Genomic DNA, 144,179 nt, shown 5'->3' with positions numbered 1-144,179 from the left:
CTGGGAACTGCAAGAGTAGCAATCCCAAGGACGCAGAGGGCGCATTCGAGAACAGTTCAAGTAGAGCAACCCCTGCAGGCGCACAGGAAAAGGAGACGTACTGTCCCTCTTGAATGTGACCAGCAAGTGGCATTTTCAGAGATGTGATCTTTCACCTCAGACAGCTGTGAGCTGAAGTGTGGCAGAAGTCGACCTCGGGTCTCAGCCACATGGGTGGGGCAGTTTCCATGAGCCGGAAGCACAGAAGGACGCTTCTGGCTCAAGGACGTCCTCCCAGCCATCAAAACAGCAGAAAAGCAATTCTTCCAAATTAAAAGAGCTGGGCTAATAGGCACCCTGGGTGCATGAAAAAAAAAAATAATCATCATCATCATCTCAGTAAAAACCAACAAACAAAGGGATCTCTGGAGCATGATAGGAGATTCCTGGCCCTTCGTCACAGCTCTAAGTCCAGCCCCATGACTTACCTCAACAGCTTAGGTGATTCACTTCACCTCTGAGCACCTCCATTTTCTCTACAAAACAAAAGGGACATCCCTACAATTTGGAGAACCCACACCTGTTGAAGCTTCCGGAGCATAATCGCCCTTAATATATATCAGTACCTCTTCACAAAAAAAAAAAACTAAAGCAATAAATACGTTCTTTAAACTTAGATGAGATTGTTTCATGCTCACTCTTCAAACCTTGGGTTTCATACAGGAGAAATAGACCCAGACGTTTCTGGGCTCCTGCTTTGCACCACGTATCCCTTCAATGTCAATCAGACAAGCCCCTAGGGCTGACAGAGCTAACCTGGACCCTCACCTGGCCTCTGGGGTGCAGTCTTGCTGGGCCTCTCTGGACTGGTCTTTGGGTTCCTACATGAACTTTTCACATCTAGAGTCCTGGTTTTAGCACCTATTGTCACATGAAGTGGCAAATGAGTCACTGCTCCCCTTTTCCTTGTCCTCCCTTTTCCTGCCTCCTTCTTTTCTGAGGATCTGATCACTCTGAGCACCCAGGGAAGGATGACGGCTGAGATGACCTGGCAGCCAGCAGTGTGGAGTCGCCCCTGGACCCCATCCACCTGGTGGAAGCTCCCACTAACGTGACTCTGTCACTGCCTCACTGGCCCTGTCCTCAGAATGCCAAGGTCACCTCCATCTGTGCTTGGGGCCGGTTCTGCTGTCCCAGGGCCCATCGGAGCCCCCCAACCACCCTGCCATCGAGGACAGCCCACTTTACAGATGACGCTCCAGGATGCACAAGGCTACATGTGTTTCAGTCTTCCACAGGGTCCTCAGCTCCAAGTTGACTGAATCTTATAGAGCGGGGTGAGAACAGAAAAGCTGAACAGGCTTTGCACAGGAAGTGTTGGGGAGGCAAAGCTGAGACCAAACCGGGACATGAGGGAAGACCACGGGAAAGCTCAGTTTGAATGAGTGCGTGAATGTCCATCTCTTTCATGTTTTGTTCTTGCTCCTCAGTTCTGACCTGTGCTCAAACCTCCCTTCGGGTCAGGTTGCGGTGCTCGCTTTTATTTATTCTATATGACCTAATGCCAAAACAGCGGAGGGGTATGTCATCCCCTTAGACATAGAAATGAAAAATAAAGTGCTTTCCTTTTAAAGTCCGGGTTACAAATCTAATAAATCTGCAGCAGTATTCCCTGAAGACCTTAAAAGAGCATGCTACAGGGATACTGCCACATCGATGTTCATAGCAACACAACTCACAATAGCTAGACTGTGGAACCAACCCAGATGTCCTTCAATAGATGAATGGATAAAAAAAATGTGGCATCTATACACAATGGAGTACTATGCAGCAATAAAAATGACAAAATCATAGAATTTGCAGGGAAATGGATGGCACTAGAGCAGATTATGCTTAGTGAAGCTAGCCAATCCCTAAAAAACAAATACCAAATGTCTTCTTTGATATAATGAGAGCAACTATGAACAGAGCAGGGAGGAAGAGTAGGAAGAAAAGATTAGCATTAAACAGAGACATGAGATGGGAGGGAAAGGGAGAGAAAAGGGAAATTGCATGGAAATGAAGGGAGACCCTCATTGCTATACAAAATTACATATAAGAGGTTGTGAGGGGAATGGGAAAATAAACAAGGAGAGAAATGAATTACAGTAGATGGGGTAGAGAGAGAAGTTGGGAGGGAAGGGGAGGGGGGATAGTAGGGGATAGGAAAGGTAGCAGAATACAACAATGACCAATAGGACATTATGTAAAATTGTGGATGTGTAACCGACGTGATTCTGCAATCTGCATTTGGGGTAAAATTGGGAGTTCATAACCCACTTCAATGTAATGTATGAAATATGATATGTCAAGAGCTTTGTAATGTTGTGAACAACCAATAAAAAAAAAAGAAAAAAAAAGAAAAAAAAATAAATCTGCAGCAGTGAGGAAATAACAAGTGTTCACATCCCATGGCCTCCAGCGACACGGTGCAGAAGCACAGTCCTGGCTATTCACATGTGGCCAGTCCTTCCCCTATCCAGCTGGGAGAAACAGTCTCACCAGAACTGAGCATCTCCCACCCAACTTGCGTCTCCTGATCTCCTCTGAAAAGGACACCAAAATGCTCTGAGCGCTGCTGCATGAAGTTGTGTGCAAATTGGATCTGTGGACCCACCTAAGCATTAGCAGGCATTTCCTACATGTATATATGACAAAATGAGAGCAAAACCACCCTGAAACACCTTACACTTTCTCTGATTTCCACCAGCACTGCACCCCCCCTCAAAGCTCCCTAATTGGTACTAAAGGTCTCTCACATCATCAGGCTAGTATCAGGGGACAGGGAGCTCTAGCAGAATCGTAGAACTTCTCTCTCTTGCAGCCCTCTGCCAGCTGCTGAGAACACCTCCTCCTTCAACCCCAGAATCCCCAGGTCACACTCCCTGTGTGGCTCCCAGCTCCCCTGTCCCCTCCCTTGCAGGTAGAGCCTGAATCCACTCCCTCACCTGGCAGTGGTGCTGTCCTTCTCCCCGCCCTGCCCCCAAGCCTCCCTGCCACAGCTTCCCATCAGCTTAGGAGCATGTCCCAGCGCCTCCCACTGAAGGAACAAAAATCCAGGCACTGTCTTCAAACCCTCTCCCTCCCTGTCCCTCTCTGGGCTGCTCATGAGGGTCAGAAGGTGTAACAGGTCGAGCCCCGCCCACCACCTACTGTCCTTCTGTCCTTCTGCTTCCATGCCCTGCTCCCTGCACCTGGTCAGCTAGTACAGGTGTCCTCACTCAAAACATATGACGGACCCAACTTCCTCACCTCTGACCCAGGTCACTCCAGTGCTAAGGTCTCCCTGTCAGGCAGGAGTTCAGGGACACCACGATGACAGATGGGGGGGGGGCACAAGAAGGGAGATGAGTCCTGTCTCTGTTTCTGGTAAGTCCCCTTGCCATGACAACTCCCACCACTGAGGACTTGTGGCCCATGACAACTCCCACCATAGACTGGCTATTCTGAAATGACCAACAGGGGCAGAGTGGAGAGTACTCTAATTAGGTTTTCCCAGGTAACCAATGGGGTTAAGGGCATATCTGACCCTGGCCCTCCCCGTCTTGTCCACCCCTCCACTTGCCCGTGGTGTGACTTCTCCATGGTGGGCTTGCTCTTCCTCAGTTCTGGCAGTGCCAGGGGAGACTTCTCACACTGCAGTTGAATCTCCCAAGTTGCCCAAAAGGAAGCCACCAGCTTCTGGGGAACAAACTAGTCTCCAAGCCTCAGAATGTCCCTGAGTTCTGTCCACTTGGCCAAGAAGGTCCCTGAGGTCAAGGCAAGGAGCTAGAGCTCACCTCCGCATGGCAAGAGTCCTGACTGCTCCTCCTCCTCTCTGCAGAGCTGCTCTGCCCCCAGGATCTGCAGACCCTCACCCCTACTGCACCAGCCAGAAGGACTCCCGGACCTCATGCTCCTCATCCCAACATGCTCTGAGTTCCTCCAGGCTGCTTAGCAACTCCTCCTGGCTCACTGCCCATCTCCCTTTCCATCCATGGTCAGGGGATTTTGCTCACATCTACACCCAGCATCTAACAGTGTGCCTGCTACGTGGGAGATACACAGTGGACATTTTCTGAACAAGTGGTGCCAGGCACACTTCCTTAAGGCTTTGTGTTTGGTCCGTCATGAGATCCTTGCAGAAGGTCCACTGAGGCAAAGACAATTGCCCACATTTTAAATGGGGACTCCGAGGCGCCTGGAGACCAATTTGCTGTGTTCTAAGGTCAAAGCCAGAATTCCAGCCGAGGCAATTGGATTCCAGGACAGGAGCTCATCCCCACTCTGCAGTGCTTCTCGGTGTGAGGATCTCTGTGTCTTCATCTCACTCCTCTCTGCAGCCCTGGACGCCACCCCCATATCCTCCCTAAACAACATCCTGCAACCTGCTTTTTGCTTCTCCATCCATTTTCCTTGTTGAGGCCACCAGTCCCCAGGAACATGTGGGTGAATCCTACTTTGCACCTCCCACTGTGCCATTTCCTGGGCACTTTCGGATCACATCCCCAAGTGGACGCTCATCACCTGTGACAGAGCTCTCAACCCTAGCATGTGCAAGGAAATCCAAAGGCACCTGTGCTCTAGCCAGATGCCCAGGCACTGTCCTGAGATTTTCCTGTCTCTCAGTGTCTCCCACCACATCCAGCCATCGAGCTCTGATCCGTGTCCCACACAATCTGTGTACTTCTCTCCATGCTCTGAGCACCATGGAGTCTGGACTGTGTGCTCAGATTACTGCACAGATCTCTGACAAGTCTTACCTCTACTCTTCTGCTTCTGAATTTCCACAACACTGTAGAGAGCCAACAAGAAAGTATCTTAGTATCTACATTTCACCTTGTTACTCTCCAGCAGAAAAAGCTTTTCACGAGCAAAAAATTCAAACTCTGCACCATTTGTCTTTGCTGCACCGAGCTCATTGAAAATCGCAATTGTTTTATTTATTCTGAATTTCTTCTTGTTTGTTTTCTTAGTGCCCCACTCAAATACAATTGCATAAGAAAAAGAAAAGTGCTCTATTCTGCACTGAGTACTCTAAGCCCTGGCAGATCTGTTCATTTTAAGGGCTCAGTGATTGTTTCCTAAAGGGGTAATTTGAGTCTGCAGCCCCGGAGATGAGACAGCACTGCCTCGCATTGGCTTTGACAGGTCCAGTTGCACTTGTAGAGTTTCTAGCTGTAGAGTTCATGCGGTCTAGTGAGAACGTGTGCAAGCCAGGACAGCCAAAGGGGCATGGACCTATGATGCTTTGTTCTGCAGGCCTGGAAGTGTTACCATTTATGACATAATGACATGTGCATTTCAATTTTTGACTACAGCTCCTGGCTTGTCACTTCCTCTTCAAGAGAGGCCATAGCAGCTAGGATTTCTTCTCCAAATTGGGGCATAGACACTTCAATCTTCCCTGCCTTTCCATCTCAGAGCTGGCCACAGGACATTCTCTCACCTATTGTCTGAAGGTAGATCATAAGACCATCCTCATTCCAGAGGATCCTGTCCCATGCTCTGGAGGAAGGAATGGAGGAAGGAATGCTACACAAAGAGTCCAGAAGAATCTGAAGAGACAGGTCTCACTAGATTTTCCATAAACAATCCAAAAGGACAGAGTTCAGAGAGTTTCCCGGTAGCTGAACACAGGGAGATTGCAGGAGGGTGACATAGCCAGAGAGAGCAGGGTAGGAAGCGTCTCACCCCCTCCCATAGCTCACCCTATAGACTCTTTATCCATGTCCTGCATAATGTCCCTTATAAGAACCAGTAAGTGTTCGTAAGTGCTTCCCTGAGCTCGGTGGGCACTGGAGCAAATTAAATGAATGCCAACTTGAGGTGGCTTGATTCACAGCCTGTCAGAGACTGGATCTAAGTAATGAGGGGTCGTGGTCTTGGGGACTGAGGCTACCTCTGGGTGGTGTATCAGGACATCACAGGCTGAGGGGACACCTTGCTGCTGTCCCCTGCAGAATGAACTAGCTACTCCAGGTCACAGAAGCCATCTGTGTTATTAATACATAGTAGGAACACACCAAAGGGTATTTTTGCCTATGTACCAGAATTTTTAAACAGAAAAATATTGATTAGCAGAGTTTTAGGAAATAGCAATTATCAGAATACTCTGTTTCCCTGCCAAGATTTTACGTATTTCATATTAATGAAAAGTCCAAAAGGATCAGAAAGAACTAAATTAAATACAAATGTCCACCTAGACAGCAAAATACTAAGAAGGTTAATGTGCGGAGGTAAAAAGTGTGCATAGATGTTCACATAAAATTGAGGAAATTGTTTGATTTCAAGTCAATTTAAAGTGTTGAGGAACAGAGTGGACTCCAGATAAGATCCGGGGGTTCCAAGCCAGGAAGCATGATTGCAGAATCACTTCCTTTACAAGGTGGGGATTCACCAGTGCCCCGCAGTGTCCAGTGGGAAAGGTGAGCTGCCTGTGGGTTCCTCGTGTACACCCATCCACACAGACAGGTAGGGATAGAGATGTTATTAACCTTGACCAGAAAGACAATGTCGATTGCTTTTTATCTGTAGGTCAGTGCGGCTGGGGCCTCACAAAATGCTGAACTCCCTTGTGAGATTATACTCCAACTTCTTTGAGGGTGGCTGAGTTTATGTTGTTTTACATTTTTTGGAAAACTCATTATGAAGTAAAATGGCCTTTCCTTGGCCTCCACAGTGGTGATTTCTATCAAACATTCTGTGTCACTGGGCCAGTCGGGGATGTGCATAGCCGAGACACCTCTGAGAACAGTAGACATGGTTTCCACGCAAGCTGGCAATGCACTCTAGTTTCCCTAGTTGGTAGAGTTTATTTGCTTACAAGTGACTCTGACAAAGCCTATATTTAGCAGAACTATGTGATTTGACTTGCAAATCCTTCGCCTCCACACTCACATACTTAAGTAATTGTTGCAAACAAAGGCTCACACTCATCCTCTGCAAGATCTGAAGCCGGTATGTCTGCCCGGAGCTTGCCTCTGCAGCAAGTACAGAGGCACCAAATCAGAAGAGTTATGCAAACTCCTGTAGGTGAAAGCCCTTCCTATCATCTGGCCTACGTGCCAGATCCCTGGGCAGTGCAAATAGACAAAGCCCTTCCGAAAACCACCCACGAGGATCAAGATTGCTCTGATAGGGGTTTGCTGCTTCTTTTGTTGTTGTTTCAGGGAAAATGATTCCACATGATGGGCATAAACTAAACGGGAGTTACCATGAAGGGCTCCCATGCTCATTGCAATTAGAGTGCCACTCAGCTTAGCAGAGCAGAGAAGCTGCTCATGGATGTCCTACTGAACATGTTACTGGGTTGGCGGGGTGGGGTGTCTGGCCATAGGTCTTGCCAAATGAAGCTCTCTCGGGTTGCTTAACTTCTCTGAGTCTCCTTTGTGAAACTTCAGGATTTTGTCTAATGATCTTGTTCCATGGAGCTCTTTTTAAAATTCAGGAATCAGGATATTTTAATTACATTCTCTCTTTACATATTGGTGTGTTCCTGAGCACTAGGTTTCAAGATGTGTATGCTTTTTAGTGAGCAAAATAAGCTTACGTAACTAGGCTTCTTCCCTTTAATCTATTCTATTTGTTACCCTCCATGTCCCTAAGGTATCCTGGTTGCTTTGCTGTAATATATTCTAATTGGTTTCACAGGGTTGCCATAACAGAATACCACAAGCTGGGTGGCTTAAACAGCAGAAATTTATTTTCTCAGTCTGGAGGCTGAAGTCCAAGACAAAGTTGCCCAAGGATCTGGCTTCTCCTGGGGGCCTCTCCTTGGCTTCTTGCTGTGCCCTCAAACAGTCTTTCCTCTTCAATATGCATCCCTGGGTCTCTTCTTCTGAGAAGGACACCAGCCATGTTGGAATGCAGACCACTCACACAACCTTAGTTTACCCAAACCCCCTCTTCTATGGTCTTTCTCCAAATACATCACATTCTGAGGTGATGGGCATTGGGGCATCAATGTCTGAATGTTGAGGAGACACAATCAGCACATAATATATATATTCTAAGCTTTCTTTATACGAAATAGTCTTTACCCAATAAAATTTTAGTATTATTTTAAAATACACTTTCAATCTAATCAACATACACTTTCTCTAAGCTGGCCTTTTGAATATGCACATAATTTTAATTACATGTATTGATCCTTATAGAATTTTATGAGCCTTCCTTAGCAGATTCATTCATTTTTTCATAAAATACTCTGCTGAGATATTTTTACAGCTGCTTCTTCTCTCCTTATCATGCGGGACACAGACGTGCATCAGCAGCTGATTCCTGGTGAGCCAGCATCACAGAATCCCTGTGTCACCTCCACCATGGCTCCTGTGGGTGACCTATAAACTCATTATAGGTTCTTTTGACTCAGAGGAAGCTCAGGGCCATTGAAAACAGAGATCAGAGTCTAGGAATCAAACTGCCAACAGTTCTCCAAGGTCGGTGGCCATGGGGGTGAGCACTGTGCTTTCTGGGACAGACGTTCCTCCCCATCCACCCACGGCTGCAGACCTCACCTCTCCTGCTCACGTCGACCATGCTCTCATGAGGGCAGATCAGGGTACTGAACATAGAACGTGAAGGAGTTTTTCACCATCTCCAAGGGATCTGTTAGCAGACTTAGTGTCTCTCTCTGGGGTTTCCCTGGACTCGCAGGGACATGGAGAGCTTGGTCAGAATGCTCTGGCCTCCTCCTGCAGGACCCATTCAGTCTCATCACTAGCAAGGAGCAAAAAACCTGAGAAAGTCCCCTTACTAGTGTCAGAATCAAATTTGGCAAACCCCATGGGGTCCTACATAAAAGAATATGTTTAAGAAAACTGCAGCTGGGCACAGACTACTTAGAAATTAGGAGATGCCAGAAACCACGGCATTCACTATGGTGTCTGTGTTTGGCAAAGAATGACAGTGGTCTTGCCCTGGGCCCTTTACAAAGCACGGGACAGCATGGCTGCCCTCACGCCCTCCTTCAGGACACTGCTGCCTGTGAAAGGACGGAAAGAGCCCTTTCCATGTCCATTTGACAGGGAATGACACCAAGACGCAGAAAAGCTAAGGACTGTGCTTGGTGAACCAAAGTCAGAACTTGGAACTTGCAATGAGGTCATTGGCTAGGCTCCCACCCGAGGCTGACCACAGGCATTGAAAGGTTTCCTCTTGCAGCATCTCCTTTTCTAGCATCCAGGTAAGAACTTGGTAGGTTTTGCTACTTAGCCAGCCACCACCCTGAAAGCATCTGTCAGCCAGCTGGATGTCTTCTTCCCCCGAGGATGACATTATCTAGACTATTAGGGCATATAACATTGGGCAACATCATCAAGCCATGATGGTCAGATTTCAGGAAGCTAGATTGCCCAAGAGATGTGGGCAGATTTTTTCTCTCGAGCAGTTGAGTATATTCAAAGATCTCTATTTAAAAAAGAATAGGAAAATGTAAATGTGCATTCTTCCCCAGAAGTGGGAACAACAGGATGCAAGAGTCCTGGAGCTGCTGAAGGAATAGTGCCATCCACATGCTTCGATATAATCTGAAAAGCTAGCAGATGGTATTGGTGTGGACAGAAACTAATAAACAAATATCATGGTCTTGTTAACCATCTTCTCCCCAGCACCCATCCCGGTGCCTGGGAACCAAGAAGTCAAGTACACTGGTGGCAGTAGGAGTCACGGACATCTCTAAAGCAATAGCCTCTTAATTGGCCTCCCTGCTTCCACCCTGGCTCCTCTGCAGTTTCTGCACATCCAGCAGCCACATAATTACTGAGCACTATGAACCAGAGCTGGGAGTCGTCAGATCTCCTCAGTGACTTTAATTCCCACTCAGCAAAAGCCCAGGTGCTTGCAAATATTGATAAGGCCCCTGCAAGATAGGCCTGTTTGTCTCTTTGAATCTTTCTCCTCTTCTCAGCAGTGTTGAATCCCCTCCATCTGCTCTGTTTTATTGGGGGTCCCTCCAGATGCCAGATGCATAGCCACCTGGGTTCATTCATCCCTGAGCTGGTCCCCTCCCTGGAAGGTCCTCTCCAAGATATTGCCCCCAGCTCACTTTCTTTAAGGTGCACAATTTACAGCTGACCCCACCCTGCCCAGTCTGGACTCACCCTCCGATATCTACCTTTCTGTGTAATACTTGCAACATTCTAATAAATAATTTATTTTGCTTACTCTCTATCTTGTCTCACTTAAGTCGGGGTTCCATGCGAACAAGAATGTTTGGTTGGTTGGTTGTTTTTCCAGTACATGGAACACAATATTTAGTAAGCACTCAAAGCAGCCCAGGGAGAGGTTCTAGATTCAGTAACTTTGGTAGAAAGTCCCAGGGAAAGGCAAAGGATGGATAACAAAGAGGAGACAGACAAGAAAGCCTATTTTCAGAAGAAGCCATAGAAGTTCCGGACTTTAAAGTAGAATTGGGGATATATGGAGAAAGAGGGAAGATGGAGATGGGGGAGTGGGAGAGACATCAGCTGAACAGGGAGCTTGCTAGGGCACCCTTCTTCACAGTGCACTTTCCCAGGTGTCTCAGCCACTTGCAATGTCATAGAATGGGTGGCTTAAACAGGTAGCATTTGCTTCTCACAGTTCTGAGGCTAGAAAGTCCAAGATCAAGGTAGCTGCACCTGCAAGGCCTAAGGCAGGCCTGCATCCTGTCTGCAGGTGCCCTCTTGTCCTGTGCTCACCTGGTGGAGAGCAGAAAGGGGGACAGGCCTCCTTCTGTGTCTCTTCTTCTGAGGGCACCTCGTCAGCCTGTTTGGGCTGCTGTAAAGAGCATAGTTCTCCCTCCATACTCACACGAGTTACCTCTAGGCCCCCCCCTTCCTCTGTGTTTACCAAAATGTGCACATACTCAAGTCCCTTATAGGAAATGGCAGGTACTTTCGTAAGACCCTTGCACGTCACCTCCATAATGATCTCGAGATGACTTGTCCTGCCTGATACAACACAAAAGCTACGTACATAGTAGTTGTGTTGCATGGTTTAGGAAATAACGATAACAGATGAGGCTGTACATGTTCAGTACAGAGAGAATTTTTTTTCAGTCCACTGTTGGCTGAATCCAAGGACACAGAACTCAAAAGACAGGGAAGGCCAACTGTACCATAAACTGGGTAGCATATAAACAACAGGAAAAAAAATGCCCTACACATCTATAGGCTGGATAACCCAAGATCAAGGTGCTGGAGAATTGCTGATGGTGAAGGCCATTTCCTAGTTCATGACTGTTGCCCTCTCTCTGTGTCCTCCCATGGTGAAAGGGGAAGGCATCCCTGGGGCTCCTTTGTGAAGGTACTATTGCAATAGCAAACTCTTGTGAACCAATCACCTGCCAAAGGCCCTCTCTAACATTGTCCCTGTGGAGGTCAGGACTTCAACCTGTGACTCTCAAACCTTCAGACCACCACAGACACTAATCTCATGCAGAAGAGCTCCATTGTCACAACCTAATGACTTCTCAAAGGCCCCATCTCCTAGGATCCTCACTATGGGGGCAGGACTTCGGCCTTCAGGGGCAAACATTCAGTCCCGAGCACAAGGGCTCTTCCATGGAGTGTTATTGATCAGGGGAGAAGCCAATTGGTGACTTTGGCCTCCAATGTCCAAATCTTCCTTTTGATCTTACATCTTTAATATTTGGGTTTTCTGAGTAAAATTTTGTTTTTAAAAAAGCCTTAGGTTAAAAATGGTTTTTTTAAAAAATGAAACTGCTCCCAGAAAGTGCATTATATCAGGCAAGTGTCGAGGGCTATAGGCTGAAAGGCAGGACTCTGAATCCGGCTAGCTGCCCTCTCAGCAGCCAAAGAGAGGAGCTAAGGCAAAGACAAGAGCCCTGGGCCTCCAGGCCCTCCAGAGAGCTGAACTTGGCCTTAAGGTGGTCCTGTTGATGGGCCATGGGCAGGGACAGAGGTGCAACAAAGTAACTCTCCTCCAAAGACACCCCAGTCTTTGACCTGTGGGTGTGAGTGTGCTGGACAGTGAATTTACAACTTCAGAGGACACTAAGATAAGAACACAAAGATGCTTCTGGAAACCACTCAGCAAACCAGGGCTTAGGACACTGGAATGTACCCAAAATCAAAAGCTCTGAGGGTGTCCAAGCTGGACCAATGGTGTCCATGGGAGGAGCCTGAATGCCTCTCTAGCCTGCTGGTGGTCACCACTGCAGCCCAGGAGTGGGATTCCTGCTCTGCAGGAGCCTGCCTGCCAAGCTGGAGGGACACCGTGAGGGATCTGTGACTTGCTCCTCTGATAGCCAATACAAGGGCCTAGAGTGGATGGAGTTGAGAGAATTTATACTACATGGGTTCCTGACTGGGCCGTTTCATCTTTTAAAAATGATTACTCGCTGCTTAAATTCACCCGAAGCCCGAGGACCTTCTCCACTTATCCACACTGGACAATGCATGTGACCAGCATTTCACTCAGTGTTCTTCTTAATCTATTCCCCACCCCGCCTCACACTGGATTTGATATGCACAATGATTTATGTTTGCACGAGAATAATAATAAGGCTAGCAAATGAGTTTGGTACAACACACTTGTAAATAAAGGAAGATGTTGGTCCTCCTGGAGTCTAATATATTAATATTATTTTACTTGTTTTCTCTCATAGATAACTGATGTTATTAACATACAGCTCTTTTGTTGATACTTTTCACACTGATTTTTTTCCTGACAGGGAGTTTGATTAAGGAATTAAAGAATTTGAACATGACATAGAAAAAGGAAACATCTTCTGTCAAGTTTCACATTGATGTGTATGTCTAGTATAAATGCAGAAAATGTTATTTGATAAATAAAAACGGTCTTACATACGGTAAGTTGCTGTCAGAGGAAGTCGGGGTGAATTGCAACAGATATGTTTGGAGCACAGGAAGGGCCATTGGGCAACGCAAACCTATGTCACATGAGAAAAATAAATTCACTAAAAAAGTGAATTTTTCAACTTTAAGAAAATGGACCCAGTGAACATACAGCTGTCTCCAAATATTTGGAGGCTGAAGAAAGAACATCAGGATTGTTAGGAGGTCTTCACGGCAGATGAAGAGAGATGCAGCTTCCTTAAAACTGAACAGAACATCAGTGACACACCTCTGCCCTCAGTTCTGTGAGGAAAAAACGTCACCGGTATGCCACTCACCCATGGCCACCACATACTTGCCCACAAAGGGGAGAGGTCACACACGTTGGCTCAGCTAACTCTGCCTGCATGTTGTCAGAGAGAAACTCTGATGGGTTTGTGACTTGTTTTTCTGAAGCTTGAAACCAGGTGCACCAAATGAATTTGGAGAAGTGGGGAAAATCTGTAAGCAGAAGTAGACAACGTGGAAATCAAATTTCTGTAGAGATTAACAGCCACTGGGCATCAGGGTTTTACAAACAGTGACAGCTTTGCAATAGAGTGACAACCCCAAAGAAAAGTCTCTAAGTAGGTGGGAAGAACAGATCAAGGCCTCCTTGGCCTGTGTAGCCAGGGACATTTTAGCAGCAGCTACAGATCTGGTCTGCTACATGCATGATCTGTTTGTCTCTCTGGGGAAAATCAGCTCTAAGATTTGAATGCCAGGGTTTGCTTACTTGTTTGATTGTTTTGGTGGAGGAGGGGGAGGCTGTTTCCTTAAAAGGAGCACTGTTCTAGCTTTGTCACCCAAATGGTTAAAGGAATGAGCTCTGGAGTCAGGGTGCTAAGGTTTAAATCCCATCTCCACCAGTGACTGATTGTGTGACTTGGCCAAATGTTCCTCTTGTGAAAAACAGATGATCACCATAGTACCTACCTCATAAAATGAGGGTTAAACGAATTAATTGATGGAAAGAGCTCTTCCTAGCACCAGGAGTAAGTAGTTTTTAAAAAGATCATTGTTTGTATAAAAAATTACTTTCAAGGTCAAAGGCTGAGTCTGACCTCTGCTTCCCTGCAAGAAAAATAAGCCTCTTAAGTAACATCCTGACCTGGCTATCTTGGTATCTGTTGTGATTCTTGGTCAATGAAGTTGCAGAAACACATAGTCCCAAAAGCCTTCTGTTGGTGTTATATACTTCTCTCTTTGTCTAATCTACAAACAAAATGAGAATCCACAACAGATTTGCCACTGCACTCTGTCCATCTGACCTCTCAGATAGTCACCATGACTTTAAGAAGCATTGATTCAAAGCAAACAACCCAATAGGTCTGTCAGCCTGGGTATATCATAGACTCAACTTCAATACTACCAAAATTGAAGCTTCAATTTTCTCTTTGCACTTCTAATATTGTCGTGGCCCCTCTGGTCACCTTGGTATGGCCATGCCACCCTGCTGAATCTCATCGAGCACATCTTTTCCTTCAACACATTCTGTGAAGCCACCCTGCGTCTTGATTGACTGCCTGGGCTCCTGCACTAGCCTGGGGAAGGCTGCAGTCCCTGACCTCTCCACTCCACCACCCTCCTGTCTTCTGCACAGCCATAAAGAAAACCTTCTTATGTAGCTCAGACCAATTTATGCTCCCTATTGCCTGCAGTTGACCTCCAGGGCCCAAGTCAGGCATCTGTGGCTCTCCATGGCTGACCTCCCCTGTCCTGCACTCCCTCCTGAGCCCTATCAGCCTCCAGGGCTCCTGGCTTCCTGCACACAGCCCTGCCCACCCTAGCACACACCAGGTGCCAGGACCCTCCTTCCCATGCTGCCTGCCTTCCCTGGATGCTTCTTGACCTTTCTCTGCCCTGAAACCTCCACTCAACCCGTAAGGCCCAACTCAAATGTCACTCTATCAATTTCTTAGCCTTAAGCTTTCTCCCATGGAGTCCCTGAGTATAGGGTGTATGTAACATTTTAACATCGTGAAACATTTTAGCGCTTGAATAGCATTCAAGGTATAACTGTCTTAAAGGTCATAGATGAAATGCAGTTTACTCTGCTGATTAGATTAGGGGCTTTTGAAATATATAAGCTCATTCGTTTTATGCATCTTAACCTTAGCTATTAGCCCAATCCTTAGCATTCAAAAAGTTTGTGGAGCTAATGAATGAAATAAATCTCTGGTATATATATATATATATATATATATATATATATATATATATATATATTCTTTTTTTTTTCAACAGCACAATCAAATGTTGGGAGATGCACTTCCGGGCCTTTTAAAAAGTTATCTCTTAACTTCTATCAATAAATCCATGCATGGGTAGGTGCCAACCTGAAACCGATTCTGCCTTCCTCTCAGGAAGCCAATGGGCTTATCTAAAGTGAACAAGGTCCCCCAGCTGGTCATTGACACTTATTATGTGTCAGGCCCTGTTCTAGGCTCTGGGGATTCAATGAAATAGTCAGTACTCCTAAGGTCCAGGATCTCCAATTCCACAAAGATGAGACAATGAAAACCAGGAAACAGAAAAACCGGGTTCTCGTGCCCAGTGGTAAGGGCTGAGAAGAGCGCACAGTGGGCTAATGTGGTGTGTTGTGACTAGTGGGGGATGGGGCCACTTAGATTGGTGTCACCTCCACAATGAGGTGAGACCCGAGTATGGAAACGGAGCCAGCCACGTGGAGATCTGCAGAGGGAGGACAGCAGGGCAAAATGGAAAGACAGAATGAGGAAAATGAGCCTTCCAAAGGGGACCGGAGGGTGCATGGCACCGTGTCACTTGCCTTTCATTTTTCTACGTTTACATATGACACAGCCTCAGAAGGCTCCCCGCATTTTGGAGATGAGGAAACTGATCAACAGAACAGCGACATGACTTTTTCAAAGGCTTCTGTGTTGGAGGTGGAAGAAGCCATTATTCTAAATGAGTTCTGACTGTCTCAAGGATTTGAATCAAATGCCAGGCTAAAGAAAAATGATTTGAAATGACATTGCCTCTTCCTTGTGTGTTAATCCACAATTGCAAATGTGATAAGGAGAAAATACAGTGCCTTCCTTAATATATTTCTGGTGTTTAGAATAGACAGTACAGCCCATTTTTAAGATTATCCATAAGATAGAAACTATGTCACAACAAGCTTCATTATCATGCAATGTTACTAGACAAAATCTAAATGACCATGTATACAAATGCTAGTAAAATTGAAACTCCTAGTTAGATGAAAACATAAACTATTTAAACACTTTTTAAAGTTTAAAGATAAAATAAGAGACACTTCAATGCTAAAGGCCGCCTCTGTGTGCAAAGAGCTGTTTCCTATTTGATGCTAAAAGATTCTATCAATTATTCAAGGCTGAAATAGCAGATCAAACAAACAAGAAAATGCGCCACCAAGCAACCGAGGACATGTCAGAAAGGGCATTCAGCTTTCACTGGGTACAATGAACAGATCTACCTTTGTTCTGATAAAAAATTAATCCATCAGGAGTCAGCAACCACCAAAAGACTAATTAAAATGTTAATGAAAATCCCATGTAACTTTCTTCCCTTGGGCCAAAATAAACTTGAGGTGATATGGAATTTAATTACAGCTACACTGGGAGACATCCCTTAACACTAAGGTACCAACAGATCCAGAATTAGAGCATTATCTCAATTAACATGTATTGCAAACTGAGTCAAATGCCTTAAAGAATTGGGCTGCACATTTTTTTAAATATACACAAGGAAAAAGACTACCTCCACAGTCCTTCCTACCAAGTCTTCTCTCCTCCTCAACTGACTGTAAGATTCAGTTTTTGAAGAACGGATATTGGGAGAGGAGTTCAAATGGAAACTGTCTAGCATCATAGCCAGACTCCCTTATGAGATTTGGGGTGAGTGTGTTCCCTAACTATCAAACACCTTGGGCAAATACCTGAGCCCCAGGCACAGGCAGACTGTGCATTGGGTGTACCATGAGATTTATTTTTCCCTCCACATATACTTTTCCTGCCCGAGTGAGGATTCCCTGGCAATCATAAATATCTTACTCTACGTCCAGAAACCTCGCAGGAAATACGGACTGTGGCTATCAATTTGAGCACAAGCCTCAAAGCAATGTTTCCCAGGCTTGTTGGCCTCCCTGTCTTCGGAAGGACTGCAGAGCTGTTCATGAGAGGCCCCGATTATGGACAAGGAGCAAATCATGGGCAGGGCCTCCTGTCCCTGCGGTCTGAAACCCATGGAACCTCAGCGGCTCAGGAGGACTGTGACTCCATGGTTGAGACATAATAAAGCACAGATGAGGGAGAACTGGGAATTTCATGTTGAGGCCAATCCCCAGGGTGTTTTAATAAAATACACAGCAGTCATTACCCAATAGACTCTCGGCCTTCTCTGCCCCTCCTAACAAACCTGGAAGAACTTTAAAGAGCATGTAATTTCTATTTTACCCCAAGTGCCCAAGTCTCTTGGTCAGTTTGGAAACGAAGCCTAAAACAATAAAGAAAGAAAATTTCAGTTTACATTCAGGATAACAAACAGGTTTCATGTTTCCTGCTGAGTCCAGCCACTTTGTGGTACCCCCTGCCCCCCAACCTCGGTGCTGAGCCCATGGCAGAGCTCCTGGACTCCGAGGGGAAGGAGCCACCATGAACTGCTGTGCTCACCAGACTCAAGCAGGAACCATGATGTCACCCATGCCTGCACTTGATGGCTGCGAAAGACATTCAGGGGAACCACTGGGACTCCGCGGTTGCTTCAGGGAGTCAGCAGGGATGAAGGGGAGAACTTCCATACCAAAAAGGGGGAAAATGTAAAACACGCATGTCTGTGCACACGTGTGTGCATGTGTGTGTACGTGCACGCGTGTTCCACTTAATGCCTCCAAAGAAAAGTCATCTATTCATTCAACAGATATTCATGGTTTATTATATTATACAGACCAGATACCTTTTAATTGACAAGTGGAGATTCTCCATGTCTATGGTGTTCGACATGATGTTTGGATTCACGAATACACCATGGACCGCCTGGGTCCAGCCCTTCAGCATGTCCCTTACCTTACATACTTATCATCTTTGTGATGACACCACTTAAAATCTACTCTCTTAGAGATCCTCAAGTATGAAACGTATTATTAACTACAGTCACTGTGAGGCACCAGTGGACCTCCCGAACTTACTCCTTCCCAAGTGAACCGCTGTGTTCTTTGACTAACATTTCCCAAGTCCCCCAGGCTCAGCCTCTGGCAATCATTTCACTGTTTAATTTTATACGAGTTCGACTTTTTTAGATCCCACACATGCAACCAGGCAGCTTTTATCTCTCTGTGCCTGGCTTTTTTCATTTAATGGAACTTCTTCCAGATTCATCTCTGTTGTCACAAATGATAGGATTTCCTTCTTTTTAAAAGCTGAATAGTATTCCATTATGTACATGAACCGCATTTTCTTTCTTTTATTTATTTGCCTGTGGACACTTAGGTTAATTGCATATTTTACATATGATTATAACAAAATTTATATATCATAGCATAAATATATTTTACATGTATAGATATGCATATAAATATATGTAAATTTAAAATATTATCAATTATATGTTCTGTCAAAATAATGAAGGGGTATATAAAATTCATTAAGTGAACTTCTCTAGGAGCTAAAGATACAATGAAAAGCAAAAACAATTTCTAGCCCTCTTCTATTCCATGTGAGGAAACTCCAAAAACAATTAAGTAAGTAATATGTGCATGTGAGCTGCAAGGGCTGAGGATGCAAATAAAGCAAGAGGAGAGAAGGGGGCTTACTGAGGTGCCCCCTCCATCCATCTGAATGTGCAGAGGTCTCCTTGAGAAGGTGGCGTTGGAGGAGAATCTGGGAGGAGTGGCAGGGCCATGAGCATCTTGGGAGGCACAGGTGCAAAGTCCCTGCTGGGAGAGTGTCCTGGGGTGTTGGAGGACAGCCAGGGCTCTGGTGCACTGGGGAGCAGAGAGGGGAGAAGCAGGGCAGGTGCTGAGAGTCTTACCTGGTAGGACACTGAAACACTGTCTCGTCTCCTTCCTCCAGCCTCCAGGAAGTTGCCAGCAAAGGGTTTGCAGCAGATGTGTACCATGTAGATCTGCTGCCACCCAGGAAAACGGACACAGAGGGAAAGGAGAAGAACAGAAGGAAGCCCATCACTCAGGAGGCCACAGCACTGATGCAGGCTAGAGAGGGCAGCTTGGACCAGGTTAACTCTGGAGAAAGTGATCAGAAAGATGCACTGTGAAGGTAAAGACCATGGAATTTGCTAATGGCCTGGAAGTGGGACTGGAAATGTGAGAGAAAGAGAAGCTCCCAGAAGACTCCAAAATGCATGGCCTGAGAGCAACAGGCGAAATAGATTTGCCATTGTTGAGATAGGCAGGATTGTGAGGGCAGCAGCTTTTCAGGGAAGAGCAGCAATTCAACTTTGCATAGGCTAGGTCCTTCTTAGTTCTTAAGTCAGCGTCCCTGAGGGGCGCTTCACAGGTTTATTGTTGAGTTGCAGGAGTTTTGACAGCATCTGTGCTTGTGTAACTACCTTTGCTATCCAGGTACAGAACTTCTGCATCACCCCCAAATTTCTCTCATAGCCTGTCCCGGTGGACTTCCCAGCTGCTGCAGGGCTCAGACAACAACTGACCTGCTTCATCCTCACCACTTGGCTTCTTTCTGCTGTTCCATATAAACGTCATCATGGGGCATGCAATCTTTCCACTGACGTCTTTCACTAAGAGTAATATTTCCATGATTTTTTGCCAATCAAGTGTAGCGGGGGTTGATTTCTTCTTTTATTGCTGTGTCTTGGCTGCTTGTTTGTTATTGAGTTGTAAGAGTTCTTTCTACATCCTGAATATTACTCCCTGGTCAGATATATGTGTAGCAAATATTTTCTCTCACTCCGTGGCTTGCCTTTTTTTTTTTTTAAGAACAGTGTATATTGAGGAGCAGAATTTTTAATTTTGTTGGAACTTATCAATTTCTTCTGCAGTTATCATTTTTTATTTTGAAAAAGCAAAAACAAAAATAATTTCTACCCCAAAGTTGCAAAAAACAAATATCTCCTATATTTTCTTTCAGAAGTTTCATTGCTTTAAGCCTTCAAGTTCAGCTCTATGATTTATTTCTAGGTAGTTTATATATATATATATATATATATATATATATATATATATATATATATATATGAGATGAAATGTATTTTTTCCCAAATGAACATTAGGCTTCTCCAGCACCAATTGTTGAAAATAATTTTCTTCCCCCCATTGAATTACTTGGGCACCTTTTACAAAGCACAACTGACCACAGACACGAGGGTTTAGTTGTGGAGTCTGTTCTGCTGAGCGGGGTTCCCGTCAGTCTCCGCGCCACCCTGAACACTACAGCTTTACAGGAAGTCTCCCTTTGTGCCTGCAGGTGTAGAGATGGCTTTTTATTATTAATATCTGGGTTTCCTCATGTTCTTTCTCAGTTCTTCCAATATTTAAATGCAGTAAGTTTCCTTTGCTGTAAATACTCGAAGTGTTTTATGTTTTCCAGGTTAGGTGTGACCAATATAAATTCTCACTAAGTTGGCAGGTAGGTACTATGGCAATATTCACTTTGCAGAGGAGGAAACTGAGGCCCAGAGACGTCAAGTCGTCTGCCAGTGAGCACAGAGACAAGCTGGTCCCAAAGCCTGCACCTTCCCACCTTCCCTGCTGCTGGCTGGCATCACACACCTCCGTCCTCAAACCCGGAGCCTGGGAAAAGCCACATGGAATACGGGGCAGAGGGTACCCCAGGAGAACTCCAGGGTTTAGATCCCCCATCATGAGGAAGAGTCAGTGAAGGAGACTGTAAAGGATCAATAAGGGAAGGGGGAGAACCTCGAGGAAGGGGGAGGCTAGAAACCAAGGGTGGGGTGATGGGTTGCAATGGAGCTGCCCAAAGCTTCCCAGCACCCTGAGACCTGGAAGGTGACCCTCGGGAGGTGAGCCCTAGGAGGTGAGCCCCAGATCTGGCAATAGCAACACAGGGCTGAAGATGTTGATGAGCACAGTTTGGTAGAGTGTGGGACAGACTCCGCCCGATTAGAATGGGATCAAGAGTGAGTAGGAGCTAAGCAAGGTGGCGCACACCTGTAATCCCAGCCACTTGGGAGGCTGAGGGCAGCCTCAGCAATCAGTGAGGCCCAGTCTCAAAACAAAAAAATATATAAAGGGCTGGGAGCATAGCTCAGTGTTAGAGCACCCCTGGGTTTGATTCCCAGTACCCACTCCCCCCAAAAAAAAATGAAAGAGAGAGAGGAGAGAAGGAGGAGGGGGAGGAGGAAGAGAAGAGAGATGAGGAGGAGACAGTGAGAGTACCCAACCCTGGCTGGGTGCATGTCCAGGTAGTGGGTGGCTGCTGAGGGTGGGGCGTAGGGACAGGAAGTCAGGTTGTCCAGGGCAGCAGATGGTTTGCAGAAGAGGAACATATCAATGATACAGAAGTGGGGAAGAGAAAACCACAGGCTCTCTAGCTTTGAATTGTTCCCAAACACTTACCTAATTTGCTGTGAGAGTGACATGTGTTTTTCTGTGATAAGAACATGGAGTACCTCCTGTCCCTCCTGCCCTTCCTGCCCACAAGACTTACATCACACCTTACCAGGACATATACATGAGCTACTCGTCTCAAACACTGCGTTCCAGAACCCAAATCAGCCCAAGGTCCTGTACAGACACCTGGAGGGCGGGGGGTGCACAGGGCTGCCCTCTGAAGCTTCCCTGCTCCTCTCTGAAGACCACCTGCACCTCTCCCTGGCTTCCCCAGGACCTGCCTGTCCTCTGCGATTTCCACAGTGATGACCATCATCCTCTTCTGAGACCTCCCTTAGCAAGGTAAGCCTCCACCCTGCATTGGCCCTGCATCCTCAAAGGCCGCCTCCATTCTGACTGAGCAACCAGACGTTAATAAGTGGGTTCTGAAAGGAATGCAGCCGCTCTCTGTGCAGACAGTGTACCTCCCCGTAGGGGTCACTCTTGTTCCTCTCCCCTCCTTGAGCATGTGGGAAGCAAAGAAGCTCTTTGTATACCCGTGATTCGTGCAATTATTCCCCGATCACCTCCTTTTCTTAACCATGTGGAACACTGCAGGCCCCAATTCTTGAGGAGGCAAATGGGAATGGGGTCAGACCCTGGGCCCAGAGGAAGAAGCAAGGGAGGGACACCGGCTCCCTACAGTGAGAAAGCCAGGCAGAGGAGGGATGTGACAGGCTTCTTGACAAGAGGCCAGGACCTGCAGAAGTCCTCTTCCACACCTTCTGTCTCCTCAAAGTTCAACCACCAGCTGAGAGTCAGGAGGGGCAAGAGGTCGTGGAGGTTTTGCTAAAATGAAAAAGGTGTGAATCAGGACAGAGCGAGTTATTTAGACCAGAAACAGGGGACTGCGGGGCCATAGCACGGGGGCCTGCTAGGGCCGCTGGTTGTACATCTGCAAGCTTCAGGCAGATGATCCTGAAGGGGCTTCTCTGGTTGTTTAAATGGCCACTTTTGTTATAATGAAAAGATTTTAAGACAGAGATTTGAATTTTCAAAAACTGACCAAAGGAATCTCCATAAAACTTGCCACTTGAGGCATTAGATCAAAGATAATTTTCTGGGTTTTGATCATTTTACTGAGGTTACAGAAGAGAAGTGCTTGTTTTTTTGGAAACCACACAAGGAAGTATGTGGAGGGAAAAGAACATCATGATGGGACTTACTCCTAGCTGGTTCTGAAAAGATATGTGTAAATATAAAATGAAATAGACATATTTTGCTTTCCATCTTTATAAAGGTATAATTGACAAATATAAGTCTTCTATTTTATGGTGTATTACATGATGTTTTATATGTATGTGTGTGTATACATATATATATATATGTATACACACACACATACACACATATATTGTGAAATGGTTAAATCAAAATTATTAACATAATTTTAAAAACATGAATTTAAAAATATAAATTAAAAAAGAAAGATAAAATAAGGTAAAGCAGTACATTTTTTAAAGTACTCTGATTACTTCCTTTACGACAACTTTAAACCCGGATACGCTGAGGGGAAAAGTAGCAGCTATTAAAACAAAGATGATGAACAAATGAAGAGGCTTTATTCCAAGGCCACCTGGGCTGCGTCCATCTGTGCAGGAGCTTGGCGGGACAGGGAGGTAGGTGGCCTTACTTTGAGATCCTCCTATGACATTTGGGATCTGATAATCCCCTGCAGTAAGGGGTGTCCTGTATATCATCTCTGACCTTTCCTATTAGATGCTCGTAGCAACTGGCTTAAGTAGTGACAACCAAACACCAGAGACATCTTCAAACATTCCCTGAGCTGTAGCACCCTGGTGAGACCCACTGCCTCAGGGACACCTCCCTGTGGTTTTGCAGATGTGAAGTTCTAAAAATCAGGATTAAATACACACACAGAAAACATTTATCTGTATAATGTATATTATGAATTTGTGGTATGCAAGCCCAAATTTATGTATACAAGGAAACAGAGCAACACAGAGATTGTGAGAAAGGATGAAAGGATACAGCAAATACTAAGTGTTATGATTTGGAAGAATATGGGTCAAAAGAATCCAAAATTTATTAATACTATTCTTGTAAATAGAAACAGAGGCTGTAGAATTTTCTGGACTCTGCCTGCAACTTTTTTTTCTCCTTTCTCTGTCATTTACATGTGTTCCAACCACACTGCATTCCCTAGAGCTCCTGGTGATACCGCCAGTTATGGGTGACGAGTCCTGCTTCCCCACATGTTGAAGTTTGAACATTAGAGAAGCACGCTGGGGCAAGCACATAAAGCAGAGTTTATTTAAAAAGGGGTCACATAGACTTCTCCCGCGAGGGAGAAGGGGGCCTTAGCTGCATCCTGGTATCCCAAGAAACGAGATGTTCTGCCCTTTTTTATGAGTCCTAGGCTTCCTTTTTCTCCTGCCTTTCCCCCATTACCTTTCTCCTTCTTGACTAGGCCCAGGAATGCTCAGTGGGAGGAAAACAGGTGGGATGAAAGGGGCTGGGCAGGATGGAGCAGCCAAAGACACATCAACAAACTTATAGCTTTTTGTAGGGAGGGGCAACTCCTGGGACAGGTTACCTTAGCAACAGGTTGGTGCAGGGGCATGTTCTTGATAAGATCCCTCAGGATACAGTCTCCAACTTCCCAGACTCACTCAAATTGGCCCCTTGACTCAACCTGATGCGATTTACCTATCTACACTGACCGCCTGTCTAATTCTGGCTTCACTGGGACCAGCCCGGTTCTGCATCCGCAGCCTTGAAGGAATGCCCTTCTCCCTGATGGTCCAAATTTTATTGATTCAGCAAAGATTTATGGTGCATGCCCTGCATGCCAGGCACTGTCCAGGTTCTGAGGCCACAGCAAGGAACCAAGAAGACCAGGGCCGCAGTGACATACCAGGGTGATAGACCTGAAATTAACATTATTTAAAGGACTTTCTGAAAGGGGAAAAAAATAGTGAATGCAAATTTATATTTTAAAAGTGAACGCTCATTTAGAATAAGAGAAGGAATTTCATCCAGTTTCTGGGCTTTAGACCTTCAGTCTCCTTCCTTCTGAGGGGGCCTGGGGAAAAGCCCGCAGCTAGCAGTGATTCCTGCTCCCCTGCCCACTCAGAGCTCTGTCCTGGGAAGGGCTACAAGGCCCAAACTTCAATGGCTTCATGGGAAACCCGCCTCTGATTCTGTAGATGAGACTGGGGACACACAATTACACCAAACAATGTTTTCAAAAAGGCTTGGTGTGCCAGGCATGATGCCACACACCTATGATCCCAGCAACTTGGCAGACTGAGGCAAGAGGATGGAAAGTTCAAGACCAGCCAGGATTGGTGGCACACACCTGTACTCCCAGTGTCTCAGGAGGCTGAGGCAGGAGGATCATGAGTTCAAAGCCAGCCTCAACAAAAGCTAGGCACTAAAGAACTCAGTGAGACCCTTTCTCTAAACAAAATACAAAATATGGCTGGGTATGTGGCTCAGTGGTCGAGTGCCCCTGTGTTCAATCTCCTGTACCCAAAACAAAAGGGCTAGAGATGTGGCTCAGTGGTAAAACATCCCTAGCTTCAACCCCCAATACCAAAAAAAAAAATGTGATGATACTATGGTAAGGCCAGATTCGTGGGACCCCAATAGAACTCCAGGAACTGAATCTGATACAATCACGCAAGAGTCTTTATTGCAAGCTTGAGCCTGGACTCACAACCGTTTCCGACACAGCGGTCCTGAGGAGTGAGCCCCAATCCTTTGTTCAGTGAGATTTTATAGGTTTGGGGGGATACTCTATGTGTCACAACATCACACAGCAGATCATTTTACACCGCGGGAAAAATCAAACAAGAACTCTTAACATTGATTAGCACATTCACTGGCAGGAACAAATTAGGTAGGGGTGATTGGATAGTACAAGAGGAGGATTTGTTTGAACTGATTGGTTTAATCCATGAGGGGTGTACATGCTAAACTACATGGTTTCCTAACATGTTATCAACCACCAAGACTACTGGGGGGTCATCTGCCATCCTAGGTATTTTCCCTGTCTCATGCTGATTGGTGGTTGCTACGGGGTTGCTCTGGGCCCTCACCTAGCCTAACTGAGTCAGGGACACCTGGCACTGAAGATCTCTCCTGTTATTTACAGACAAACAATTCAGCAGGGTGGCTATGTGCCTAGGAGTGCTCTGTGGGTTTTTCCAAGGACAAGGGTCACACCCCCCTCCCTTTGGACAGGCCTTGAGGTAGAAACTGGGTTTTCAAACATGAAGTTATTCTGCTAATGTGTAACCGATGTGATCCTGCAATTTGTATTTGGGGTAAAAATGGGAGTTCATAACCCACTTGAATCAAATGTATGAAAGATGATATGTCATGAGCTTTGTAATGTTTTGAACAACCAATAAAAAAAATGAAGTTATATCAGTTTCTCACTATAAATACTAAAGAAGATGCTGTGATACACAACCATTAAATATGGTGAGGTAGAGGTAGAGATCTTAAATGGATCAGACAACAGTCTCAAGCCTTTAAAGTCAGAAGTTTTTTGCTTTCTTGTTTAATGTTATGGTTTGGATGCTCACGTGTGAGACAATGCAAGAAGGTTCAGAGGAGAAATGATCAGTTGTAAGAGTCTTAACCAATCGTGAATTAATCCCCTGATAGGGATTAACTGAGTGGTAACTGAAGTGGTGGGGTGTGGCTGGAGGAGGTGGGCACTGGGGAAGTGGCTTTGGGGTACATATTTGCATCTGACTAGTGGAGACCTCTCTCTGCTTCCTGATCATCATGTGAGCTGCTTCCCTCTGCCACACTTTTCCTCCATGATGTTCTGCCTCACACTGAGCCCCAAGGAATAGTCTGCTGTCTGAGGATTGAGACCTCTGAAACTATGAGCCCCCCCAAAAAACTTTTCCTTTTCTACAATTGTACTGGTCAGGTCCTTTAGTCACAGCAACAAAAAAGCTCACTAAAACAATTACCTGTTGCACCAAATTTTTACAAGAAAGGGTAGCAGAAGGCTATGTGGCTGCTGATGATTTCTTGGAAATTTCACCAAAACACAGACAGCGACAACATCAAACACAGACAGACCACACAGACTGGAAACGTGAGCAATGCAAAAGAAACAAAGCACAGAGTAAAGGGACACCTGGAAGAGGAAGTCATTGCCCACCTCCTGCTTGATAAAGGCTTAACCTACAAAATACATAAGGAGCCTCCCCCAGCTCAACAGCCACAAGCAAACACACACACACACACACACACACACACACACACACAAATAGTGCCATTTTATTCATCCTTTTAAAAAGAAGGAAATTCTTCAGTGCCAGACAACCTACATGAACCTCAAAAAACATTATGCTGCTAATAAATTATTAACCAATCACAGAAAGAAAAATCCTGCATGACTACATGTGATAAGGTATCAAAAATTGTCAAGTTCATACAACTAAAGAGTGGAAGAGGGTCGTCATCAGGGGTGCTGAGGAGGGAGAAATGGGCACCAAGTTTCAATCAAGAAGATGAATAAGCTCTGCAGATCTGGTGCACAATATCATGCTTGTAGTCATGATAATGCATTGTTCACTTAAAGTTATTTTAAGAGGTATACTTTATATAAACTAAAATCATTTTTTGAAAAAGGCTATATTTTGTTTATTATAATACAAAGCTGCTTTATCTAAAACACCTATACAAACAATTTTTTAAGGAAATGAAGGATTTTGCCAGAAGATAAATAAAGAATATGAGACGTCAGTCAGGACAGACAATTGTCACTGTAATCTTGAGGTGGTGGCATGGAGTGTCTTGCAGGGTATTTAGAGCATACCAACCAACCAAACCCCTTTTGGAAATGGTCTTAAAAATCCAGGGGCTGCTATATCATGCCACATCTCCGAGAAATGAATGAAGAACTGAGAAGGGAGCGCAATTTCAATAGAAGACGAAGAACTAAAGACAAAGAGAAAGGAAAAGAACATGAGAACTTTGGATCCTAAGTGCCATCCCTTAGTCCTTGATATTAGGTTGACTACTGAATGGCGTGGGCATTCAGAGACTAGAAGAAAGAAGATTGTCAGTAGTGTTATCATGGCTGCAATCTGGATGAAAACTAAATGTTTCTAAACTTTCACTGGATGGCTTTTTCACTTTTCTTGAAATTAGACTTTGTCACGTTACAACAGCTCTACTTAGCTCTAAAAGATCATTTTAACAAGAGAGTGCTTTAATACAGGGGTTTAGAGAAATGAGCCTACAGGCTTGCTTGTCTTAAGGACCATGCTGACTGCCATCTTCTCTGAGATAATATGTACTAACTTCAGGACCTGGGAGCTTCCACAACTCTACCTCTGAATTCTCCTATCATGGACTTGCAGAACATTGGATGCTAACTAGGTTCTGAGAATGTCTATAATGGAATTCCTTCCATCAGCTCGGTCAATTTTGTATGTGTGTCTAGCTAATTACTTTTTATTTTAAGTGATATGGATCTAAGATTTTTTTTTAATAGTGGGACAGAAACATACATAATGAAAAGAAAATGTCTCTCTGCCTGGTTCATGCAGACTTTTGCCTCAAAGATAAACAATTGAGTTTCTTATGGGTCCATCAGGCACTCAAGGTAAACACACACACACACACACACACACACACACACACACACACACACACATCATCTTGCACACATTGCATTAAGTATTAAAGAGAGTTTGTATTTTTACTTTTTTTTTTATTAAAATGTCTGTTGCCAAATTACTTCTCAAGGACTTGAGGATGTTGTTTTCCCACCCGGAGAGGATTTCTGTGTTTATTTTTTCACACTCTCCCCATCAATGGATTTTTAATTAGGTTAATTTGAAAGGAGATTTATGAAATGTCACGGTGAAACTCATTATTTTGTACAATTACTATGCATTAATAACTATAATTTTGAAAAGAAAAGATCATCATTCTTGCTTTTGTTGGCCTTTATTTAATTATAGATGAAAGTAAATACTTTTTCCTGTTTGGGCCATTTGTATTTCTTTCTCTATTAAAGGGTCCCTCACATTTACCTATCTTCTACTACATTGTCTTTTATATGGCTAGGGTATAAATCTTTGTAAACTTAGAAAAAATCACCCATATTTATAGTTTATACGTATTTCAAATGAAATGCTCATTGCTTTCCAACATGGTTTATTGCTTGGAAAGACTCTTCACTATCAGAGAAGTTTGAATGTTAATTTTGTAACTAGCCACCTCGATAACATTTATCATATTGATTTTAAGAGGATTTTTTTTCAGTTTCTTCAAAATTTTCTAACTAGATAACACTCTCACCTACAAGTGATGATATTGTCCTTTCCCATTTCTTCTTTTCGACTCTGCATCAAAACATTGAAAGAAGAGACATAAAAGGAGGAAAGACTAACTTGCCTCAGAGGTTCAGAGGTTTCAGTTCATGATCAACTGACTCCACTGCTTTGGGGCCTGTGGCAAGAAAAACCATCATAGAGGGGAACATGTGGTGGAGCAGAACAGTTCACCAGGAAGGACAGAGAGAGAGAGGAAGGGGCAGGGGTTCCAATGTCCCCTTCAAGGCACACCCCATGTGACCTCCCTTGTGTCTACTTGGCCCAATCTCCTAAGCCTTCCACCAGCAGTTACTAGTACCACAGTCTTGACCCAGTCTGGGGGGCACAAGGCATAGGGCAGGGTGGGGAGACACAGAAGGCCCAAGCTTCACACTCTTCTTTCTCTCTTTTGTTTAATTCAAATGGCTTTTATCTCCTGAACAAAACTGATTTATCGAGGTACCTCTGGGAACCCTCGCCTGCATCTGAGCTGGGATGCTGACTCTGCTTCCCCATTAGGTGGTTCCATGTGCTGGAGGTCTGTCAGACACCTTCAGTGTCTATGGGAATGGGACTTTCTCCTTTTTAACCCAATGTTACGAGGAACTGTGTTCATTTACTTCCTTCTGTGTAAAATGTTTGGGATGAAACTCACTGGGCCAGGAAGTATATCTTCCTTAATTGAAAACTTCATGCTATTTACAAATTGTAGAAGATATTTATATCAATATCATAAGTGAGCTTCATCTGTAAATAGTATGTGGCAGCTTGACTTCTTTCCCTATTCACCAAAATATCAGGGTGAAGATGTCTATGAAACCATTTACACTAATTTTTCAGAGAGTAGCACTTCTATATTTTCTGCAAGTTTGGTTTGATTTCTTCTTTATCATAAGTCTTTTAAGTAAGAAAATAAATTTTCAAGTAGTGATGGTTTAGGTTTTAAGATTAATTATTATTTTAACATCTGTAGACTCTATGGTAATAATTTCCTTTTCATTACTGCTCTTGATGGTTTCTTTTTTCTTTTTCTTTTTTTTTTTTTTTTGAGCATTTTACGTAGAGTTTACCAATTTTGCTGGGTTTTTCAGTGAATCAGCTTTGGCCTTGCCAATTTTCTCTGTTGTCTGTTATCTATTTTGTTCATCTCTATTCTCTCTTTCGTTATTTCTTCTCCTCTTATGACTATGGGTACAATTTGCTCTTTTTCTATGCATTTAAGGTGGAATGTTAGGAACTAATTTTAGTATAAGCTTTCCTTTCTCCATAATTCTAGCTCTATCTAATAAAGGTTCATATATTTTGTTTCTTCATGATTATTCTTTCCAGAGTATTTTCTAATTTTCCCGTGTTTGCCCTTATACTTTGCGTTTATCCTGTTTGGGGATGACAAGCTTCTTAAATCTCAAAAATTTATGTCTTTGAATAATCTGGAAAATCTCAGTTATCTTTCTTCAGTGTTGTGTATGTGTGTGTGTTTACATGTATGTACCACTGTGTACACATGGTGTGTGTGTGTGTGTGTGTGTCTGTGTGTGTGTGCCTCCACCTCTCGCCCTGACTCCATGACACTCCCATCTGTGTAAGTTAGACCTTCTGCTATTATCCCAAGCCTCCCTGAAAACTGAAGCTTTTTTCCAATCTTTTTTTCTCTCTGTTGGTGAGAGAGATTTTCCTGACTTCTTATCTTCAAGTTCATTGACTTGTTCCTCTGCCAACTCCATTCAGCTTGTGAGTCCATCTATCCAGCACATTTTTTTTTTCTTTTCAGTTGAAGATGTGGTGCTTATCATTTCTAAAATCCCATGTGGTCCTTTTTAAAAAGATAACTCTCTCCTCGTTGCAGGAGACGTTCTTTCATTTCCCTCTTTGGGGGTGTTCTCTCTTCCTCATGGGTCCTGGTTAAACAGCAGCAGGAAGGGTTCTGTGTGTTCTGTGTGTCTCCTCCAGAGTCTCTGTGCTCTTGTCAGGGAAGAGAGCTGCTGTCCACAGCATGGGTACTGTTGTGATCCTGGGCAGCGAACAGTCTCATTTGGACAGTCAGATCTATGTCCTGTGGGTGGTAACTTGAACCGTTCAGTGCTCCCAGCCTTTGTGATTGTGTGTCAGGTGTGGGTCCTGCACTTAGAGGTTGCGGTTACCATGAAAGTGTTCTGAGGATTCTGGTTTCCAGTGCGGTCCTGGGAGCCTAGTTTGGGTTTCTCCTGGCAGGCGTTACCCCAGGGCCTGTTGAAGCAGGACGCTTGTGCGCTCTTGCCTCCATCTGGGAGGAAGCTTTGGCTAGGGCTGGTTGGGGTCTGACTTGAGGGTGCCTCCACCGGGAGCTGGGCCGAGACCATGCAGGGCCACAGCTAGCTCTGGCCTTGTCAGGGTGTCTCCGGGCAGGCACTCTTCAGCCATGAAGTCCAACTCCTGGTTCCTGTGAGGCCTGCTCTTAAGCAGAGTCACAAAGGAAAAAACAGTTGATAATGCATAGAAAGCACCCCGGGGTGGGAAATTGCACTCAGCTCCTGCTCTTTTCTGGAACCTGCTTTTGTTTCATTTCAGGGCTGGAAACATTTTATTTTTCGTTCAGTTTTGGTGGGAGCGTTAGGCTGCAGCAGGATTCTTTTCTGAGATTTTTGCATGTTTAAAGACACCCTTTGTGGGGCTGGGGATGTGGCTCGAGTGGTAGCGTGCTTGCCTAGCATGCGTGAGGCACTGGGTTCAATTCTCAGCACCACATAAAAATAAAATAAAGATACTGTGTCCACCTAAAACTAAAAAATAAATATTAAAAAAAGACACCCTTTGCTACTGTGCCTAAATAAAAAGGAGACTTGAGTGATGTTTAACTCTTTCCCTCACAGCTCTGTAGATGTGGCTTTGCTGTCAAATCAAAGGAAGTCTGAGGTGACCTGCTGAGAACCACTTGCACCTAGCTCTTCACAGGGCTTTTGTCCTTGAAGTTGAGTCAACTCTTGGGAATGATTTCTTGATGCTAAACACTCTGCGTCCGTTGTTCCTAGAACATGGTGAAACTTCCATTTGTGGTTTCAATTTTTTTCCTTCTTATAAAAATATTCATTTTATCTATGAGTCCTTTTTTGATTCCAGTGTTTAGTTTATTCTTGCTCATGGACCCGGAAGACCTTCACAGGAAACTGTTTGCTATTTGTATCTAATACGTGTCTTCAGATTCCTTTAATCTCTTTGTCCCTTTCATATCGAATCACTGTGATTATCCCAAATCTTTCTCCATTTCAGAAGCTCTGTTTTTTTTACCATGTTTATTCTAATCTTTACTAATTCTAATTTATTCATTAGTTCTGTGGTAAGCATCCTCCATCTGGTCTCTTAACTCTGAAATCCCCCCATTTCATCTTGCTGGTGCTGCATAATTTATTTTTTTTTAATTTCTCACTGAATTTATGTTGTTCTTAATTATTCTATGGTTATTCTCTTATGGTATATATATATATATAGTGGGGTGAATAATGACGCTCCAAAATTCAGGCCCACCTGGAGCCTCTGAATCTGACCTTATTTGAAAATAGAGCCTTTGTGGATGTAATTAATCCAAGAGTTGAGATGAGATTGTGCTGGATTAGGATGGAGTCTATATTCCATGACCGCACGCCATGAGCAGCAGAAAAGCACACAAGGACACGGAGAAGCAGCCACACAAGGGTGACTGCAGACAGTGGAGAGATGCATCTGCAGGCTCAGGAGATGAGGGGGGCCAGCAGCCTCCAGAAGCTGGGGACGAGGCACGGGAGATTTTCTGCCTCAGAGACTCCCAGAAGCAACAATCCTGGTGATGCTTGATTTGGGACTTCTGGCCTTTCTGCATAGTGATAGCATAGATTTCTGGTTTTGAAGCCACCCAGTTTGTGGTGACTTGTTATGACAGACTAGGAAACTGATCCAAAGTGGGCTGCTGCAGCAAGTACCTAAAAGTGTAGAAGTGGCATTGGAATTGAGAAAGAGGAAAGGCTGGAAGAATCGGGAGGCACTTCATAGAGACTATGTGGATCTCCCTGAAGAGCTGGCTGGTAGAAATGTGGCTCTTCAAGACAGCTCTGGAGAGAGCTCAGTTGGAAGTGAAGAACATGGTCAGAAGCTTCCATCATCTTCGAGCAGGTACATGTCATCGTCAACAGAATGTGGTAGAAATGGGAAACTGAAGGATGGTTCTGGTGAGATCTCAGGAGAAAACCAGGGCCATACTGGAAACTGCAGAAAGAAGACTCTTGTCATAGAGGGACAGAAATCGAGACTGAATGGTGTCCTGTGATTGGGAGGAAAGCAGAACTTGCAAGTGAGGGGCTAAGGCATGTAGCTAAGGAGATGTCTAAGCAGAGTGTGAGGTGCCTCCTGGCCTCCACTTCCTGCTTGTAGTATAGTATCACAGGAAAGAGATGAATCGAGGGGGATAGAAGCAGCAGAGACTTGGAATCCAACTCTCAGTCTATCAGACAGTAAACTCTAGAAACAGACTGAATAACCTTTTGCCAAAGAGCTCAGTGTGTAATAATAATCAGACCAACCTTGTGAGCAGAAGCCAGCAATCGAGATGGCGTTACTCAGGGAAAAATCAGTGGAGCCTCCATCCATGCCCAGGCATGGGCAGCTGTGAACTGAACGGAGGGCCCACAGGGCTTGGGGGGATGTCATATCAGCAGGACCCAGAGGGACAGCAAGACAAAAATGCAGGATGTGGTCAGACTTTGGGACTCCATTAGAGGCACTCAGCTGCACATGCTTGCCAAACTTCCAGAGAGGAGGAAGGACAGCAAGGGCAGAGACACACAGACAAGACAGAGCCAGAGAGGGGTCCAGGGGAGCCTCAGAACCATGTCCAGGCTCTGAGCCTGATATAGTCAGTCTTGCTGGGGTTTGGGCTTGTGGGGGCCAGTGACCCTTTTATTTCCTACCATTTCCTCCCACAGGAACAGGACTGTCTAGCCTATGCCTACCTCATCATGGCACTGGGCAGCAGAAAACTTGTTTCCAGGTCTCAGGCCCATGAGCGGAGCTGACCACTCTGACAGCAGCAGCCTCAGAGCTGCTCTGTAAGGTGTGAGAGACCTGTGGGGCTGAAGGAAGTGCCCGGGCTCTGGGGACTGCTATGCAGCCTGGTGTCCTATACATACAGTGGGGAATTCATTTTTACTTCCTGGGTATTGCCTCCTATATGATGGATTTCATCTGTTAGGGTTCCAAGACCTTCCTTGGTGTCTAAACAATTTGGGTACATTCTTCTTGATTTTCTTTCCTCTTGCCAAGACCTAGTTTTGATCCCTCGGAGCTTTAGTGTGACCTTTTTTAAATTGTACATCAAGGAGAAAAAGTAACTTCAGCTATGGACAATTATGGGTAAATGACTTGACCTGGGTGCATATCCCAAATTCACTACACAAGTATATGGACTGAAGACTTCAGTGAGTATTTTATGAAAGGGGATACCCCAATGACCAACCTGACTGAACTGGCGATGTTCTGAAACAACCAGAAATCTCGTGGACTGTCAGCAGAACTTAGCTCTGTCATCTTGCAAAACTGGTTGGCAGTGTCAACCCACTAAACATGCCATGAACTTAGTCAATGACCCAGGAAGTCATCTGGTTAAACCCAACAGAAGCATATCAAAGTGTACCACCAAAGACTTGTCAAATAGGCATCTAGCATTTCCAAACTGGGAACTGCTCAAATATCCCAGTTGCAAATGAAAAAAACAAATGCAGAACACTCATAGTATGGAATACCACATAGAAATATGAATAAACAGACTAAAACTACACTTCAGAGTTTGGATGAATCTCACAAACATAATGTTGAAGAAAGAAAGAAATCTACTGCCTGATCCCTCTGTTCACATAAAGTTCAAAGCCAAGCAAAACTAACCTATGGAAGTAGAAATCAAGGTAGCAGCTGCTCTGGGCAGAGGTAGACACAACCAGAAGTGTCCCAGGGAGATCCCTGATCTACTAGCAATATCCTGTTTCTTAATGCGATGGCCAGTTACATAGAGGTCTTAACTCTGAAAAATTAATCAGAATAAACCTGTGATTTGTTGATTTTCCTAGATGTATGTTATATTCTAATCAAAAGTGTGGAGGTTTTGTTTTATTTCATTTTGTTTTATAAGTTCAATGCCTTAGCTCAACAGGAACCAGGCCCAGGTTTTGGTGTGTGTGTGTGTGTGTGTGTGTGTGTGTGTGTGTGTGTGTGTGCTCAGCTCCTCATGGGCTGTCACTCATCAGCACCCTCACCCTCCTCCTCCTGCCCTCACTCTCATCCCCACCCACCCAGGCTTCCTCTGCTGTTTTTAACGACAAACCACATTCGTTCATAGAAAGGGAAGTTGGATTTCACCTGCGGGTCTGTGTCTCTCCCTCAGAGAATGTTCTTTCTCTTCTCACTTCCTCCATACTAGATCTTTAACCAGCTTTGGAGATCAGCTAGTTGGGCTGGTCACTATGATCCATGAGTCTTCCTGGTGAGCCCTGGTGACCTGCTTCCTCTGGTGCATTGGGAGAAAGTGGTTTACAATCTCTACTCTCAAATGGTTTATTGTGATTACCTCAAGCTGACCACACACTTCTGCATTCATTTTTCTTCAAACTGTGGTGACCATATGTACAGGCAATGAAGGAAAGGAGGGGTAGAGATCAGTGATATATTTTATCACTAAATTAATCTTCTTCCCCTGCTTTTGATAGATGGAAGAGGGGAGGGAATCTTCACAAGGCCTATCATATTTTGCCTCTTTTCCTGGATTGGATACACACACACACACACACACACACACACACACACACACACACATATATATATATATATAAATTATGTATTTGTTTAATATCTTCTTCCATAAATTATATCTCCTATATGTCTATAGTTATTGCTGTTTCAAACTTACTACTTTTTAATTTATTTTGGAGAAAGAGGAATCTATAACTTTTCTTTGCTATCTTGCCAGAAAAATGAGGCTCAGTTTCCCAAAGACCTACCATATATTCTTAGATGCATAGGTAGTCAATTAAAAAAAAACTTGTATAAACCTTTATAAACAATAATATAATACAGGTACATGGCAAGTTTAATTTTTCAACATATCCCCCACATTTTATTGATGCATTATACTTGTACATAATGATGGGATTTGTTGTTATGTATTCTTACGTGCAAAACTATCAACATTTTTGATGCAGACCCAAGACTAAATGTCAGGTACTACATGGTAGAACTCCATGGGCTCAGACCCCAAGGAGGGATAAGAATAGCTCCCTGTCCTCGGAGAACACTTGAGCTCTGTTTTCTCTGGAAGATAAGGGCAGGGCCTTATTTACTGCTCACTGGCCCCCTCCACCACTCTGATCCAAGGCAACTCCAATTCCAGATAAGTATCTGTGGATGACTAAATAAGTGAATGAATGGGAATTTCATCATAACAGAAAATATAAACGTAGTGCACTATGTCAGTAAAAGAGGCAGAAAGAAGAAATATCCTTCAGCACTCCTTTGCACCTTCAAAGTGCCAAACACAAATGAGCATTTAACTTAATGGGTTTAACTTAATGAGTTTAATTTAATGAGTTGAAAAACAGAACCCTAAGAAGAGAGATAAGTAAAAACATGACACCAGGATTGAATGAAAAGTAAACAAATAAACAATAAGTTGGTAAACAAAACCATAATCCAGCTCTGAAAAGGGTTAAGGAAAGGATTGAAAACAAAAGTTCCATTTTCATACATTTAAAAAAATCTCAGCGTTTTGCCAACAGCAAATGTAATTTCCTAGGGAAACTCATTTTCAAAACTTCCTCAAGGAGAAGAATGCATGAGCCATCAAAGCACTGTCTCTCACGGAAAGCGCGGGCTCCAGATGATTTTATTACTGGGTTATTTCAAACCCTTGAGGAATAAATAATTTGCCTTTCGGAGGCTTCCAGACAGAGAAGAAAGGACCACTTCCAAGTGCACTATGTTCCCATGTTGGTCCCAAGAGCGATCTGGCCTGGCCTGAGAGTAGTTCTGTGCAGAGCCCACTGTGTAGCGGGAATCCTGCAGGTGTTCCAGAACGCTAGTCCATCTGAGTCTCAAGAATGTCCACGAGACAAAGCATCATCACCCTTTAACATGAGGAAGCTTGGACACAGGAGGCCCAGTGGCCTCCAAGGTCCCAGGAGGAGTGGGCAATGGAGCTGGGAGGGACCAGGCAAAGCTCTACAAGACAAGCAGTTAACCACAGGAAACAGAAAACAATGCAAATGAAAGAGGTAAACAGACCATGGCCAAAATAAGACGTATTCAAGAAAATCTAAGATTAGTAGGATAAAAACTCCTTTCTGGGTGGTGCTGGTGGTGGGGTTTTCTAACTAGTTATACTTGACAGCAGAATGCATTTCAACTCATTGTACACAAATGGAGCACAACTTTTCATTTCTCTGGTTGTACCTGATGCAGAGTCACACTATTAGTGCAATCATACACATAGATAGGGTAATAATGTCCATCTCATTCCACCATCTTCCCCCATGTCCCCTTCTCTCCCCTCATGCCCATCTGCCCAAATTCCTCCATTCTTCCCTTGCACCCCCCATTATAGATCAGTATCCACTTATCAGAGAAAACATTTGGCCTTTGGTTTTTTAGAATTGGCTTACTTCACTTAGCATGATATTCTCCAGTTCCATCCATTTACCTGTAAATGCCATAATTTCATTCTTCTTTAAGGCTGAGTAATATTCCATATACCACAGTTTCTTTATCCATTCATCTATTGAAGGGTGTCTAGGTTGGTTCCACAATTCAGCTATTGTGAATTAAGCTGCTATAAACATTGTTGTGGCTGCGTCCCTGTAGTATGCTAATTTCAAGTCCTTTGGGAATAGAATGAAGAGTGGGATAGCTGGGTCAAATGGTGGTTCTATTTCAAGTTTTCTAAGGAATCTCTGTACTGCTTTCCAGAGTAGTTGCACCAATTTGCAGTCCCACCAGCTATGAATGAGTATAATTCCTCCCCCCATCCTCACCAATATTTATTGTTGCTTGTATTCTTTTTTTTTTTTAGAGAGAGAGAGAATTTTTTTAATATTTATTTTTTAGTTCTCGGCAGACACAACATCTTTGTTGGTATGTGGTGCTGAGGATCGAACCCGGGCCGCACGCATGCCAGGCGAGCATGCTACCGCTTGAGCCACATCCCCAGCCCTGTTGCTTGTATTCTTGATGATTACCATTCTGACTGAAGTAAGATGAAATCTTAGAGTAGTTTTGATTTGCATTTCTCTAATTGCAAGAAATGTTGAATTTTTTTATATATGTTTGTTGATTGATTATCTATCTTCTTCTGTGAAGTGTCTGTTCAATTCCTTAGCCCATTTATTGATTGGGTTTTGTGGTGTTACATTTTTTGAGTTCTTTATGTATCCTGGAGATTAGTGCTCTATCTGATGTGTGTAGAGTAAAGATTTTCTCTCAATCTGCAGGCTCTCTCTTCACATTATTGATTGTTTCCTTTGCCGAGAAGAAGTTTTTAGTTTGAATCCATCCTATGTATTGACTCTTGATTTTATTTCTTGCACTTTAGGAAGTCAGGTCCTAAGCCAACATGATCAGGGTTTGGGCCTACTTTTTCTTCTATTAGGAGCAGGGTCTCTGGTCTAATTCCTAGTTTCTAGATCCACTAAAAACTCCTTCCAGGAAAATTAAAATTCTCATGAAATCTATTTAATCAGAAAAGACAGCTTTTATATATATGAAATATAGAGAGAGCAAAAGTGATCATTGTTTACAAAGAGTATTAAAAACCCACATACATCAAATAAAACAACAGTATGAGAATCCAGGGGTGTGGAGGAGGTTCTGATGGATAGGCAATTAGACCCAGAGTCTCAAAGCAGGAGCTATTTATCAGAGGATAGTGCTCTTGAGCAACAAGCATAAGGGTGGAGGTGACCCTGATACTTTATTTGCCACTTAAGATGACTTTGTCCCACCAGGCCATAAGTTATTGGTAGAAGAAATAGTTCGTTATACCTGCCCTTTGGAAGGCTGGCGACAAGAATGATATTTTGAGATTTTCAGCAAAATCACGAGTTCATAGCTGTAAGGTAGCTTCTTTGTAGGTACCCTCCCTCTGGGCTTGTTCAAAGTGGAAGCTTTTTCTTTCTTTCTTTCCTTTTTTGTGGGGGCAGGGGTATAGGAGATTGAACCCAGGGACTCTTTGTCACTGAGCTATATCCCTAGCCCTTTTTCTTTTTTCTTTTCTTTTCTTTTTTTTTTTTTAATTTTGAGACAAGGTCTTCCTAAGTCACTGAGGCTGTCCTTGAACTTGTAATCCTCCTGCCTCAGCCTCTCAAGTCACTGGGATTAAAGGTGTATGCCACTGAACCTGAGTAGGTAGAAGCTTTCTTTCTTCCTTTTAATTTGTTTTTGTTGTTGTTGTTGAGGGGCCCTTTTTATTATTTATTTATATGCGGTGCTGAGAATCCAACCCAGTGCCTCACACATGCTAGGCAAGCGCTCTACCACTGAGCTACAACCTTAGCCCCCTAGAAGCTTCCTTAATAGATCAAATTAAACACATAAGGTAAAGGGAGCTTTCTCACTTTCAGTAAGCTTACCCACCTTAGCACAGGTAATTTGGGACGAGAACATCACCTTCTCTGGTCCTTAGTCTAATCACTCATAGAATGAGAAGAACTGATCGAGATGATCTAAGATTTCCCCCACGTGCAGCATTCCGTGATCCTTGTACCCTCGGATCCTTCCCGGACAGTAGGTGCTTGTGGTCGTGAAGAGATGGGGAAGGAGCAGAGGGCATTCATGATGGGGGAGGGACATGGCTGGAGGAGGGGTCTCTATTCAGACTGCTGTCACAGCATTCCGTGGGCTGGGTGGATTTCGTGGGCTGGGTGGATTCTGCAACAGAGATGTATTCTTCCACAGTTCTGGAATCTGGACTTCTGGGGCCCAGGTGAGGCCCATTTTGCTGGATGCTCTCACAGGGCATTCCCTGCTGTGTGCATGATAGAGCAGAGGGGCGAGGAGCAGGGTCTCTTTTCCTCTTTCCTCAGGACACAGTCTCCCCAGGGGCACACTGTCCTGCCCCCACCTCAACCTAATGCCTCCAAAGTCTCCACCTCTAAAGCCATGGTACTGGGTTAGGGTTCAGCATATGGGATGGAGCACAATCATTCCATGATGTAGGACTACAAATGAACTCCAAAGCTCTCAGCACTTTGTCTAAGGTGTATGCATGATCAAAGGATCATTTTGTGTGTAACACATAAAAAAAAAGATGTGCTAAATTTGAAGTGGCAATGTAGATAAGAAGTGCAGAACATCCTTTACTCATGTTTGTTCTGGGCTATGAAGTCATGAAGGGGGATTCTGTTTTTTTTTTAATATAAATTCACATGTGACATGGTCCATGGAAATACAAATGATTTGTTTACGCTGACCTTATAGAGCTCAATCTTACTAGACTCACTTATTAATTTTAACAATTCACATGCAGATTGTTTAGATTTTTCTAGGTACAAATCAGGTCATTTGCAAATTTCTATTCTGAATTTTCAAGCATTTTTATTTCTTTACACTGCCTCCTTGTCCGAGCTGGGACTTCTCAGTCAGAGTTGAGTGGAATAGTGCAGAGATGCTGGCCACCTGTTGAAGTTGGCATTCATCTAGATGGACCTCCGTTCACCTCTGCCTTGTCCATACTCCTTCCTGCCTTTTGGAACTTTCACCCACATCCCTTTCCCTCTACATGAAGAACACCCTTTAGTGTTCCCATTGGTGTAGGTCTGATAGTAACATGCATTCTCTTTAGTTTGCCTTCATTCTTTTGTTTTTAAGAGAGAGAGAGTGAGAGAGAGAGAGAGAATTTTAACATTTATTTTTTAGTTTTCGGCAGTCGCAACACCTCTGTTGGTATGTGGTGCTGAGGATCGAACCCGGGCCGCACGCACGCCAGTCGAGCGCGCTACCGCTTGAGCCACATCCCCAGCCCTGCCTTCATTCTTGAAAACACTTCTTTTCTCCTTCAGTGCTGGGAATCACACATACCACGTGTGTGCACTACCACTGATCTACACCCCAGTCCCTGAAAAACACATTCTTTCCACAACTTTGAAAAGAGTCTTTCCATTGTCTCCAGGCACCCATTCTTCCTGTTGAAAATTCAGCTGTGAGTCTTATTGCTAGCTCTTAGAATCAAGATGATTAGTATTGCCTCACCCCAAGCAAGAGGCAAAAGTAATCCTCTGTATGTTGGAAACTAATTCATTAAACCATGGCATCATATTGGGCCTAGAATTATTTACAATGTTTTATATACAATTTCTAGCACTTCAAAATAACCAGGCACATGAGGAGAAAAGAGAAGGGAAGCAGAGCGTTAGAGGAATGAGACACTGCAGACAAGACCAGAGCCACCTTTCATGTCCTCCCTGCATCCTCTGCTCCTTGGCCAGCTCTCAGGTTTGGTCTTTGAGCTTGACCCTCAACATGGTCCCTCTGTCACATGGGCCTCTGACTTTCTTTTAACTCATCCTTAGCTTTTGAAACTGTTACTTTGATAGCTTTTACCAGTTTTAGAATATTCCCAGACATTTTTCCGAATACTACTTCCACCATATGCACTCCCTTTCCTCTTTTGGGGGCTCTAATTACAAGTATTTAGCCCTTCTCAGTAGATCCAGAAATCTCCCTGCCTCTTATTTTCTCAGTGGTACTTCCTTTTGCTTCTCAGTGTTTCATTCTGTGTTTTATTTATTTTCCCCTTAGCTTTAAGTTCATGTATTCTATATTCAACTTTGACTTAGTTCTTTCTTAAGTTTCCAGTAGTATGTATGTCAGTTTAGATCATAATGTGCATAATTATTCTGAAATCCATTTCTGATAATTCCACTATTTGTTGCTGCCTGGTCTCCCTTGGTTTTCTGTTCTTTGCTTGTGCATCTAGCTGTTTTTGATAAAGTATTATAGGTAAAACAGTTACAAGTCTGGTATGCTATCAGATTCCTGCACAGAGGATTGATGGTCACTTCTTGCTAGTGGTGAGGAGCTAAGGGTCTTAGAGTATTTTAACCCAGTTTTAGGGATGCGCATTTAGTGGGGTGGTCAGTTCCTAAAGAGATGGAGTACTGTCAGGACACTCTAATCCTGAGCCTGTAGCCCTCTGGGGCTCCATCCCAGAGCAACGAGGGATTTCTAGTCCTCCTTCCCAGTCCTTCCTTTTTTGTGTTGCACCCCTAGCCTCTTCTTTTCCTCCCTGAGCTATGCTCCATTTCAGGCTCCTGACACTTCCACAAGAACTGACAGAGGACCCCAGAGGGAACAAAGTCCCAAGTAGAGTTCTTATTCACTTGATTTCCTTGTGTTCTGGATTTTGACCGCATGGCTTTTTACTATTTTATCATATTTGCTTTTGTTTTTCTGTTGGGAGTTCTGTCCTGCTTTGTGGTGTGCTGTTACTGATCCACACTCCTTTAAAAAAAATCAGCTTCCCAAATTCTCTTGTTATTGTTTAAATGTATCCACCTAAAGGCACTTGGTAGAAACTTACTCCCTGATGCAGCAGAGATGGGAGGCAGGGTCCACTGGCAGGTGTTTGGTCCTGGGGCTTCTCTCTAATGAATGGGTGAAAGTGGATCATAAAAGGACTTGAGGTATAAGTTATCTCTGTCTCTCTCACCATGGTTCAGGCATGCCCTCTTACCCTTCTGCCATGGGATAACACAGCAAGAAGGCTCTCACCACATGCAGCCCCCCATCCTTGGACTTCCCAGACCCAGAACCATGAGCCAAAAAATCAACTCCTGTTGTTCACAAATTACCCAGTCTGTGCTCTTCTATTATAGCAACACAAAAAGCCTAAAATAGTCTCATATATATTTTTAATGTTCTCAATCATTATATGGCTGGATAAAAATTACTAAAAAAAATGATCACAGATGTACTTTGTAAATTTTAGCTTAAAGTAGGTTGAAGTATTTTTAAATTATATTTCTAGTTCTCTAAGGTATAAATCAGGCAAAGATGTGTATTCTTCAGGCAGGGTAAAGTGATCCTTAGCTCCTTGTGTGGCGATCTTGTGTGACCATGAGTTAATATACTGATTCCGCACCGTGTCATTGTCTCACAAGGTTCACAAAAGCTCTTATCAGGCAAAGGCAGTCAAAGCATAAGGTCATCTCTAATGGGAGGTTATTCAGAATCACATTTCATCCCATGATGACCGACTTCCTGTCAGAGAGAGAGAATGTGATGGTTAAAAGCAAAGGCTTTAGGTGGCTCAGTGGCCACACCTGGGATTCCAGCCACTCCAGAGGCTGAGCAGGGTCACAAGTTCAAGGCCAACATCAGAAAATCAGCAAGACTATCTCAAAATAAAACAAAGAAATATAAGGTCTTGTGATGTAGCTCAGTGGCATGGCACTTACCTAGCATGCACGAGGCCCTGGGTTCTATTCCCAGGAGTGAAGGAGGAGGAGGAAGAGGAGGGGGGAAAGCCTTTAGCAACAAACACATCTGTATTTAAGTTCTAGCCCACCTGCTGGTTCAAATTCACCTCTCCAATCCATGTACATTAATCCATGCAAGCCGATTAAAAAAAAAATTTTAAAAAAACACTTTGATTGGGCAACTCATAAACAACAGAAATGTATTGGTCACTGCTCTGGGGCTGAGAAGCCAGCAGATCTGATGTCTGGAGAGGGCTGTTTCTCACAGGTGGCACTTCCTGCATGTCCTCACTGGTGGGGAAGGTCGACGGGCTCTCTGAGCTCCTGGTACCCTAGTGCTCATCCTCTTCATGAGGGCAGAGCCTCATTACAAAGCCCTAATGTTACCGCTGTTGACCGGTGACGAGTCCTTGCTTCCCCGATGTTGAAGAATAACACCAAAGAAGCACGCCGAGGCAAGGTCAGAGTAGAAAGTAGAAGTTTATTAAAGGACAGCAGAAAAGACTTCTCCCGGAGGAAGAAGGGGACCCAATAGGTGGAATCCGAGGAAGGGCTGTTGTCTCCCCTTTTTATAGTTTTGGTGATGGAATGTAGGTGGGAGGGGTTGGGACACAGGTGGGCCAAAAGGACAGGGAGGACTTTTGGGATGGGCTATCTTTAAGTTTGCTGGGGGCTGTTTATTAACACTTCTTTGTGATGGGCTATCTTCAAATCTGTTGGGGGCTGTTTCCTGGGCTCCATTAACATTCCATTGTCCTGTGTTTTTCCTGAGTCATTCCCAGCATGGCCTCCATTTTAGATTTCACTCGGTATTAGACCCGATTTACCTAACTACACTGACTACCTAACTTTAAATCTGGCTTCACTAAGGCCTCACCTCTGCATGTCACCGCAACAGTGATGAGGTTCAACACGTGAATCTCGGGGGACACCAGTGCTCAGATCTCAGCACCTTAGCTTCATGGTGGGTAGAAAGGAATAAGAGTATCTGCCTAATCAGGGATATCGTGAGGGTGAAGAAAACAATGCTGACAAATGATTTTTCTAGCACAGCATCTAGTATGTAGTAAATGTTTGATAAAGAGCATTCAGTAGGGCCTGGGGCTATAGCTCAGGGTACAGTGCTTGCCTAGCACACGCGAGGCACCAAGCTTGATCTTCAGCACCACATAAAAATAAATAAGTAAAATGAAGGTATTGTGTCCATCCACAACATATATATATATATTTTAAAGCATTCAATATCAGGCATTACACTAGACGACAGCTCCTAACCTGGGGTCTATTGGCTCTTTGGCCTGGACGCCTCTGTTCTAAGGAGTTTCATGTACATCTTGGCCTGTACTTACCAGGTTCCAGCAGAAACGCCACCCCCCAAATGTGACAGCCCGTGATGTCTCCAGACACTGCTGAAGGTTGGCTGGTGAGCTAAATGCGGGTCGAGAACCTCTGTGCTGGAACACTGTATCCACAGAGTGATACTCAGATAGAGGAATGCTAACTTTAGAGTTGAGCACCTAAGTTACTATCTTGGATTTTCCATTATTACTTCTAAGCATTTCAGAAAACACTTTGATTTCTCCTCATCTCAGTTTGTCCACTATACGTTTATATCCATTTATACAAATATGTGCACCTAGGTTATGTACATGTGCGGGAATATACACAGCTACATAAGATACACTGAAGGTTTTTTTTTTTTAACCCTTGAAATGAGCATCCATGAATAAACTATGACAAACAGCTCTATAAACTTTCTCAAAATTGCTTTGGTCTGGTGAAGAAGAAAATAAAAGCTATGAATAACCCACGCCCATCCTGACTCTGAGGCCACCAGAAGCAGGAAGCTGGCCACACTCAGCCCTTGGAGGTGACATGGGATCTTGCTCCTCATGCCAGTGGGCAGACAAAGCCCTGCAGAGCAAGGCTGCTCTCAGAGTCCACAGGAAGGTGCTAAATTGGAAACCTGCAAAAGACCCCTCAATAATCAGTATACATACAGTGTTCCCGCCCATATTAAACTAGAGAGCACCAGAGGAAGGATGTGGTTCATGTTGAGGGAACGTTCTTCCATAGTATGTTTGATATCTATAGCAAATCTCAACTGCAAAATACTCAATTATGAAAGGCACAGGAGAAGATGGAGGTAGTGGGGCACGGTGGTACCCACCTGTGAACCCAGTGACTCAGGAGGCCATGGTAGGAGGAGTGCAAGTTCTAGGTAAGTCTGGGAAACTCTGGGAGACCCTGTCTCAAAAGAAAAAGGGCTAGAGATGCGACTTGGTGGTGGAGGGCTTCTGGGTTCAATCCCCTGTACTGAGAAGAGGAAAGAAGGAAAAAGGAAGGAAGAATGGAAGTAAGGGAGGGAAGAAGATGGGGGGAGGGAAAGAAAAGAAAAAAGAATGTGCAAGAGAGAAAGATCAGTGCTGCTGACTGTGGCCAAGGCCAGAGGCTCTGTCCGCTGCTCATGCTGGGCTGTGGCACATACTCATCATGTGGGACCATGGGGACACTGTTCACAGAACCGCAGTGTTATGATGGCAGAGTCCTGTGGTCTGTTCCCTTACTTGGGAGACCTCCCTCCCTCCACTCTAGAGCTCCTACGTATCTGTACCGCCCTTCCAAGGGCCGCTGGACCAAAGTACAGCAAGCAGCATCCTAAGGCAGACGTGCTACATCACATGAGAGGCAAGGTGTGGCAGGTTGTTGCTCCCTCGAAACCCACAGGGAGAATCCCCCGACTCTTCAGTCACCGTGTTTGTCACTGATGCCTGGCCCCGTGTACAGGTGGCCACAGCTCCATCTCCCCGGATCTACCTGTTTCTGTCTCTCCTTCTCCTCACATGGGATAAATGCCAGCCGAGTAAAGCCCACTACACCTGCCACAGCCCTGCCTGCCAATGCAGGCATCTTCTGAGGTTCCAGGAACACAAAGAGTTATGTCTGAAGCTCCCACTGGTGGCCAGCACACAGGTTTACCTAAGCGCCTGGGACGTGTGAAATGAACCAATCAAACTTCACCTCGGTCCTAAGGACCCCAGGAGACAAAGACGCATAAGTATGCTTCCTCAGACCCCAGCTGAGGAAAAGCAGAGGGGAGTCTTTCCCCACAAAGCTGTCAACAAAGAGTAGACTATCGTTAGCCTCAAATCTCCTTGAAAACTATGTAAGTAAAACAAAGTTTTGTTTCCTTATCTCTTACTTCCTTAAAAAGGGGCGTGACAGAGCCTCACCGATCTCCAACATCAAGTTTTGAATTGTCTAACTTAAAACCTGAGCATGTTGACTAAGGAGAAAGCCCTGGGGAAAACGAGCTTAGAAGAAGGAGGAAGAATATCCAGTAAAAAGAAATAAGAGCACATATGAACATGCATGGCTATTGTCCCTACATTTTCTGAAGTTTCCTATAAATAAATAACATGAGCTTCTCTGGCTGACATCCCAGCCAAGCTGCCTCAGCCAACTCCTCTTCCTCTCCTCGCTTGCCTGTGGCCCATGCCCAGCCAAAAGGTCCACCTCCTTGGGGCCCCTAGTTTGTCATGGAGTGAATTTAGTTTTAAAGTATATTTTGCAGCTAAGTATTATGTAATTTCCTCCCAAATTCAGTCATTGGTTTGTATATTAATGATTTTTAACAAATCTGCTTGGCAATTGGCTATACTTATGTAAATTTTGTCCATGAATCAACTCACTTTCTTCAACTTAAAAATATATTGTAATGTAAATCGGGTGTGGTGGTGCACACCCATAATCCCGGCTACTCAGGAGGCTGCGGCAGGAGGTTCATGAGTTCTAGGCCAGCCTGGATGACTTAGTAAAACCCTGTCACAAAATAAAAGGGCTGAGGAGGTAGCTGGTGGGAAAGCCCCCAGGGTACAATTCCAGGTACTACCAGAACATATATTTTATACATATTTTATTTATATGAAATTTTACATCACTACCATCCATTGGTTGAAAACCTAATTCACTTGCTATAAAAGTAAATACAATGAAAAAAATGTGAGCAAAAGAATCCTCGTTGGATGTGCTCCTCTGCCACCAACCCTGGGCCTGAGGACTTATGTCCCTTGGCTGAGAGATGTGGTTAGCGATTGGTACAGAGGTGCCACACCAGCCCAACTTGGCTTTTTCCTGACCTAACTAGAAGGATCTAAAAAGGAGTCAAAGCAGAAATCCCAATATTCACAGTGGGATTCATCATTATTGAATGCCTCTACATAGCCCGTCCCCTGGTAGAGCTCAGAGCATGGTTTAGAGGTCACTGAGGAGAGACCACAGAGCAACCTGAGAAGTACCGGCATGTCAGGCTGGGCTCATCTGACGTATTTTCTGCTTGTAGCAATGCTGAGCACGAGTAGGCTTTTCTTGAGCTTCCAACAAACTCTCCAAAGATCTTTTCTTATGGTCATTAGTCCAATGATAATTGAAGAGAAAATACAATCTATTTTAAAAAATTCAAAGACAAAATAGAGATGCTTTTATATATTTAAAAAATTTAGCACATGTCTGTAATCCCAGCAGTTTGGGAGGCTGAGGCAGTAGGATTGTAAGTTCAAAGCTAGCCCCAGCAACTTGGTGAGGCTCTAAGCAGTTCAGCAGGACCCTGTCTAAATAAAATATCAAAAAAAAAAAAAAAGAACTAAGTACCCTGGGTTAAAACCCTGGTACTGGGCTGTGGCTGGGGCTAGCAGTAGTGTACTTGCCTGGCATGTGTGAGGCACTAGTTTTGATTCTCAGCACCACATATAAATATGTAAGTAAAATAAAGGTCTATCAACAACTAAAAAAATATATTTAAAAAGATTTTAAAACAGCCTGGTACCAAAAAAAATTAGATTTAACTATAATTTTTTTCTTTAAAAATTTTTTTTGAATGACACTTCACCAAGCAAAATCTATGGATAACAGCTTCATGAAAAGATTCTCAACTTCATCAGTCATTAGTGAAATGCACATTAAAACCACATCTGTAAGCACAGCTAAAATTAAAAAGCATGACCGCACCCAGTGTTAACAAGAATGGGGAGTAAGTGGAATGCACACACTGCTGGTGAGAATATAAGGTGGCTCAACAGGTCGGAAGGCAGCCTGGCAGTCTGTCCAAGGTGATGAGATGGCAGCAGCAGGGAACATGACCACCTTGTTATCAAGCCACTGCACTCCCAGCAACAGGACCCAGAAGAGACGAGATCAGGTGCTCGCACACAGACTTAAACTCGAATCTCCGTGGCAGCTCTGACTGTAATAGCCCCAAACTGGAAACACGAGTATCTATCAACACAGACAAACACACATGATGGTACACCCAGACTACGGAACATAGTCCAAACACTGACTATTGATAGTACAGGGATGAATATTAAAATAATTACTCTGAGTAAAAAACGTCCAGGCAAAAGCAAGTACAAATTGTATTACTGCATCTATATAAAATTGAGGAAAAGGCAAACTAGGATGGAGTGGCAGACAGAGAGGTGGGCAAGGTCAAGAAGGTCACAAAGGAGAGGCTACCGACAGGCAGGTGGTGCTTTCAGAAGGTAACAGATTAATTTCTTATGATGATGGTGTAATTCTTTCAGGGATACATGCATCTGTCAAAATATCTCAAATTGTACATTTGGATATGTGCAGTTTATTGTATAACAATAAACTGCATCATAAAGCTATTGAAACAAACATAACTCCCCCAAAACTGGATATTGTAGGCAGCTCCTGTTCAGTGTCACTGGTTATATTAACAAGCTGGGTGTTTTTCAGTTCTCTGTACTTATAACAGCATCTCTCATTCAAACAGGCCCCCCATATATTTAGCCAGCACAAGTTTTGTTAAATTTGGTTTCACATGAGTGAAATAAGAAAAGATAGAATTTTGTGGCACTAGGGGGTTAGTGAAAGTTTTTGAACAGTTTTAAAAAAAAAAATCCGAGCTTCTGTTTAAGACAATCAACTGGGAAGTAATGCGAACAATGAATTGAAATGAAAATGAAGCCCCGTCTTTGTAAGGATACTGGTTAAAATGTTAGAAAAACAGTTCAGGCAAAATAGAGAATGGAGTTCACCCTGGCCAGTGTTGGCCTTGAGAGTGGAACATGGGGGGGATTGAGGAGACCCTGTGGAGAGAAGAACGTTAGGACCTAGAAACTGACTGTGTGGGGTAATGAAGGAGTATGAGAGCCGCTTGGATTGTGCAGCCCAGACCCTCTGTGCGTGCTGCCCCTGCCCTAGGAACGCCTGCTCAGGAACTGAGGTGGCCAATACGTCGGGCTAACCCATGTGGGTGTGGGCGTTGTCTGCCCTGAGACAAAGGCTGACACAACAGCATGGGGAGAAACCACCAATGAAGAAAAGGGAGACCAAGGCAGGGACGGCCGCATTCAGCAGGCAGACAGGAAGAGAGGCCTGGCAAGCGCTGTGGAAGCCACTAGAACTCGAGGCTCCAGAAGCCTGGATTACACCAGAGAAAGGGCTGAGAGCCAGGAGTAGAGGAAGTGAAAGCCTGTGTTCAGAAAAGGGGCAAGAGGACAGTCAGAGGGGACAGTGGGAAGGGGACAGGTTGACCAAAGCCCAGGAGAGGGCCGGGCCCACAAGTGGATCCCTGTGACAAGTGTCCTGACTCACCTGGCCCTTTTCCTCTGAGGCACCTCAGAAGCATATGAACCACCCCCCTGCTGTGAAACTGTCCCAAACTTTTACTGGTGGTAACACAAGAAGAGAGAACATTACTTCACAGAGAGGTTTTTTCTTTTCTTTTTTTTTTTTTTTTTTTTTTTTTACTTTTATTGATACCTACTTCAAAGAGTTACTGGAGAAATAAATGCATCTGAATTCCTTCACAGAATGAGACTCTCTTGAGTTCCAGGTGCGTAAAGGCAATGCCATCAGGTTGTCAGGTGAGGAATAGGCTCCGTTGCCTTCCACTATTGTAACGGCCTGGCAGATGGTGTGAAGCCTACCCCTCGTCTGTGTGATGTCAGTGATTCCCAGCAGAAAGACGCCCTTGAGGATTGCCTCCCTGCCCAGCCCCACAGCCGCAGGCCATGGGCACAACCAGGAAGTAAGATTGTTTTCCCTTAGGAATGACAACCATTAGACATCACAGGCAGATGAGGGGAACAGACAACTCTTCCAGAATGATGCAGCCAGTGTGATAGGGGCAAAACCAAGACAAACCACACCATTTAATGTTTTGGAGTTGTTTTACAGTTATGTATGATCAGGAAGTAATCAAATGGTCCTACTAATTCTTCACAATTTTTTTTTCTGGCCTACGTAGTTTTAAAAGTTAGAGTGTACTCATATGTACTGGGTACACTTACGAAATAGCATTACTATAGTTGAAAACACTTTATACATTAAAAAGCAGCTTGGAAACTGGGCGTGGTGGTGCACATCCTGGTGATTTGGAAGGCTGAGGCAAGAAGGTCACAAGTTTAAGGCCAGCCTGGGCAACTTATGGATAGCCTGTCTCAAAATGAGAATGGCTAGAAATGTAACTCGGTGGTAGAGCAGTTGTGTTATATGCACAAAGCCCTGGGCTCGATACCCAGTATTGCAGGAAAAAAAAAGCATCTTGTAATAATGAGAACTGCTTTTCTTTGTATTTGGTATTGGGATATTTTAAACATTTTCATGAAAGTACAGTCAGTTCTCCATATCCTCATATTCCACACCCATGGGTTCAACCAACAGAGATGGAAAATATTTGGGGAAATATATATATATTATTGTGTGTTATATTAAAAAACACAACACACAATAATACAAATAAGAAATGCAGTATACCCACTGTTTACACAACATTTGCATTGTGTTAGGTATTATAAGGAACCTAGAGATAATTTCAAGTGTACAGAGAGATGTGTTATGTCACATGCAAATATTTTTAATTTTTTAAAAATATTTATTTTTTAGTTTTAGGTGGACAAAATATCTTTATTTTATTTTTATGTGATGTTGAGGATCGAACCCAGCGCCCCGCGCATGCCAGGTGAGCGCGCTACCGCTTGAGCCACATCCCCAGCCCATCATATGCAAATATTATGCCTCTTTACACAGGGGACTTAAGCAACCCCAAATTCGGCATCTGCAGGGGTTCTGAACCCAGTCTCCAGGGGATTCCAGGGATGACTGAACACACTAAAAGGCACAGGGCACACACATTTCCCTGCATAAATAAGGTTTAATTTTAAAGTGTTCTGTTTACTCAGACTTAAAGAATGTAGTGAAGTCTAATAATCTGAGTTAAGAAGGATGCTCCCTGCAAGAGCCAACTGCCTGAGGGAAAGAATTTAAAATGCTGGGTTGAAGACAAGCTTCATCCTTGCAAAAGAACTGGTATGATCCCACGTGCTAATAGAGCGTAAAACACAAGAGTCTAAAATCCAGATATTTCTGTTTCACTTGGCACTTCTGGAAATGTCACAGATCCAAGAACAGTTGGGAATTGATTACACATAGAATGTGATTATCTCAAGGAAAGACGAAAACTTCCAACTCAAGGGTTTATTAGAAGCTGCATTTCTTTGTATTGCTTCTCCTAGTTTCAACTATTTGGAATTAGTATCTATGCCCATGATCAGAGTCAGAAAGAACCAGAGATTTAAAGATTAACCGTGCGAAGTTGAACCACCGTGCCCCGAGGAAACTGGGTTTTCAGATTCTTCCCAGGGCTGCTGGGGTGCAGTGTTCATCTCCTCCTCTCACCTCCTGGATCAGGACCATGGAACCCCCAGGGGGATGCAGCGGGGAGCTCCAGCCTGAGCGAATCAGATGCAGAAGTGCTCTGGCCACCATGGGCTCTGAAGCCAACTCCCTCTGAGCTGGAGTCCGTTCCAGGTCTGGGATGCCAAGTGTCCACATAAGCTGCACATGGCCAGTGCCAGGGTCCACACATGTGGCTGGGAGGAGACATACACTCCTCTTGGGAGAGTGGGGGGATGATGTGCTTTGAAATGAAACGGAGTGGCACCCTAAGGTGAGGAAGGGGAAGCCTGCCCTGGTAGGAACTTTCCTGCCCCATTACATCAGAGCACCTGGAAGAGCTTAGCCAGAGAACTGGCTCAATGCCACACTTTGAAAATTTAATTTCCAGTGACTCACTTATATTCAGTTGAGAAACTGCTTGGTCAGTGACTATTTTCAAAATAGTCACTTGTGGGATCTTTGTTTTTGTTTTTCTCCAATGAGACTTGAAGTCATAATATTGTAGTCGGATGCGTCCACCTTCACAGTTAGTGCATGTGGCATTCAAAAATGGACATTTTACCAAATTGTCAGAAGCAACAGACGTCCCGCTGTCAGGGTCCCTCGTGACAGAAGTGCTACCTCCTCGAGGATGTCCAACACCTCACCCCAGCTCACCACCATCAGCTTTCCCTCTCAGTGAGGGGGCAGAGCTTCCCCATTGCCCAAAACCCAAAGAGTCATTCCTGATTCTTCTCTACCTTCAAGATTTAAAGAACAAAAATAAACAAACAAAACCCCTGAGTCCTGTGGATCCTACCGCAAAAATCTCTCCTCTGCTTGCCTTAGATCATTTACTTATTTTTCAAAACGTCTCTCATAAGAATGATGGCGCGGGCTCTCCAACAGAGCTTCCTGTTGGATCCAGAAGATCTAGAAGCGCTCCCTGCCTCCACCCTTGCCCTACCTGTCTAGCCTTCCCCTTCCCACCACTGGGGCAGGCATTGGCGGGAACCACTCTGACCTTTTTGCACAAAATGTCTTTCCATTGCAGGCAACAAAATGTAAACCCTTTTGCGTGGTCCACGTACCAATCTGTTCACCTTATTGTTCTGCAGCCGGCTCTCAAGAAACTGCTTCCTCTCTCTCCTCCGTCTCCCTACCTTTGCATCTCAGCCATACCTTCCCTTCTGCATATTCCACTGTGTCCCACACAATATTCAAGACACAGAGAATGTACCACTGTTCCTGATGCTCTCTCTCCCTCTCAAAAGGGAGACGCCCTCGTCACCTCCTTTATCTAGAAAATTCCTACTCATTCCTCAAATCAAATAAAAAACATTATAGGATAAAGTGTTCTGACACACCCAATGGCAAAAAGTTGCCCTTGCATATATTTCCAGTAAACTTTGCCTGTAACTCAATTATGAAAATCAACATATTCTATTGTAAATGCTTGTTTGGATTTCTTCTACCCACTAAATTGCGGATTCCTTGATTACATAATCGGTTCATCTTTTTGTTTTCTTTGCATCTATAATACCATGCACAGGGGTTGCTTGCTATTCTAGTTAACATTATTTTGCCGCGAGTCACCCATATTGATTTGTTTAGTCACAGCTGGTTATTTTGCATTCTGGACCATATTCCATTTTATGCATGTATTACAATATTTTGTCCTTTCTCCCATTATTGTACTTCTGTGCTTTCAGCTGTTAAAAAAAAAATAGTATAGACAATGCTGCTGTGAAATCCTCACCTATCTCCAGGTTTTTCCTGAAGTGGACGCCTGAAGGGGGAACTGCGGGGTTCTGAGTCATGTGCTCCTTCAACATTTGCAGATAGCATGTTTCCAAATTTGTTCACTAATGCACAGTTTTGTGTTTGTTTTCGTTCCCGTGCCAGGGGTTGAAGCCAGGGTCTCTCACGTGCTGAGCTTGTGCTGTACCTGGAGCTCCATCGCCAGCCCATCCTCCATGTACTCCTGGTACTTTCAGCACTTTTTTAATAAACCTACACCTGTCACATTTAAATCCCTATTTCATGTAGAACTAATTTTTTTAAAAATATAGGAATGCAGAATTTTTTTTTTTTCTGTCTGCAGGTCTCAGCAGACTTTTAAAGAATTTTAAATCCTTTTTAAACAGGTATTTAGATATTTTGCCGGATTGTCAAAAGCAACCTCAGAAGCAAATTTTCTCCCTGATCTTTGTCCTCCAGTCTCTTATCCCTTATTCTTTCCTAAGGCAAATTGTAGAAACTAGAATTCCTCTTCCCCACGGCCAGCCATAGGGAAATTAAGAACCTCATTACACCTCATTTCAGAAAGTTTCTGCCCTGTAGCAAGGCAATGTGGGTGGGGCAAGTGGGGGAGGGGATGCTACCACTGAGGGGTCAGGAAGAAACTGGACAGACAGGGCTTGCTGGGTTCCCTACTCGGTCTATTAGCGTTAGATCAGATCTTTGTCCAGTCCTGTTTCTTCAAAACTAAGCATAATCCTAAAATCCAAATAAAAATACGGAAGAATAAAAGATCTGGAATAGCCAAAGTAATTTAAGCCGTAAAAAGAGCAATGCTGGAGGCATCACAGTGCCAGTTTCAAATTATGCCATAGAACTGTAGTAACAAAAAATGGCACGGCACAGGCATAGAAACAGACATTCGGATGAATGGAATAGATTAGAAGGCAAAGAGACAAACCCACACAGAGGCAACCATCTGATCCTTGGCAAAGGGGCTAAACACATGCATTGGAGAAAAGACAGTCTTTCTAACAAATGGTGCTGGGACAGCTAGATACGCATATGAAAAAGAATACCACTAGATCCCAGCTCTCACCCTGCACCAAAGTCAACTCAAAATGGACCAATGACTTCAGGATTGCACCAGGAAAAACTAAATTAAAAAAAAAAAAAAACTAGGCATAAAAGTTGACAGTTCAGCTGGATCTTTGGATGTGCATTCTGAAGCACCCCAGGACGGGGAAACATATGATCAAATTGTTTACTATACTTTTGTTTGGGTCTGGGGTGTCGGCCATGACCCTTTCATAAATGGCCAGAGAGAGATCACCCCCCCACCCCTTTCTGCTCCTCCATATTTCCTTATTGCATGGGTCTATTTCTGCATCCCTAATAAAGGGATTGATCTATCTTCCCTGAGTCAATTGAATATTACTAATTAGTAAATTAATAAATTACTATTAATATTCAAAGCTATCTAGTAGGTTAAATCACTTCTACCTTGTTTTTTTTTTCAGGCTATAATTTTCTTAGTTCTTCTACAAACATTTTATAATATGCTTATTTAGATTATAATCTAAAAAATTTCTATTGGGCATTTGGATGATAACAATCTATAGATCAGTTTGAGAATTTATAGTTTTAATATGTTGAGTATTTAATTCCAGGTACATAGTTAACTACCTGGTCTTTGACAGTCTATACAATCGCCTGCTCTTCAGGATTTTTCAAAATTTATAACTTTTAAGATTTCTGTTGGCATTTATTTCTGGAAAATGTCTACATTTACATTTATAGTATTATCTATCCATACATATATTTGTTACTATAGATGAGTCTTTTAAGATTATATTTTCTAACATTTTCTGTTACATAAAAATGTAATTAACTTATTAATATTAATCTTTAAAAAATCACATTACTTTCCTATAAAGATGGTAATCTTATATACACTGCTTTCATTTTTCAATATTGAAGATCATCCCATTTTCATGGATGAGTTTTGTTATTCCTATTTACTTCCTTCTATAATTTTCCTTTCTTCTCTCTCTCCTTTTTCTCTCTCTTTTTTAACTGCACTGTCTACACCCTCTAAAATAAATACTTAATGTAACCAAATTTGTATTTTTGCGGTTTCTTTTTTTCTTTTTTTTTAAATTTTCATTTTTATACACGTCTGCATTCAATTTGCTTTCTTAGGATTCTTTCTGTTCTTTTTCTAACTTCTTAAGTTATATACTCATTTTAATATATCTTAGCTTTTTTTCCTCTTAAGTAAAAAGCATTTAAGACTACAAATTTTGATATACATTGGTAGATGAAAGGAAAGTGACCACAACACTCGGAGCAACCAAAAGATCTTTATTGCAGCAGTGCAACAAAGAGAAAAGAAGGAAGGAAAGAGAGAGAGAGAAAGAAGAGAAGAAATGAACAGGGAGAGAGCAAGAGCAAGAGCAAGAGAGAGACAGAGAGCTCGCGCAAGAAAGATAAAGAGAGCGAGAGAGAGAGAGAGAGAGAGAGAGAGAGAGAGAGAGAGAGAGAGCAAGAGAGAAAGAGCAAGAGAGAAGGGGGCCTGGCAGGAGGGAGTTTTTATAGCCCAAATCTAATGGGGCCTCTGGGTCTGCAAGCTGCCTTGTTGGCCCAAGGGGGGTTGAGTGCTCAGCCTTGAGCAGGAACTTGACACAAACAGGTGATAAAGGACCAGATAGAGGGGGGTTTGAGTGCGTGGGCTATCTTGCAGCCAACATCTGTTCAGCCTGCCCTGCAGACAACACAGTTCAGCCTGCTCTGCACCCAACAGTAGATAGTATTTTCATTGACATTCAGATACAAATTTTTGAAATTTTTATTGTGATTCATCTTAGATTCATGTGTTATTTTAAATTATTTGTTTGCATCTTTTGACTTCCAATGTACATGTGACTTCATTTCTCTTGAGTTATCTTAAGGTTCAAGATGTATTACTTATAATTAGAGTCTTGGAAATTCATTGAAAATTTGCAGTTAGCACATAATCAATGTTTTTAAATATTCCTTAGAGACCTGGGGGGGGAAGGAGAAGCATGTGTTCTCCATTTATTGAACAAAAAGCTCTACATATTTCCACTAGTTGATCTTTTAACACTTTATTCAGATCTTCTTTCTATACAGGTACTGATTTGTGCATCTGATTTATCAAATACATCTGTTTCAAAATCACCCATCACTACGGTGGTTTATCAGTTTCCCCTGTCTGTTCTCATTTTACTTTTTGAAGTATAGACTTAAAATTTGTGCTATTACATGTAATCAAGTTTAGGACTATGCCATTGGCTGAACTGATTACTCTTTCTGGGGGTAAAATTGTAGTCTATTTTATCTTATAATATTGCTACATTGACAATCCTTTGGTTACATTTGCTTATGCTTTTCTATCATTTTTTACTTCAACCATTCTAAATCTTAATTTTTAAGGTGTGTCTCTTTTAAACAGGGATAGCTAAATTTTGTTTTATTTCAGTCTTTGTCTTCTAACTGGAGAATTTGGTCCAATTATATTTACCATTGATGAACACTTTTTTATTTACTTCTATCATCTTATTCTGTATTCCTATATGCCCTTTTCAATATTTAATTTTTCTTTCATTATTTTTTAAAAATTGATTTCTGTTTAATTCTAATTTCTTTCTTGCTGCAAAATTGAACCTTATGTATTCTTTTTTTTATCCTTTTAGTGACAAAACTAGTAACATTTAAAGTACAATTAATGTACTCAAGTGTAAGACCTAAACATTAATCAGTATCATTATATTCTTTACCAACAATATAAGGACTTTGGAGTACTTTGATTAATACTCTCTTAATTTGCACACTATCTATATCTGTTGAGAGCCACGGTTTAGTCGGAATGACGCCTGGCATTTTGCTAGAGGGAATGGTTGAAAGGTGACCCCGCTCGGGGATTAGGGCGGATCCTGCTGGGATTAGGGCGGATCCTGCTGCCTCGGGAGCCTGCTACTTTGGAGTTCCCGTTGAGTTCTCCTGGGAGCCTGCTACTTTGGAGTTCCCCTTGAGTTCTCCTGGGAGCCTGCTACTTTGGAGTTCCCCTTGAGTTCTCCTGGGGATTCCCGGAGAATTGGCCTGTGGAGCCCGGTGGAGGGAGTGTGTTCCCGGGAAGTGTGTGTAGAGTGCAGGTGAGTTCGGGAATAAAGAGTTGTTGTTTGAACCTACAAGGCTTTTGGCGGCTCAGTTATTTGTGCCCAGCCAGACTGCGGCATATATCATTGTCTAGTATTTTAGTATATTTTAATTTTTCTTATTGGTTTCCCACTGTGGATCGAACCCAGAGGTACTTACCACTGAGCCACATTCCCAGCCCTTTTTATTTTTTTGTTTGAGACACAATCTTGCTAAATTGCTGAGGCTGGCCTTGAACTTGTGATTCTCCTGCCTCAGCTTCCCTAGTCTCTGGTAATACAGGGTGCACCAATGCACCCAGCTTCATTGATCTTTTCTTATCACCATGGTTTTCTGGTAAACGTTTCCTTAGATTTACCTGTGTGAATACTGTACTCTGCTATATTCCTTCTCGTATTTCAGATCTTCCATCAATTGTCATTTTTATTCATAAATCGATTCTCAAGAAGTGCCTGCAGTAGGAGTTAGATAGTGGCAATTCTGTCCATTTTTTTTTTTTTTAATTTGGCTCAGTCCAACTGGGACCACTTGACTATATTTTTACCTTGGGAATTTTCAGTCCAATATTCAGATATCTAAGGTCTGGGCTGATCATGAACTCTCACAGGAAATTTCTGTTGTTGTAAATTTACTAGCCTGAGTTCAAGCTAAAGAGAAAGGGGGGGGGATGAGAATACAGTTTTGAATAAAAGGTACACTTTGTCAACCTTTTGGAAAAAGGTCTACTTTCTCTACAAGTATGTGTCTGACACCCCAGCAGCTCTGCCAGAGGTGGTTGGGGGACCAGCAATTAGCCCGATGGGGTTGGTGTGTGTTTCTCCATAGTTTATTGTGGATGTTTCTTCTCAGTGTCCCAGTTCTCTGAAGGACTCTCTGCTCTGAGTTTTCACCTTGCTCAGGACTAGACTTTGTAGAAGTCCCAGGACTTCCAAGTCCTGTTAAAGGAAGTCCTAGGTCACTTAGGTTTGGTGAGGCTCTCGGAGATAGGTAGATGCTCCCGGACAGCAATTTACACCTTCTAGGTTTCTGGATCACTCCCATTTCTCAGAACTGAGTCACTGCATGGCTAATAACAGCATGGCCATCTGCATGGGGACTTTCTCCTTCATTCCTGCAATTGACCAGCCTGAGTGACCTTGGATAGCCTCAGGGAACCTCAGTTCTGTGATTTTACTTACTAGAGGAATCTGGAGGTCCTTTAGAAGAGAAACTATCTCCAACTTGCACAACCTCCTTAGGAAAAGATTTCACATTCTTGATAAAACCTTACTTAAGTCTCTAATGAACTTTAATGAGATTCAATCTTGTGGTTAAATGAGCGAGGGATCCACCCCTATTGTTGATGATCAGCTGAAAGTGAAAGCCTGCAGTAACTTAAGGCTTTGCTTTTCTTTTGATGTACATTCCAGCTCAGTTCACTCTTCTTCCTGTAAGATGTCCCCACCAAGATGACATTTGAATTTCTCCCTACATTTTTTTTTCTTACAAGGAGACTGAAATAAAACTATGATGTATGGTCATAACTAAATAGCCTAAAATTTTTTCATTAATGACTCTTTAATTAAATATAAATCAATTACATTTTCAGTTGTCAGTTCAAAGTTTATAACTGAAACAAATCAAGCCAACTTATTTTCTTCTGCTATCAAGATATTCCTGAGAGCTGGGGCTGTAAGTCAGTCACCTAGCAAATACTTGGCAAGCTCAAGGCCCAGAGATCAGCAGGGAACTGGTGTTCTTGAACTTGAGGGGTCTGCCACTACCTTCAAAGAAACTTTTTCAGTTTAAAACTTTTATGCAAATTAGAGAACTTGGAAAGCTCCAATGAGAAGGTTCAGTCAAGGCATATGAGCTTGATTTGCATTTCCAGTCAGTATACAAGTTTTTGGATTATTCTGACTAAGCTACTCCCTCTACCAAAAATGCATTATTATGTTAATCAGAATTTTCAGCATATGGCTCCATATGAAACAACTGATAACTGGCTATATTTTTTCAAAAATTATTTTTTCAAATTCATTTTAATTCCTTGTTATTAAGTAAAGCTGAAATAACATTTTGGCAATTTCACTGAGAAGTATTAAACATTAAGAAATGAAGTGTTACAAGACCTAGATTTCCGCCAAATGAATCTGAGTCAATCAATTTTCTACGTGTCTCCTCTGTAAAACTGTTTCCCGGTGTACTGCCCATGCGTCCTAGCTGACATTCTGCCCTTCCCTAATCTTATTCTTGATGCCTAAGGCTGGAGAGTCCTCTTCAGGTGGGCAGGCCAAAACCCTCCGAGCTAAGAAGCCTGCCAGAGTGAGCACAGACAGCTTCCAACTGCATTATAATCTAATTTCCATGCAGAGTGACACACCCAGCAGAGCACACTGGAAGGGCCTGGCCCTAAAAGTGGTGCCTGAGTTCTGGGAAACCTCCGCCTCACCCAACTCCCGCTTATTCTCCATTATCAGGTGGTTCAATGAACTTGTTCAGGTGGCTTAGAGGTCGGAGTATTTGGCTTCCCAACACCCGAGGGGGTGGGGGGGAGTCTGCTTTGGAAATAACAGATAAGTAAGCATTTGAGTGAAAATGAATTTTGTTCAGATTCCAGCTGAAACCTAATAAGTGTGCTTATTTTCAGGACATCGCGCCTGTAGGTTGCCATGAGTACTATGCCTGCAACTTGCACAGACAGTGCGGCATAGAGATGTGGACAGTACTTGTGAAGATCATGCACCAGATTACTCTAGATTAATTTTCTGTATTAATAGAAAATTGATATTCTCCATATTAATTTTCTCAAAATGTCTCTTTTTTTTTTGCTTTTTAAATTGAGCTTTTTAATTATACATAATAGCAGAACTTGTTACATATTTGCACACATACAGTATAGCAATGCAGTTTGGTCAAAAATGTCTTTTTATCATATTCCACTTAACTCTTTCATAAGCATGTATTACCTTTTCTCCTTGCTTTTCAGTTTTCTCTACTATGAAAAAAACCCATAAAATTTGTTAGTGTGAAGGGACTGCTCTATAGCAGTAAATCATTCTGATGTTAAAAGGTAATTCCAAATTCAGGAAAACCCAGTTGTATTTCAGAATTAGTTCCCCAGGGTGGGGTGTGTGTGTGTGTGTGTGTGTGTGTGTGTGTGTTTAATCCAGAGAAGAAAAAGGATCATTGTTAAAGCGATTTATACACTTGGCATTAAAAATACTGGAAGCAGCTGAGGGGTGTGTAGCTCCCCTGTACTCCCAGGTACTTAGGAAGCTAAGCCAGGAGGATCACAAGTTTAAGGCAGACCTCAGCAACTTAGAGACACCCTGTTTAAAATTAAAAATATGAAGTTGTGGATGGCACTCAGTGATAGGACACACCTGGGCTCAATTCCCAGTAGTGCAATAAAAAATATGCATATATATCTGAGCTCCTTGGCTTCTGGGCAATTATAACTGTGAAAAGCAGTTTTAATAAAGGTCCTCCTTTGTGCAAAAAGTACTTGTTTTTCTAACGCTCAAGAAGGAATCTCAGTGTCTTGAGCGAAATGGTGTGTGCTGCTTAGCAGCATGACGTTGATTAGGGTCCCGACACACCCCAGCTTATTTTAGTAGGTAGGCGCGCTTTAGCATTTTATTTCGGTCTTTCTCACTCCCCACCCTGTAACCCCCAACCGAAACACACACACAGGTAGAAGATGCCTCAGAGTCAGGAGGCGGGAGTGGAGAGTTTCAGTGCAAATCCTGGCATCGTGTTGCTCTGAGGAAGAAAAAGAAAGGGAGACGAGAAGAGAGGGAGAAGGAAAAGGAGGGAGGAAAAGGAAAGAAATACAAAGGAGGAAGAGAGTGAAAAATCAATAAAGGAGAGAGGGAGGAAGGAAGCTTGGACGCAGGAGGAAAGGGACGGGCAGGAGCGAAGGCGAGCCAGAAGGAGAAGCATTACTGCCCTAGTCCACTAGGGAGGCCAAGGGACCTTCACCCGCACTACAGAATCCCGAAGAGCCGGTGCATTGTTTTCTTGAAAGCCCCAAGCTAAGCAATTCCAAGAATGTTTGGCAAGGCCCTTTTGGGAATGGTGAGGTGGGGGACCCGGAGCCGGGACTTTCTCGCCGCCCCCGCCCCGTGCCGGCCCCCTCGCGTGATGTGGCAGGATTTGGGAGACCTAGCGGAAACCTTCAGGTCACCCAGGGAACTGCTCCTCTCGCTGGTCCTGCGGCTGCGAGGCGGGGTTGAGCGCGCCGAGACGCGCGGGGCGCGGAGATGTGCAAGTGGCGAAGCTCGGCCGGGCGCAGGCGGGAGCAGCCGCCCAACTCCCCGCGCGGGATCTGCTGAGAGGCCACGGTGAGTCCCTCGCGCGCGGGTCCGAGGGATGCCGGGCTTCCCCGTCGCCCTGCCGCTCCGGCCGCCCCGGGCCGATCGCTCCCTGGAGTCCGGCCTTGGCGCGGCGCAACCGGCCGGCCGGAGCGCGCGCCTCCGGGCGCCGGGGGACGCACGGAGCGACGGGCGCTCGGCGAAGCTCCGGGCCGCCCGCCCCGCGCGCTCATTGGTCGGGATGTGTCTGCTCAGCCTCCAACTTCTCCCGAATCGTGCTGGTGAGTCCCGGGAGGGCCGGCTGCACCCGGGGTTGGGGCGCAGGGGTCGCCCGGGGCGCTGGGCGGGCGCGGGCAGCGGCTGGCGCCCCTGGCCCCGCGGCGTGGGCGCAGGAGGCGTGCCCTGGGAAGGAGCCGCCGCCGGGACCGGAGCGGAGCGCAGGGGAGGGGAGGGAAGGGGCCGAGGGTGCCGGGGAGGAGGGCTCTGCGAGTGATGTCAGGTCGACTCTCCAGGTTCATTTCCATAGCTCCCTGCAGCCTCTGCCTGGGAGTTATGTTTGGTTACCGAGATCTGCGCTACCAAATTGCACCGGGGTTGATTTGGGGGCTGGGAATTTGCCATTCCGCTGTACAGACACTGGTTTTTTAAAAAAGCAAGGTTTGTTTTCATTTTGGTTTCTGTCGGATTTTCTCCTCATTTAACTCACTTTTCTATTTTTTTTTCTTTTCTTAACCTGAAGATCTTTTCATGATTCCACCTCTTCGTCTCGCTTTGAACCTTGATTTCCTATTATATAATTTATGCTTAAATCTCACAAGGGTTGGTTGGTGCGGCATGGAGGGTGTTCTTTTGTAGATGGAAGTTTTTTTAAAAGACCTTTTCCTTACTTAACCAGTTTCAGTCTATTTGTACTGTTTTAAAATAAGGGTAATTGCAACCGATCATCCCTCTTCAGCCTCTCAATCAAGTCTATTTCTCCTCCATATGTGATTCAAATGGCAGTTTTATTAAACTGGAAACTAGTATCTGGCTTGCAGCGTCAGCGTTTGGAAGCTGCTACTCAGAGCAAATAGGCTCTGAGAGCGGGTAGCTTCACTCCCTTGCATTTTTGCTGGGTTCCAGCTCTTTAAAAAACGATATTGTAGTTTCTCAGACTGGATGCCCTGTGCCTCTGGGAGTAATGTTGTTGGGACTTTGTGTCCAGGACTCCATACTTCAGACCCTGGAAGCACTGGCTTAACTGATATGTGGGAAACGTGGGGATTTCAACTGAGTACCCTCTTCCTCAGCTTCTGCAGCCTCAATATGGAACCTGTTTTGCTTTTCTGTGCCTCAGTTTCCATGAATGCAAACTGTCATTACCTACCAAACCTCAGGGACTTGTAGAAATAAGTTAATGTTATAATATGCTGTGAAGATGAAATTGCTTAGAACTCAGATCTCCCTTGCACAAATGGGTTATCCTCCAGGTTTCATGATTTGACAGTCTGATAAATGGATACTTAATGCTGTACCAGTGTGAGAATGAGAATTGCTACATCATATTGCTTTGGAATTCAGCTTATATTCAAGCAAAATGATAATTAATTCTGAGAATGTCAAGTTGAAGTTTTCAGGGTCCTAATCATCTACTCCCCTCTGGGGTGGTATCTGGTTTTTAGTTGAAGCTTTTTAACACATTTCTAGTTAAGGTGAAGTATTTTAAGAATGTAGGAATGTTTTTGCATACCCTGCTTTATATGAGAATCCAAGTATCAACTTTATATAATTTTCATATTTTTTTCATTTCCATGTGCCCTTTAGCCCTCTCTCTTAAATGTGGTTGTATATGATTAAATTGGAAGTTCAGGTAACTAGGAGTTAGTGCTATGTCCTTTCCTGAGATTCAGTATCCTGACCCCTGTTTTCTTCAAAGAAAATGGCATATCATCTGGAATTAACTGAAAATGAATGACAAAGTTAATTAAGAGGTTAAACTTGCAGCTTTCCCACTTTTGCTCAATACTGTTAAAAAGTGCTACTTAAGGGCAAAAAGAATCTACAAAGCTTTTTAAGAGATGGAGAAAAAGTCTGATGGTGACTCAAGATGATATTCTTTTGATGAAGTCCAAGGGCTAGTAACCTGGGTCGCTACCTGAATTTCCCCATAGCTGTTCCTGCGGCTGCCTCCATTCTCCATGCTGAAGGATAAGGGAGAGAAGCCAGGGAAGGTAGCCCAGAGGGAGCGAGAAATGCCTGCCCACCAGCTGTGCCACACTGGGAAGCTTGGTGGTGCCAAAGAGCACTGCCCTGGTTCCCCAGTCTCAAGTTTACTTTACAGAGACACTGAGTCATGTTTCTCAGAAAGAAAGAAAAATAAATAAAATAAGAAAGTTTTTTTTTTTTAACCCAGTAAAACATGTCTCTTGATTTGTCTTCTGAAATATTACTAGAGCAAGAGGAGAGAAATCCTAAAGCAGATGTGATTAATATTTAGGTGTTCTTTAAGGCAGGACTAGAAATTGAAGAGGACTGGGAGAATTACTCGTTTGATTGTTTGCCTCTCTGTAGAGTGTCCAGGTATTAAATTTGTTCCTGCCTTTTCTTTGCCCAATTGTCACCTCTATTAAATTAGAACTACAGTCAATGCAATTCCATATCATAACCCCAGGGGCTGTGCTACTGAGTTACATAACCATTAAGTAAGACATTTTAACATTCAGGTACATTACATCCCACTTTCATTGAGCAGACGTGGTTTTCATTGTCCAATAAAATATTTTTATTTGATAGTCTGTCCTTGATTATAGCCTCATGTAATCAAAGGGACAGAGTGCTTAAGACTTTGCATCCAGGACTGTAAAGTCCAGTTATGGTTCACTTATTAATGACTCCCTGGAGGAAGTGAGCACCTTATTGTCTGCTGGGTCTCCCAGACCACACCTCAAATGGCCAGTCTGTTTCTCCTTTCTCTAGTGGCTCAGTTTCTACAAAACACACCCTCAGGGACTTGTGTGTGTGAATTCAACAAAGATCTTTATCTGAAAGAACATTTCTGAGCAGTTACTTAATCTAGGGACTAAATTCTACACCTACTAAATTCCACAGCTAATTTGTTCATCTCAGAAGTTCTTTCATATAGTCAAGTACAAAAACTAAAGATTTTTAAACTAAGTTTTGGAATGATAGTGCAGTTAGGTGTCTCTTAGAAAGAATGTTGACTTGCTGTGTGGGCTTGGACAAGTTACCTGACTTCTCTGTGGCCTACTTTCCTAGAATTGGAATATTAATATCCACCTTGTGGAGGTAAAATGAATCAGGTTGTGGAAAACTCTAAGAACTGATGCTGGCACATGGAAAGAACCTACTAGATGTCAGCTATAGTTGGTAGAAGGAATAACACTAATTTATATAAGTTAAATATTTGGCTTAAGGGCTGATACCCTAATCTGCAAGGTAGGCTTTTTTGATCATTTTTTTTTTTCTCCTTTGGTTGCAAAAGAAACGTTGATATGGCTAATATCTTTCATTCCACTGACTTTTGGTCTCTGAGTTGACGTCTTCAGAATGTTGTCTGACCAGTTAACTGATGCCTCTATCAGCAGGAGTAGTGATTTTGAGCTGTAAAAACAAAAGTTGTTTTTTATGACTAAACTACCTCAAGTGTTTGTTCCTTTTGTTTTCTATCTGTAATCATATTTCAAATTATTGCTTAGTCAAAACCTCAAGGTATTAGTCATTGATTTTGAGCTTGTAAAATAAACCACTGGAGCAAGATGTAAAATCCACCTTTGACGTTAGTCCAGAGTTCACAAGAGTGAGTTGAAAGCTTTCTTAATGATGGTACAGCCCCTTATTTGCTTATGAACTTCTGCACTAAAACTATGTGAGTGTCTAACAAACTCGCTTTGTATAACATTGATGGAATCTTCAGTGACAGCAAAACAAAACAGAAAGGTTGTGACTGGGGCCTGTGGAATTCACATGGCTGTATATTCTTTGCTTTCAGCATCTACGTTTTGACTTTTCAACAACGACTTTTATTTCTAATCTGAAATAAATTAACCTTTTACTTTTATTGAGCCACATTAAGCATTTATAAAATTATACACAGTTTATTCTTATCTATTTGTTAAGATTTTTGTGTTTATCTGCAGATTTTAGGTGATGGGAAGATCGGAAAGTCAGATGGATATAACTGATATCAACACTCCAAAGCCAAAGAAGCCGAGATGGACCCCCCTGGAGATCAGCCTCTCGGTCCTCGTCCTGCTGCTCACCATCATAGCCGTGACCATGATCGCGCTCTATGCAACCTATGACGGTGAGTGACCCCATGCTGGGTGTCAGCAGGGCAAAGAGAAGGGTCTCCATCTCCTGCTCCTGCCATCACCCAACAGATACCTTAAGAACAGAGACATGTGGCAACACAGGATTCACTTGTATAGTGTAACACCCGTATGTTGAAACAATGAACTTGAGTGGGCTCAAGTACACTGCCTTTTATGTTGGAGCAAAGTTATTAATTGCCAAATATATTTAGGGCCTTCATGTTTACTTTATGAATATATATATATATATATATATTTTTTTTTTTTTCAAAAACCTTTATTTTACTTATTTAAATGTGGTGCTAAGGATTGAAGCCAGTGCCTCACACATGCTAGGGAAGTGCTCTATCACTGAGCAACAACCCCAGCCCCCTAATATATAATTTTATTTTATTAAAATATACACAGTTTTATGGCCAGCCTCAGCAATTAGTCAATTTTTGCTGTGCCATGGAAATTCTGAAGAGTTTCACAGGAATTTAAGAAGTCTAATTTGAGTCTTGGACATTTTTCACAATAGGGATTAGTAAAGATTCTTTAATGGGAAAAAGTGATTACTGAAAGATAACTAGAACAACTGATTATTTCAATTAGTCAGGCCTAAAGCTTAGTTTTTAGAGATGATAATAACAACACATTTCTCTTCATAATCAAATTAAAATTTAGGATTTTCCTATCTTCTCCCTCTATTATTTTCTAGCCATTGGCAATTATATATAACATAAAGTTTTTAAGGAGTTGCTATTTAATGGTCAGTTTTTAAAAGAGAAGAATAAAATAGAAAGCATGCAAATACTTATGCATATACTCTTCTTTGTCTAGATGGCGTTTGCAAATCATCAGACTGCATCAAATCAGGTAAGCAATTGTCTTTGCATTTAATGTATAACATTTGAAAACAAAGTGCTAATAGATGTATCTCCACATTTGCTTTGTTTATATTCTTCCTCATTATAGACCACTTATTTTTGTGTCTGGCTTTGTAATCAAGAAATACCAAAATGCATTGAAGTAGTAGATTAAATAACTTGCCTATTCTAAAAAATAATTCACTGTTTTAGCTCCGGGGTATAGGGTGACGTGATAAAGAACTATATGTTTATTTTTATGAAACTCACTATGTAGTTGGATAAAGAAAATGAAGGCAGGGATGGTGAGCACACCATTAAGTGCTCAATCATCTCAGGTGTGAGCTCTGAGGAAGAAGTGACCTGTGGTCATCTTGGGCTAGGTGGGGAAGTCAGGGTGTGGGAAATGCCTTGAAGGGGTCTGGGACATGGAAGCAGGCTTGATGGACAGGCATATGTGGTAGAAAGCCTTGAAAGGCCATGTGTAGCCTCAGTGCGGTGGTGAGGGGAAGCAGATCTCCTCCTGAATAAGGTGTGGTCTGGAAGCGCTACACCAGGTGGAGTGGACAGAGCAAGCAGTGGCAGCTGCCTGTGACCTGCAGGGAGCCAGGGCTCAGTGGAGGCAGTGGGCAGGGAGCCCCAGATGGCTGTGGAGAACTGTCTTGCTAACTGAAACGAGGGACATGAATGAGCTAGAAATGAGGCCACTGTTTAATATCCAAGGCACTGAGGAGGGTAGTGGCGGCCACTCACAAGTAGAGTGGTTGGGAGATGAATGAGGAGGTGCTGGCTGAGCTGAGAGGAGCATCTGAGGGAGGGAGGATGAGCAGGATGGTCGGTGGAGGTGGCATAAGAAGCTCAGATTTGGATCTGTCAGCTTGGGGACAGTGGGAGCCTCAGGAATATTTGGGTTCTCAAAAGGAGAAGAGCAGAGGCATGGGGTCAAATTGAAGAAGACGTCAGTCACGAGGATAGAAGGAACAGAAGTCAGAGGAGGACGTGAGAGGAGCACGTGTCCCTGCCTCAGGAGGACAGCTACGGAGTTGAATGCAGCTTCCTGGGGCATGAATGCCACACTTACGCCCTTTAACCATTTTCTGTTGGAAATTATTACCTGGGTTTCTGTTGTTTACTAAACTGCAAGATAACCAGGGGAGGTGCCTGGGAGTAGTGGGGTCTGGTGCCCTTTGCTTTTCTGTGTTGCTTGTTAGTGGACACTCTGCTCTGGGCCTCAGGTGTGATGATCCCACATCCCGAGATATGCACCGTAGGGAACTGGAGGGAGACCTGATTGGATTTCAGCCGCTTACTGCTCCACATGATGGCATGTACTTTCCCATCCAAGGGCTTTCTCAGAAACAAAGACGTTTGTTTGTTCTCTGGGGAAATGCTACATAGCTACTTTGCCTGGGAGATGTCCAGGGTCATTGCACCCAACTGCCAAAGAGACTGCTTACTCCCCCGCAGCTCCTCCCACGCCTCTTTCTCTCTCTATCAGCCACGCTGTCTATGCTCATGCTTGTCCAGTCTTGAGAAACCTCTACATAGGTGCTGACCTCACTAGGGTCAGTTCTTCTGTCCTTGGGACTCTGATCTCTTAGTGTACAAGTCCTCTCCTCTCGCTTACCTGTTTTTTCCCTGTCTTCATTTTTATTACAATTTAATTTGGAAGAAATTGGATTCTTCAACTAGGTAGACACATTTTTGTAAACCCCCTCCAGGTGGCTTTCCCCAGAGCTCTAGGCAGATTCCTGCTGTAGTACCCACATCACAGAGCAGAGTGACGTCTGGAATCTGGAACCTTGTGAATTCATGATTTGGGGACATGGTTCTTGAATAGAGTCTGGAAATTCTCAACTCACCAAAATGTATTTAACCTGCATCTTTTCATGTTAACTTAGAAATCATGTCAAGTGTAAAACACCTCAAGAACTACATTTTGGCAGAGAAATGCCCCATAGAAATAGCTTCCGTGATACCAAGTTCATGGTCAGGCTGTCTCTCTTCCTTCTTCGTTGGTTCACAGGCTGTGAGGACACCTTAATGTTTGCAGTTACTCTTCCTCCTGCTCTCTTGGGCTCACTGTTCCACGCACATACATGCAGTCCTTGGCTGGTTAGAAATTTTTTCTGCCACCGAAAATGCAGCTACTATTTCTTTTAGAAGTTGTTGCAGATTCAGAAAACTCTAGAGGAAACCCTGGGCAGAAGCACGTCATAAAGAAGAGTGAGAAGCACGGAGCGTATGGAAAGGAAAGAAAGATAGAAATCTCACTCCAGTCATATAGTTACGGTAGAAGTCTGGGGGTGTTCAAACCTGAGCACTGACCTTCATCTTGAGGGTTGGAAAAGTAGGAATTGGTACCCAAGGTGCTTTCTTTAAAGTTGGCTCCAACTTGAATCTTTCTCCCAGTGGAAGGGGTGTTCTGGCAAAGCTGCTTCTCCCTGTGATCCTCTGAGCTCAAGGAGCAGAAGTCAGGCTGAGCTGGGCAAGAGCAAGACCCTGCAGAAGGCTCAGGACCATCTTGAAGTCTGGGCACCTATAATTTAAATGTTTTTAATATATGTAATATATTAGAACGTATTTATAACATATTATAGTAACATATTAAATTAACTTGTTAATATATAAAACACATTAGATTGACCAGACCTAAAATAAAACTTCTCCGTAAGCCTATATCCCCAAACTGGTGTCCATTGCATTGTGACTTCCCAGCTCAGAAGGTTCCATGGATAACTGAAGGTTTCATGGGTAATTCTTTGTTGTGGGTGTGGACATCGTAGGATCCTTAATGGCTTTCCTGACCTACCCACCAGAGCAGCATCCCTCTCCCAGATGTGAAAACCAAAAAAAAAAAAAAAAAAAAAAAAAATGTCTCCAGATATTACCAAATATCCCCTAAGGGCAGTGGAGTGCCCTGTGTCAGGTGCCACTGGTATAGATGAGCCAGATAAGTCTACACTGCTTTTTCCTTTTTGAGGTAGACAAGGAAATAGCCTTCCAAAGATGTCCATGTCAGTTCCTGGAACCTGTGGGTACATTATCTTTGATGGCAGCAGATCTGTTAAGGAAGGAATTGAGCTAAGGCTTTTGAAGTGGGAAGAGTATCCTGAGCAATTGGGTCCTTCTAAGAGGAGGAGAGCAGAGCGTGAGGATCAGAGAAGAAAGCTTTACAGAAGGGGCAAAGGAAGCGGAGGTCCAAGGTGCAGGTGTAGTCTGGGACCCCCGAAGCCAGAGAGTAGGCCCAGGGCTGTCTCCAGGGCCTTCAGAGCATGGCTCTTCTGGCCCTTCTTGGACTGCTTACCTCCAGAATTAGAGGACAATAAATGTGTCCTGCTTCAAGCCACTACATTTGAGGTAATTTGTCACGGCAGTAAGAGGGAACTATTTTCCTCCAACAATTCCTTTCTTTTAAGGCTGACTTTGAGGAGTTACAACAGGCACATTCATACATACACCAGCGTTTCCTGTTGGACAGCTGTGTGATTACTAAACTGGGGTTTGTGATATGCAGGACTGGGGACGGAACATTGACTAGACTAATAGAGGATGCTAGTCTGCTCCAAATTTTGTGTGTTTCCGCATCCTTTAAGAGGTATGTCCTGTAAGGGATGATGAGGCCACAGGATTTGGAGCTGGGTTCCCGACTTGCTGGAGGAAGTTGGTTCTGTCCGGTCTTCCTCCTCGTGCTACGTGAGCATGCAGCAGGGCCCCCCCACCAGACACTGGCAACTTGATCTTAGACTTTCAGCTTCCAGAAGGAGGAGGAAATAAATTTCTATTCTTTATAAATTGCCCAACCTCAGGAGCACAAAACAGACCAAGACAAGGAATAAGTACAATAATAGGTTATAGGGAGGTAACATTAAGAGACTATAATAAAATCAGAGTAGAATGATAAGAGCTAGCACTGACTGAATGTTTACGTGCTGGGCCCTCCGTAAGCAGCTGACGTGTAGTAACAGTTGATCCCCATAATGACCCTATGAGGTAGGTACTATTATTCCTTTTTCTTGTTTTTTTTTTCCTTTCTTTCCTTTTTTAAGAGCTGTGGTCTCGCTATGTGGCCCAGGCTGCTCTTGAACTCCTGACCTCTGGGCCTTATAGAAGCTGGACCATAGCCATGTGTCCTAGAGGCTGATGTCTTTTCTTACAGGTGAATAAGCAGCCAGGTTCCCCACCCAGCAGCCTGGTCCCCACACCTGTACCCACGACCACTTCTCTGTGCTGCATGGAAGGAAGCCAGGAGTCTCACAGACTTTCATACTCTGTGCCTGTGGGTCCAGTCAGTCTACGAGAGACGGCTGGCTGCCTTCCCTCCCATGGGAACGTGGAGCTAAAGCACCCAAGACAACTCTGAGGGTGAAATAACTAAGTCTCTAGAAACCTGTTGCTTTACTAAGAACAGGGAGCAACTTCTTCAGTGCATCCAGTACATCAAAATGCAGCAGGGACTGAGGGACTTTGTTAGTCCACTTTGTGTCACTGTAACAGAATATCCAAGACGGAGTAACGATGTAAAGAATAGAAGTCTGTGTCACTCACAGTTCTGGGCCCCATCTGGCAGTGACCTTCTTGCAGAGTACTGAAGTGGCACGGAGCATCACAGGGCGAGGACAGGGAATACACATGTAGGTGCCCTGGTCTCTCCCTTTTCTTATGAAGCCACCAGGACTCACTCATGGGGCGTCCACCCAGAAGACCTTATCTAGTCCCAATCACTTCCCAAAGGCCCTGCTTCGGGGCACCATGGTTTTAAGACTTTTAATACCTCCCCTGGGGATTAAAGTTCAACCCATGAACCTTCGGGGAACACGTGCCAACCATGTCTACACCATGGCAGATTCTAAAGAAGTGAATGTTAGCAGTGTGGCTCTAAACAGTCCAGGGTCTAGAGAAACCAGGTTAAGCTACAGGAGTGGTATAGTTCCTAAGAGAGAGTGGGGACACCTGTACATCACACAGACAGTGCACTGTACAATTGTCTCTGGTAGCCCTTACACCATTACTTTAAACCTTTTACTTTAATTCTGTACTTACCAAACAAACTTCTAATGAGTATTTAATTATTAATACAAAGAAAGGGAGCATTCTGTTCACTTGCAAGATTATTCAGCATGTTGAGATAATATATTCACATTTTGATTTAATTACCACTTTGTGTGGCTTGAGCTATGACTATGGAAATAAAGTGAATCTTCCAAATATCTTGGTCATTTCTGCAAGGGCCAGACTTTGGTAGTGCCCTAGATGAAGTATCGTGGCTCTATTTGGCCTTTTCCTAGCAGCACCTGGGCATCCCTGCTCACTGTGGGCCACGTTCTCTCCCTTCACGCCTATTTCCACCCCGCGGCCTCCAGGAAGAAAAATGGTGCACAGACCAGATCAGTGCAAGAGGGGCTGCAGGCAGACTTGGTGTCACCAGCCTTGTGGCCACCCTTTAGAGTAGGTGACAAAGCTCTCTCATTATGTGATTTAAGCCTGAAAAGACGTTGAGGCAGTAAGAGCCCCGCAGGCTTCTTGCAAGAAGATGACCAAAACACACCTCTGGACTTCCACATGGTGGGCAAAGGGTGGCTCTAGGTGACTTCCCGACATGTCTGAAGATAATTTGTAGCATGCTTGCCTCAGTATTTCTCCAGTAAAAATTTGCATCTGTCAATCAATTTTTTTCCTAGAAAGAGAGTCAGCTATGTGATAAACACACACACACACACACACACACACAGTGAGTTTTCTTACTTGCTGGGGAAATTCCAAGCAGAAGTGCACCGTTGCTTTCTTTTTAATGCATGGTCAAGGAATGGAAAACATAGATAAATTGAATTAAGCACTGATGGGGGAGAAAGTACCAGTGCCTGGTAGGCTTATTGTAGTTCAAAGGTTTGTTTTATAGCTATAAAATGACCTGATTGTACAGAGGGTGTGTATAAATTGTAGCCCAGGCTGGCTTGAGGACTGCGGTTTTTTACTTCACATTTTAGAGCAATATATGGAAAGATCTCTCTGTAGTTGAAGCAGCGGAGTAGTGAGATACTTTGTACCAAGACTTTGATTTAATAAGAGGCTCAAATTGATAAAATTAATAGATTATTTGAGAGAAGTTGATAAATATAAAATTAAAAAGACCATGAGAGAAAAGTCACACAAGCTCTTAGATTCTGAATACTTTCATTTGTTAAGACAATTCAGGTGAGGGATGGGGCTGGTGGTTTCTTATTTTGATCCTGTTTCTAGACTCAGTGCAAACAAGTACATTCTCTCTATTCAGAACATGCTCACCCAGCTGTTGTGGTGATGCATACCTGTAATCCCAGTGACTCGGGGGCTGAGGCAGGAGAATTGCAAGTTCTGGGCCTGCCTTTCAGATAGCAAGACCCCTATCTGAAATGAAAATAAAAAGGCTCAGTGGTTAAGTGCCCCTGGGTTCAATCCTGGTACCCAAAACAAAAACAAACAAACAAACAAAAAATCCTTGCCCTACACCCACTGGAAGGATCACATATTAGGGTTCACCAGAAAAACAGAACCAGTAGCCATATCTATCTCTCTATATATGGGGAGACAGAGATATAACAAAGTTTATTATGGGACTTGGCTCACAAGATTACAGAGGCCAAGGTGTCCCGAGGTGTGCTGACTTCAAGCCCATGTGACTCTCAGTCTGTGTCCAAAGTCCTGAGCAGCAAGGGAACTGATGAGGTGAGTCCCAGAGTCTAGAAGCCCAAGAACCTGGAGTTCTGATGTCCAAGTTCAGAAGATGGGTGTCCCAGCTCCAGGAAGGACAGAGGATGTGCCCTCGTCACTTTTCTGTCCTGTTGGGCCTCAGAAGACTGGATGAGGCCACACCCATTGGTGAAGGTGGATCTTCTGTGTCCACTGATTCAAAGGCCAGTCTCTTCCAGAAACACCCTCTCAGATGCACTTGGAGATAGGCCCTGTCAGCTCTCATTAACCCAGCCAAGTTGGGACCTAAAATTAGCCATCGCAGGCTACAATGAAGGAAGAGAGAGCCCAGTGTTAGTGAGTCTGGAGAAGCAGAATCGCCATTCATTGCTGGTAGGAATGTAAATTTCAATACATCCAAGTTCAAATGGTAAGGACCATCTCGGAAAAGAGTTTAGCAAGTTTTACAAAGAGTAAGCATAGACTTTCTACACTACCTACAATTCCACTCCTAGCTATTACCTGAGAGAAATGAAAACACAAGTCCTCCCAAGGACTTCTAAGCCATTGCTCATTATAGCAGTGTTCATAGGAGCCAAGCCACTCAAACAACCCAAATGCCTGTCAACAGGTGAACAAACAAAATCAGGTAAAGTTGTGAATCAGAGTGCTACACAACAATCAGAATTACATCTACATGCAACCGTGTGAACTTTGAAAACATCACGCTAAGTGAAATAAGCCAGGCACAGAAGAGCACACGTATAATTCCATTTATATGAAGCTAGAAAAGGTAGAACTATAGAAGCAGAATGCAGAATAGTGGCTTCCTGGGTCTGGGGGAGGGGCAGGTATTGACTGCTAAGGGGCACAAAGGAAAGTTTGGGAGTGATGGGAGTGTCCCAAAGTTGGACATGGTGATGGCGGCATGACAATACATTTCAGTGACAATCATTGGGGGAGTTTTATAGTCTTCTAGTTAACAACTCAGAACTGCTAAAAACCAAACAAAATGTCACCTGCATCCTTTTTTTCCCATCTCACGAATGTCCAGTTCTAAATAGTGACCTTCTGATTTGGTCTTACGCTAGCTGTTCACTATTGGGTTCACTGAGCTCCATTTCCAAAATTCACATGATTGTAGATGGTTCTCAGAGTCTAGTAAACCTTTCCTAAAAAAATAACTCTCTGGGTTTGAGGAGCTCCTGTTGTTTGGTCACATAGTCATGTTCAGTGTAGTGATGTTCTGCCCGTGACGGCCACAGCTACAGGATTATGGCCCATAAGGTCTCGCCCAGTGATGTTGCAGCATCTTGCTTGTGCAAGCACCCTCTCTGATGGTCCCAGAGATCCCCAGAAGATGCATTTCCTAGCACACATCCCTGTGGTTACCTGATGCATGCCTGCATCCAGATGGTATTGAGGAAGAGCCTATGGAAACTCCACCAGGAAGTTAAAACCATGTCAGGGTTTGCCTTCTCTGAGATTTCACTTAGAATAGGAGAGATGATGGGGCCACATGTACCAGCCATTGGAACCAACACCAGGCCTCTGGCTGAGACACAGAGCAGCCTCCAGGGACAGGCTTACTATCAGAAAATAGGTTGGTGTTTCCAACAGGTGCTGCAAAATGTTTTTATTTCAACCTGACTGACAGAAGAGCAAAATGAATTTGTTTGTTTGTTTGTTTGTTTGTTTGTTTGCAGTTGGGAATTGAACCCAGAGCCTCATACATGATCAGGCAAGCACTCCACCACCCAGCCACATCCCGGCCCTCTTTATCTTTTATTTTGAGACACAGCCTCACTATGTTGTTGAGGTTGGCCTTGAACTTAGGATCCTCCTGCCTCAGCCTCCCTCATAGCTAGGATTACAAATGTGCACCACCTCGCCCAGCTTCCCAAATTTGTTGGGTGATGATGATGATTAGAGTTTATAGTTATAGGAAGTAGTTGAGTTCATCCCAACAAACTCATACATACATGGAAATCCATTTCAGTTCCCTCCGACCCTCCCCCACTCCCCTTCTCCTTCCTCTACTAGACTTCCTTTCACCTGACTATTAATTTGTATGTGACTGGTTCCTTATGTAATCTTATGCTTCCCTCCTCTCTATTTTATTCTAGTTCCTGGATGTGAGAAAACACTCAACCTTTGAGTTTCTGAATTTAGCTAATTTCACTTAGCATGATAGTCTCCATTTCCATCCGAATTACTGGCAAATGCCCCAGTTCCATTGTTTCTGATGACCAAGTGGAACTCCATTGTATATATATGCCACAATTTCTTAATCCATTAATCTATTGATGGACACCTGTTTTAATTCCATAATTTGGCTATTGTGAATTTTGGTGCTATAAACATTGAGGTGGCTGTGTCACTGTAGCATGTGGATTTTAGATCTTCGGGACAAATATCCAGGAGTGGGACAGCTGGGTCAGATCTATTTGTGTAAACTTGATTTGTTACCATTTTTGTCTCCTTGTTCTTCCTCCTCTAATGTCTATGAGTTTATTTGATGTACCACTATAATGCCACTTTGACTTCTTGTTTAGGAACAATATAGGTTGCAATTAGATGAACAGAACAGAGACATTCCAGCAGGATAAATGTGCAGGAGGACTAAGTTGTAACTGTATTTCAAGAAGATACAAGAGTTGTGAAAAAAATTAAGTTAGGATTTTTGAAAGTTTATTGCTTCTTTTTTTACTAAACATCTTTTAGCATCAGAGCCCCCAGGACATATGTTTGGGCCTCATCCTGTGTTTTTGGTACATGATCTAAATTAAATCATTTTAGCTTTCTGTATTTCATTTTTCTCTTATCTACAAAACTGGAATTAAATTACAAAGAAGCATCAAAGACTCAGCCCATCCATGTTACCTATCCTTGGGGGGCAGAGATATGCCGTAGGTATAACACATAGAAATATTTCATTCAACATCTTAGGTCATGAAAATTACCACATCCCTATTTAAAGCTTTTATTAAAAATCAAAACGCAAACTATATCTTTTTAAAGAAAGTGTTAGGACCTTTTAGATAGTCTTAGATAAAAATGTGTCTTTTTTTTTTTATTAACATTTTCTTTGATTCAGTTAAAGTGAGCAAATCAGGAGTGATCGCTTTAATCCCGTTTCTGTTCAGCCGGGCCTCCCTGCAGGCGCCCCTTGATTTGAAAGTCCAGCTACTCTGTGCCCATCCCCACCCGACCTTGACATTAGCCCTTAAATGACAAAGGTAAAGCAGCAGCAAGAGAGTGACTAGGTCTTTGCCTCTCCCACTTTGCTCCAGGGACCAATTGCATGGACATTAAGTGGGAACTTGCAAAATGCAGATTCTCAGGACCTACTGAATCAGCTGCTGCATTTTTAACAAAGGCTCTAGGAAGTTGACCAGCACAGTGAATTTGGGGGAAGCTCTGAAGAATCATGATTTTTCAGCTGTGACTTCTTATTAGAGTGATTTGAGAAGCTTTTAAAATACACCCATGTTGCCAGACCTGCTATCCTTCCTGAACACACAAAATTTCTGTCTTTTCAAGGAGTATTCTTTGTTACATTGGGAGGGAAAGCAATTTAAGTAAATAAATAGACAAGTGCACAGGAATCACTTGGACATTTGCAATTTTTAAGAAGGTACGCTAGCCAGCTGATAGCTTGAACAGGTGCACTTTCAGACCAAGCATCCAGGATGACTCTAAGTAAGAGTGTGAGAGACACCGGACCCATTTTTCTCCTCATCTTGGAGAAGCCAGTTCTGGAGTGCCCTCATGAATTTCCCATGCAGTGCAGGCACGGATGTTTCCATAGACACTGCTGATCAGCTTCTTCCTCCTCCTCTCATTCCTTTATCCATTCATCTACTCATTCATGTACTTATTTTTCCAAAAACATTAATCAAACTCCTTCTAGATATTGAATGCTTTTCAGTCACTGGGAATATGAACTATGATACCCTCTGACCTCAAGAAAATGATAGTCTGGTCAGGATAACACACAATCAACATAGTTACCCTCTGGTTTTGATGAGCAGGGTGTCCCATAGGCACTCAGAGACAGGCTTGTTCCCAAGAGCAGGCATCAGCCTCCAAGTTCTGACAGGTGCTCAGGGACTTCCAGACCAGCGGAGCAAAGACCGGCTTGTGCAAGGCTGGTGCAGGACATAGTGAGAAGCTTGGCAAGCTCAGGGCCCACAGGTGGGTCCTGATGGCTGATGTGTAGTGTGAGCATCACCGGGCCGGCAAGACTCTGGGCTGAAGAAGTAAACGTGGACAGAGGTCCTACAGGCCAAGCTCAGTGGGTTGCAATTTCTCCCAAAATCTGTCAAAAATAAGTAAAATGTGTGTTACAGGGAGTGTCTGAGGGGTTCCTCTCCGGGTGTGGCTCACCCCCCCCCACCCCGTTTGCTTGCCGTCTGGCACAGGCCTGGTGAGGTTGAGGCCAAGACTGACCTAAGGAAAAGAGTGGCACTCCAGGGTTCCTGCTGTGAGGGAGAGTACAGCCAGACTGAGCACCAAGAGGAGCTCTGCAAGCTGGTCACTTGGGGTGTGCGTGGGGGGCCGAAAGAGGGGTGAGCAGGGAAGAGTCTGTGGGCAGAGCAGTGAGCAGGGGCAGGGTGCTGGAGGCACACGAAAGCGTCAGAACCTCCTGTCAGTGGCAGTGGAAGTCACAGAAGGGAAGGCTCTAAACGAGGCATGACATGAGCAGAGCTGTTGAAGGGTCACAGCTGTAACTAAGAATTGAGGCTGCTGCGCTTGTCCGGACGAGGGTCATGGTTGCCCAGATCTGAATGGTGACATTCGGGGTGGAGAGAAATGGATTGATTTGGGCAATAGCTCATAGGAGGTAGAACTCGTAAGACATGCTCTCTATGTAACTAGGGAAGATGGTGAGAAAGAACTGGGGAAGAGGGGCTCAGATATCTGGTGGGAGACCGGCAGCCCTGTGGCTGCTCCCAGGGGTGGGGGGAACACAAAGGAAGTGCTGGGGAGGCAAGAGGTGGGCTGCAGAGGGGAGAACACCCTTGGGGACAGTTTGAAGTTGGGGACCAGGAAGGGCCCATGTGCCGGAGCTGGGGAACCTAGGGTTGGAGCTGAGGACACAGGAGGCATCAGCGCAGTGGACAGTGCAGCACAGATTTCCAGAAAGGAAATGGAGATGAGACCTGAACTGGCCTCACAGGAGAGAGAGGAAAAGCCTTCTCCAAAGGAGAGTGAGAAGGAGCAATCAGGAAGGTGGAGGAAAGTCAGCAAGCGTGGTGGAAGGGGTGGCAAAAGTTGGAGTGGCCTAGGGCTCCGTGCAGCTGGACATAGAGCATTGGAAGCGGGGAGACTCGGGTAGAAGATGGGAGGATGGGTGGGCATTGCCATTGAGAGAGGGTATATCCAGAGGAAAGAAGCCCGGGCCATTGCTCTTAGGAAGGGCCTGTGCTTCCTGGTGCCAGAGGGGACAGGCAGCAGAGGTTGGAATACAAACACATTTGGAGTTAGGAAGGGCAGGAAGCCCAGGGGTTCATTAGCCCACTGCTTCAGTTTTCTTTTCTCTTTTTAAAAATTTGTTCTTTTGAGTTATACATGACAGTAGAGTGTATTTTGATGTATCATACATATATGGAGTAGAACCTATTTTTGTGGTCGTTCGTGAAGTGGAGTTACACAGGTGGTGTATTCATATAGGAAAGGTATGTTGGATTCATTCCATCTCCCTCCCTTCCCTTCATTCCCCTTTGTCTAAACCAGTGAGTTTCTAGCCCCCCACGTCCTGTTGTGTGTTAGCATCATATATCAGGAGGACATCCGACCTTTGGTTTGTTGGGATTGGCTTCTTTCACTTAGCAGGATAGTCTTCAGATCCATCCATTTACCAACAAAAGTCATAAAGTCGTTCTTTTTTATGGTTTGTATTATTCCATTGTGCATATATACCACATTTTCTTCATTCACCTGTTGAAGGGCACCTAATTTGGTTTCATAGTTTAGCTATTGTGAATCGAGCACTATAAACACTGATGTGGCTGTGTCACTGTAGTATGCTGAGTTTAAGTCCTTTGGATATGTACTGAGGAGCGGGTAGCTGGGTCAAATGGAGGTCCCGCCTTCAGTTTTCTATATGAAGGTAAGAGGCAAAATCTGCCCTAGCAGTGAGCTTGTAGAGAAATGAAATGAGAAGATGAATACCAGAAGGGACCAGCCCAAGGAGTGAGCCACAAACAGAATATTGATGGTCCTGGGGAAGTCGTTGACCATCACAGAGTGGGCTCACTGAGACCGTCTTAACATACTTTTTTATTAGGTGCTATTTTAGGCACTGAGGATACTGATGTGCACACAATAAAGTCCCCACTCACAGGGAATTTTTGCTAAACAAGGAGACAGACCACAAACCGTCTAACATGAAGCACAACATTAAATGTCTTAGCCTGGTGCTGGGGGAGGAAGGTCGCTGGCTGGATTCAGGTCCATTCATCTGCGGGGCAAAGGAATGAAGCACTTCCTTGAAATGATGGTTTCAGTGATGGTGCCGCAGGACAGGCTGGGTCGAAGCTAGGAGAAAGGCAAATTTAAAAACAGCTGAAGAGGGACGGGGGCTATGGCTCAGTCATAGAGCACTTGCCTGCCACATCTACGGCACCACATAAAACGATAAATAAATGAAGGTATTGTGTCCATCTACAACTAAAACATATTTAACAAAACAAAACAAACAAATGTAGCTGAAGAGCTGGCATGGGAAAGTCAAGAAATGAAATAAAGTTCTGAGAATCAGAAGGTCAGCCTGGGGCTTGCCCGAGCTGCAGATTTCAGAGATAGAACTGTTCTGGGCCATGACAACTTCGAACTGTCATTGTGAAAATGCCTCATCCACGTGGGGTGGAGGTCAAGGTCGTGAGCATTCCCAGGGTCAAGAAATCCCTGTGCTAGTCTATAGTAGTCACCCACCCATCCTTGATGATTCCTGGAAGATGGTCAGGCTTTCGAGGAAGGTTGGAGTTCTTGGTAAGCAGAAGCAAGGCCTCCAGGGTAGAGGACATGGACACAGTGGGTGAGGCTGGGAGTGCTGCCGGGAAGGGACTGTGGTTAAGTCAGCTGGGAGCGTCCATGCACAGCTCAGGGCTTCACACTCCCCTGCCCTCGTGCCGAAGCCAATTCACAAGTGCTCTTCTGCCTGTCCTTCTCACAATCCGGGCTCCTCATTCTTCCCTCTAGAGCTGGTTTTCAGGAGATGCTCTTCTAAGTGGAGGTAGATGTTTTCTGGCAAGAGGAAGGTTCTAGAACCAGAGGATATGCCTCCTGATCTGGAGGTGCGTTCCCACGGGTGAGGGTTTTCTGTTCATGTGTGCCAGCTGTCTGCCGTATTGTTGCAGGACTAGAATTAATAATGTGACAGAACTAGAATTAATAATGAATTTATCTGTATTTGTCTTTCCTAATTAAAAACCCAAAATGAATCAGTGAGTTCTGTTCTTAAAATGTTTTGTTTAAACATTTCTCAAAGATATGATCTTCCCCAAATTTAAACAAAACAAAACAGAACTGACACATTTCAGAAGTCAGACTGTCTTCTGTTTAAGTGTCCAGTCCAGAGGGCCCTGCCCTCTGGAGGCTACCCTGGGAAGCCAGACTGAAGTCAGTCAGTCAGGTGACCAGGAGCTTGCAGCTAGTCTGTCTCTCTGTGCCTGATGCTTAAGTAGGAACAAGCAAACCACATATAAAATGGTGAATAAGGCCATATCTTTTTAAGGTTCTTTTTTTTTCTTTTGGTTAATCAAAGCTTTCCCGAACTTCAAAGAAATTCTTAAAACATTCTCAACTGCTTAAGACTTATAATAAGACGTACTTACTAGGCGATCAAGCAGGTCCTTACAAATACTTTTCAAAGAACAAAACACCAAAAAAAAGCTTTTGTTAAATTCTCCGACTTAATTTTCTGCTATAATGAAATTAACTGGATGAAATTGGGGTGTTTCTGATACCTCTGCCAGTTGGAAGCTAACATTAATTCATTACCCTCAAAACGCACGAATGTAGCGGTTAATGATTTCACTAACTTAGAGGCCAGAAAGCAAAATAGTAGTAATGGTATTTGTGATAGAGAAATTGTTTTAATCCTCTTTGAGTGAATCACGTGAAGAGGGCAGTAGACACTGAGCAATCGGCTGCATTCCTTGAAATGCCGTACCCAACATTGCACACAGCAAGGGTCTGACAACATGCTGAAAAGGAAGGACATCGGTGAAACCCTGAAGGTCACCTTGAACTAACTCGGACCTTTGCCAGCGTGAATGGTGGAAGGACAGTGGCCTTTTCCTGGTGCATCTCAGCTGTGGTGATAACACGATGTCAGCAAGAAGAAGCAGGAGGATCTGAGGAGCTGACCAGGGTGGTCAAGTTCCACCTGCGACCCAAGGGCAGTCCCTTTCAGTCAGCCCTGGGCCTGGCCATCGGCCTCCACCTGTCTCTGGTGGTCGGATTTCTGCCTGGTCCCTCAGGTTCTCCTGGCCCCATTCTGGAGCGAGCCTGAGTTTCTGCTTTTCTTTCCTGTCTTCTGGGCCTCACTCTAGCTCAGCTGTCCCCTCACAACCTTTGCCAGAGGCCAGGGCTGAAGTGGGCTGGGTCTGCACTCACCTCTGCTGGCAACAGCACCCTCCCTCAGCTGCCCGCTGCTGCTCCCACCTCCGGCTTCTTTCTATTGCTTCCTCCATTGCTGACCTCTCATTGTCTGTCCACAGTAGGACTCCAACTCTCTGCTGTGGTCACTCCGTCCACGTGAGTCCAGCTGTGAGAAGGAGCGACCTTTCACCTCCTCCACTTCTGAGGAGGTCAGCTCATCTAGTTGCACATGTAGGTGCCCAAACCCAGGGTCGGGCTTGTTCTCAACACCTGCTGCCACATCGATTCATTTTTTAAAACTTAGAGGAGGGAGGAATCAATTCTTTTTTGTCTATTTAACAAAAGAAAATCTAATCTAGTGTGAAAAGTCCAAAGATTTTCAGATGCTGTGTATCTGAATTTAAGTGAATGTAAGTCATTTTTTTTCCACTGGAGGATAGTAACAGGGAGAGCAACACTTTCCGAGATTCTGATGCATGTGGGTTTTAGTTTATAAATGGCTGGTGGTGATAATTGCTATGAGAAAGGTTAATTGAGAATGAGCGATGCTTTCGAAGTGTCCACTCTGAGCCAGTTGTTGGGCCTGCTATTGGGACGTGAGTCCGTGCCCGGGGCAGGGGGTCTACTTTACAGTTACCATTGCTCTTACATTCTGTGGGTTGCCTGGAAGTACATGTTGAGTTCCTTCTCAGAACTGTGTCCCACTCTGATCTGATAGCCCATTCTGTGGCTCCATCCCTTCCCCTAACTACGTGCTAGAGCCTGTCAACCGTGATGTGGGAACCTTACAGGAAGGTCAGCCAGCAGCCTGCCAATTGCAGTCCCCAGAACCCTGTCTGGATTCATGGAAAGAACTTGCCCCAGCTCGGGCTTATGACAGCATAATTTGACCTGACCAGGTGTGTGACACAGATGACCTCCAGGATGAGCCATGGAGACGGGAAGGAAAGCTGCTTCCACCTTATGCCCACTGACAGGATCCCAGGGTGGCTGGCTACTCCCATAGCCTCAGCAAGAGCACGTCTCCTTCCCAGGGTCAGATTCCTCCTCTTCTCTGGACAGGGCCATGAAGGCCAGCCTCAGCACCCCAGTCCTGGACAAGCATGGCTCTTGGGATTCTGAGCCCTTTGCCTGTGGTCGAGGCCGGCCCACCGCTCCCCTTCCACAGAGCCACAGAGTCTTGCTTTAGTCCCTTCCTTTCTCAGGGTCATGGCCTGCCTTTCCTGCCTAGAACTCAGCTCGGTTTCTGCATCAGATCTTCACTGGGGACTGAAGGAATGAGGTGTTCATCTGTATCCACTGCCTCTGACTAGGAATGCTCCCTCCGCCCAGAGTGCCTCACCCTTCACCTGCAGCCCTAACTCCCTGTTGGTAATTGCCCTGTGTCTCGTGTATGCCTAGACGCTGTGAGGGTCACTGTTTCTGTCTTATTCACTGCTCCATTTCCAGCCATCAGCAGGGCACAGGGCACATAGTAAGTCATTAATAAACCTGGCTGAACAGGTTCCTGATCTTGAAGTCATCTTGCCTATGCAAGGTGGTTTGTCAGTAATACTCAAATAGAACAGCAAAAAATATGTTTTCAGTCTGGCTTTGCCCTGCTTGTGTAAATCCCGTTTCTCAGCTCTCCATTTCTCTGTCCAGGCTCCTAGTTTAGCCCCTTTCTGTCACATCTGGCTCCTTTGCAAGCAGGAAAGTCTGGGTGGTTCTCTGTTGTCCGATTCACCTTCCTAATCTACCCTCTTAAGCTAGAACTGGGTTACTGAGGTGACCGTTTCTCGGTGTTTCTCTTTTCACACCGTTTTCCTGTTTCAGGGAGAGTTAGCTACTTGTTCATTTCTTCCCTGGGTAAGAATCGTGGGCTCCCTGAGACTCGAGTCTCTGCTGGTCTGGTTATTCTTTTCCAACTCTGGTTCTCATCTCTGCGTCTCTTCGAGGGAGCCCTGTGTTCTCTTGGACACCTTTGTTTAGCCAAGTGTTGCTGTTTTCAGTGACCATCATCCTGTAAGGTTCTTCTGTCTCTGGTTGCTCCATTCAAAAAAACAGCAGTGCAAACCCTGGTCATCCTGTACCCACAAATGTCCAGCTCATTTGTGCAGGTGACCACTCCCCTTTCGTTTGTGTAGAGAGTGGGGCTTCCTCCTGCTCAGCTGAGCGCTGGGTGAGCTTGGGAATGGAAAATGAGACCGAGCCTGACGAGAGCCCTGAAGAGCAAGGCCCTGTCACATCACAGGCTTCACGTGTGCTGTCAAGGAAATGGTCATGATTAGAACTACAAGCTCTGGGAGCGCAAGGGTATGTCTGTTTTTTTTTTTTTTTTTTTTTTTTAGCTCCAAATAGTGTCGGGTATTAGAGGTACTCAAAAATTTTGGTGGAGATAAAATGAAAAGTCCAGTCTTTTTATGCTTGGCAAGGAGAGAGTCTTTTGGAAAAGGCAATGATTTAACATAATCCTCTGGGTCTTCTGTGATGGAAAAAAGCTATTTACTCAGTAAGAAATATAAAAAGGTGGAGCCAGATACCATCTTGTGTCACCATCATGTGGCTTATTAACGGGTTCTAAATTTAACAGTGCTCATCTGGCTTCACTTGAGGAGCGTTCTAGAGGCACCGTGAACCTAGCTTGTGTCCCTGACCACAGCCCAAGCACAAGCAGAACACTCTGAGTTACCCTCAGACATCGCCTATTATTGAAGTCTGCTAATCACTCTTGACCAACAACGTGGTCCAAACCAACCTGTCAAAACAGGAGTTACGAGGGCATATAATCTCATCACTTCCTCTTCAGAGACATCTGCCAGTGTCCAAGGAGCTTGGGATCCACCCCAAGAGGGTCATTAAGTGAACAGGCCCAATCATTTTAATTTAATTTTTTTGGTACCAGGGGTTGCACTCAGGGGCACTCAACCACTGAGACCTATCCACAGCCAATCATTTATTTTAAGTCATATATTGTATTTACCATATACTCTCTTAATAGTTTTTTGTCAGCAAACCTTTTAGGATTCAAACTGCAGATTGGACCTGAAAAATAAAAATTATTTTCCAACTTAAATCATCTTTGATTTAACTGTAACTCTGTTCCAGGGCTTCGTGTATTAGCAGAATATGTTTTGGTTGTGAATTTTGGAGGAGTCCCTGCTGACAAATTATTGCCAGCCTTCTCTTGGCTGTGAGCCATTCATTGAAATGGGCTATGAGATAAGCCTGAAGGATTCCACTGACTTGGGGAGAGATGACTAAGATTATTATTGTGGGTCCATTAGACTTGAGAGTTCTAAAATCCAGGGCCAAATGAGGTGAAAAAAAATCATATAGCTATATGCAGGTTATGGGGCAATTAAAATCTTAATTGGGTGTCAAGAAAAACAGTGGTTGCTGTATGACTTAATTCCAGATCCTCCCCCTCTCTTAGAAGAGTTTCCAAGTTTCCTTTGTTGTTTGAAGCTACAGCAAAGGGACACTGGAAAAGATGTTGGCTTTGGATTAGAATGAGGTTCAGTTAAATGCATATGGATGACCTGGGGCTAGCACCATCCTGTGCCTAGATTTCCTTTAAGTTGGGGTAATGGTTCCTATCCTATGGAACAGTTTTAAAGAAAAGCAATGATTAGAACTAAAGCAGCAATTTGGCATGGTAGTTGGAGCCTAGCCTCTGGCCTCAAGGCTACTTGATTCAAACCCCAGCTCTGCACTGACCCACTGTGTGACCTTGCAGACAGATCGCTCATTGACTTCTAGATCTCAAAACTGACTATGCACCGAAATGCATTTACCATTCAGGGTTAGATGGAAATGAATATTGAAGTATTTACAACATGCCCAGCATGATATGAACACTTGGTAAAAGCTTGGTACATATTGACTTCTATTATTATTATTTATACATTCAGGCATCTTTGTCTAAACCCGAGGGAAATCCTGCTGTTCATTTTCTATTTGCAAATCTGATAGCAGATGGATTCCAGGTTCACGGTTCCAGGCTGTGCCTGTGCTTGTGTATTGCATTGTATGTTTTTTTTTTTTTTTTTTTTTTTAAGAGAGAGTGAGAGAGGAGAGAGAGAGAGAGAGAGAGAGAGAGAGAGAGAGAGAGAGAATTTTTAATATTTATTTCTTAGTTCTCGGCGGACACAACATCTTTGTTGGTATGTGGTGCTGAGGATCGAACCCGGGCTGCACGCATGCCAGGCGAGCGCGCTACCGCCTGAGCCACATCCCCAGCCCATGCATTGTATGTTGACAGTAATTCCTCATGTGTTTACTGATGGTCCCTACTTACAATAGCTCAAATTATGATCTTTTTGACTTTTGGATGCTGAAAAAGCAATAAGCATTCATCAGAAACCATACTTGGAAGTTTGGATCTTGATCTTTTTGCAGGCAACACCCTTGAGATGCTAGGTGTGGCAGCCAGCCAGAGCTCCCAGTGTTCCATGACACACCAGTGCTGTGTGGTGTCCTGTGTGACTGGACTGTGGTGTTCTGTAGGCTGGGCATGTTAGGTCATTTGTGACTGATGATAATTTCAGCTTCCAATGGGTTTACCAGGATGCAATCCTACTGTAAATCAAGAAGCTTCTAGACATTAAGTACAGTTATAAAACAATTGCTCTTCAAGCCAGAACACCAAAAATTGGTCTCCTTATTTGAGGGCGCAGCTGTACAGAGTAAACTTTGTGTGCTTGGAGACTTCTCCCAGGCCTACGGGTGGTTTCTGAATGGTTGTATGTGAAGGCTTCTCTTGATGCTGACCAGTTCAGTAAGTTTATGATGGCCCCGGTTTACCCTGAACCTGATCTGTGGTTTATGGAGGAGTTTGAATTAAGAGTGGGTTGTGGAAGAATCCATAAAGAATCCTTGTCGTGAAGGCCCTCTGGTCTTTACTCATCCTAGAGTCCACGCACTCCCTAATTTCCCTTTATTTTCTCTCCAGAAATGGTCCCCCAGATTCTCGATCCCCATTGCTGGCTTTCACATGGAGTCCTTGGTGCCTGTTGTGTACATCACAAGTTCCTTGGGTTCTCTCTTGGCCTTAATTTTGGTGGGAATGGTGGGAGGAGAAGGGCAACAGGAGGAGGTCAGCAGCACTTGCAGAGTGTTGTCAAAGGAGACTTGTAAGTTGTCAAGAGTGGCCAAGTAAATGACATCAAGCTTGGTGTCCATTAATAAAGCACACATTTAAGAGGGAAGGTTGGTTTCTGAGAGTTCTGAGATGCTCACCAGAGAACGCTTTTGCAGGATGGTCAGCATTTCTGATATCTTCTGGAATATTCATAAATCAAGCTGGTTGTAATTACTTTAAGGTAATGAAATTACAATGTCATGTGTTTGGGGTCAGGGAGCCAAGTCTTGGATAATTTGGAGAGAACAAGCTGAAGGCACTTTTGCTCAGGCCCAGCTCCCTAAACCTCCTAAACCTTCCTTTCACACAGAAGGAGATGGTCCCCTAAGACACTTCACCATGGTGACAGAGGCGTGTATTTGGTTCATGGGCTGTAAATAGATTCCTAATGTGTGAAAAGTGTGTCTAATACATGATGACAACGAGGTTAAAATACAGCGATTAGGGAAGGTATGGCATGCATCCAACTCCCACTCAATGCTGTTGACCATTTTCTATGTTTGTCTCCAAGAAGAAAGGGACACGTCCTCATCATGTGTGAGTTCCAAGTTGGCTAATTTACTCCCTCACTAAAATCTGTCTGTAACCCAAGAAGCAACAGCCCAGCCTCATCCACGGTCATACGCAGACGTGTGGCGATTGGAGACGTTTTGGGGTCTTCGTATATGCACGTTCACAGCGGAGGCCAAACAAGGAGACTGTAAACAAGGATCCTTTCTGTTGGGCAGTTCATGCCACGTTTTTCTCATTTTTGTGAGTTCACTGTTCAGAATGGTCCACATGATGTTGAAGCGCTCCTCAAAAACCCATGAGGAGAAAATCCATGTGTTAGCGAAGCCTCATTCAGCACGTCAGGTGCTCTGACGTGAGTTTGATGTTAGTGAATCAACAACATACATAAAACGAGGAACCTTTAATCAGAAGCACATAAAAAAGCTTACGTATTAATCAGTGTGGTGACCAGAGGCTGACGGGCACCTAACTTGCCTTTCCCCAGCATTCCATGGTTCGGTTCTCAATGATTTCATTGTTAATGATTCTACAGAACAAAATTCTTGTGAACAATTGCCCGTGTTTGTTTTGTAAGTCTGGTGAGAACTCATTTCTATGGAGAGCCATCGAATACCTCTGAAGTGAGGATCAAATTTAAAAGACAAACGTCATAAAAAAAAGCACCACAGTACAGAGTCCTCTGCCACCCTGGGATCAAGCATTTGTTTGCTGCTGTGGCAGTCACTGATTTCAAGTTTCCCCTGTGTAAACCACATTTCCCCAGAAGCACCTGACAGATACAGAACTTTCTTTTAAAATGCACACAACACACACACACACGACCAGAAAACTGGTCTCCAGGAAATGTTTGTGTATAAACATTGAAATAGTTGTTGTATGCAGTGCCCAAATCTCATTTTCTGTTGGCAAACTGTTGGTACTGTTGAAAAGCAGGTTATTCAAGGAAAAGGGGACCTCTTGGCTTGGGGCCATTGGCACTCAAAGGCAGGCCAAGGATTGCCCTTTTCCCAGGGCCTCGAGCATGCCAGACAAGGACTCTATCCCTGAACTGCACCCTGGTCCTGTTTCTTCTTGAGGTGAGCATGTGGCAGGCTTTCAGTGTCCCCACACCATATCTAAGCAGGTATGGCAGCCTGGAGGAATGGAGTGCCACGGATTTCTTCTAAGAGGCCAAGGAACCTCCTGAGATGTCAACAAGAATGTCTCTTTGCCATCAGAGGAGAGAAGTGATTCTGAACACAATGTGGCTTGTGTTACTTTAATCTTCCCAAACACAGGGCTGTTGGTCCTTATGGTTCTTGGGAGGGTGTGGCATAGGGGTTCAAGAGCCCTGCTCAAGACTCAAGTTCATGAAAGATGGGAGGGAGGCTTTTCCCTGCTGAGACCATTTGCATGTGCAGGTGGAGATATTTCTGATCCTCTTCCGTGTGGGACCATCTTCACTTTTCTAGTATTGGATCCTCAAGTCCGTGTTTTTCTGTTGTCTAATCTGGTGGCTCCCTGGCTGCGTATTAGAGCCACTCAGGAGACCTTGACAGAATGCCTGGACCACCTCCAAGACTCCCACTGAACCCATCGGGAGGGATCCTGTGCATCTGTGTATTTAAAAGACTTCTCCGATGGCACACACACGTGTCGAGCCAGGATTGAAAAGCACTGCCCAAAGTGCCTTCCGAGGTTTTTCACTCTGCTTAGTCCAACATGCCATCAGGACAGATCAGGCAGGGGTGCTGCTGGTGCCACCTCCAGAAGGGGTGTTCTTTGATGTGCCTAGCAGTGACCACCTGCTACTTCCCTGTCTGCTCACCCCACTGGCCACCAGGCCCTGGTGCTTTCTCCTGCCTCTGTCCCAGCGTGAGTTGCTGGTATTGAGAGGACATAAAGGAAAGAGGGAAGCCAGGGCTTCTGAGTGACCCAGAGGAGAGGAAGTAAAGAATAGGTCTGGGGGGTCCAGTGATGGGAAAGGAGTGAAGAGACCCTGGCAGGCTCGTCCTTGTATGTCTGGTGCAGAGGAGAGACCTGGGCTTAGCGCCACACTCCCAAATGCAGGCCCTGGGTTCCATCACTTACTAGCTGCTTGGTCCTGAGAAAATTACGTCACTTGTGTAACTCAGAAGTGGTGGAGCCCTGGGATTCACAAGAGGTCTGTCTGACTTAAGCACATGAACGTTTTCACAGCTTACTCAGCATCTCCAGACGCGCACACACACATTCCCTCCGTAAGGACTCCGGTAATTAATAACTTCCCAGACGGAGGCCGAGCTTGTTTTAAATTCTTATAGTCAAATAAGTTGGGAGAATGTTACAAGAAGATTAGTTTAAAAAAAATGGCGTGTCATTTGTTATCAGCCTGGAACATTCAGAATTGTCATTTGTAGGAAATAAGCTCATTATTAATAGGAGATTAGTTTGCTTGTCTTTATGGGGCTGTTTTCTTAAATTAAAAATAAACTTTCTTTTCCTTTGTCGCAAAAGCAGTGCGCGTTCATCTAATACAAATTGGAAAATAAAGATAAGCAATAATACAAATTAAACCTACCCATAATCCCACCACCTAGATATAACCGCTGTAAATACCTTGGTCTATATCCTTCTAGCCTTTGGTGCTTTCATATAGGGTTTTAAAAGTTATAGCTTACTTTCACTTTACCTGCCCCACAATGCTCTCTGTCAATGTGTTTGCCTTGAGATGTCATTTTTTACATTTACTCATTAAGCTGCATGACTCTGTTTGGTTTGAAACCACATTTGTTTACCCAGAAGTTAGAAACCCACAGATAAGGAAACATCTGAAGAGCCCAGGTGTGGCTGTGTGGAGAGGCTGAGGAATTCAAAACAAAGTGCGAAGCACAAAAACAATTACGACCAGTTTGACAGTTGTGCCGTCTGTTTCCTACGGCCCTTCTACCCACGAGTGTGTCTACCGCTGACTTCAAAGAAAAGTCAGCACAGAGGAGGTCCGGAGTGTAAGGTGCAAAACGAGAATCCAGCCCGTGATAAGAGATTAAAGGAAGCTCGATCAAAGCCCTAGCTTGAAAGTGCTAGCCTGTGACCTGCTTTGGCCCAGGGCCCCCAAATACCCATCAGAATGGGGCTGACTTTGAAGTGACGGGAGCACCCATGTTCAGATGTGCTCTGCTCAGAAGGGATCACTGAATGCTTGTCCCTGGTCTCTGCCTGTCCCAAACACACTGTCTGGAGGAGGCCTATTGGGCATGTCGCACACACATGTGCAAAGAGTTTAACTGCACTAGGAAACCTGGGAGGGACTCTGACGCAAGAGGAGAGGCCGTCCCTTTTCCTTGTGGGAGGGGCAGGAGGTGCAGAGCTGGGGGGACAGTGACTTTGAACCTGAGCATGGGGCTGCAGTCCCTGCCCAGCTGGAAAGGCTGATGTGTTTCCAGACACCAGCGGGATCTGCTGGTCACTGTCCTCGTTGTCCTGCCTGCTCTCTGCTCTCCTGGGAGTAATCGGCTCTGTGATGTTATGACATAAAGCCACCCATTTCCCCAGAGAGAGGGAGGAAACAGAAGTTCTCCCCAAATGGCAGTGGCCTTTGCAGCATTCAATTAAATTTTTTTAAAGAGGGGCAGTATAAAGTTGCTGAGATGTATTCTTCCAAGACCCTCAGTTAGCCAACCTTTCAGGCTTGGTTTTCTGATTTCTCCTGTACATGGAGGTCCTCTGGATTCAGGGTCTTTGGTTCCTCTTTCTCCATCTTCATATCTTTATTTCCTTCAGTCTCAGGGAATTCTTTTTCTCTCTGCCTTTTTCAGATCCATTTCCTAACTTTTGCCTGAGAGTTTTCTTGGCCAGATCTTGGTTGAGCCCAGTGTCAGGGTGGGTGAGAGAGCCGGGGATGTGTCTGGGGAGGAGATGAGGAATTGGCACCCAAACCTGAGACTGGTGCCAGCCGAGATGGGTGGGTAAGGGAGGTCTTTTGTGGAGCGGAATGATTTGACCCGAAGGTGCCTAAAATTTCAAAAGGTGAAGAAATATAAAAAGATATATCAGCAGGGGTGGGCCTCAGGCAACAGGGTCAAAATTACAGAACAAAAAATGATAAGGTGTTTCTTGGCAGAAGTTGAATACATTCATTTAATTGGGACAGACAGCTCACGTGAGGAAGCTCAGAGAAGCTTCCTTAGGCCTACTGGGGTTTGAATATGCATGGAATCTGGATTTTTATTGTGAATGTAAAAGGTCCACACTGAAAGCTGCGGAGTGGAAGAGACAGGCTGCCCCTGTTCCGAGAACATCAACCAGCCTGTGGGTGCGGTGTGCTGGGTGGGAGAGGCCAGGGCCACAGCCTGGGTGAAAGGTGCAGGTAGAACCTGGGAATGAGTATACAGGGTGGGGATGGGAGGAAGTCTGCAGACCATGAGCAAGACCTGACCTGACCTGGGAAGAGGGGAGGGGACAGGGAGAGGGAGAGGAGGGCTCTGGGGGCGGTTGCACATAAACATAATCCTGCCCTATTGCCTGAGAGCTAGGGGACAGGTGTACAGAGAGACTGGTGGTATCCCCAGAATAGCTGGGAGACAGAGCAGGTGTCCACGTTGGAAAAGTGACCTCATCTAAGCGTGAAAGGTGGAGGAGTGGGGGTGGGAGGCGGGTGTTTCTTGTAGGGTAGAGTCATGGAAGCTTTGGGAAGAGTCGGGCCATGAGCTGGACCTGGAATGCTGGGTGGAATTTGGAGAGAATGGGAGAGAGGTTGAAGACATGGGTGAGGGGATGGAAGCAAAGGCACAGGGTTGGGGACACACAGGAGAGTTGGTGGCACACTGCGCAGGCTCATCGCTGAGCATAAGTTTGAGTAGAAGTGCTGAGAGGGAAAAAGGAAAGGTGATCTTCCTGGTAAAGGTTTGGAGGTCAAGTTAAAGAACTTGTAGTTTAACTTGGGAAATGACAAGCTGTTGACATTTTGAGTGAGGTTGTGGCCAGTGCAGAAGGGTCCTTTGGTAATGTACGAAAGATAACCGGGATGTGTAAATGATAGGAGGGGGCCTCCAGGACTGTCAAAATGAAGAGTTAGGTGACTTTTAGTCAAAAAGGAGTGAAGATGTGAACTAGGTTGACCTTGATCACAGGAGGAGAGGTCCTAGAAAGAGCTAAGGAATTTGGAACAATTCAAGGGCATTTTACCCAGAATCTCACACAGGGAGGCTGTGATAACGATCCTGCTGCCCACCAAAGCATCGTAGTGGGAGAGGCTGGCTTAGGGGCAGCCTGGGCTTGGTGTTCAGGAGCCAGAGCCTGAGGTCAACAAGCGGATGGGTCCAAAGGGAGGTTAGAAGTGGGGGTTTGTGGCTCAGCTGGAAAACAGATTTGCCAACCAAGTTGAAAAATCCACACGGCTCAGCAGTTGTTTGAAGTTTTTAATTAATTAATTGATTCAGAAAGCAAAGTACTTTCAAAAGCTCATTCGAGAGCTTATATTCTCTTGATACCCATGAATTCTCAATTGCTCTTTTGTTTTCATTGCAAAACAGTTCAAGTTATTATGGGAAAGAAAGTGAGGGGGGCCGTAGGAGGGTGTCCTGTCCTCGAGGAGGAGGCATCTCGGGCACGGGACCACGTTCTCATCTCTGGTGACGGTGCTTTTCATTTCTCACATCTGTCCACCCACGGCCACACATAGCAGTCAGTGTCTTGCACACCATGGAGGCTCCGTGTTGAGGGATTTGCATTTTCATCAAAGTTCCCAGAGATAAAAGAGTGGACACGAGAAAAGCTAACAAGCTCACAGCCAATTTCATGTGACAGGCTCTACATAAACATAGGCGAAGCGGGGATGCACATTTGAATTGCAAAAATTTCGTAAACAAGATCCAAAGAGTAATAACTGGCTTCAGAGCCTCACTAAAATGATAAAAATCCAGGAGCCACCCTACGTCCCGTAGAGTCTCAGAGACATTTCAGCAGTCACAGCACCTTGCAGAGCAGGTCCCTGAACATTATTGCAGCACGGAATGGGATTGTGTTATCTCCAGGCCCAGAGAGTCAGAGCAGAGACAACTTGTGTTCTTTATTCTTCACAAATAGCAACTAGCAGGAAATTCAGTTATTTGGGGGAAGGCTGTTGGGAGACTCAGGGTGGGAAGACCCAGTCGGCTCAAGAATAAAACAAGCCAACTACAGTCAAGGGATAGAGGACTGTGATTAGGGGTCCTTCACCAAGCCACCAGAGGTGACAGTTGTGGAAGAGGAGCAGCAGTCCCATTAATGGGATCATAGAAGGAGCCAGGTGTCACCTTCTTCCTCATCCACACCCCTCCTCTCTCGCCCTATCCCTGGTCTTGCAGCTGCTCGACTGATCCAGAACATGGATGCCACAGCTGAGCCTTGTACAGACTTTTTCAAATACGCCTGTGGTGGCTGGTTGAAGCGCAACGTCATTCCTGAGACCAGTTCCCGGTACAGCAACTTTGACATTTTAAGAGATGAGCTGGAAGTTATTCTCAAAGGTTAGTGGCCACTGTGCTGGTGCATCAAGGAATCGCTCTTCAGGTATCTGTTTTTTTTAAGATAAAGCTGTGAGCGTCACAAAACATCCGAGTTGGTAATTCCTCCAGGCTCCTGGGCCACCCCTGAGCCACTGTGCAGGCTGCCCACACTGGAATGGATGTTTTGGCATCTCTTAGTGTTCTGCTTTCATTTGTAGGTACGCTCATGATAAAACTCCTTCAACCCTAGAAATGGTATCTGGATGCATTTTACCAAAGGAAAAACAATTAAAGGATTGCCACTGAAAACCTTCCATAGCCTCCCGACCCTAGCTCTGTGTTAAAGTTGCTATAGGACATTACTAAGCTTTGTCTCCCCTGAGAAATTGAGAAAGGCCAAGCTACTCCCTACTATCCCTAGCCTCTGTTCTCTCCTCTTCTGGAAGTGACTTTGTAGAAAAAAAAATTGTTATTTTTTAATATTCAAACAAGTAGAACAAGTCATCTGATTTATTTGAAATAGTGAAAGTACAATCACACGAAGGTTATTATATTCCAGCCATCCAAAGGACTATCCATATTACATTCTAAATTCCCCTGTGTTCTTATTTTGTTTCCTTTTAAAAGACTTGAATCATGGAACTAACCCCCCAGTTCTGTGCTAAGGACAATGACACAGGTTTTTGGTTTTTCCCATAGGGTTTGGGATGGGGAGAGAGGACAGCGAGTTTTCTTACTAAACCAGTGTTTAAAACATGGATTACACCTGCAAATGAGCAATTATATTGATGCATTTTATCACATGCCCTGTTTCAGATGTCCTCCAGGAGCCCAAACCCGAAGATATAGTCGCAGTGCAGAAAGCCAAAACGTTGTACAGGTCTTGTGTCAATGAGAGTAAGTGCCCTTCCTTTTGATTTCATTAAGAGTGTGCAATTATTGGTGCCAAAATATGCATAGACTTCACATTGAATTAATTTTCATTGTTTTCAAAAGCTGCTATTGATAGGAGAGGTGGGCAGCCTCTGCTCAAACTGTTACCAGATATTTATGGGTGGCCCGTAGCAACAGAAAACTGGGAACAAACATACGGTAAGGCCATTTTCCTTCTTTCTTTAAACAAACAATTTCCACATGAAATCTATTATGATGTCATTAATGAACTAAAGCATCTAAAGATATGTTTCTCTTTTCGTTGCTTTAGGTGCATCTTGGACAGCTGAGAAATCTATTGCACAATTGAATTCTAAATATGGGAAAAAAGTCCTCATTAATTTTTTTATTGGCACTGATGATAAGAACTCCACACACCATATAATTCATGTAAGTTTGTGTAGCAGACAGCCAGAGTTATCTTTAAATTGCAATAAAACTTCCAGGTGCACTGTTGTTATTAGTATTTAGAAATGCTGTGTGTTCTCGTTTTGACTGCCTCTACATAGGGGTCAGAAATTCACACTGTCACTGACAGCTGGCGTTGGAATTTGGAAAGTATTTTTTAATGCCATGTTTCCAACATTCACCTCTCACTTCTGCTACCTGTTTTAAATACCTCTCCCTTCATAAAATGACAGAGGAGGCCCCAGGCTCCTCCCACTGAGAAGAGCCCCTGATTTCTTTGCATGTTTCATGGAAAGAGCATGCTTTGGTTTACATACACAGTGCAGGTCTGGAAGCCAAAAATGCCTCATTGCTTTCAAAAACAATGTAGACTGTGAACACACTTTTGGTTCTCACTGAAGAATATCTGTACTTTTTTTCTCAAGTAAACGAAATGTTATTCTTTTTAAATGGCTTTATTGGATTGTTAAGAGGGATACTATTCATTTTAGGAGTTGCCTAAAAGAGGAAGGAGCAGGGCCCTTCATGTGGAGGTGCCTTTTGGCTATTTCTATAACATTCCTTTGAGGTGGGTTTTTCTTGTACTGGTTGATGTGCCTCTGAACCCCTGTGTGCCTCCTGGGGTTCTCACTTGAACCCGTAAGGGCTCTGATGTGCCCGAGTACCCATTTTACCACGTGGTGCACAGGGAGCTGTGGGCAGGTGTGTGCCCAGCTCTCTCTTCCGTGGGCTCCTGGAGTGGGCAGATGCACTGGAACCGCACTGGGTCTCCTCCCGCCTGCCTGCTGTGCCTCTGCCTGCTGCAGTCCTGAGCAGAACAGCTGTGGGGAGGGCGGAAGGAGTCTTACCTGTCCCTCTGTGTAGAGGAGCTGGTGGAGCTTCTGCAAAATTCACACCAGCTGAAGATTCTAGAGTTGCCCTCGAGGTTGTCCCCGCCCCCACCCCACCTGCTCGCCAAATAATCCTAAAGGGTATGAGTGGGTCCCAACCAAGGGTGGGAACAGAACTGTCTCCCAGTGAGGGTGCAGAGTGTCAGAGGCTGGGAAGACCTGCGCGTGTATGATTCAGGAACTCCTTGGCCCTGTACCTTCTGCTCTGAATTTAGGAAGCCTTCTCAGCAAACTTTCTGTTTAAGTACTCTTCAGTCTCCCTCGCATACCCACAGCCAGTCCTCCAGACTGTCTAACTCCCCCTGCGTCTAACACCGTGAGCAGTGGGAAAGCTGTCTCCCAACAAGGCCTGTACTGGGTTCTGACCCTCACCCTCATAAGCAGCCAGACAACTGGTATTACACGCACATCAACAGGCAGGCTTGTAGTTTGTCCAGCTGTTTCCTATCTGCTGAGTGATATGTTTGCCTTGGTGTGTGTTTTACAGTTCGACCAACCTCGACTTGGCCTCCCTTCCATGGACTACTATGAATGCACCGGAATCTACAAAGAGGTAAATAAAAGGAGGAGGAAACACAATCAGAAACAAACTAGAGAACCATCTGGAATAACCCTACAGATAATGAAAAGGACTAGAACCAAATTTAAACACCTCATGTTCTTTACTCAGGACACTTAAAATCACACATTGATAGTGAAACTACTTCTGACAGGACCAGGGATTCTATTGATGCAATGAAAGTCACCCTTCTAGAACATTCTCATTGGACTCTTCTGAGGACTGTGCAGTCAGGGGCATGCCCTCCTGACTAACTGGTCAGCTGGTTTGTGGACATCATGTCCCACTGTTAGCCTGCAGGACAGGCTGGGCATCCTGGGGAGCTTCCTACCTGCCTCCCAGCCCTGCCTCCTGGGGCTGCTGACCAGGTCCTGCATCACTGATGGCAGGAGCAGCAGGAGGCAAAGCTAGGAACGGAACGTTGTGTGTTCCTAGTTACCAGGGAAGAGGTTGGTCCTGCATACCTTCCTCATAATTCCACAATCCAGAAGGAAGTTAAGTTGGTCCTAGTGGGTCACAGTGTGATGGTTTAATTGAAGTTGCTTCTTATCTAAAATTATTAGCTAAATGTCTATGCCTGCCACTTATTTTGCCTAGTTATTTTTTTCACAGTCATCATAACTATTTTTTATGATATTACAATAACTAAGAGCAGTTTAGTCCATGACAAAAATGTTACAGATTTCAGATCACTTCACTGCCCATCCGCCTATAAATATCTAAAAGTTAATTCAAAGAATGGTCATTTTTAAGTTTCGTGTTTGATATGACTAACTTTCTGAGATTAGTGCAACCAAATGGTTGGGAATGACTGGACCATGCTGCTTCTGTCCCACAGAAAAAGGCACAGTGTAAAAAACATGTGGTTTTGGATTATACTGTATAAAAATTATTAAAATACGTCCCAGGTAAGCCTGATACATTAAGAAGTACTACTAGTAAGAAATTGTATTTTGCTTAATTAGGTATCTTTTTGAGTGGCGACACAACATTGAAATGAAGCAAAAGGTATGCAGTGTATTATATCAATGGCCACAATTAATAGTTCGAGAGTCCAGTAGTGTGGGAGATTTGAGTTGTTTAATTACTGTGTGGGTTGCAGCTATTGGCTCTAAGAGATGTCCAGCTGTTTCCTGTTTCGGATTTGAAAGAGATTAAGGGATTTGGGCTCATTATACTGTGTTACCATAATCATCAACTGAGATGCTTTTCATATTTAGGATTGCTCATATTTAGGATTGCGCTCTTATGAACATCAGTTGTTTCCAACCCAAAGACACTTATTTTTTTTTCATATTTTTACATTTCTGATATCCAGGTACACCTGGCAGCCAAGGTGGTAAAGTTTCTTTTTTTTTTTTATTTTTAAAGAGATGTTATTGAGGTGGCAGTGCATTTTATATTTAGTGTCATTCCACAGCCTAGGTCAGAGTGCAGACTGGGGCCTGATCTGATATGGAGGCATTTTGTTTAACCTGCAGGGTTTGCTTTGTTTTATTTCTTATTTTGGGGGTAGTTGTCAGTTGTTTACGAAGTCAGAAGATTTTACTTGCTTGTACTTGATAATTTCAAGTGGAAGGAGTGGAACCCTCAGCTTGCGCTCTCAAGTGACAGTGACAGGGCAGAGCCGTGCTGCCGCGGCTCCCTTCAGACAAAGCCTTTATTCTCCAGTTCTAGATGCTCATTGACACTCATGAACTTGCGGGTCCCTGGAGATACTTAGCTTTGCTTAATACTTGAGTCTTAGCTATGCTGTAATAATAAAGACTCAAAAATACAGTAGTTCAAGCAGGAATGAAGATTATTTCTGTCTTCTGCTCCAGTCCAGAAGCAGGCAGTCAGCACAGGGGAGCGGGCAAGCTCTGCATCAAGAGAAGTTCTGTGACCAGCTTTCTTTGACACCATGACTTGCACATAGCTCACCTGGTGTTTCATGTCCCTCTGTTTGGTCACAATTGGTTCACCAAGGCTGTGTTTACACTTCAGGCCACAGGAAAAATAAAAAAAAGGAATGGGGTAGAGAGTTTCCTTTAAAGTTGCATACTTTCCATTCTGTAGCACATTGCCCGTGGCTCCAGCTAAATGTAAAGGAGCCGGAAATGTCATCTTGCTATGTTAAGACCTGATTGGATTTACTTCCATTTTTTAATGCTATTGTAAAATGTTTTCTTAATTTATTTTATAGATATCTCATTTTTTGTGTATAGGAATGCTAACAGATTTTTTTGTGTTGATTTTTATAATTATTATTAGTTCTGAAAGTTTTTGGTTGAGTCTTCAGGGTTTTCTGTATGTGAGATTAACAGAGACAGTTTCACTTCTTCCCTTCCTATGCAGATGCCATTTATTTCTTTTTCTTATCTAATTGCTTTGGTTAGGACTTCTAGGACTATGTTGTTTGTAAGTGGCTTTCTCTTTACAGAAGGAACAAAGAGCCATGAGTGAATTAGTCTCTTTTCTCTTGTAGTTTTATTCTGGATTCTACAACTTCCCTATAATTCTATGGAGAAAATGGCCAAGTATCATCTATCTATCTGATCAAAAACCAAAAGAGACTATATTATATCCAAGGACTTCTAGGACTATGTTGTATCCAAGTGGGGCATCCTTGTCTTGTATCTGATTTTAGGTGGGAAAGCTTTCGATTTTTCACCATTGAGCATGACGTTAACTGTGGGCTTGTTATATAGGGCCTTTGCTGTACTGAAGTACATTCTTTATGTACTTATGATTTTAGAGTGTTTTTTATGGTGAACGTATATTGGGTTTTTGTCAAGTGCTTTTTCTGAATCTATGGAGGGATTGTGTTGGTTTTGCTCTTCATTTTGTTAATATGGTGTGGCATATTTATTGATTTATGTCTATTGAATCATTCTTGCGTCCCTGGGATAATCCAGTTGATCATGGTGACTGGTCTTTTTAAGGTGTTGTTGAATTCGCTTTGCTACTATTTTGTGGATACATCAAAACTAAGATATTTTCTTTTCTATTCCCTGAGTGCCCTAAAATTTTAGATAGATTGTCCAATAATAGAAATGTGAACTTTTGGTTTTTGATCAGATAGAGATGATATGTGGCCATTTTCTCCCTAGAAGTAGAGGGAAGTTGTAGAATCTAGAATAAAAGTATAAGAGAAAAAGAGACTACCCATGGCTCTTTGTTCCCTCTGTAAAGAGAAAGCTAACATAGTTGGACAGGACTAAAAGTACAAGGGCAGCAGATATTTAAAAAGAACAGTAGAAATCTCAAATCACTTGTTCATCTTTGTGAATGGTCATTTGCCTTCTTGTCCAGAATCAGTTCAAAATACCAGTTTGTAAAAAGGTCTACATGCAACTTTCCAAACATGTTATAAGCCTTAGAAGTTCTTGTATGAATCTCCTGGTTCTTTCTGATAACTTGATGGAACCCCAGACAGTCCCCATGCTATTCCAAGGTGCATCTTCTCAGGTTCTGTGATTCTCCTTCCCTAGAGTCCTGCTTGGGTTCAGGCTTTTTCTCATTTCTTTCTTTTTTTTTTTTTTTTTTTTTTTTTGTGATGCTGAGGATTGAACCTAGGGCCTTGTGCATGAGCTTTTTCTCATTTCCAAACAGAGGGGTGCCAAATGATTGTGCCCTTGCAGTTCCTCTGTGGGGAGCGAGTCTCTCTGCTGGGAAGCTGGATGCTGCTCAACATGCTACTCAAACCAGGAAGTACCCAAGACTTTTTGATAGGAAACATATCTTCCCTGCTTGATATTCCTGTGTTCCCCTGACACACTTCCCGTGCAACACTTAAGTATCTCCCAGCCTCAGTGGCTAAGAATAGCATTGTTCTAGGATTTCCCAGTTACTTCCCTATATAGGTTTTCTTCCTAGGAAAGGAAAGACAGAAAATTAGTAAGACCTGGGGTACTTTGAACAGAGTCTCTGGAAGTAAAACCCCTGGTCCACAGGTACTTGGCTCACTAAGGTACTTAGATATCAGCCAGTCAGACTGGAGGGCTTCCTCTTCCTCCCTGGGTCTTACTATCAATTATTAGCAACCATACTAAATTTTGAAGCATAGCAATCAAATGACACTGCTCTCTTCTTCTCTGGTAACTCTAACAAACATCAACTTTTTTTTTTTTTCCCAGGGAGGCTTCCCCTTTAGAAGTAAAAAGCCAGTTTATAAATCCCATTGCCTGGTCCTGTAGAATGGAGATAGTTCTGATTAGAGTAGCAATCTATGGTGTTAATATTAGTAAATATCTCATTAAGAGTAGGAGATTTAACTCCCTACAAGATTGCTATTATATGGATTTTACCTAACATTTTAAAACCAATTACCCCTTTGAAACTGTTTTTATAAGTGCTGGGATATGCTGGAGTTTTTTTTATTTTGTTTTGTTTAAGGAAGGGCTACATAGATATTTTGGTGGATTCTTTTTTAACCAAAGTATCACTGACTATCTTTATCAGAAACTGACTGAGGCCTGTCATCACGACCACTGACTCTGGCCTGTGTCCTGACAACTAAATACTCTCTCAGTCATTTAAAAAAAAAAAGAAAAGAAAAGAAAGAAAAATTCAATTTTTAAAATAACCTGGCCAGTGTACTATTAAATGTTTAAATATGGGCTAATACTTTCTCCCCATATCACGGCAATTAAAATTCTTTGGCCCTTTCCCTATCCCAGCATCTTAAGAAAGAAAACTAAAACTTTATGGCAGAATCATGTCTTGTAAAAAGGATTTAATTGCAGTGGTATGCTTATTTCTGACAACTATGAGATAATTCCAGAAGCCAGGAAAGATAATCAAAATGCTAAGACATAGGTTCAAATCAGTCACAGTGGAGTAGGTAAAGGAGGAGAGAGTATTCCACAGAGCTGGGTGAGTACTCATCCAAGAAGGGAGTGAGACCCTATCAACCAGCTTCCTGAGAAACTGTCCCAGTTCTGCAGGCCAGAAGCATGGTCCAGAGTTCTAGAGCTTGCCTTACACCCAAGTCCCAGGGTCTTTAAATACATCTGGGAAGATAAAGATATTGAAGTAGAAGCAACAAAGCACTCAGGAGGATCCTGTTATTGTTTGCTCACCTCATTAACAAAAAAGCATCTCATATAGTAAAGAAAATCTCGGTACATTGATATTGGAAAATTCACATTACCATCTCCTTCATAGCCAGTAGTGATTCCCTGCTGAAGGCAGATGGATTTGTGTGCTTTGAAATACAGTTAATTCAAAGCACTGTGTGTTTATACTTTGGAATAAGTTGGTCCCATGAGTTGTGAAGTCAGACATACTTATTTACTCCCAAGCAAAACAAGAGTTCTGATTACCTTTTAATAGGAAAAGAATGGAGTTATCAAGAAGATATATAAAATTATCTTTTTATTCCTGTTACCTTAGTGACTAGGTTTTTAATACAGATTCACAGCTGAAAGCTAGTTTATGCTATTGAGTAGCTGGGTGATAGATGAGAGGCTAGGCAGAGTCCTAGATAATTACAGCGCATTCATGAAAGGAAAGGGCTCCTCTCCACAGGGATAAAGATCATAGGCAGGCAGTATCTAAACCTCTTGACTTCCACACTGATAATAATACATTTTGCTTAATATTCTCTCCCTCCCCCCACCCCTCTCTCTCTCTTTCCCCATACTGGGATTGAACTCAGGAACACTTAACCACTGAGTCACATCCCCAGCCCTTTTTATATTTTATTTAGAGACAGGGTCTCGCTGAGTTGTTTAGAGCCTCGCTACATTACTGAGGCTGGCTTTGAACTCATGATCCTCCAGTCTTAGCCTCCTGACCTGCTAAGACTACAAGTATGCACCGCTGTGCCCAGCTCATTTTGCTTAACCCTTGTTTGACAAATATTTTTATCTCCCTATTGGTTTTAGGTTGATATTGAACTACTATCAATTTAGATGTGTCTTCACGCTGATGAGCAACATGAGGATTCCTCTTTTTTTGTTGTTATTTACTTTTTATTTAACTTTATTATACATTTTTTTTTACAAATTACACGCATGTATTATATAATGTGTATATTATAAAAACATCAAAAAGGAAACTGTATAAGCATGAGATAACTGTGGAATAATAATTTTAAGACAGTTTTTATTTTGTGTATTGATATAAAACATTTTTTCTTCCTAAAATTATTATTAAAATTTTCAGTAAAAACATGTTTGGGTATTTTTAATATTCTTTTAAGTTTTTTTAAATTTTTTTGTAGTCTGGTTTTATGTCCACTGTGTTTCAATTCTGGGTTCTCTTCACACCATTTCTTCCACAGTGGCAGGACATTTTGACCTTCAGATCAAGTGTCCCTCTTATAGCACCAACTTTGTGAACAACCTTCCAGCTTTTGACCTTGATCCTATTTCAAATGCCTGTGTAGTCTCTGTTAACTTCATGGTAAAGAATTCTTCTTTTTAAAATTTCCTTTAACTTCTTAGCAACTTCATAGTGACACCATCCAATGATATTTTCTCCATTAATGAATTCAATAAGATCCTTCACCCAGGTGGTTTTAATTGGGTCAGTGATGCCACCATCTTTAATTTTCTTGATACAAACATAGCCGACACCATTATCTGTAATGGTGAGCCCAAGTGAATGCTCAGATTTATACATGCTCACTTCTGTTTTTAGTCCTTTCACATGAGCAAATATGAAATCTCCAAGACCTAATTGCCCTCATAGGAGTTTTTTCCATGTCAATTTTAGGTGTGTTTAAAGTACAGTCTAGGGCTGGGGATGTGGCTCAAGCGGTAGCGCGCTCGCCTGGCATGCGTGCGACCCGGGTTCGATCCTCAGCACCACATACCAACAAAGATGTTGTGTCCGCCGAGAACTAAAAAATAAATATTAAAAATTCTCTCTCTCTCTCTCTCTCTCTCTCTCACTCTCTCCTCTCTCACTCTCTCTTTAAAAAAAATAAATAAATAAAGTACAGTCTAAGGTGGTTTCAGAGGTTCAGTCCATGGTCAGCTGATTCCACAACTCTGGTGGAGGCAGAACAACATGGCGGAAGGGCATGGTGGTAGAGAGCAGCTCAGGACATGACAGTCAGGCAGCAGAGGTTCCTCTTTCACTTCTGATTGAATAGTAGGAATATAAAACCCTCTCAAAACTGAAAAGGTGAAGCACCTCATGGCACACACGTTAGCCTTCCCCCAGGTACCCGGTCTTGGAATATAGGAGGCTTGGCCCAGCCCCAAGTGTATGGTGTGTTTTTCTTGGTAATATTTGCCTGCTTTACCAGAAGAAAAGCTGGTGCCAGGGAGTTCAGTTTTGAGTAATTTTTAAACAAGATGAGATCATGCTTTATTTTAATTGCTGATAGCTATAAATTACTTAGTCTTTCAAAGTGACACTTTATTACTTTGCTTTAAGCTCTAATTAAAAGACGCATCGACCTTCTAAGAATCTGTGCAGGTCATTTCTTCTGGCACTTAGGATAGGATTTCTATTTTACTGTGCTTTATCTGCTACCAAATATTAACATGAATTGAAAACCAGTTTTAACTGAAGAGTTATGATGAATATTTAGAAGTTTCTCTAGCAATTTGCTGTTTATTTCTTGCAGGCGTGTACAGCATATGTGGATTTTATGATTTCTGTGGCCAAATTGATTCGTCTGGAAGAAGGATTGCCTATTGATGAAAAGCAGATTTCTTCAGAAATGAATAGAGTTATGGAATTGGAAAAAGAAATTGCCAATGTAAAACACAGTTTTTTCCTGATATACTGAATAATGTCAAACCCCCCCCTTTTTTCTCTCCCCTATCATAGTTTAAGGGTAAAAGTGTAACTTTATAACCAAGTGATAAAAATGTTTACCATGGTGATGGATCATTGACTTCTAGAAGATCTTTGGAGCTATAGGATCTTATAATAAATTGGGTTCTCAGCATCCAAGAGACATGCTAGATTTGACAAATGGGAACAAGATGCACTTAATCATTATAAGTGGTTACATCAAGATCCTACCATCACAGTTAGACTATTAGATGCCCTGAGACTCAGATACATGCAAAGCTACATTAGTTTTCTCAACAATTTTATTACATTATAATTTAAAATAGTCTCCATCCATTTGCTAAGAAGTGCACATGCTCATGGTCAGTGTGGCACCACTGAGTTCAGACTGGCAGGCTGCCTCACCAAGGACCACCAGAGCAGCCAAGGAGCCACCGGATGTGTTTTTCTCTGGCCCCAGACATACTCCGCTCGTGGAGTCTGAGTTTGCACTTTCTTCTTGACAGTCCACTGAGGGACCCTGTGGTCCATGGGGCATTCAGGTTACTCATTGACCCCCTGCTCAGATTCTGTCTAAGACCACAGAGCTCAGTGACATTATAAACAACCACCTTCCACCCACAGGTGCCCACCAACCACTGCTGCCATCTGGCCTCATCAGAATCTTGGGTGAAGTTCTGGGAGGGCACTCTTGGCTTTCTGGGGCTACATGAAACCACAGACCCCTAATCAGAGACAGACTGCCTAGAAGCAGCAGCTGACATTGAACCACCGTCGTGAGGCATGAGGCATGACAGTGTGATCGGGGACATGTGGTTCTCTGCTGGGAACCGAATTGCTGGAGGAGAATAGTTTCCTGCCCTGGGATTTTACCACTTCCGCTTTCCCAGCCCATGTCCCCTTTTGACCAGCTTTGGCTCAGCAGTGGTAATTCTGTCACCTCAGAATTCTCTGGGACTGCATTTTTGCCCCGTTTTGAATTCTGAGGTTGGCATTGCGTCCTTGTCATCTTGAAGCAGTGCTCAGCACCCGTGCTGCCTGCAGGTGATGTTCAGTGACACTTGTTTTTGGTAAATGAGTAATAAGTTACCTACAGGGGACTTTGGAGCCATTGTCACTGAGGAATAATTCCCAGTTAAGCCTTCACCTTTTGTCCCTTTTCACTTAAATTTGCTTTTGCTCATTTTGACAACTAATCGGGAGTTAACTCTCATAATTTTTTTTCTCCTTTTTTGGAATCAATGGGAAAAAATAGGAAAAAAGTAGAGCACAGGACAAGTTGGGCAGGACGAGAAGACGGCCCAATAGCAGCCTGTGCTGCTGTTCCCCTCAGCTTGCGGCCTGGCTATGGGCTGTGCTAGGACTTTTCTGTCCCACTTGCTGCAACTTGTAGCCACTATGGCACTTTGGTTTTCTTGGCTAAATTTCAACTAGGGTACTGAGTGATAGGTTAGGGGTGAGAGGCAGAGTATCTGAGATCTCTCCCAAAAAGCCATAATATGAAACAATGCAGAGACCACTGAGCTGCCCATTAACCAGAGCCCACATACATCACCTGTATGGCTTGGGCAGTTAGCAAAATATTTTTGAAGAATTTTAAGCTTCATTTGCAACCAGATATCAATAATTGCCACTAACTATACACAAAATCTCTTAAGTTTGTTGTAAACAAAATAAATTACAAAACAAGTACAATATAGAAACCAAATCAAACTGTATGATACTTATATTTCTGTTTCTGTTATTCATAGTGATAGTTTTCTAAAGAAGTTCGTAGTTCTAAAACAATGATCAAAAATTATATCCACAGGCAACGTCTAAACCTGAAGATCGAAATGACCCCATGGCTCTCTATAACAAAATGACACTGGCCCAGGTGCAGAATAACTTTTCACTAGAGATCAATGGGAAGGTAAGTAGCAAATTTTATGTGCCCTCTTCCTGAACCATTTCCTAAAATTGAAACCTGCCATATAAAATACTATCTTTTTAGAATTTCGCTTATTTCTTATTGATTTGAAATAAACCGAACTCCAGAATGAATTTAGAGGACACCAGCCATTTTGAGTTTGTGATAGCACCTGAAGAAAGACTCTCTGAAGTCATAATTATATATTATTTGATGGCTTATTGCGTATTTATATTTAGTTAGAATGAATTTCAAAGGTAAAATTCCTCTCAAGGCAGGTAGGCAATAATAGTAGACACTGTGGTAGAAGAGGGTTTGGATAAAGTGAAGACCTCTCTGAGGGACCGCTATTGTCATTGATTGTTGGCTGGCAGACAGTAAAACGGGGAAGTCACAGGACTTTCCAGATTCCTGTCCAGCCACCATGGTGGAATTCAGAACAACGACAGAGAAGTAGAGGCAGAAATGAGAGGAGAATTGTCTCTCAGATTCTGCTTCTGGACAGCTATTGGCTTCCCCTGCTTAGCTCTCGTCCAGTCACCTCTCCCTGGGCTGGGCAGTGGCTCCTGCATCTTAGATGATGCACACAGATCGGACATGAGGTACACCCATGGAAACGTGGGAACTCCCACAGTTGGTGACAGAATTCCCTCAGGCACTGCTTCTCATAAATGAGGACTTTTTAAAGGGAGTAATGTACTGAGTTTGACATTTTGTATGTAGAACTTTTAATACAATGTGTTTGGTGGTATGTTTTGTGGAAGTCACAAATACAGAACAGCACCCTAAGTTACTAAGTGTGTGCAGAGCGAAGGGTCCGAGATACTGACCATCTTAGGCATGCTCAACTTGCCATTTAAAGAATGTTAGGTTCCATCTCTTGGCAACTCTCAACTTAGCTTCTGGAACATACTAACCACATGTTCAAGGGCCTGACGTGAATAGCGTGAAACCTGCCCTTCTATTGGGCTCCATAGCATCCCATACCTCTGCTCTAAGCATGTTTTCATTTGCAGCAGGATCTCTACACAGGTGCATTACTGTGTTGCAAGGACCTGTTTATTAATACCCACTTTTTACATTTTTATGAGTGCATTGTAGTTACACATAATACTGAGATTCATTTTGACATAACCATACCTGTATGGAGTACAAAGACAAAACACACTATACATCTTTCTGTATTTGCATAAACTGAAGTTTTAGTTTGAAAGCTATGTTTTCTTTTCCTTCTATTTTCTGATTGTTTTTTCTGTGAGCATTGTGTCTGGTCTTTAGTGGGCGGTTGAATTCTGCTATCTAAATAATCAGGGTATAGAACTAATTTTTATTCAAAAGCTGATCAAAACAACTGAGGAAATATCCCAAACAAATGACAGACTGGCCATTGTGATAATTACGTGATGATGCGGCTGACACCCCTCCATATCTGAGTGTCTGACTATAATGGGATCTCGGAGCCCAGAAGAGAAATGCATGATCACTGAATGTTCTGTGTTTGCTTTTCTTCCAGCCTTTCAGCTGGTCAGATTTCACAAACGAAATCATGTCAACTGTGAATATTAGTATTCCAAATGAGGAAGATGTGGTTGTTTATGCTCCAGAATATTTAACCAAACTTAAGCCTATTCTTACCAAATATTCTGCCAGGTAGGTATGTCAGGGTGCTGCACCCTCAAAGTTTGCATTTCATATCACTATGTAGAAGCTCTGCGGCCTCATCTTTTCTGTTGCTGGGTGGTGGGTTTTTTTATACAGAGATCTTCAAAATTTAATGTCCTGGAGGTTCATAATGGATCTTGTAAGCAGCCTCAACCGAACCTACAAGGAGTCAAGAAATGCTTTCCGCAAGGTGAAGAAAAAAATCTCTCTTTTCTTAAGACTTAAAGCATAAAGAGCTCTTGGTATTGAAGGCTTGATGTGTCCACTGCTAGGATGTGGTGATCACTGCCAAGTGACAAGCTGCCAGGTCTTGGTGATTGTATTGAGGATGCGATGGCTAGGAAGAGGTTGGTCTTCCTGGACTTTGTCAGTCCTATGACATGGTGGTCACTTGGCCCTGAAAGGCATTAACTGTGATTATGTGAGCAGTTCAGGGAAGACTGTGGCATCGGTGTCAGTTGTGGTTGTGCTAGAAGCTGTTGCAGGGGTGCCTTCTTGAGTCACTTCTTTTCAAGTGCCCCTGGACATTAGCTCAGATGCACTTCCTTGATGTGGACAGTCCAGTGACACTATACCTAGCTAGAACTAGAACTCAAAAGCTTTTCTGAGGCTATACCTACGTTATGTAAAGAAAGGGACATCATTTCAATTCTGTTGCCAGGAGAGCGGGCAGTAGGGATTGAGGAAGGCGAAATTCTAGAAGATATATTGGTTGGTGCAAAAAATAAATAAAACTCTGAAAGTTCTAGTTTTTACCCTTAAAAAGATAATATAGTCACACATGTTTCAAATTCAAGAATACAAACTAGTATTGTGCTCAATTTCCCTTACCTAGGTGAATCCCCTTATTGATACTTCAATTTATATACACACACAGATTTTCTTAAGTACTAGAAGCTCAGATAAACCATTAAAAAGCAGAAATGCGTTTTCTTGGGTATAAGATCTCCCCTGTTACATCCATTGAACATTTCTTCCCGTTTATGTTTATGCAGTGGAGACGTGATGTATATTTTCCCCTAAAGCTCTCTAGAAGGATATTAACTTATAATAGCCAAAAGTTCTGCTGGGACATGCCTCTGGAAATATACCTTGTTCTCAGATCACTTTAAGTGAACGTTCCAGTGGGACTGCACTCAATGGTGGGCTAGGGACACCAGCCTTGTGGGCAGTGAGCACTGTGGCCAGAAGTCACCTGGGGCATGGAAGGTAGAGGCATGTGCAGCCTGTGCACCGGCCCTCAGCTCCTGGTTAAGGGACATTTTCTTTTTCTCTCTTCTAGGCCATTTATGGCACAACAGCCGAAACCGCCACCTGGAGACGCTGCGCAAACTATGTCAACGGGAATATGGAAAACGCGGTGGGAAGGCTGTATGTGGAGGCAGCGTTTGCTGGGGAGAGTAAGCATGTGGTAAGGCTTTTGGGACAGTCACCACCAGCTACAGTGCTCCGTCAGCCTGCCCGCATGGTGGGCAGTCACCACTGTCCAAAGCACAGCTAGAATTTTACTGACTTGCCAGAGAAGCTCTGAATCCCACTAGGTCCCTGTTTCCTAATGAATCTCTTCCTCTGTCCCCCAGGAGTCTGGTTATGTGCCTGGCCCTGTACTGTCCAGTTCAACACCACAGTCTGTTTTCCAGATTTGAGTGTTTAGCGTAGCTGTCACGTTCTACCCACAGTCATTTATGAACTCTGCCAAGACCAACAAGGACCAAGATCTAGGGCTCTCTTAAACACATAGGAAGTAAGCCAGAGTGGGTTGGAAGTATAAGAACTTCACCCCTTTGTTTCTGGAATGAAGACAGTAGAACTTAATGCTGTGTTGGCAGAATTCGTTGAAATGCTACTTCAAACGCTTAACTAAACCACTGATGGCAGTGACAGCTAACGTTTTGTTAGTTCTTGTAATGACAGTGGGAACCATTACATGTGGAAGATTTTTTCAATCAATGTTCGTGTTAATATCTATGTAATCAGGAATATTAGTAGCAATATTGCTTTGAAATATAATGATCCCACATATACATCTGTCCGCATCATAGTTTGTCTGTAAATGTGTATGTTTTGATGCATCAGGTCATATCAAGACAGTGTGTAGCTCTGTTTTTTTTTTTTTTATTTGTGTTATGGGAGCGGGGGCTGCAGCTCTGTGGTACAACACCTGCTTAGCATGTGCAAGGCCCCTAAGTTTGATCCCCAGCATCACAAAACAACAAATGACAAAAAATACCCATGTTACAAAGGATGAATTAATGGCTTAAATTTGGCTTCTGTTCTTTGGATCTGAGGTTGAGGATTTGATTGCACAGATCCGGGAAGTGTTTATTCAGACTTTAGATGACCTCACTTGGATGGATGCTGAAACGAAAAAGAGAGCTGAAGAAAAGGTAAGATCAAGAAGAACCGGCAGAGAGAAAGTTCTGTGCAGGGAAAGGGGAACCCTAGACACAGTCAGGAAAAGACATGATCGTAGATTGCACGAGGGAACCACAGGCTCCTCCAAGAGGCAGCGTCTCCAGGAACGGCGCTCACGGCAGAGACATTTGTCCTGTGATTTTCATCTTTTATCTCTGCAGCCAACAACAGCCATGCCTACCTCGTTTAAAACTTTAAACCGAAGCACTGACATTTCCCTTTCCTATAAGGGGGATTTGGGAAAATATGTAGAGCAAATAAAGAATTAAAGGATAATATTTCAGTGGCTCATATGTTTTATCCTCCTATAAAACATGACCTGAAATGTTCCTACCAATCAATGGCTCAATGACATTCTTCAAAATGTCCCATTACAGTATGATGTGTAAATTTCCAGTTAAACTTTTTTGCATGAGCTACACAGGAGGAAATACTATGTTCCTGATCAAGATAATGAAATGTGGTGCATTATTCACCTGTTTTACCATCTGCAGTTAAAGGCATATCAAAGAAACCTTTTTATAATTATTCTGGTTTACCCTTCAGATGCAGCTTTTCCTGGAAGTTGTAATATCTTGCGTAAGAATAAATCACCAGATTCCTAAGGAATTCTAGGCTTGAGTTTACTGTGATCATTTGTCTTTATCACTAAAAAATCTAGGGGGGGTTGGGACCTGTAAAAATCCCAACCTGCCTCCAGAGCAACGTCCACTTGCTCGAGTATTCCCCTGCAGTTAGAGTAGGAAGAGCAGGCCTTTCTTGGAACTGATATTGGAGTCCATAAAAAACCTACTGCAATCCACCTCTGGTCCTAGTTCTCTTTCAAAATTAAGTCACATGGAAGTAGTATTCGTTTTCAGCTCTCTCAGGAGTCCTGGGTGGGATAAGCCCATGGAGTAGGCCGACAGTGCATCTATCTTCCCATCACCAGTCCCTCTGGCTGTGCTGGTTCTTTGATGACTTAGCTCTCTATGATGTGATTCTTTTTGAGATAACCAGTTGGGATTGTTCTAGATCAGCATTTCCAAAATGGTGTCACTAAACACTGGACTTACCCCTTGTTCCACCAGAGACCAGTGGTCCAAAGAGTTTAGGAAATGCTCCTACGGATGGCTTCCCCTGTTAGGTGTGTGCTTCTAACATGATCCCGTGACACCATATTAATATATGTTTGTATTTCTTTCACTGCCTAGCTATCATTGCTCCTTGTCATAAGCTCTGTGGGGGCAGGAAATGTTATCCAGGATTGTATCCTCAGCCCTGTACAAAGTACTTGGTTCATGGTGAGGATGTAAACATATGTTGAATGAATAAATCAACGAATCCTCTTGTTAGATACTTATAGTAACTCAAGATGCTAACCTTAGAATCGAACCTGTTTTCATCTAAGAAGTCCTGCGATAAGGAAAGCGGCTTGCTGTTCTTCCCTCAGTATTTACCCAAAGTTCTTAATAGCAAGTCTTTTTTTTTTTTTTTTGTAGTACCTTTTACTGTCTGTAGGATGGGTGCCCTTGAGAACACATGGGAAAATGTCTATGAGGGGTAGATCTGCATAGAGCCAGTACTGGGATCACTTGCAAGAAAATGGGCTTGGTCTAAGTGACCACAGTGGCACATTTGCTGCCTGGCACCAGGGGAAATCCTGGGCTTATGCAACAGATTTGTAACAAGACACTCATTGGATGACAAACCAAAATCTCAGAGATATAGGCCTCATTCTCCATGAAAAACGAAACTCATTAGATTATTTAACAAAGACAAATGTCTGTGACAAAAGAAAGAAATTTAAAAATTAGAAATAGCAAGTAGTTAACAAACAATAATAATGAAAAAATCAGAGTAAGTAAAACATTTTTAAAGTAACAAAAATTTAAATAAATCACGTTCCCATGGTACATATGAGCTGGGCTGACAGGAGAACTCTGTTTTCCGCCTGTTTAATTACTGTCACTCATTTACCTTGGGCAGACAGGCACACTGACTTTGGAGAACAAAGGAGAACATAAAAACTCTAGGAACCAATATTCAGGAAGAATATTAATACTAAACCCAAGAAGCCCTTATCTGTTTTCTCAGCCAAATCAATGAAGTGGAAAGATAATTATATCTTGCGAGAATGGAAGCTCTAAATATTACTCCTATAAAATTGAAGAGAAAAGTCTTTCTGAGAAAAAGGTTCATAGAAATACAATATGTGCGGAATGATGATTTCTGTCGGTTTCCATTTTGGTTTCCTTGGGAAAGCTGCAGCCTGTAATAAGGTATTAGAAGATAAATTTCAAACCTGATTTTTGTTTATTTTTTAACCCAGGGAAGGAGCCATTGCAAAGAACTGTGGTCCAGTGTTATCAGATACTCTTTTTGCAAACAGTATGGATTGAGCTGTTCAATGGCTGGTCATGGGCATATTGTAACCTGTGTATTTGAAAGTTGCATAATCATCCTGACTTTCAGTGTTATATGTTTCATAGGCCTTGGCAATTAAAGAAAGGATCGGCTACCCTGATGACATTATTTCAAATGATAACAAACTGAATAATGAATACCTCCAGGTAAGTCTCTGCAGTGACTCTGGCTAGTGACATCTGGGGCTGGTGGCAATGTCATTTCTAGCTAAGGGATTCCAGAAATTAGGTGAATAGCCTAAAACCATAGGTCTTACTATATAAAGGCTTTCACACTGTTGCCAGGCTATGTTTGTCCCAGCCCTTTGTTTCTGGAGCCTGGATGCTTGGTCTGTGCACATTCCATTTTAAGCACAGTGAGGAAACTCTTGGGAGAGCATGGGTGGGGACATCAAGGTGTGAAGGACAGGCCTCCGTTCATCTTATCTAGGTCTCTGCAGTCACAGCCTCAGGTTCCTTCTTATTCCCCCCAACCAAGTCATGCCTCCTCTGCTGAATAAACAAAGTAAACAGTCTCTGAGAACCAGAAGCCATTTCATTGTCCCCTGGTATCATATGAGTTGGAAGAGAAGAGTTGATCAGGGTCACTACAGCTGTTCACCTGAAGCACCTGAAGCACCACTTGTCACCACCTGGCATCCAGGTGACAGCCAAGTGAAACTTCTAGGGTTCAAGATGACAGTGACTCCCGGCTCCTGACTGCTAGTCTAATAGGGAGGTTTGCATGCTCCCTCCTCCTTTCCTTTTGCAGAAAAACTTGACTTTGTCTTAAACAAGCTATCTGCAGCCTGCATGTCCCAGGCCCCTGTGATGCAAGGGCAGTGGCAAATGTGGTGGCCGAGCAGGGACCCCACACCAAGCTCCCTGGGCTCCACCCAGTTCCACCACATTTTTAAAATTTATTGTTTTTTTTTAAGTATTATTCATTACAAATATACACAAAGGTGAAGTTCACCGTGGTATATTCATACATGTATTTAGCATAATTGGGTCAATTTCATTATGCAATTCCCCCCTTTTCCCAAACCTCCTCCCTCCCGCTATACCTCCTTCCTCCACTTCACTGATCTCCCTTCTATTTTCATAGGATTCCCCAACCCTGCCTTTTCTTTAAACTCCTTGTTTCTCTCTAGTTTGTCCATAGGATAGAAAACATTCAACCTTTGACTTTTCCTTAGTCTGGCTTATTTCACTAGCATAATGTTCTCCAATTCCATCCATTTACCAGCAAATGCCATGGTTTCATTCTTCTTTATAGCTAAGTAGTATTCTATTGTGTGTGTGTGTGTGTGCGCGCGTGCACACAAATGTATATGTATATGTGTGTGTGTGTGTGTATGTATATGTATGTATATATATATAATATTTATCATTCCATTGACGGACCCATGGGCTTGTTCCAAAACTTGGATATAGCAAGTTGTGCTGCTATAAACATTGATGTGCCTGTAGTATACTGATTTTAATTGTTTTGGATAAATACTAAGGAGTGGGATATCTGGGTCATATGGTGGTTCCAATTGTAGTCTTTTGAGGAACCTCCATACTGCTCCCCGGAATGGTTGTACTAATTTGCAGTCCCACCCACAATCCTCTACTGCTTTAGATTTGGACGAGTGACTAAACTGTCTGGTGATGACATCCTTTAGTTTTGGGGATTACCATGAGGATTAATGAGTATAATATGTGTTTAAAGTACTGAACTCTTTGCTAGGCACACAGTAGGTGCTAAATAAGGATGTGTTCTTACCCTCATCTGTGATGTGAGGATTCATATCACATCACAAGGCTTGTCTGACCCTGTTTCACTTGATTCATTACAAAAGAATAAGATGTAGCTCTGATCCATCTAGAACAGTGCTGACTTCTACTCTAGCACTAAGCTAATTGGAAATAACCCTCCTTTGATAAGTTTTCAATGCTGTTTCTTAACTTTATTAATGGATAGGATTTAATAAAATGTGTTTTCTAGTGAAACTTTTGCAGATACTGGCTTTAATAATTCTCCCCCAAATCTTTTATTTATTATAGTTGAACTACAAAGAAGATGAATACTTTGAGAACATAATTCAAAATTTGAAATTCATCCAAAGTAAACAGCTGAAGAAGCTCCGGGAAAAGGTGGACAAGGACGAGTACGTAGATTCTATTTCCAACGTATTCATCAGAGGAGGTCCTTTTCCTCCTCTTCCTACCCCAGATGCTTAGAACGTGAGAGTGCAGTGTCCTCTAGGAGCAGCTTAGAGGACTTTAACATGGGTCAGGAATTTAGCCAAGTGTGAGCCTTTTCCTGAGGATTATCTCTAACTTCCCCGTCCCTTCAACACCTCTGCCCCCCACATGGGCAAAGTGTTCTCAAGAACACCTTAGCTTAGGTTAACCCAAAGCTCCTTCAAGCCTCCTCCTGGAATTTTCTTCTGCTGACAGCTCACCTTTTTCAACCCATCAGACCTCCAACAACTCCATCCCCTTCCGGGATTGGCTCACATAGCACTTTTTTTAACCCTGCTGTAGTCAAGCAGGAAATACCAGAAAGGAGTCTTTAGGGAGCTTTGACTGCTCCTTAGTGACATCAGTACTTCATATGAACAGTGTTTATTTTTCCATTTAAGGGACGCATCTAACCTCTTTATCAGTGTGCCTGTTGTGCACCCGAATCCCCAGAGCTGTTCTGGTGGCCCTTTTCTCCCCAGGCACCCCACCTCTGGAGAGCAGGGGCTGTTCCTTTCTGGCACTTAGAACTGAATGTTATTATTTCTTTTAAAATACATATACTTAGATTTAATACTTGTTAGCACTGTAAAGTGTCTACCAACAGATATTGTTAAAGTCTTTCTGACTAAAATAACCCACACCCCTAAGATTGAGATTTTTTTTTTTTATAATTTTAAAAATAGTTGAATTACTGCTTGGTATTTTCTTTTGAGGTCAATAAGGTTGTCTCCATTCTGTAGTCATTTTTAATATAGTTTACACTGAGTCTTCCCTTTCAACATATGTATTCATTTTCTCTGAGCCTTTCTCTCCTTAAGATGGATAATCAAAAGCCAGAACTGAGCACAGTGTTTTAATGAATATTGATCAATGGCATGTGGGCCTCTGTAGACTTTGGGGTCCTTTCCATGAGTTTCTGTTAGTCATGGGTACAATGTTACTTCCCTGGTCTTCTCTACCATACCTTGCCAAGTTTTCTCTTTTTTTTTTTTTTTAATTTTTGCCTGTATACTGAGTATAGAAATGCAAAACTCTGGCTGCACATTGGAATCATCTGGGAAAATATTACCAAAAAAAAAAAAAAAAAAAAAAAACCAACCTACCTTCTCCAGCTCGGTCTCCTTAGATTGTTCTGTAATGCATTTGCTCTGTGACTGGGACCCAGGTACTGGACTTCTTAAGTACCACCCCACCCTGGAGCAGGAGGCCCTGGCTTAGTGTTGGTTTCTTTTTGTATCATTCTTGTTGATATTTAGTTTTATGGGATTTTTCACGAGATAATGCATTTAATTTGACAGGCTAGATTTGAGATTTAATTTCTGTTCCAAAATCATCAGAAACCCTCTGACAGCAAGGGCAGTGTGGTCTGGACCAGGCCTATAGGACGGGGCATGGTGAAGGTGCTTCTTATTTTACTGTGGCTTCTTACAGGAAGGTTTGTGGCTCACTTTGCTTCACAGTCCTGTTTTCTTCCCTCATGTAGCATCAAGGTCAGGTCCCCATGGTGCACTTTCAGACAAAGTATGTGGTCTCCGCTTGGCCCACCTAGTCCTTGGCACCTGGGTTGCTCAAGATCCTCACTCCCAATTTCCTGCAGGAGAGACATCTGTCTGTGCCCAAAGTTGTGGTGACAGAGATGAGGCTATTGGCTGCTGCAGGCCACTTTGTAGGTGCTCAGGGAAACAAGGATATGCAACAGCTTCAGGGCACTGATTAAAGGAATTTGGTTCATCAAACAGGAGAGTTCTGGGTGTTTTCTTCTCCCTGAACTCTCTCCTGCCCTTGAGGGACAAACTCCTGTGCTCCTTGATCCCCTCTGCCATCATCACAGGCGAGGATTTGCAGCTGGCCCAGGTCCATGTGCTGAGCTCTGGGCCCAGAGGTCTGGCTGATATGTGGACCCTCATGGTCCCACCAACCCAGATTTGCCATCTAGGCAAATTTAATCATCTTTTCCCCCTGTATCTATCTGTTTCCCCAAAACCTCCATACCATAGGTACCAAGACCCAAACTACAGACTCATTTTTTTTAGTTACAGTTTATTTTTTATCTATTTATTTATTTGTTTGTTTTATTAGTACATTATAGTTACACATAATATTGGGGTCCATTTTGACATAATCATACAAGCCTAGAATATAATTTACTCCAGTTCAGTCCCAGTACTTGCCCTTTCCTTTCCCTCCTGCCTCCTCCTGCATCTTTCCCTCTACTCTACTGGTCTTCCTTCTATTTATTTACAGTTTTCTTTTAATTAGTGCTTCATAGATATGCATTGTGGTATATTCATATATGTGCATGGGATAGTTTGCTCAATTCACTCCACTGTTCCTCCCATTTTCCATCCCTCTTCCCTCCCCCTCAGTCCCTTCCTCGATTCCACTGATCCATCTTCTGTTTTCATGAGATTCCTCCCCCACCCCTGTGCAAGCACACACACACTCCCCACCCTGCTCCATTTTGCTCCAGTTTCCACATGTAAGAGAGAACGTTTGACCCTTGAAATTCTGGATGGGTTTTTTCACTTAGCGTGCTCTCTCCTTTCAGTTTCATGGTTCTTCACGACTACATAGCGTGTGTTTGTGTGTGTGTGTGTGTGTGTGTGTGTATATATATATATATATATATATATATATATATATATATATATATATATCACATTTTCTTTATGCATTTGTCTCTGGACAGGCACCTGACCTGAGCTGGTTCTGTAGCTTGGCTATTGTGAATTGTGCTGCTATAAACATTGATGAGGCTATATCACTATTGTATGCTTATTTTAGATCTTTCTGGTAACTATGGGGGGATGGGATAGTTGAGTCATATTGAGGTTCAGGGACTCACCCTAATCTTTTTAGACTGACCCGTTTGATTCAATTTAAATCTCCATCCCAAGAACAGGTGTGCATCTACCAGCTACTAGCCAGGTATCAGAGGGGACAGGAGGAAACATTTCATCTCACATCACCTTTGTCACCTCCTGGATTAGGACATTTCTCATCCTTTCTCAGAGTTATTTCAGTTTTTCCTCTTTGTTTATCCCCCATCACCACGTCTGGTTTCTTCTCCCACTGCTGTCCCGGAGAAGTTTTGAAGACACAGATCAAGGTGTGCTCTTTTCTCATGACCTTCACTGAATCCCTGTGGCTGGCTCATGCCCAGGGAACTTTTGGACAAGAGGTCCAAGGCCCCTGTGCCACCCACCCCCTCTCTAGAACCCTCTAGAGGCACCCTTCCTGCAGCTGCCCCAGGCTCCAGCCGCGTGTTACTTCCAAGCCACTGCCTGCCTTCCCGCACGGTCCCTCACCTGGGACCTCTCACCCTGCCTTCCCCCTAGGTCTCTCATCTGGGACCTCTCCCTCTGTCCTCATTACCCAGCAAAGGACTTCACTAGGCCCCACTCACCGGCCAGCTGACCTGACCCCTTGCAGGTTTCGCTTCACCTGCACAGTTTAGTCCAGGCCCAGCAGCTTCCATTACCTCAGTGAGAAGCAGCAGCCAGGTAGTCGTGTCACCAGAGATTCCAAAGAGCCCGTGGGGCGGGGGGGGGGGGGGAGGTGGTGGTGACACTGGTCAACTGAGCTGCCCCTCTGGTTCCGCCTGAGCATCTCACCACCATGCTTGGTAAAGACAGCACCATCTTTGCTGCTCTCTGTTCAACAAATTCAAGAAGTTGAGGACATCAGGAAACCTACATGTGATTCATCCAAGTGAACCCTTTGACTGGAAGGGCCTCCCTTTGCCTGTAGGAGTAGCTGGCACCGCGGCAGGACAGGGACTTTACAAGTGTGTGGTCTGTATTCCTGAAGTCATGTCAAGCGTGTCTTCTGGGGATCTGGTGCCAGGTGGTAAAGAATTTCAAGCACACCAGGTTGTCAGGGAGAAATAGTGCTGAGCTGGGAATACAATATCCACTGGCAGAATTACTTGGTAATAGAGCTAAAATCATTTACTTCTAGTAGCATGATTATGCACATAGAACAAAAATAAGCCTCTGCGAAGCATGCTCAAGAACAAACCGGAGGAGCCCCTTAGACTTGACGCTGCATTGTCAAGTTTCTCAGGACAGAACTTTCCTGATATGCTTGTGACAGGTGGCCCCAGGATTTATGAATCCTGACCGTTGAGCCCAGGACTCACTTTCCCTGAACTACAAAGGCTTATGTCATGGCTGCGTCTCTCCTGCTGTTACTCATCAAAATAAAGCCCAGGAAGCTTGACAGCAGCTATTTCAGCAAAGCCCTGTGCTGACCAGAGCAGAGGATGGAGGGTTGGATAGGAGCTGCCCCCACCTGGGAGTCCGTAGCCCCTGGGGGAGGCAGGCGAGGGAGGCCAGCCCCGGCAGGGGCGCACTTGGTGGGTGCAGCACAGGGAAGCCAAGTGCTGGCCCAGCGTGTTTTTTAAGACCACTGTTAGACCTTTACACACCAGTAAAGCTTTCCCTGGCAGCAGCATGTCAGCTGTCAGCGCTGAGATCAATGTCAAGGTGAACAAAGGAGTCACTCAAAGCAGAACAGAAATGGTGGATGCTGCTGTCCTGTGTGTTCGGAGCCAGCTGTTTTTCCAACTCTGAGAGCTGGCAGCCAAGGTCTGTGACTCTCTGGCCCTTCCTGAAAGGCCCCCTCACCAAGAGTGCCAGCATCTCTCAGCCACTGCGCTGAGTCACAGTCCTCTTTCAATGCCCCTGTACTGCCAGTTACTACTTGTGGCCTTTAAAGCCCCGTGGTTTCCTTATTTCCAAAATGAGCAGCCTGCCCTGGGCTGTGTGGAAGATTCTCTCCAGCAATCCATCTGTGACCTGACGGTGAAGGTTTGATCAGAGCCAGGGCAGCGTTTACCTGCTTCCCTTTTCCAGTTGAGTGACCCCAGGAGCTCAGACTGACTCTGGAGAGGCGGGAAGGGCCTCACCTCTAAGCCAGGCTTTTGACTTGCCCCTCACTGGCGTTTCTAGAACCAGTCTTCTTTGCAATGAGGTCCTTCAACTTGGATAAAAGGAAACCAGTTATGCAGAACTTGGGCCACCGTGGTGGCCGCGGGGAGGAGAGGCTATGGAGTGGGTCCAGTGGAAGTGCGTAGACTCGCGTTCATGGGAAAGATGAGCAGAGAAGATTCCTGACTCATCGAGTGAGCGCTCCCCAGCCAGGAGGCCTGAGCCTTAGACTGGACTTGAACCACCATGGCAGCTCCCTGTGGCTGCGTCCCCATGGCCCACTCATGCTCTAAGCATGCAGATTTCCATCTTTGATATTCCCTGAAAGCCGGCTGTCTTTGCAACATGTTTTGGGGCTGTAAGCAAAACATATTTTATCTGCAAAAACATTTTTTAATTAGCATCCGAGAAAGGCTGTTTTGTTTTGTTTTCGGAAAGGGGAGAGGATGTTGGGAGGGAAGCCGAATGATTTAAAGGTTGAAGTTTTAAACAGGGTTTATTCTGTAAATACATATTTCAATCTTGAACAACTCAATTAGGTCTTCCAGTCCCATTTAAAGTGGAAGGACTTTTCAGGGGATTCTGGTGTTTTACTCTAGGTGGTCCCTCAGGAGGATCATGTTCAGAGGCTGCGGCTTCCTGCTGCCACTGCTCTCTGCAGTTTGTGGGGCAGCGGTGCCTCTGCCCTCCCAGGGTCACATGTCACTGGTCTGCCCTTGGGCCCACGGAGGACCCACTGATATGCCAAGGCCCAAGTATGTGTTAGTGCCTGCCAAGTTCCCAGTACTGCTCCAGCCCTAGGGATTCAGTGACCCAAACCTGGAAGGTCCCCTCCAGTTGCCGTCCAGTGAGCTAGACAGACAACAGCTTTATGTCGTGTTAGGTAAGTGCTAAGGGTCGTGTGGGATGGAAGAGGTTTTAAGTCTTTCCTAGAAGTCCCCAGGATTACTTTAAATCAGGAGAAAAAGTTAAGGTCAGAAGTGACCTACCCACCCTCATGTCTCCATAATTGGGAGTTTCTCTGAATTTGGCACCACATACTGTGTGCCCAGAGGTGCGCAGAGAGGCAGAGAGAGTCATCAAAGCTGAAACCATCATGCCTTGTCACCAAGCTTAGAGCCACACACAAACAGCTGATGATAGGGAAAAAAGCAACCTTTTCTCAAAAGAGAGTGGACTCTCCGGTGTCGCCACCAGAATGAGAGTTCACTCGGGTGAGGCCCTGGGAGGTGCAGAGGGCTGAAGCTGTGCTCACCATGCTTGGACCGCAGTGCAGATCAGCTCAGTGACATTCTTTGGTTCTAGTGTGCTTTAGCTTTTGAATTGAAAATTGCATCTGGGGCTGGGGTAGCTCAGTGGTTAGAACATTTGCCTAGCTTGCCCAAGGGCCTGGGTTCAGTCCCCAGCGCGTGTAACACACACACAAGAAGTTGCATCTAAGGGAACCCTGGAAAGAGCACATGCTGGGGAGTCAGGGTGAGATGTGGAGTGGGCCATTGGGCTAGTGGGCCTGAGTTCAGGCTCCCGTTTTGCCACTTTGCTGAATGAACATGGATGAGCTCTGGTTTGGGTCTTTGTCTCTGCAAACAGGGGTTAGTGGCATTGATTTTTCCTCTCCTGGTGCCCATGTTATGTCAGACAGTGTGCCTGGTGCATAGCTTGGGTGTCCACCAAACAGTAGCTGCTGTTGCCATGATTGATCTGTCATGGTGGGTCTTCTAGAATGCCTTCAGGGTGGGGTAGAGGTCAGCATTCTTCACTGGCCTGGGTGTGGAGGATCAGAGGCGTGGAACAGTGGTAAGAAATGATCCTCTTCATATTTAAAGAGGTCAACAAGAAAAATGGCGTTGATGGTCCTGATAAAATTTTGTGTGTGATGCAGATCAGCAGACTCACAGTGGGGAGTTTGAGACGAGGATGAGCCGGTTTAAATATTCTTTTCCCAGCTCGATCATTTAGTTTTTGTGCATATTTGCAAAGAGTTTAGTAACTGGGCTGTGCCTGTTTCTACACCTGCAAATGAGAGGTGACATCTGTGTAAGGCATGATTTGCAAGCCGAATAAAAGTATGTAGAAAACATTACCGTCTGGATGAGAGGATATTGGTAAACGTAAAGGAACACAATGATGACTGCGACTGCAAGATGGGACTTCTCCTTCCACCCAGGACACTGGAGCAAGTCATAGGAAATCTATTGAACGGTTGCCTTCAAAGGAGGTGCCTTGGGACTACTAGATGCTAAGAAGCTGAACAGTTGCAAGGAGGGGTATTAACAGTTCTGTGTTCTTTCTGAGTCTTGAAGTTCCACAAGAGTGGAGGAAAGAAAACATTTTGTTCAAGTGCTTTGTAATCCAATGGGCTTATCGTCTCCAGAAGCCTCTGGGATCTGGCTATTTCTGCTTTTCTTCCCTGCTCTAAAAGTGATGTCCCTGTGTTCATGTCATCACTGCTTAGCTTCTTCAGGGTAATGAGAAGTAGTGAGAAACACCTGGTCCCTCTCCCAAGTGGTCTTCTGTCGTTTTTCCCCACCCACATTGGCTGCAAGGGCCACGTGGCTTGTGGCAGCCCTTCTGTGTTCTACTGTTGAATGCCCCAAATAAGGTTCCCTGACAAAATTCTCATCTCAGAAAGGAAAACTCAAGTTTCTTCCTGAGTTTCTGCTCTTCAGTCCCCCACACCACCAAGCTCGAACACACAGGAAACAGGAGGAGAAACGCACAGACAGGGCACTTTGGCCAGGCCTGGTCCTGCGCAGTGGAGGTCTAGAGGCACCTTCTGGAGAGTTACACTGCCCACTATTGTAGAGCATTGTCACCGCTGTCTGCGTTTCCTGAGTGAAAGCTTCTCCACTGATGGAGATGAATCCAAGTCATAGGAATTTAGTTGCCATATCACCACTTAATCTGGAAAGTACTTTCTTTGCCCTGTTAATTTAGCTTTTGTGTTGACATAGCCGGGTAGTTCCTGGTGGACTGGACGTCAGCTATAGGGTGTGTCGATCTTATCATCCCCTGTTTAAGAAGTGATGATCTGATCACAGGACTTCAAGTTCTGAACATGACCAGGGACAAAATGCCTGTGCTCTGGGCTCTGGGTAACTCCCCAGAGTCTTCTGAGGGTGCATCACGGAAGACCTCAAAGAAGGTGAGGCAGGTGCTCACACGAGCACTCTGCAAACTCCGCCAGTATATTCAAGTTTTATTTGAGTGTTGCATGGCCATAAATAGCCACCTGTTTTCTCAAAGGAATAATTCACAGTGGACATTTTAATATGTAAAACTCTCCCTGCTGGAAAGTCACAGGCATTTATCAAAATGCAATCTCCAGCTCTAAACGTAATGTATCAGAAGAACACAATCCTCTAGAACAAAAGGCTCGATGCTTATTTTTACCAAAGCAGTAAACACGGGCTGAGTCATGTCTTAGGCACCCCATTCGTCTCTGTCTGCTCTTGAGGTCTGTCGTCTGTAGCGCTGGTTTCGTGTGTCTGATTCTTCTCCTGTAAGAACACTAAATTTTAAAACCATTGGAATTGATACTTTTTCCTGTTTCATTATTAGAATTTTTCACTGTTCAGAGCCAAACAATATGCACATTTTACTTGTAATTACCCACAAAAGTCCATGCAGAGTTTGCTGTCCCTGCATCAGAGGTTCAACACTGAGAAACAACCCTGAAATCTGCCAAGACCAGGAAACATATTATAGTAACTTTATAGCAATTACAGTTTTAATAATTATGAGCAATTAATACATCAATTTTGTTGCCATGTTTGCTGTCCAATTGTAGGGGACACATCAGGAAGACCTTTGTTTTCTCAGGAGCAGTATGAACACATTTTCCATTTTGACCTTCTTGCCAGCTGCTTGGAGCCACATTTGAACCCCTGCCATAGCACCATGTAATATATGTGAATGTAGTTTTAATATATTATTTTTCCTGAACATGACTTTTGTTTACATACATATTCTATTTTATAATATTTGTAAGTTACAAAAATGAAATCCTTCTGTTTTTGCTTTCTCAGTTTTTGCTTTCTCGGTTTTAGTTCAGCATTCCTAGGTTTGCAAATTCAATACACATTTCTGTAGTGAGTCGCCACTAATTGTGTAGGAAGCAAGTGAAAGTGTAATTAAAATAAATACAAAATAAATATTCTTGTAATCATCAGCCTGCAAGAAATATTAAAATATTGATGTCACAGCTGTGAGGACCTTAGGGAGGACTGATGAATCTGGTGTCCCGTCTGTTTAAGAATGCTTTTCTCTAATTAAAACAACTAAGTAACTAAGGGAGAAACACACAGACCAGCCCTTCACCCCACCTCCAACCTGATTATCTTCCTAAGGACGAGTTCACAGAAGGTGAACTGGACAGAATAAATAAGAAGTTTGCATCCTTCATCCTGTGATTACAGACAAATACCACACTTGGGACGCACCAGACAGTTGTTCTGTATGTGGCCCTGCCATTGCGGAGATCAGAATAGTACTCAGTCTGACCTCTACAGTACCTCCCTCACATTGTGACTCAGGTGCTGATTTGGGTGCTACTGATCTGGGAAGTTGACTCTGGGAACAGTTGATTTATCTTCATTGTGCAGATTACTGTAATCTTGTGTGTAAAGGGTAATAATTGTCTTACTAAGTGTTGCCCTGAACATGGAATAACCATAGCAAGGCATTAGATAAAATGGTATGTGTTTGCCCGAGTGTGTGCTGGGTGCTGATGCTTAAGAGGTTATCTGAAGTCCAGCAGGGTGCATTCCAGTGAATATATATAGAATAGTCTATTAAAATGGAATATTTTTCTTGTTGCACACAAGTGCTTAGCACAATTGTTGATGTACATCTTTCATAACATCTGAGCAGAAAGACATGAGAGACATTAGCTCTTATCCTTCAGTCCTCGAATTATTGTTTGAAAGCTATTTTTTGCATTTTTCAAATTCAATCTTTTATTATAGTTATTTGTGCATTGTTCTCATCTCAGCTAAACCAGTCTCCTGCAGTCAGGGAGTGTATTTTTTATAAAATCTCTTGATTCTCTGCAGAGCATAAATCAGGTATAGACGACTGGTGACCACTTTAGTGTCATTCAGAGATAAACATTTGCTCAATTAGTTGGAATGTTGCATTAAAAAAAAAAACAGCTTTAAGAGCCCATAATAAGAGATGCATTGTTCCAAGCTAATTACCTGAGATATCGTAGCTCCCCAAAAGACTCTTTGTAAATTAGAATTTTAAAAGGTTTTAAAGATACTTGAATCTGAAGCGTTTTGTCAAATGCTCCTGAACTGTTGACACAGTTATTTAGTATTAGGAAAATAAAGTCAACACATCCTGATATACCCTTAACCCACTGTAGTTTCTGAACAGACACATGCCATGGGTTTTGCACTGTCTGATACCTCTGTAAAAAACCACATCGTCACGGACCTGGATATATGCCAAAATTCTTTTAAAATATGCTTTTAAATTGTAGATGGACACAATACCTTTATTTTATCTATTTATTTTCATGTGGTACTGAGGCTCAAACCCAGTGCCTGGGTAAGCATGGTAGGCAAGTACTCCACCACTGAGCTACGGTCCCAGCCCTGTGCTGAATTTTTAAGAAATAGAAATCCTTTCCAATGAGCTCTCACCTCATGAGCTCATTTTAGTTTGCTTATCGTATTTCAAACAGAAAGTTCACATTCCTTTAGGAGTGATAATGTTTTATCATAGCGAGCAGATGGAGTTGGATGATGTATTATCTTTTGTTAACCAGTTCTTGTGTCTTCCGTAGGTGGATAAGCGGAGCAGCCGTGGTCAATGCCTTTTATTCTTCAGGCAGAAACCAGATAGGTAAGATGTGTTCCCCACTGTGCCAGCCCACCATGCTCCTGTGGATGATTTATAATACCCAAAACCCCAGATCTGAGGCTGACTTTTTGGTTTATTGAATATACTTCTTGAAAGTAGATGTATCTACGTGCCTTTCTTTTACTAGAATAGCAAAATTTAAATCAGTACAAATCACATTAAGGAGTTTTGGTTTTGTTACAATATTCCCATTTATAGCTAAACAGTTTATCTTATTTCCAAGTGGTTTTTATTTAATTTCTAAGTACTTTCTAAAAGTCCATTAAATATATATCTCTGTAAAGTTATATTAACTTTCAGACTTCCTAAGCATCAACATGTTGAAATGGTAGATCAAGGTCTCCTGGTGATTATGCTAGCTCAAGTGGAAATGGTTCCAGTCTATGTCATCCTCCTTCCAAAAGCCTTGGAGAGTTCAAACAGTTAAAAGCTAAAGTGTATTAGGCTGAACCATTTGGAATTGTATTTACGTAACCACTTTTGACCAGAAAAGAAAAAAATTACATTGATTATGCCTTTCCCATTTGCCTTTAAGCTTAGGAACAGATACATTAGGAAGTTATCAACATTTTTTTCTAGTATTTTTATGGTTTCTATTTTTGGAAAAAAAAAACTTGAATACATCTGGAATTTTCTTTGGCGGATGACATGAAAATGAATTATATAAAGTAATGAGAAAAGATTGTCTTTACATAACATAAAGATAATAAGTAAGACATGTATACTGAAGTTAAAATCAGTTGGCTCCAAGTCTGGGCTAATCTGTTTTCCAGATAGAGAAATGATTGGCAGACCTAGACAAAACCTGCTCAACAATCATCTACTTAGAATCCTGGCAGTCAGTCCTGTGGAATGTATTTCTAGAGAGACCTGTCAGGACTTTTCTTACAAATGCCTTTATCTCTGGAGGATCTTCTCTTTGAAGATCTTTCTTATAAGTGCCTTTGGGGATTGAACCCCTGGTACATGCTAAGCACATGCTGTACCACTGAGCTGCATCCCTGGCCCCTGGAGACCTCCTTTCAATTATATTCAGTCCTCCTGTCAGTGCAAGATCTAGTTCATATTGCAGTGCAACTCAGAGAGCAGAGATAACTTGCAGTGTAATCGAAAAGCAGGGTGAAGCAGCCATACCCTTATTTCTGCACTGGGGCAGAGCAATGGGCATAACCTCACTGCATTCCCACTCTGGGAGGACTCCAGAACCTATCAGACCCAGGGGTGATTCATTCTCAAGGACAGGAGCCAGACAGACCCTGTAGGACCACTGTGGCTCGGCCAGGCCTTGGCCTTTCTCCAGAGCCTGTTAGGACAGGAACCTGCATGATTGAACTACCCCAAGACCTAGGGGCTCAAAATGGGTTCACTTCAGAGACTGCCTGTTCAGAGAGGAGCTGGGAATGTTCTCATTTTGAGTTTAGTATCCTCACACCAAATAAGCACACAGCCAAAGGAAAGAGAAGGCAAAGGTGTGTGTGTGTGGGGGGGGGGGGGTTTGGCTAACATTTCACAAATAGTCAGTTATCATCTGGAAAATCTAGAAATTGGCTTTAAATTCTTAATTCATAAGAAAGACCTTTTGAAAAATTTTCAAGATAAACTCCTCTGATGAAAATATGAATAAAAAACATTAAGCTCTTTTCCTGTGCACATCTGCTAATAACAGCAGTTCAGAGAAGGGGAAACTGTTAGTCAGGAGGGGATATCTTTGAGATGTGCACTTTTCTCTTTAATGATGCATTTAAATTTTCAAAGTGGGGAGTCTTGACTAAAAATGAGTGAAGGTTCATCTCCCCATCTTCCTCCTCGGTGAATATGTGTGTGTGGCGGGGGGATGCACATGTACACACCCACACACCTTCTGCCACAGCATCTTAATGGGTGTGATGTGATACCCATCTCAGAACCGATGCCAAGTGTGTGCCACATAAATGACCCCTGCCACACACATATCCCAAATTACACTACATACAGTTCTCACGCAATGGGTTGTCTTATGTTGTTACATTAAAAAGTACTTGTTTTATTATCACAAAGGGAGTTATTGACTCATATCAATAATTTCTGCTTTTCCATTGACTCCTACCTTTGGTTAGAACTCATACAAGTAGCCACATCCCAACTCATAGGTACCCTCCACTTCACATCAACACAGTTACCAGAGCCAGAAGGCACACTGAGTGTATGGGATTCAGGGCTCCCCTTCCCAGCACACCTGCTTCCCAGAGCTCCGGAATCCTCCCACATCACGCCCTTAGGAAAGCTGCACGTGAATATTTTGTCAAGCATTTCTCTGTAAATTCCAGGCACTATTCAGGCATCATTCTGAATGTAAAAATCTGACTCAAGGAATTGATCAAGTCAGATGGAAAGTCCTAACACGGTGGTGTTCTCCTTTTTCATTAAAACTAAATCAAATTTTTACATCAGTTCCTTTTTCAATTTCAGAAATGTCTGAGCTGTGTCATATATTCAGACCATGTGGCCTCTGAATACCTTGAATTAGATTTTCTAAAATATCTTTTTTCATTCTTGAGAGTATTGGTTTCAGGCTTAACAATTAAGTGTTTCCAAACATGTTACTCCATTTAATACAAAAAGAATGTTTAAACATTTTCCAACAACAAAAAATTACCTAGCCAGGCATACGCCTGTAATCCCAGCACTTAAGAGGCTGAGGCAGGAGGATCACAAGTTCAAAGCAACCTCAGCAATTTAGCAAGGTTGGCTTTGAACTCCAATAAAATGATTGGAGATATGGCCATCAGTGGTTAAGTGCCCCTGGGTTCAATCTCTGGTACAAAAAAAAAAAAAATCACCTGAGTGCAAACTTGAATTTATAAGAAATATTCTAAAATTGAATTACTTGCAGCCTTAAAAAAAAATAAACCAGACAAAGTGCAAAGGCAGGGGTGATGGGACTGAGAAGAGGGCAGAGGAAACCCACTCATTTGCTTCATGGACCAGAGACTTATTTAATTAATTAACTTGTTGACAATCATGAACATTAAAAAATGCACAACTGAGCAATTGCTAATAAACAACAGTTGTGAAGTTCATGAGCAACAGCGATAAGACCAGCAGGGAAAATCCTCATTACAGGGATTTGGCTGACAGAGTAAAAGAGGAGGTCATAATTTGCAAAGTTGAACTTGGAGACTAGTATTTAATATGAGCCATAAAAATCTTATCTCTTGCCTGAAGAATGACATCGAAGGGTACAATTAAGACAGCAGGATCTTTAGTTAATGTTTAGTCTTGAGAGCACATTTCATAAGAGCATTTTATATAATGGGTGGATTTTAATCAAAGTACATAGTGTGGGAGATAGTGTTCACTTTAAGTTAATAAAGTACTGCACATAATTTTTAGACTTTAAGCTAAAAATAATTTCTTGGCACTGTTTAGCTCAGGCAGCTACACGTGAGGTATAACTTTCATCAAAATTCTTCAAGGACAAAGTATTTTTTTAATTATTTTGCCATTTCAGTATGATGGCAACTTTTCAATTTTTTAACAGTTTGGGGAGCAATTAAATTATTTAGGGTGTTTATAAAGTCTCCTCTACAAATAACTAATATTTGTCCCTGAAATCTATGCAAGGTTAGGTCATGTATAGCCTATCTATAAGACAAAGAAACATTACTGCTCATGTGAACCAGCTCTTAAGTTTCTTATGGTTGGAGTCCCTCTCTTATACTCTTGATGGACCACAAAGCAACAGCCCAGGGCTTTGCATGTAACAGGTATTGTTGCTGAAGTTTTTTTTTTCAGTTACAGAACATGATATTTCAGTTACTCAATGGAGAGTAGAATTTTAAAGCATGAAAGACAAAAATAACAAAACTGTAAGCATTGATTTTAATTCATTTACAAGGTCAAAGATTAACCACTTCTAAATAGCATTATCCAAAAGCAGAGATCTTTTTTGTTCAACAGGGGAAATATATTCCAAGGCAAGAGAATAAAGGCACCTTGTGAGTTTATTTTACAGCAGTGAAAGTGTCAGTGGACACTTTAATAAAAGAGGGTCATAGAGAGAGTGATGCAGGAAGAAGAAGGACACAGAAGAGTAGGAGGTGATGACGGAGCCAGAGACCAGGAACGAGATGCAGTGTTCAGTTGCTGAGCATGGAGAGCCACCGGAGTGTCTCTGCAGCAGAGAATCCAAGACCAGGGCTGCACGTTAAGCCGCACTTAGATTAAGAGGCTAGATTGGAATCAGGGCAGATCTCCATTAGGTAAGACAGGAAATGGAAAGACCAATTAGGAAATGAACAATTCTGAGGCTGACAGTAGTCAGACCACCAGAGATGAAGGGTGGACGCTACTAGGAGGAAGGGAAGGTGCATCCCGGGGTGCTGCATCCCAGTACAGAAGGTCAGCAAGTACGTGGGCTCATCAAGGTGGACTCCAGTTCGCTTACTGAGGTTTTCAGGACCACATCGTTGTCCGTGTATTCACTTAACCACGATGGCTCCTTCATCAGCACACTTCCCAGCTGCCTCTGTGCTCCTGGCACTGTTGTGTGGCGGTTCTGAGATGAGGAGCTTCAACACAGATGAGCCAGAAAGTCACAAACAGCGTGTGTTCAGTCACACGGATCTCTGGCTCCGAGGGCTGAAATTTGAGGGGGGGGATTAGAGGGAAAGCAAGGACTCAACCATAAACAAAGAAGGATTATAGGGGCCTTGACGAAAGTAAAATAGGGTTATGTGATGGAGAGACACCTTTGAAGGAATGACTGTGGATTTCAGATGCTGTCGTAGATGGATACATTTTTAGAGGTAACGTCGGAAGAAGTGCTGCGTTATTGAGTAACTACTTCTTCCAAATTTTTACAAGGGGAAAAGGACCTTCTGAATGTAGATTATAAATTTTCCTGGTCCAGAACTCCTTATAGCAAAAAACAATCTTAAAAAGAGGTCGTAAAGTAGATTGCCATGAATAAATCATAGATTATGGTGCCGCTTCAGGCTGATCTCTTTGTTGCTATCAGTAATAAAAGACTGGCATGTGTTTCTGTCACAGAAAGTGTTTATATACATAACACTGGCAGAGTGGTAACACATTAGCAAGCAAAGGGACAACCAGGCCCAGGCCTGGTGTTGTGCGACAAATAAGGCCACAGTGACCTCCAACCAGCTTCTCTCTTCTAGTCTTCCCAGCGGGGATCCTGCAGCCCCCCTTCTTCAGTGCCCACCAGTCCAACTCGCTGAACTACGGGGGCATCGGCATGGTCATCGGACACGAAATCACCCATGGCTTCGATGACAATGGTAAAGTCCGGCTGGCATCCTCCTTTGGCTGAGATACATCCCCTTAAATCTGGTTAGGAGTTGTTATAACATAGCAGTAGAACACTACACTTGTTCGTCAGTGTATCATCGCCCTAAGTTTGATTATACTCTCAGAGTTCCCTTTAAATTGTTGCTTAAGGAGATCACAAGATGCTGACTAGCGTGGGGATCGATGTGTGCTGGGCACTGCGAGAGTGAAGCACTGCTCACGTTGAGAAGAGACGGTGGCACTGGTGGGCACCAGCAGTGGTGTGGGTCTTCTTCCCTGGCTGCACAGTGATCCTAGAGGGCAGGGTCATGTCTTAAAAAGAGAAAATAAAAGCTGAAGACCTCTCCTATCCAGGTGCCCATAAGACTATTAAGCTGCTATCAGTTGGGGATGTTCTGTTTAAATCTTAAACCTACTACATGGGTTAGACCTGTGCAAACAATAGACACTTACATGTTTATATGCTGCCCTAAATGGCAAAGTAGATATAGAGTTTCAATGAAAGCTGAGAGAAACAGAGGTGTGTAAAGTGATAATTGAAATTATAACAGGATTATTTCACAAGTAGAAAAATAGTAGGAAGAGAATAACAGCAAAAAAATAAGCATTAACATGACCCAAGGTTAGAGAGCCATAGAGAAGAAGGTGACAGAAGAGGTACAGTCTTTAAAAAGCCTGGCTAAGCATCTGTTAACTCAGCCTTAGCAGAATGGTGCAAATACAGCTTGCACTTTTCAAATGGAACACAAACAAAAGCACACGAAACGCTCGTGCACAGACGCAAGAGAGGAACTGGTGGAGTTGGCGAGTGGGTTGAATAGTGCGGCTCCGAAGCCCTCTTCCTGTTTATAGATAAAAAGATGATAAAGTCCAGTATCAAACCACGGTATATGGAAATGTGGTTAGAGCTCAGAAAAGGGAAAGATCAGTGTAAGTGAGGCTTGGCAGGAGAGCTCTGGAAGAAAGAGGAGACTGCTGGGTGTGCTCAAAGTAGAGGGAAGCCACAGGACCTGGGAGGGGCCTGGGAATGTGGCAGGTGACTTAATACAACAGATTCATGCATGTAAAGCCACCCAACAACACAAGCCGATTGAAGGGTGTTGGGTCTGTGGCCTCGTCTAGATACCAAGAGCCCAGGCACACAAGCGCGGCAGGCGCTGACGGTCTGGGCTTTGCCCACTCCGTGGTTGAGAACAGCAACTTCTCCTCTGTCCATCCCAGTGTTGTCCACAGAGCCATGTTTCAGCCTCTGCAAGATAAAGATAAGCAACTTTTGCAATGAGTTTCCACTTGACTTAAATAAATGTGTTGCAGGCAGGAATTTTAACAAAGATGGCGATCTTATTGACTGGTGGACGCCACAGTCTGCACATAACTTCAAAGAGCTGTCCCAGTGCATGGTGCACCAGTACGGAAACTTCACCTGGGACCTGGCAGGCGGGCAGCATGTACGTCACTCGCATTCTTCAGAAGAGCCTCAGCGTGTTCACTCACTCACGAGTGAGCACTGGCACTTTGCACAATCATCCTAATGGAGGATTTTTTTTTTTTTTTTTTTTGACAGCTCAATGGACTTAATACACTGGGAGAAAACATTGCCGATAATGGGGGCATTGGCCAGGCCTACAGAGTGAGTGATGGTATTTTCTTTCACTCTAATGAGGAGGGGTGAATATTTATTATATTTAACCACTTATTTTAAGATCTTTGCAAAGACACATGTACTATGATCAGCAGATGAAGAATGTAAGTGAGGAGCAAGGGGACCCTCACTGTGGCCAGCCACAGGTCAGTAGGGTTGATGTGACAGAGCTGAACGCCATGCTCCTGGGTTCCCAAAAGCCAAGGAGCCAAGGAAGCATGCTGAGTCTCCAGTGCTGCAGTTAGGGCTGGCGTGGCTCTAGCATGTGGCCTTGACGTTGGCCCAACTGTCGTCAACACAGCATCCTGGGAGTCACAGCTGCCTTACGTTGCTCTTGCCTTTGACAGGTATTCCTTGAAAGCTCTGCCTTGGGTTGGGCACCAGTCTGGGTGCTGGAGAGACAGCAACACAACCTCCATGAAAGGTGTCATTTGATAATCTAAGAACTAAAGGACCGGCTAGGGACTGCCATGTGCACAGAGGACGCACATGGGGTTTTCACAAAAGGGTAGAGGAAGGGTGCCCATGGAGGCAATGAGTAGGAGTGAGGGTGATTCTGAGTGTTTCCCCAATCCCAGGGGAGCACACGCAGGAGGGAGTGAGCAGAGTCCACCTGAGATGGCCCAAGGGGCCTAGAACCAGGCTTCTCAGTGCCAAGGGTGGATAGTGCATCCTGGACTGGAGGAGTATGCAGAGTTATTTGTTCACATAGGAATGTCGGGTTAGAGGGCAGAAGGGAACCTTGGTGACTGTCAGGGCAATGTGCAGGGACGATGGAGGACCTGCAGGCAGCAGTGACCATGAATGATCAGAGTCCGAGGCTTGGAGCAGCTGAAGGTCCCCGAGCAGGGAGTCCCTGTACCTTCCTGCTTTAGAACGCTGGCTGGTGTGTTTTCTGCCATCTGTTGGCTGGATGGCACACACTGTGCATTTTACCTCCTGGGGTGTGAACTGTTTCTTGTTTTTCTATAAATATCCTCAAGCTTTATTGTAGGGTAGAGTTAACTTCTGTAGAAATGTTTTGACCTTTGGTTTTGCTTTTACAACACTGTTAAGTGACATTAGCAGAGTGCTCAGGCTGGGGACAGTTATTCCCTCTGTTGGGAGCCCTGCTGTGAATCTCGCAGCTTCCCCTCTGTCCTGTGAGCGAAAGGCACTCTCATCTCTCAGATTTTTGGGCCATCTTTCCTGGCTCTGAGTAGCTCGCACACATCTCAGATCTCTGCTAAGGGAGCACTTGAGGGTGACCGTCTGCGACCTCTGATGTCCTCCCTTTTCAGTTTTTACTTCTGGTGACTCGAGACTGTCAGCTGCCCCTCAGCTCAGTCCAGCTGAGTTTCCCTCCCTGCATGTGGCCTGAACTCACCCGGCAGCGAGGGAGGGCGGCCATATGCACACTTTGTTCCTTTTCCATCTCTCAGGGACCATTTTCCTTTTTGCCTGATGCTCAGTGATATGCCAATCACCATTTCGTATCTTGTCTGTCACGTGGTTATTTCAGTGGGTGGGCAAACCCAGCCCCTGCCACCCCACCTTGGCTGGAAGTGGGAGGCCTTTGCACTCTTGGCAGTCTCGTGATTCTAACATACAGCCAGACTGAGGATCCTTTGCTCTGAACTACAGTTGCTGGTCATTCCACAGAGATCCTCACCCAGTGCCAGGACACAATTATAATAATGAAACAAATTACAGTTGTGCAAATAATTCATTATACTTTGAATACGTTGAGTTCTTTATATGAATGCATTGCCCCTCGGCTAGATCGTGAGCTCCCTGAGAAGGAGTCTTCACCTAGAGGTTCAGAAACTCTGTGTTGATGGGGAACAGAAAGAAATGGAATGTATTGCCTAATTAATCACCATCCTTTGTAAGAAATAGAAAATGACACATCTCAGAAAGTTCGCTGTCAATCCCTTTTGAAATAAATTCAATAGAGAAAAACTCCCAATTTTTCACAGTTGTCTATAAATTCTTACGGATTAAGAATATTTACTGACATTTAAATTACCTAAATTCCTTTCTCTTAACATAATTGAGATTTAGTCTATTTTGTCCTATCTTTGGGGAGCCAGAATAGTTGCTTCGATTTCCTAGATTCATAGGATCCTGGGCCTCCAAGGGGTTCGGAAGACTCCCTTGAGTTTTGGCAAGAAACACTCAAATGAGTCCAATGTGACTCTGTTTTGCCCAGAGTAGTAACCAAGCTAAACATAGCAAATGCAGATGACTCCCTTGGCAATCTACCCTCCCTCCCCCCCGCCCCCGGCATACATGTGTATGTTTTTCCCCACTTATTTAAATCATCCACTAATTCAGCTGGCGTTTATTGATCGTTACTCTTATCATTGCCTCTTGTCATTGCCCTTATAAGCAAATTCTAGCCTTCTTCATAATTTAAGAAATAGGTGTACATTGCCATATCTAAAGGTATTGGGGTGATTTTGATATAAAAGGTAAAACTACTTGTTTACATGGTATTCTGAATAGGTTTATATATAAATTTAGAAATTGGAAGCATGTTTCTATTTTACTTACCGCCCAGGCCTATCAGAATTATGTTAAAAAGAATGGTGAAGAGAAGTTACTTCCTGGACTTGACCTGAATCACAGACAACTGTTCTTCTTGAACTTTGCCCAGGTATCGCCTCCTTCTTGACTGATAAACATGAAAACCTTTCTGAGTTGTGATTTCACAGTAAATTAGACACTGCATGCTGAGTGGTCTTATTTTAATCACTCGTGGCAGGAAATTTGACTCCACCGACTCCCATTGTTTATGACAGATTGTCAGGTCGTATTCGTGATGAATGATTGTTTCCCTGGTTGCCCTTCATTAAACATTACCCGAGGAGTCAGTAGCTGAGGGATGCAGAGATCACTTGGTTTTGCTTTCGCCCACCTTGAGCATACTGCCTGCCTTTTCTACTCCTGTCTCCAGGTGTGGTGTGGGATCTACAGACCAGAGTATGCCGTCAACTCCATTAAAACAGATGTGCACAGTCCAGGCAATTTCAGGTATGTGGGTGTGAGCTACAGTCTGGGTGACCCAAGGTTGGCGCCATTGTTTCTCTGTTTGGAATTTGGCTTTTTCCAACTCTGGTTCTATAAAATTTGGAAACTCCAATGCTTCTGTGTGTTTATGTCAAAGATGGGACTGATGGAACATCTCAGTGCAAGGTTTACATGAGCATTCTGGCCGCTCCCTTCTGCAGAATACACCTGTCCTCTGCTCAGTGCTTGATGAGTTCCAACAGAGATGTTGACCCTAAACAGTGGCTCCATCTGAAGCTAGCAAAAGCACATATCTAAAAGGCTCTGAGTAGTTTAGGCCTGAAACAGTGACTTCCAGATTGCAAAGAAAGATTCTATATAACATAAAGGGAAGTTGGTTACTAACCGAGGTTCTGCAGCCAGGAATAACCTTATCTCTAAAGCTCCAGGGGAGCACAGTGAAGCTCAGGTCCCAAACCAGCCCATGAGGGATGTGAGGGAGAACTGCCCTACAGAGAGGAAGAGAGAGTAGAAGCCCAAGCCCTTTACCAGGTAGAATGTCTAAGAGGCCCTCGGATGGGACTCCTAAGTCCCTATGAATTGTTTTAGGACTGAATTCTGACTGCTGTCGCCTCCCCATGGACCATAACATTTCATCATTCATTTGCTGATCAACACCACCTCCCAGGAAAAAAAGGCAGGGGAATAAGAATCTGAAGATTTTATAGAGTTGTTGGAAAAGAGAGTTTGAGGACAGAAGGGAACTAATGAGCTAAATTCGAAAAACCCAGCCTAATATCTGTGCAAACACCTCCCCTACCCCCCATCTTTCACTGCTGAGGAAGTAGGTTCATTTATGACATAACGAAGTGGCACATTTGAAGGTCAGAGACCTCACTTGGCATGTTCTAGTACCTTCTCTGTTGACGTCATCCCCTTGGGAGCTCTCTGGAAACCCATTTACTCACAGCCGTCACTGTACGCCTGCTTTCTGTATGATGTGAGCTACATCTAGTCCTGCTGATAAGTTACATCAATTGCTTTATAGGTACAAAGCAAAAAAAATGTTACTGGATCAATTCCCATTATGTTCTACCCATGAAACACTTAGTTTTAATTTTTAAAAGTTTTTATTTTCCTGTGGAAGTCTCCAATCCAATGTCGAGAATACCAGAGAACATTGGTAAACTCACACAAAGCACCGTACAGTCTAATCTGTCAAAGCTTGGCCCTGCGTGTCCTGTGAACTAAATCAGGGCTCCATAAAGACCCCAGTGGAGTGAAGCAATATGACTGTAATACTTGTGAATCTGCCATTCTCAGAGAGTGAGTTTAATTTTGCAATAGGTAGAGATTTGACTCTTAAGAATTAACATTTTTATCTGAACCACTGGGTAAAAATTTCCTTGTTTAAAAATGCATTTTCTACCTGCCCATCATAACCCGGTTTCCTGAACCATACCTAACGTTTTGGTTTTGGTTTTTGATTTTGTTTTGTTTTGGTTTTGTTTTTGTTTTTTTTTTTGACAAGAAAAACTGTTGTTGTGACCGTTAGTTATCCTCTTGTTGTTTATTAGGTGAGTGAAACCCTCAAAGCCTACGGTGGGTGTAGGACTGTTCATCCCTACACCCAGGGTGCACTCTCACGTTGTATCTGTATCAGGGGTTTGCTGCTTTTCCCTGGTACTAGCTATTCATCTCTGTGCCTCAGTTTCTTGACATTTAAAATAAGGATTAAGTTACCATGAGAGTGGCAGAGGACTAATGTTAATGCGGGTGATGTGCCTATTACATGTACCTATTTGAAAATTAGTATTAGGATTATTTTTAGATAAGAAGTCTGAACAGAATAAAAATTCTTAGGAAAAAGTCATGGACTTGTGACATTCCCTATCAGCTCCAGGCAGGTGCTTTCTGTGGCTCATGAATTGAATTATGTCCTGCCTATTCCAGCACATCAGTGATAGCTGGTCCAGCAATACAGAGCTAAGTACGCTGTTTCCTACCCCCTATATTAAACTGAAAAACAATATTTTAGTCAATACATGGAATTATTTGTATCTTTGATTTTCTTTTGGTCCTGGCTTCAAAGATGCCTCTTTGATTATTTTTCATTCATAATAAGAGAAGTGTGTTTGTGTGTTTTGAAGGGTAAGTGGAATGCCAACCTTTTGTCAAGGAAATTATTATTTTCTCTGGAGGTAAAGGGATTTCCTTGGCAAAAGGTTGAGGTTACATTTCGTTTTGGAAACAGGCTGCTTCCTGAGTCTACAAAGTAAAACATATTTTTAACAGAACTTTAAAAACTAACAGACATTGGGTTGCTATTGAAAATTTGTGCTTGGTGGTGTATGTAAAAATATTTCCAAAATAGAGGGAGATTTGTAACCTTGTGCTTAAATAGCCAGACATTGAAAACAAAAGGCAAAATATACTTGATATAAAGATGAAATCTATAAAAGTGTATTCATTAGGTCTAAACTAGAATTGTTTTATTCTTCTTAACTAAAGCCTTATGTATGTTAAAATAAAACTTCAAAATCTTTAGTGTTTTAAAAAAATTCCCCTTGAATATGCTAGAAATTAAGTCCACAATTTAAATATTGGCTTCTTTTTGAAAATCTAGATTTGGCTAGTCAATCCATAGGCACTTTGGGGAGTGATTATTTGTTATAATATTTACTACATAATGTACAACAATGTTTCTAATGTTACTTAGATACAATATTTCTATTAAGGGATCTGTTAATTTTTAAAATAAATCTAAATAGACAAAATCATCTACATGCTTAGATTACTCAATATTATCTCCCATTCAGGAAAATTAAAGAGAACTTTATAGAAATAATACCACTAAAAAACAACTCAGGTAATGTTTTTCACAGCTTAGTTTCCAATATTTTGGAAAGAATATTCTTTGTAGTGTTTTGTGTGCAGTTGTTTTCAAGTTATAGGGTTATTTTATTTCTTCTTATAGTTTGCATCCTTACAGTAACTCCTCGTTAAAATACTCACATTTCCTCTATTTACCTTAAATATTAACATTGGTTCCTGATATTTTATAAATATCAGGGTGGATCTTGGTGAGCTTTGTAATATTCCTGTTAGCACCTATCAGACTTTAGCACCTACCTAAGAATCTCTGTTAGGCATTTATTTATTTTGGACTATACAGTGAACTGGGTGCACAGTGGCACACGCCTATAGTCCCAGTGGCTCAGGAGGCTGAGGTAGGAGGATTGTGAGTTCAAAACCAGCCTCAGCAATTTAGTGAGGCCCAAAGCAACTTAGTGAGACCCTGTCTCTAGATAAAATATAAAAATGGGCTGGGGGTGTGGCTCAGTGGTTGAGTGCCCCTGGGTTCAATCCTGGTACCAAAAAAAAAAAAAAAAAAAAGAAAGAAAGAAAGAAAAAAGAGAGAGAGACTATATAGTGGAGCAAGTGCTCATCAGTGGGGCTCCATTTTGAAAGATGCATAACAAGTCATGTAGGCAGGCATAGTCAGGTATGTTATAGGTCAGAAAGTCCACTCTTGGTCACATAGATGTTCAACTCCACCTCTCTTAGATGTTTTTAATACAAGTGATTATTTGCCAAGGCAATAAACAGCAGCAGCACAACAAATTATCTTATTTAATGAAGTAACAATTCAAGTAAACCAAAGTTTTCATCTTCTGTTATTAGAAACGCCAATGCAGGAGCCACATAGTTTTCATGTAGCATGAAATTCGTGTAATTGTTTTATGTAATATTAATGAAATTCAATCTCACTCTCAGAGAAAGGATTTGTTTATTCATACTGTGCCACTTTTCAAAATGGTTATGCATATCTTCCATCCAAAGATTTGATGTTATAAACACCAGACATTCATTAGAGACCCAGAAAAGTGAGTTAGGGCCTGTGGCATCTAAGTGAAGTCTTCTGGTGGAGGGGAGACCAGAGCTGAGTGCTCAAGGTCAAGCGTTCCTGCCTCTCCAACTTCCCCTGTATTCCAAAGACAGTTGTGTCTTTAAGGTGTTTTTCTGTTTTTAATTTGAGACAAATGGGTTTGGGCATTGCAGCTGAAGTACTTGTTCCCGTGTGATGAATCTAAGATACTAGCATTTGAAAAAAACTTAATAAAACAAAAAGCAAAGTCCAGTTCTTCTTGTTCTTTCACAGGGTTGTGCTATCAGCTAGGGAGCTTGTCCAGTGGAAGGTACACCCAGGCCACCATGAGGATTGTCCCCTAGCCAGAGTCTAGAGCTTCCTAAATTGGGAGGCAGACTGGATCAATGGGCCAAAGCACCTCCGTCCTGTAGAGTACGTGAGCCCAGCGCCCAAGAGACAGGAGCAGTGAAAATTCCTAGTTTCTAAGAATTTCGGAGTTAGGAAGTTCTGGGAGTACTGCCTTCCAGGATGCAAACTGCAGACTTCTCATTGTATCCTCACATGGTGGAAAAACTGAATTTATTCTTGAACATTTCAGATGTAAGAAATGGGCACTTAAAAAAACAAATAAATAAGTCAAGCTCTCAGCCCCTGGCCTAAGTGAGGCGGTGGGAAATTAAGTCCCACTAGTGCCCCATGTCCCACTTTCTAGGGTTGCACAGGAGTTTACCACACAGGCCTGGGAATTGGGGACTTGCCTTACCGCCTGCCACAGTGGCTGCTGAGGCCCCCACAGCCTGAGGGCTCCACGTGAACCAGGTGGTTCCTCTCCCTTCCATGGTCATGGTCAAGGGCCTCCAGAGCCTCTACTCCAGAATCAGGGGAGGCCTGTCAGAGGCCCTTATCGTGCACCACCTTGTCACTGCCTCCCAGTCTGTGGAGCCTGTCACCTCCTGTCACGTACCAGTGGATATCTGTGTGCAGAATGGGTGTGGGGGCAGGCAGGGGCTAGGCTGTGTGCGTGTGGAGAGCTCTGTCAATCAGGACGCTCCTGGTCTTCATCAACCCAGCACCCCTGCCCCCGTCCCCACCCCAGGGAGCATGCTGCTGGTCCAGGTGGACGAGGTGGGGCGGAGCTGGCTGGGCATGGCATGGTCCCCTCCACACCCTTGTATTGACCCATCTCTTCCCTCCAGTACTGCGCGGTGCCGATAGTGTGCTGGTTGTTTTCGCCCATTGGGAGCAGAGATAAGAAGACATGGGCATTTTTCCAGCCCTTTCCAGTTATTCAGGCTGAATCCAGTTTCTGATATTTAAGGAGTCCTTTTGGGAAAAAAATGAAAATAACAAAGACCTATTAAAAGCCTATTATATTTCAATGATTGTATGAGCCCTTTCACAATACGGTAAAAAATCCTGATTTCATTCTTCACCCAAACTTTTCTTAGGAAACTACAATTCCAAAAATGCATTGTTTGTTTTGAAAACACAGAGCATTTATGGATGATTAATGCTCCACTACAATCTCAAGGTGCAGAAACTATTATCATATGCACTTTTAAAATGAGGAGACTGAGGTACAGAGAGGCCTGGTGACCCGGTTTCAAACCAAGCAGCCTGTCTCCAAAATCCACGCCTTTCACTAACTTCTGCTCCGCAGACTCTCCATTGAAAAACTGTTAATGACAAGGAATCGACTCATTGTACCAAGTTTATTTTTCCTTTTAAATTTCAAATTCTAGAATTACTGACTTGGCCTGCACAGAGAAATCCTGTAGAGCTCTCCACTCGTGTGGACATGAGTAGCCAATGCTGATGATGTCTTTTTTGTTTGTGTCAAAGGATTATTGGGACATTGCAGAACTCGGCAGAGTTTTCAGAAGCCTTTCATTGCCGCAAGAACTCCTACATGAACCCAGAGAAGAAATGCCGCGTCTGGTGATCTTCCCAAGAAGCAGCACAGCTCTTGGCTGGACTCGTCAACAGCACAGAAGACTGGAACATTCTAGCCAAGAGAACAGGGGCCTCTAGGTCACTGCAGTTACCTGGAGGGATTAACAGAGATGAGAACTTCACCATACCAATCAAACTAGGTTCTTCTGGAAAGGGTGTGGAGCAGGAGGGGTCCAAGGCCTGTCAAACCAATCGTGTCACTGTGTAAATACTGCTTCGTTTCTAAAGATGATCTTACCATTCATTTCTGTTTCTCTTGTGATCTGCCAGTTTTCTGTCCCTAGGAAACTTGACCACTTGAGCCAGACCTTCTCATCAAAGAGAAAAAGAAGGGGTTCAATACAGTAGGCACCAAAAGCATGACCACCACATGCTGGTTTAAAACACACAGCCAGTGCTTCTCTTTACCTTTATTTGCAATATTTATGCTCTTCAAAACTCTTCCAAAGAATTCTTATGCATTTGGGGGCCTTGGAATGGACATAGTTTTTCCATATATCAGTTATTCATTCAGCCTTCATTTTATTCTAAGCACTCTTAGGGCAAAACTGAATGCCCAAAACTGTTTTTGGTTATATCTGTCTTACTGATACAGAGATTCTTGGGGCCCCTGCAATTTTGTAAACAATTTCTTGCTCTCTCTGTCTCTCAACACTTGGTCTTTTTAAGGGATTTCTAGTAATGTATAAATAATAATTTTTATATTTAATTAATTACATTTACAACCAAGTAACTGTTATTATAGGTAATCATGGAATATTAAAGTTTCTCACCAAGATAAGCAGTTATGAACCAAGATCCATTAAGCGATGTGCAGATGAAAATGTGAGACTTTAAAAATTTATAAATGGATGGAAAGCTTTAAGCACAAACTTCAGGACAGAGATGCCACTGAACAGTGGTGTGGAGATGGATGATGCTTGTGGGTCACAAGCAGGATTTTCCAAAGCAAATCTGTCCCTGAGGGTGGCTGAGACAGAAGGGCAGAACTGCCCATGTACCTCTGCTCGGGTTTGTCATCTGATGCAGATACTTTGGTAATAAATTGAAGTTGGGAGCCCATTGCTCACAAGCCTGTGTTTGAGCCCCCTGGCTTCAGAACATGAGGTGTGCTTCTGAGTGACAGTGGGAGGCCTCGGTGGGCCTGCTTCTGGAATTCATGTAGGTGGCACAGAGTTTTGGAGGGGATACCTCTTCCCTATGGGGATCCATCTCTTGAGACTTTATGCTCCTCTCTATTCCTGTCCTGTTGGCTATTTCAGCTCATTTCATTTACCTGATTAAAGTTTTACAAAAGAGGTGCACTTCCAAAGTCCTTATTTTTCCAAATAAAAGGTGAAAATGAAAGAATCTACCCAAAATATGGGTGTTGATTTTACTGCCTCTTGAAAAATGACCGTTTGCCTTTAAAAAGATGTCACTAAGACATTTTACACACACACACACACACACACACACACACACACACACTTGAAATTGCCTAGAGCCCAAGGCACAGCTCCGTGAACTCTGAGCAAGGCTCTGTAGCAGGACCGGGGAGGCGGAAGCCTATGGTGCCACCCTAGGGCTCCACAGGCTCTCACATCACGCACCAGTGTTGCATGTGGTGGCTTTTAGAGAATAGAATCAGTCAGTGTGGTTTCTTTCCCACCTGGGCCCTTCCTTCCAGCCCCACAGTTGTGAGATTCGCTCTATTATTGCCCTAGTCGTGGACCCTTCATTCACACTGCAGAGGTACATTCTCTCATGGGACTCTTCCAGAATTCATATGCATCCTACTGTCAGCCGGCTCCTGAGCAGCTTCCTGGGCAGGGCTGTTCCAAACAGCACAACTACGAGTGACAAGCTGTTCTTGCGTATTAGCACATTTCCCCACGTCTTGCAAAAATTAAAAATATT

General features: G+C 43.5%; 1 protein-coding gene across 3 annotated transcripts; it reads left to right on the top strand.

Annotated features, from left to right (window-relative positions):
• The first annotated feature begins 61,604 nt into the window (after positions 1-61,604).
• Positions 61,605-143,643, top strand: MME (membrane metalloendopeptidase). Of its 3 annotated transcripts, none has more exons than XM_081301717.1 (23): positions 61,605-62,115; positions 66,222-66,388; positions 67,218-67,253; positions 94,463-94,624; positions 95,420-95,500; positions 95,600-95,695; positions 95,808-95,926; positions 97,322-97,387; positions 104,958-105,092; positions 106,941-107,042; positions 108,553-108,689; positions 108,798-108,891; positions 109,984-110,112; positions 110,990-111,088; positions 113,588-113,668; positions 115,553-115,656; positions 126,458-126,516; positions 131,694-131,813; positions 133,138-133,271; positions 133,388-133,453; positions 136,008-136,103; positions 136,404-136,480; positions 142,170-143,643. In XM_081301717.1, the coding sequence occupies exons 2-23, from the start codon at positions 66,232-66,234 to the stop codon at positions 142,267-142,269; spliced, it is 2,250 nt and encodes a 749-aa protein (XP_081157843.1). In that variant the 5' UTR covers positions 61,605-62,115; positions 66,222-66,231; the 3' UTR covers positions 142,270-143,643. The 3 variants fall into 3 exon arrangements, with proteins under 3 accessions (XP_081157843.1, XP_081157845.1, XP_081157844.1); XM_081301719.1 differs by lacking the exon at positions 61,605-62,115 and adding an exon at positions 62,128-62,366; XM_081301718.1 differs by lacking the exon at positions 61,605-62,115 and adding an exon at positions 62,550-62,742.
• The last annotated feature ends 536 nt before the right edge of the window (positions 143,644-144,179 follow it).

Source organism: Spermophilus citellus (assembly GCF_964194105.1).
Source record: "Spermophilus citellus genome assembly, chromosome: 7".
Classification (NCBI taxonomy): domain Eukaryota; kingdom Metazoa; phylum Chordata; class Mammalia; order Rodentia; family Sciuridae; genus Spermophilus; species Spermophilus citellus.
The sequence above is the reverse complement of the archived record's forward strand: the minus strand, read 5'-3'. Positions and strand labels throughout refer to the sequence as shown.

Coding starts and splice junctions, on each gene's coding strand:
- MME (XM_081301717.1), top strand. CDS start 66,232: ATGGGAAGATCGGAAAGTCAGATGGATATAACTGATATCAACACTCCA. Junction 108,892..109,983: donor CAAGAAATGCTTTCCGCAAG/GTGAAGAAAAAA, acceptor TCTCTCTTCTAG/GCCATTTATGGCACAACAGC. Junction 136,104..136,403: donor TCTTCTTGAACTTTGCCCAG/GTATCGCCTCCT, acceptor TCCTGTCTCCAG/GTGTGGTGTGGGATCTACAG.